The sequence below is a fragment of the Giraffa tippelskirchi genome, chromosome X (genome assembly GCF_054371585.1).
Source record: "Giraffa tippelskirchi isolate mGirTip1 chromosome X, T2T-mGirTip1v1.2.pri, whole genome shotgun sequence".
NCBI lineage: Eukaryota > Metazoa > Chordata > Mammalia > Artiodactyla > Giraffidae > Giraffa > Giraffa tippelskirchi.
The window spans coordinates 38,383,051-38,527,229 of NC_137289.1; the positions used below are offsets into that span (position 1 = coordinate 38,383,051).

A 144,179-nucleotide genomic window follows, 5' to 3' on the forward strand; every position below is an offset into this window, starting at 1 on the left:
GAGCTGGACGTCAGTCAGGGATGCCATCAGGTCTACCCCTGGTGCATCCCCACCCCGTCTCGGTGGTAGAACCGGGAGGGACGAGTACGGCGCCTGCGTCGGTAAGGGACAGACTAAGTCCGACCAGAAAAAGAAAAGCTTTGGTGTCAAGTCTGTCTACACCCCCATCTAGAGCAGGGAGGGACGCCTCCGATAGAAAGAGGGCGCTGGTCGCTTTTTTTCTCTCTTACAGATGGGAGCTAACAATTCCAGCCTCACTCCTTTGAACTGTATCCTGAAAAACTAGGATAGATTTGATCCCCAGGGCTTAAAGAAGACACACCTGGTCTTCCTATGTGATACTGCATGGCCGCGGTACCCACTGGAGGATGGCGAACGGTGGCCAGTTGGAGGGTCTCTTAAGTATAATACTGTTCTACAATTAGACCGGTTCTGTAAAAAAAACAAGAGAAATGGGTAGAAGTAGCATATGTGTTGCCCTTTTTCTCTCTGCGAAATATGCCAGACTTGTGTCCTAAGGGTGTAGGTTTGGGTGTGACACCTTCAGCTCCCTCCTGTCCTCCTACTTTGCCCCCATACCCGGGGCTCCCAACTGAAAACCAGAACCCCACCCCACCCCCGCAAGAAGGGCTGCCTTGGTCTCAGTGGAAACCCAAACTGAGATTCAAACTGCCCATATAGAGGTCGAACCAACACCTGTCTCAGTACGACCTCAGACTACTTTGGTTTCAGTAGAAACTCAGACCATCGAAGTGAGAGATGGGATGGAAGACAGGAGACAAGGAGAGAAAGAAAATCAGGTTTCTCCAATCTATCCCTGGGATCTTCTGCGCAGAGCAGCCAGAGAGACTGAGGAACAGCGGCACAAGCTGTTGCCTCTTCATGAAGCACCCACCGGGAGAAATAATCAGTCTATGAGAGTGAATAAGCCTTTTTCTTATGAAGAAATACAAAGAATTAAGGAGGATCTGGGAGACTATTTAGAGGACCCAGAAAAATATATTAGAGCTTTTAAAGGTGTTACTTTGCTTTATGACCTTACTTGGAAGGATGTGATGTATATCTTGGGACACACGCTGACTCCCGACTCAAAGAGTCGAGTCTTGGAAAAAGCAGTTGCTTATGGAGATAAATGGCTTGGTAATGAATCAGTAGGGAAGAGGGAGGACGAAACAGCCGCTCTCCCCACTGAGAATCAGGCGGTCCCAACTATAGAACCGGATTGGGACTACAACACAGCTAAAGGAAGATGGGGTCAGAGTCATTTTGTCAGATGCATTCTTGAAGGACTCAGGCAGGCGCGTGCTAAGCCTTTAAACTATGGCAAATCGGCAAACATAAAACAGGAGGAAAAGGAAGCTCCTGGTCAATTCCTAGATAGACTGAGAGAAGCCCTTCGCAGATTCACTGAGATTGATCCCGAAAGTGAGGAGGGAAAAGCGATCTCAAAAGATGGATTTCTCACTCGGTCGGCTCCAGATATCCGCCGTAAGCTATTAAAACGGGCGTGTGGACCTAACCAGTCTTTAGATAATCTGTTACAACTGGCTCAGACAGTCTATTATGGTAGGGAATATGAAGAAAAGAAAGAAAGGCAGAAAAAGACAAAGAAAAAGGCGGAAGCCTTCGCAATGGCTGTAAGAACTGTTCTTAAATAGCCTGAGAAAAATGCCCAGAGGGACCCAGGTGAAAAGGGATGGGTTTGCTCTTACTGTGGAAAGGAGAGGCACCTCAAGCGGGATTGCTCTCAGGCATTTAAGCCGCCCCCGGCTCCAGGTCCTGTCTGCAAAGGACCACACTGGAGGAGAGACTGCCCGCAGAGGCGTAGGTTTCAGGGGTCTGACTCTCAAGACAATCAGGACTGAAGGTGCCCGGGGGTCCCCACACAAGCTCCCGTCCTAATTACACCTGAGGAACCCCGGGTATTAATAACTGTGAGAGGCCAATCCGTCAATTTCCTTTTAGATACTGGGGCAAACTTACTCCGTGCTTACTGAAGCCCCTGGCCCACTTTCTTCCCGATTCGCTTCCATAATGGGACTGTCTGGACGAGCCAAAAGGTATTACTTCTGTGTTTCTGTCAGTTGTGACTGGGATTCGGTGCTATTTTCACACGAGTTTCTGATCGTGCCAGAATCGCCCTCACCCCTTTTGGGGAGAGAGATACTGAGTAATGTCCATGCCTCTGTTTTCATGAATATGGAGCCCTCCCTTTCTCTCCCTTTAATTGAACCAAATGTAAACCCTAGAGTATGGGCTGATGGAAAATCGGTGGGTCGAGCACAAAATGCTATTCTTGTAGTTGATAAGCTCAAAGAATTGAGCACTTATTCCCACATAAGAAGCAGTATCCACTAAAACCTGAGGTTAAGGAAGGGTTAAGACCCATCATCGAAAATTTAAAGGAGCAGGGACTATTAATTCCCTGTAACAGTCCATGCAACACTCCTATTTTGGGTATAAAGAAATCAAATGGTAACTGGAGACTAGTTCAAGACTTAGGAATAATAAATGAGGCTGTAGTTCCTTTACATCCTGTGGTGCCTAATCCTTATACTCTATTGTCTGAAATTCCTGAACGAGCCAAATATTTCTCAGTAATGGATGTAAAAGATGCCTTCTATTCAGTGCCTTTGGCGGAGGAAAGTCAATTTCTATTTGCCGTTGAAGACCCTACGCAGCCAGCGTCTCAGTTAACCTGGACAGTTTTGCCCCAGGGATTTCGTGACAGTCCTCACTTATTTGGACAAAGTTTGTCCCGGGATCTACAACACTTTAATAGTTCTGGAGCGGTGGTGTTACAATATGTAGATGATATTTTGCTCTGTGCTGAGACAGAGGAAGCTTGTTCACAAGCCTCAGAAGATGTCTCAAACTTTCTGGCAGGCTGCGGTTACAAGGCATCAAGAGAAAAGGCTCAGCTTTGTCAACAATCTGTTAGATATCTGGGCCTAATCATATCAGAAGGGACTAGGGCCATAGGCCCCGAGAGAATTAAACCTATACTAAATCATCCCCTACCTATGACTTTAAGACAACCGAGAGGATTTTTGGAAATCACAGGCTACTGTCGCATTTGGATTCCGGGTTATGGGGAACTTGCCCGGCCTTTATATAAACGTATCGCTGAAACTGAGCAGGCCCAAACCGACAAACTGGTTTGGGCTCCAGATACTCAAAAGGCTTTTAAGGTTCTACAGGCGGCTCTCCTGCAAGCTCCCGCTCTGAGCTTGCCCACAGGGTCAGAATTTAATTTGTTTGTCACTAAAAGAAAAGGTATGGCCTTGGGAGTTTTAACACAACCCCGAGGACCTCACCAGCAACCTATTGCTTATCTAAGCCGACAATTAGATGTAATTTCACGTGGGTGGCCCCACCGCCTAAGAGTAATTGGAGCAGCGGCTTTATTAGCACCAGAAGCTTTAAAAATAATTAATGGATGAAACCTTACTGTACTGACTTCTCATGATGTGAGTGGAATCTTAAATTCTAAGGTTAATATCTGGATGACAGACAGTAGGCTTCTTAAATATCAGTCATTGTTGTTAGAAGGACCAGTAACTAAGCTTAAAGTTTGTGGGAATTTAAATCCTGCCACTTTCCTTCCTGAGAAGGAAAATGAAACACCAGATCGTGATTGTTCCCAATTTCTAACTTTAAACTATGCAGCTCGGGAAGATCTAATGGATACCCCATTAGACAATCCTGACATGGAAATATTTACAGATGGCAGTTCTCTTGTTCGAGATGGAAAGCATAAAGCAGGTTATGCAGTGGTGATGGCTGAACAGGTTTTTAAAACAAAATCTCTCCCCCAGGGAACTAGTGCTCAGTTAGCGGAGCTTGTGGCTCTGACCCGAGCTCTAGAGTTAAACAAAGGGCAGCGAGTAAATATCTACACTGATTCTAAGTCTGCTTATTTGACTTTACATGCTTGTGCTGCCATATAGAAAGAAAGGCAGGTTAACACAGCAACAGGAGAACCTATTAAACATTTCAGAGAGATCGGGAGACTTTTAACTGCTATATATTGTCCTGAGGAAGTAGCTGTTATGCATTGCAAAAGACACAACAGGGATGGGAGTAAAATAGCCCGAAGGTAATCAGCTGGCTGACGCCAGAAAAGCAGCACTTTACCCAATCCCCTTCACTACAGACGCCTTTGATCTGGACAGGTCCTGTGGAGCGGGAAAAACCACAATATACTGAGGAAGAATTAGAAAGATGAGAAAAGAGGAGCAAAGATTACTGATAAAGGATGGTTACAGTCCGAAGATGGATGATTAATAATTCCTGAAAATGCTCAATGGAAAATCCTTAAGGGTTTACACCAGAGTTTTCATTTGGGTGCAGAGAGTACTTACCAGATGGCTTCTCATTTGTTTGAAGGTAAAAATGTAATAAAAACTTGAAAGAACATTATCAAAAGGTGTGAGGTTTGTCAAAAAAATAACCCAAAGACTAAAAAGCTGGCAAAATCTGGATTACAACGAAGTGGAAAGGATCCTGGAGAGGACTGGGTGGGAAATTGATTTTACTCATATGCCAAAAGCTAATGGATATTCTTTTTTTTTTTTTTGCTAATGGATATTCTTGCATACAAGTTTGGGTGGATACTTTTGCTGAATGGATTGAGGCTTTTCCCTGTCATAGTGAACAGGCTAAGGAGGTTATAAAGATTTTAATCCATAGAATTATCCCAAGGTTTGGGCTGCCACGGAGCCTTCAGAGTGACAACGGCTCCGCCTTTAAAGCTGCCGTAACTCAGGGGGTGTCTAAAGCTCTAGGAATAGAATATCACTTACACTGTTCCTGGAGACCCCAATCCTCAAGAAAGGTTGAAAAAGCTAATGACATTATCAAAAGACACCTGCGTCAATTAACTCAAGAGACTCAGGACAATTGAAGTCCTACCCATAGCTTTAATGAGGGCTCGAACTGCCCCCAAAAAGGAGGGACTGTCCCCCTTTAAATGTATTTATAGAAGGCGTTTCTTACGCACAGACATTGTTATAGACCCTGAAGCCTTGGAATTAACTAATTATGTAACTCGGCTCTCAGCTTTTCAACAGGCATTAACAGAACTCCGGGAGAGGACTCCTGACCCAGCCTCTGAGTCAAGCAAGCCTCTATTTGAGCCAGGAACTGAGGTCCTCATACAAACTTTGGGTCTGGTGGCCAATCCCTTGAGCCCCTCTGGGAAGGTCCTTGCCAAGTTATTCTTTCTTCTCCCACAGCTGTCAAAGTGCCAGGAATTGATTCGTGGGTACATCACACTCGAGTTAAGAGGTGGCACCCTGACCAGAACTAAGTGGCTTCATTTTATGTCTTGACTTTCTATGCTCTGACTTTGTACCTTTCAGATGGGCCTGATCATCTATGTGAGCCTACTTCTGCTGACTCCAAAGGTCCTGAGTCTGCCGTTTGATCCTCAAGATAATGCCTTCCTGTCCTGGGCTCACTCCTACGCTGCCTTTCATAATCGGTCTAACTGCTGGGTCTGCGGAGCACTCCCCTCTTCATCAGTGGAAGGCTTCCCGTGGTGGACATCTCCACTTCAAGGAAAAGACTTTCTCCAAGTCTGCGAATACCTTCGACAACAATCCTATGTGACGCCTCTTCTTAAACTAATGACATCTAACAACCCTAAAATGGACTGGTGCAACACTTTGTACCTTAACTATGGACATAACGTGACTTTTAATTTTGATTATACATTGTCTCGGTTTAATGACTCTTTTGCCACACATAAGGCAAATAGGTCTAGATCTAATGGCTTTTTACCTGATGTTTATCAAATATGGGATGAGGTTATATGGCTAACTCCTGAAAAAGGACGTCTAATATCTACTGCCCCTATATGCTGGGAACAAATACAGCCATCCCCGGAAGTTAGTCAACAACTTAATTATAATGATTGGAAACACTTGGGACTTTTGCCTCGGGAAATATGCAATGTAATCATTCCCGTGTTTTCCAACCCCAATTCAGGTCCTCCCTTTGTCTGGCCAGGCACTGATTGGGACTGGATATCTCAGTCACGCTGGCTTGCTCCAAACGGGACTTATTGGATATGTGGCTCTTACCTATGGGCATGGCTTCCCCCTGGTTGGACAGGGAGATGCACCCTAGGTCTCGCCTTTACTCACGGCTCTATCTTTTCAGAGCTTCCAAAAAAACCTGCTAATTTACCCCACCTTAAAACTCGGTGGGCAAGGTCTATATTTCACTGGTATGATTATTTGGCTGCAATGTTTGTTCCCTCTTTGGGAACTACAGACGTTATGCTACGAGTAGGTGCTTTGACTAATTTTACTCAACAGGCATTGCAAGATTCTCAAAAAGCTATTTCAGCTCTTAATGCTGAACAAGCACAAATTAGAAAGGTGGTTTTACAAAACAGATTGGCTTTAGATATTCGGAGAGCTGCGCAACGAAGAACTTGTGCCATTATTCATACCCAGTGCTGTACATATATACCTGATACGAGCACCAACGTTACTCATTTTGCTAAACACATGAACAAGATGATTGGGGCTATGGATACTCCTGGAGCCTCGATTGCCTCACTTTGGGAGACGTTAACTAGTTCCCCATGGGGGAAAACTAGTTTAATTACAATAATTCTGGTGATTTTGTTTTTGCTGTTTACTCCCTGCATCCGTAACTGTGTAACTGGATTTGTTTCTAGGTGCATGAGAGCTTTTAAGTTACAGATGGTGATGGTGGCTCAAATGCCTGCTACTGCTGCAGCTTCCTCCAACTACTATTTGGGGCCCCTGGATCAGACACCCTCAATATGAGAGTTAGGAGAATATGTTGCCTCAATAATTTAGGGACAACGCCCCTTGTCAGCTTGGAAGCAGTTATGGAACAAAAACGACGTCCCTTTTCCCTAGGCAACATAATTCTCCTAAAAGAAAAGGGGGGAATGAGAGAGGGCAACAGGCAGGAAGGCCAGGGGTCTCCAAACGGAGGAAATAGGCTGCAAGTGTCAGGCATTTTATCTCTCTTAAGCGGCAGGAAAAAACAAACTAGCGATATTTTCCCCCTTCTCTATACAAATTTAAAAGAGGTTTCTCTTAAAATACTGTGTTGTCTCATGCATCGAACATGGAATGGTGTTCTGTTTCACATATGATAATATACATGTTTCAATGCTATTCTCCCAGAATGTCCCACCCTCAGGGCTGGGGCAATGGGATGACCCAGAGGGATGGGATGGGGAGGGAGGTGGGAGGGGGGTCCAGGAAGGGGAACACATGTAAACTCATGGCTGATTCATGTCAATGGATGGCAAAAACTGCTACAATATTGTCAAGTAATTAGACCCCAACTAAAATAAATAAATGTATTAAAAAAAAAATACTGTGTTGCCATGACACCTGGTTTCACCTGAAGTTAACTATTCTCAAACTTTGAGTTAACCAATGCATTTTTCTTAAGGAAATGTTTGTCTTAAGCTATGTTAATGTACTCTGCATTTACCCCAAATGCTGTCTTCCGCCTAATGGCTCAGAACCTACCTGGCAAACCAGCATGTTAAACTCAGAATGGCACCAGACCCCTCATCCATAGGATGTATTTTCGAATAATCTGGTCACTGGACATTCCGAGTCATAAAACGATTGACTTGAATTTTGCAGAAAGGCAGATCATGCAAATAGTTTCATTTACATAGATTAGGGGAACAATGTCTGAGTATAAGACATTTCTTCCTTACATTAACAAACTGCTAGTGACTATATAACATCCAGCTGAAGGCTAGCAGGGGGGTGCTCTTCCTGCCCCCTTCTGATGCCTATGTCAGAAGCTTTCTCTATCTCCTTTATACTTTAATAAAACTTGATCACACCAAAGCTCTGAGCGATCCAGCCTCGTCTCTGGCCCAGGATTGAATTCTTCTCCTCCAGAGGCCAAGAATCCCGGCCGTTTTTCTGTGGCTCAGCAACAACCTTTCACTAGCAAGTAAGGTTCTTAAAGAAAAAATCATCACTGGGCTCCACATGTCACCCACACCAGGAAACTGAAAGAATCTTTGTCATTAAACACTTCAACAGGCAAAACCAAACCGTTACCAATATCTTTGGGCACATGGTGGTCAGGATGCAGGGGAGATCCAGGGATTTCTTAGAGATGAGCCCAGGGTCCTGTACAGACAGACAGAAAGTGCCCTGATTCCATCATCCAAGGCTTCCAGCAGGAGGCAGCCACACTGGAAGCCTTCTAGAAAAGGATCTTCTTTATCAGAATAAACATTGTTCAAATTGAAAGCATATTGGTTATTATTTGCCAACCTAAAATATTCTTAAAAGCCTGACCCCAGATCTTTGCAGTTCCCACTGGTTCCTTTGTGTTCAGATTGTCAGGGTGGAAACATTCCGTCATTTCAAATTAGTTTCTTCTAATTCTGTTATTGGCTATTATATGAAGGAAAGGTCACACTTGAAAAAATACATAAGAAAATTCCTGCAAAAAGATTGAGTCAAGGAGCCCATAAGCTGCATGAACTCTGCCTTCTAACAGTTTCAATTTCAAAGACTGACGGCAGAAGAAGAAGGGGACGACGGGGGGCGAGATGGTTGGATGGCATCACCGACCCAACGGACATGAGTTTGAGCCAACTCTGGGAGATGGTGAAGGACAGGGAAGCCCAGCGTGCTGAAATCTATGGGGTCGCAAAGAGTTGGACACGACTGAGTGACTGAACAGCAACAAGCAGCTTCAATTTTCTGCCTGGAGAAATCGGATAAAATAGGCATCCTGATTTTTTCACTTCTCTGTTCAAACTCTGCTACAATGAAATTGATATTCATATCAACATGTAAGGATTTCTGAGTTTTGAGATGTCACACCAAGGTAAGAGGTGCTGGTGAAAATAGAACGCTACTGGTAGGCAAAACATTCTTAAAGCTTTGTTTCAAATTGGATTTAAATACAACACTACATGGTTACATGAAGTCTGAACCGAGAGTCTAAATACAGCAGGCAGTATGTAAAAGCAAATTTGACATCCCGTATGTGGGAGTAAAAGCTACCGGTTTTCGCAGTAGTCATATACGGATGTGAGAGTAGGACCACAAAGAAGGCAGAGCACCGAAGAACTGATGCTTTCAAACTGTGGTGCTAGAGAAGACTCTTGAGAGTCCCTTGGACTGCAAGGAGATCAAACCAGTCAATCCTAAAGGAAATCAGTCCTGAATATTCATAGGAAGGACTGATGCTGAAACCAAAGCTCCAATCCTTCGGCCACCTGATGTGAAGAGCCGACCCACTGGAAAAGACTGATACTGGGAAAGATTGAAGGCAAATGGAGAAGGGGACGACAGAGGGAGAGATGGTTGGATGGCATCACCAATTCAGTGGACAGCAGTTTGAGCAATCTCCAGGAGATGGTGAAGGACAGGGATTCCTGGCGTGCTGCAGTCCATGGGGTCACAAAGAGTCAGACACAACTCAGCAACTGAACAGCAACAACCACGGGAGAGTAAATGTTTCTTGTCAGATCTGCAGCTGGTATGCACAAATTGGTTGACAGCACTCTCCAACATAGATTGTCTCCAAGTCTGATTAAGTGTGTCACAAGGGCATGAATCAAAGTGATGTATTCGTTCCAGGATGGAATAGAATGTTACTTGGAACAGTCTGTAAAACGTACACCGAGTCTGTAATCCACTCAAGATTTCAAAGAATAAAACATTTACCTGAAATTTAAAGCCTCTTGGAAAGTTGTGTTCTATCTATGAAAACATTTCATAGATTTCTTTTCATAATCATTTTTCACAGTGATATAACACTTTCACTCCTCAGTTGCTGATGTTATTACCAAGATAAACTTGTCCTCATGGGTGTGGGAGATAAAGTTGACCCATTGTGATTGTTCTCTGGTCAAATGACTCTCGCAATTTCTAATTATGTTCTACATCCACAATATTTCTTGTTATACCCATCAAAGTCTACTTCTCAGATCTTCATGTACACCAAATAATAGATACCTGGTGAGTTCAGATTATATTAAACACTCTTTCCACAGCTCTTCCCATGTCGATTGAATCAGAACAAGGTGAAGCAGGGAGAAGAGTTGAAATTTTCAATGATTTCTAAGGCCTCTAAAAAAAACATTAGACAGAAACCCTAGCCTTTACTGGTCTATACGAAAGAATCACAATGTGCCTGTTTCATGAAATTGCAACAACTGACTAACTAGAGTTGCAACAAGTTGGAGTTATGCTTGGAATGATTTGAGTTGAAACAGTTTGGATGTGGCCATGTGAGGATATACATAGGATGATACATACTTAAGGAGGTATCAACAAGTATGAATCCATAAATTGATAAGGTATACTTTGTAAACAAAGATGAAACATTGAATTTGTTTTCACTATCTGACCCTTCCAGAATTTGCCATCATCTACTGACTCCCCTGGGGACTTGGTTTATTGCCACCAGATTAAAACTAGTTACATGAATCGTGGTTAGCTTTGTTCTCTTTGTTTGAAATTGTTTATGTTTCTCTCTCCTAGTATACTCTTATAAAGGCCACGATCTTTATCACTTATTTTGTCGATAAGGTTGTCTCTTGCATTTTCCACTGTGTAACCATCTTCCATGTATACAGATATTGATATGTCTATGTATATAGATATTTATGTTTCTATGTATCTAGGTATTTATGTATCTATATATCTATGCATATAGACATTTATATATCTATGTACCTAGACATTTATATCACTATCAATCTGGACGTTTATGTATCTATGTACCTAGACATTTATAATTAAGTACACTTATGTATACACAAATAGATGTTTTACCAGTGTAACAGGGCCTGATAAAAAGGGAACGCTCCTACAAAAAGAGTCAGACATGACTTGGCGACTGAACAACAACAACAAAATAGAAAATACATTCCGTTCACCTGCCACCAACAACACATAGTATGTCAGTGCCACCACAGTATAAAATAAAGGTTCGTTTAAAAAAAGAATGCTCAGGGGGACTTCCCTGCAGTTCAGTGGTTAAGATTCTATGCTGCCAATGCAGAGGGCGAAGGTTCGATCCTTGGGCAGGGAAATAAAGATCCCACGAGCCGCGTAGCATGGCCAATAAATACATAAAATTATTAAAATAAATACATAAGAATGTTCAGGAAGAACACACAAGCTTTGGGGTGTTTCTTCAGGTACATTCCATATTAAATTACAGTCCTGAGTTAAAACTCGAAAGTTTTCATTGCCAAGGTTATCACAACTGGGCATGAAAGAATCCTGCCGCCTTGTGGCCATTCCCTGAAATAGCAACCTTAAGAGTTTTGCTTATGAGTACCTCTTTGTTGTTCAGTCCCCAAGTCGTGACCCACACTCTGTGACCCCATGGACTGCAGCACGCCAGGCCTCCCTGTCCCTCATGATCTCCCGGAGTTTGCTCAAACTCACGTCCATTGAGTCGGTGGTGCCATCCACACAATCTCATCCTCTGTCGCTCCCTTCTCCTCTTCCCTTTACGACCCCTCACCCCATGGTGGATTTGGGGCTGACCTCGCACCTCACCCCATGGGGGAGCTGGGGCTGACCCCACATCACCCAGTGGTGGAGCTGGGGCTGACCCCACTACTAACCCCACAGTGGAGCTTGAGCTGACCCCACACCTGACCCCACGGTAGAGCTCGGGCTGACACCACACCTCACCCAACGGTTGAGCTGGTACTGATCCGACACCTGACCCCATGGGCCGGCTGGTTCTAACCCCACACCTCACCACACGGAGGAGCTGGGGCTGACACCACACGTCTCGCCACGGATGAGCTGAGGCTCACCTCACACCTCACCTGTCGGTGGAGCTGGGCCCAACCCCACACCTCAAGCCAAGTGGATCTGGGGCTGATTCAACACACCATCCGACGGTGGACCTGGGGCTGACCCAACACCTCATATCATGGTGCAGCTGGGGCTGACCCCACACCTCACCCCTGGTGGGGCTGACCCAACACCTCACCCCACGGTGGATTTGGGGCTGACACCACACCTCATCCCACGGAAGAGTTGCAGACTGACCCCACACCTCACCCCATGGTGGAGCATGGGCTGACCCCACACCTCACCCCATTGTGGAATTGTGGCTGACACCACACCTAACCGCACGGTGGGGGCTTACCCACAACCTTAGCCCACAGTAGGGCTTACCCCACACCTCACACCATGGTGGACCTGGGGCTGATCCCATACCTCACCCCACGGAGGAGATGAGGCAGGAACCCACACCTCACCCAATGATGGAGTTGGAGCTGAATACACACCTCACCAATGGAGGGGTTGGGAAATGACCCCACATCTCACCCCATGGAGCAGTTGGGGGCTGTCCCCACACCTCACCCCATGATGAAGTTGGGACTGATCCAAAACCTCACCCCACGGAGGAGTTGGGGACTGAACCCACACCTCACCCCATGGTGGAGCTGGTGCTGACCTCACACCTCACCCCCAGTGGGGCTGACCCAACATCTCATCCCATGGTGCATTCGGGGCTGACACCACACCTCACTGCACGTGGAGTTGGGTGGACCCCTCACCTGACCCCAAGTGGATTTCCGCCTGATTTACACCTCACCCCACTTTGGGTTGGGGGCTGACCCCACACCTCACCCCAAATGGAATTGCTGGCTGTGGGTTGGGGCTGATCCCATAGCTCACACCACGGTGGAAATGGGCCTGACCCCACACTTTATCCCACGTGTGTTAGGGCTGACGACATACCTCAACCAACTGTGGAGCTTTGGCTGAACCCACAACTCACCCCAAGTGGAGTTGGATCTGACCCCACACCTCACCTCAAGGTGGACCTTGCGGTGATCCCACACCTCATCCCATGTAGAGTTGCACTAACCCCACACAACAACCCACGTGGAGTTGGCGGTTGATCCCACACCTCAGCCCACGGTGGACCTGGGTCTGATACCACATTTCAACCCAGGTGGAGATGGGGCTGACTCCGCAGCTCAACCCACATGGAGTTTTGGCTAATCCCACTCCTCTCCCCACGTGGAGCTGGGGGCTGAGCACACACCCCACCCCACAGAGGAGTTGGTCTGACCCCACACCTCACCACGTGGCGGGGTTGGGAGCTGACCCCACACCTCACCCAATGGTGGAGCTGGTGCTGACCCCACACCTCACCCCCAGTGGGGCTGACCCAAACATCACCCCACGGTGGATTTGGGGCTGACAACACACCTCATCCCATGGAAGAGTTGGGGACTGACCCCACACCTCAACCCACGGAGGACTTGTGAGTAGACCCCAGACCTCAGCCCACGGTGGAGCTGGGGCTGACCACACAACTCACTCCACAGTGGAGATAGGGCTGACCCCACACCTCACCCCACGGTAGAGATGGGCCTTACCCCACACCACACCCTACAGTGGAGTCGTGGATGACTACACACCTCACCCCATGGTGGACCTGGGGCTGACCCAACACCTCATCCCACGGTGGAATTAGGGCTGACACCACACCTCACCACTCGGAGGAGTTGGGGGCACACCCCACAACTCACACAATGGAGGAGTTTGGGGTAGACCCCAGACCTCACCCCTCTGTGGACCTGGGGCTGACCAAACACCTCACCCCACAGTGGAGATGGATCTTACTCCATACCACACCCTACGGTGGCGTTTTGGCTGACCACACATCTCACCAGATGGTGGAGCAGGGGCTGACGGCACAGCTCACCCCATGGTGGAGCTGGTGCTCACCACACAACTCACCCCATGTGGAGTTGAGACTGACCCCACACCTCACCACACATACAGTTGGTGCTGACCCCACACCTCACCCCTCGTGGGGTTGTGTGAACCGACACCTCACCCCACGTGGAGCTGGAGCTGACCTCAATCTCACCCCATGGTGGAGTTAGGGGCTGACCCCAGACTTCACCCCACAGAACAGTTGGGCTGACGCCACACCTCACCCCATGGTGGAGCTGGGGCTGAACCCATACCTCACCCCACGTGGAGTTGGGGCTGATCCCACAGCTCACACCACAATGGAAATGGGCCTGACCCCACCCCTCATCCCACACGTGTTAGGGCTGACGACATACCTCACCCTACTGTGGAGCAAGCACTGACCCACAACTCACCCCAGGTGGAGTTGGATCTGACCCCACATCTCACCTCAAGGTGGACCTGGGGCTGATCCCACATCTCGCCCCACTGTGGAGCTGGGGCTGAACCCACTTCTCACCCCAAGTGGAGCTGGGGGTGAAGCCACTCCAAACCCCATGGTGCAGCTGGGGCTGACCTCAAACAACACCCCATGTGTAGTTGGGGGCTGACCCCTCACCTCACCCCATGGAGGAGTTGGGGGCTGACCCACACCTAAACCCTTGGTGGAGCTGGCAGTGACCCACACCTCACCTCCCTGGATTTCGGGGCTGAGGCCACACCTCACCCTCTGTGTTGAGCTGACCCCACACCTCCACTCAGTTCCACCTAGAGATGATCCTCTACATCCCTCAGGTAGAAAAATGGATGAACTTCACAATTACGTCTCAGAGAGCCTGAGTCTGAGCCTACATCTCACCTCAAGTGTAACAGTGCTTGTTCCCACACTTGAGCTCCTTGGCAGCTAGGAGTCATCCTACAACGCATCAGTGTTGGGTGGAGCTGAAGAAGATCCCAGGGTGGATCACACACATCACTTCGGTTTACACTGGAGTTTTTACCTGTCACCTCAGGTTAACATGCAGTTGATCTCCCACCTCACCTTGTGCAGAACTGCAATTGATCCCACCCCAGTCACCGCAGGACGTCTGTCTCAGCAGCTGACTGACAGGACATCCAAATGGGCTCATCCCTTATCATTGTTGTTCAGTCACTGAGTCATGTCTGACTCTCTGCGACCCCATGGACTGCAGCACACCAGCCTTCCCTGTCCCTTCACTATCTCTCGGAGTTTGCTAAAAACTCACGTCCATTCAGTCGGTGAGGCCATCCAACCATCTCTTCCTCTACCCCTTATCATTTGCTGGTTTAAGTGACAAATGAGGGGAGACTGACATTTTGTTACCGTGCCTGCCTCCCGAGACAGGCCTGGAGGTACCTGAGCAACACAGCTTTTATTTAAGGTGAGTCTGAAGGCAAAGCATGGGGGACGAGGGGCGAGGGCGGGGGTCCAGTGCTGGCGTGCAGGCTCCGCCTCTGCTCCCCATGCCTCCGTCTATGATTCTGTTCAGCCAGAAGGAGCCCCGCGAGCTATGTGAAGAGAAACAGCTGCTCCTCCTTGTCCTTGTCCATCAGCTCGTGCTTGGACTGCTCCTCGGTCTTCAGGGCAGGTGGCTGAGACTGGCACACTAGCCTCTTGCCCCGCTGAGGGGAGAGGACGCCGTGAGCCTGCACCCTGGCCTCAAGGTGGGTACTGAACCCTAACCCTAACCGCAAACCCTAACCCAACCCCTAACCCCTAACCCTAACCCTTTCTAGGACCTTGACACCACCTCTGACGGCTTCGTGGCGTCTTTCCTCTCTAGGAACGGACGCCACCTCTCACTGATCCCAGACGTCTTTCCTCTCTAGGACTGGACGCCGCCTCTCACTGATCCCTGACGTTGTCCTCTCTAGGACAGGACGCCGCCTCTAACTGATCACAGACCTCATTCCTCTCTAGGACTGGACGCCACCTCTCACTGATCCCAGACGTCTTTCCTCTCTAGGACTGGACGCCGCCTCTCACTGATCCCAGACGTTGTCCTCTGTAGGACCTGACGCCGCCTCTCACTGATCCCAGAGGTCGTCCTCTCTAGGACCGGACTCCGCCTCTCACAGCTCCGTGATATCTTTCCACTCTAGGACCTGACGTCTTCCTTTCTAGGACCTGAGGCCGCCTCTCACTGATCCCTGAGGTATTCCTCTCTAGGACCTGAGGCCACCTCTCACTGATCCCTGACATCGTTCCTCTCTAGAACGTGACACCGCCTCTCACATCTCCGTGCTATCTTTCCTCTCTAGGACATGACGCCGCCTCTCACTGATCCAGGAGGTCGTCCTCTCTAGGACCAGACGCCGCCTATCACTGATCCCAGACGTCTTTCCTCTCTAGGACCGAACGCCGCATCTCACTGATCCCTGACGTATTCCTCTCTAGGACCGAACGCCGCATCTCACTGATCCCTGACGTATTCCTCTCTAGGACATGACGCCCCCTCTCACTGATCCCTGAGGTCGTCCTCTCTAGGACGGGACGCCGCCTCTCACTGATCCCTGACGTATTCCTCTCTAGGACATGACGCCCCCTCTCACTGATCCCTGAGGTCGTCCTCTCTAGGACGGGACGCCGCCTCTCACTGATCCCTGACGTCGTCCTCTCTAGGATGTGACACCGCCTCTCACTGCTCCAGTCTTTCCTCTCCAGGACGGGACGCCGCCTCTTATGGCTCCGTAGCGTGTTTCCTCCCTAGGACCGGATGCCGCCTCTCACTGATTCCTGACGTCTTTCCTCTCTAGGAAGTGATGCCGCCTCTCAGTGATCCCTGACGTCGTTCCTCTCTAAAACGTGACGCCGCTTCTCACATATCTGTGATATCTTTTCTTTCTAGGACCGGGCGCCGCCTCTCAATGATCCTTGAGGTCGGTCCTCTCTAAAACGTGACGCCGCATCTCACAGCTCCGTGATATCTTTCCTTTCTAGGCCCTGACGCCGCCTCTCACTGATCCCTGAGGTCGTCCTCTCTAGGACCGGACGCCACTTCTCACTGATCCCACACGTCTGTCCTCTCTAGGACTGGACGTCGTCCTCTCTAGGACGTGACGCCACCTCTCACTGATCCCAGACGTCTTTCCTATCTAGGATGTGACAGCACCTCTCACGACTCCAGTCTTTCCTCTCCAGGCCAGGTCGCCGCCTCTTATGGCTCCGTAGCGTATTTCCACCCTAGGACTGGACACCGCTTGTCACTGATCCCTGACGTCTTTCCTCTCCAGTATTGGACACCACCTCTGACGGCTCTGTGATGTCTTTCCGTGACGTCTCTCCTGTCTAGGACCTATCGCCGCCTCTCATTGGTCCTTGAGGTCTTCCTCTCTAGGACTTGAGGCCGCCTCTCACTCATCCCTGACGTCGTTCCTCTCTAGAACGTGCCACCACCTCTCACATCTCCGTGCTATTTTTCCTCTCTAGGACATGACGCCGCCTCTCACTGATCCCTGAGGTCGTCCTCTCTAGAACGTGACGCCGCCTCTCACTGATCCCTGATGTCATTCCTCTCTAAAACGTGACGCCGCATCTCACATATCCGTGACATCTTTCCTCTCTAGGACGTGACGCCACCTCTCACTGATCCCAGACGTCTTTCCTCTCTAGGACTGGACGCCGCCTCTCACTGATCCCAGACGTCTTTCCTCTCTAGGACTGGACGCCGCCTCTCACTGATCCCAGACGTTGTCCTCTCTAGGACAGGACACCGCCTCTCACTGATCCCAGACGTCATTCCTCTCTAGGACTGGACGCCGCCTCTCACTGATCCCAGACGTCTTTCCTCTCTAGGAATGGACGCCGCCTCTCACTGATCCCTGACGTTGTCCTCTCTAGGACCTGACGCCGCCTCTCACTGATCCCAGAGGTCGTCCTCTCTAGGACCGGACTCCGCCTCTCAGAGCTCCATGATATCTTTCCTCTCTAGGACATGATGCCGCCTCTCACTGGTCCCTCACGTCTTCCTCTCTAGGACCAGACGCCGCCTCTTACTCATCCCTGACGTATTCCTCTCTAGGACATGATGCCGCTTCTCACTGATCCCAGACGTCTTTCCTCTCTAGGACCTGTCGCCGCCTCTCACTGATCCGTGACGTCTTTCCTCTCTAGGACCTGTCGCTGCCTCTTACTGATCTGAGGTCGTCCTCTCTAGGACCGGACACTGCCTCTCATGGCTCCTTGACGACTTTCCGTGATATCTTTTGTCTCTAGGATCTGTTGCAGCCTGTTAGTCATCCCTAACGTCTTCCTCTCTAGGCGGTGACGCTGCCTCTCACTTATCCCTCCGGTCTTCCTCTCTAGGAAGTGACGTTGCCTCTCACTGATCCCTGACGTCGTCCTCTCTAGGACTGGACGCCGCCTCTCACTGATCCCAGACGTCTTTCCTCTCTAGGACTGGACGCCGCCTCTCACTGATCCGAGACGTCTTTCCTCTCTAGGACTGGACGCCCCCTCTCACTGATCCCAGACGTCTTTCCTCTCTAGGACTGGACGCCCCCTCTCACTGATCCCAGACGTCTTTCCTCTCTAGGACTGGACGCCACTTCTCACTGATCCGTGACGTCATCCTCTCTAGCACCGGACGCCGCATCTCACTGATCCCAGACGTCTCTCCTCTCTAGGACTGGACGCCGCCTCTCACTGATCCCTGACGTTGTCCTCTCTAGGACAGGACGCCGCCTCTAACTGATCACAGACGTCTTTCCTCTCTAGGACTGGACGCCGCCTCTCACTGATCCCTGAGGTCGTCCTCTCTAGGAACGGACGCCTCCTCTCACTGATCCCTGACGTCGTCCTCTCTAGGATGTGACACTGCCTCTCACGGCTCCGTGATGCTTTTCCTCTCTAGTACCCGTGCCCACCTTTCAATGATCCCTGACGTCTTTCCTCTCTAGGACCTGTCGCTGCCTCTTACTGATCTGAGGTCGTCCTCTCTAGGACCGGACACTGCCTCTCATGGCTCCTTGACGACTTTCCGTGATATCTTTTGTCTCTAGGACCTGTTGCAGCCTGTCAGTCATACCTAACGTCTTCCTCTCTAGGCGGTGACGCTGAATCTCACTTATCCCTCCGGTCTTCCTCTCTAGGAAGTGACGTTGCCTCTCACTTATCCCTGACGTCGTCCTCTCTAGGACTGGACACCGCCTCTCACTGATCCCAGACGTCTTTCCTCTCTAGGACTGGACGCCGCCTCTCACTGATCCGTGACGTCATCCTCTCTAGGACCGGACGCTGCCTCTCACTGATCCCACACGTCTTTCCTCTCTAGGGGCCGACGCCGCCTCTCACTGATCCCAGACGTCTTTCCTCTCTAGGACTGGACGCCGCCTCTCACTGATCCCAGACGTCTTTCCTCTCTGGGACTGGACGCCGCCTCTCACTGATCCCTGACGTCGTCCTCTCTAGGAACGGACGCCTCCTCTCACTGATCCCTGACGTCGTCCTCTCTAGGATGTGAAACGTCCTCTCACGGCTCCGTGGTGCTTTTCCTCTCTAGTACCCGTGCCCACCTTTCAGTGATCCCTGACCTCGATCCTCTCTAAAACGTGACACCGCCTCTCACATATCCGTGATATCTTTCCTCTCTAGGACCGGACACCGCCTCTCACAGCTCCGTGATATCTTTCCTCTCTAGGACATGACGCCGCTTCTCACTGATCCCTGAGGTCGTCCTCTCTAGGACGGGACGCTGCCTCTCACTGATCCGTGACGTCATCCTCTCTAGGAGCGGACGCCGCCTCTCACTGATCCCAGACGTCTTTCCTCTCTAGGACTGGACGCCGCCTCTCACTGTTCCGTGACGTCATCCTCTCTAGGAGCGGACGCCGCCTCTCACTGATCCCAGACGTCTTTCCTCTCTAGGACCTGTCGCCGCCTCTCACTGATCCGTGACGTCTTTCCTCTCTAGGACCTGTCGCTGCCTCTTACTGATCTGAGGTCGTCCTCTCTAGGACCGGACACTGCCTCTCATGGCTCCTTGACGACTTTCCGTGATATCTTTTTTCTCTAGGATCTGTTGCAGCCTGTCAGTCATCCCTAACGTCTTCCTCTCTAGGCGGTGACGCTGCCTCTCACTTATCCCTCCGGTCTTCCTCTCTAGGAAGTGACGTTGCCTCTCACTGATCCCTGACGTCGTCCTCTCTAGGACTGGACGCCGCCTCTCACTGATCCCAGACGTCTTTCCTCTCTAGGACTGGACGCCGCCTCTCACTGATCCCAGACGTCTTTCCTCTCTAGGACTGGACGCCCCCTCTCACTGATCCCAGACGTCTTTCCTCTCTAGGAATGGACGCCCCCTCTCACTGATCCCAGACGTCTTTCCTCTCTAGGACTGGACGCCACCTCTCACTGATCCGTGACGTCTTCCTCTCTAGGACTGGACGCCGCCTCTCACTGATCCGTGACGTCATCCCCTCTAGGACCGGACGCCGCCTCTCACTGATCCCAGACGTCTTTCCTCTCTAGGAGCCGACACTGCCTCTCACCGATCCCAGACGTCTTTCCTCTCTAGGACCGGACGCCGCCTCTCACTGATCCCTGACGTTGTCCTCTCTAGGACAGGACGCCGCCTCTAACTGATCACAGACGTCTTTCCTCTCTAGGACTGGACGCCGCCTCTCACTGATCCCTGAGGTCATCCTCTCTAGGAACGGACGCCTCCTCTCACTGATCCCTGACGTCGTCCTTTCTAGGATGTGACACCGCCTCTCACGGCTCCGTGATGCTTTTCCTCTCTAGTACCCGTGCCCACCTTTCAATGATCCCTGACGTCGATCCTCTCTAAAACGTGACACCGCCTCTCACATATCCGTGATATCTTTCCTCTCTAGGACCGGACGCCGCCTCTCACAGCTCCGTGATATCTTTCCTCTCTAGGACCTGAAGCCGCCTCTCACTCGTCTCTGACGTCTTCCTCTCTAGGACGTGGGGCCGCCTCTCACTGATCGCTGTCGTATTGCTCTCTAGGACCTGAGGCCGCCTCTTACTCATCCCTGACGTATTCCTCTCTAGGACATGACGCCGCTTCTCACTAATCCCTGAGGTCGCCCTCTCTAGGAAGGGACGCTGCCTCTCACTGATCCCAGACGTCTTTCCTCTCTAGGACTGGACACCACCTGTCACTGCTCTAGTTTTTCCTCTCCAGGACGGGACGCCGCCTCTTATGGCTCCGTAGCGTATTTCCTCCCTAGGACCGGACACCGCCTCTCACTGATTCCTGACGTCTTTCCTCTCTAGGAAGTCATGCCGCTTCTCACTGATCCCTGACGTCTTTCCTCTCCAGTATTGGACACCGCGTCTGACGGCTCTGTGACGTCTTTCCGTGACGTCTCTCCTGTCTAGGACCTGTCGCCGCCTCTCACTGGTCCTTGAGGTCTTCCTCTCTAGGACTTGAGGCCGCCTCTCACTGATCCCTGACATCGTTCCTCTCTAGAACGTGACACCGCCTCTCACATCTCCGTGCTATCTTTCCTCTCTAGGACATGACGCCGCCTCTCACTGATCCAGGAGGTCGTCCTCTCTAGGACTGGACGCCGCCTATCACTGATCCCAGACGTCTTTCCTCTCTAGGAGCGAACGCCGCCTCTCACTGATCCCTGACGTATTCCTCTCTAGGACATGACGCCCCCTCTCACTGATCCCTGAGGTCGTCCTCTCTAGGCGGCACGCCGCCTCTCACTGATCCCAGACGTCTTTCCTCTTTAGGACTGGACGCCGCCTCTCACTGATCCCAGACGTCTTTCCTCTCTAGGACTGGACGCCGCCTCTCACTGATCCCTGACGTCGTCCTCTCTAGGACGTGACGCCACCTCTCACTGATCCCAGACGTCTTTCCTATCTAGGATGTGACAGCACCTCTCACGACTCCAGTCTTTCCTCTCCAGGCCGGGTCGCCGCCTCTTATGGCTCCGTAGCGTCTTTCCTCCCTAGGACCGGACACCGCCTCTCACTGATTCCTGACGTCTTTCCTCTCTAGGAAGTCATGCCGCTTCTCACTGATCCCTGACGTCTTTCCTCTCCAGTATTGGACACCGCCTCTGACGGCTCTGTGACGTCTTTCCGTGACGTCTCTCCTGTCTAGGACCTGTCGCCGCCTCTCATTGGTCCTTGAGGTCTTCCTCTCTAGGACTTGAGGCCGCCTCTCACTCATCCCTGACGTCGTTCCTCTCTAGAACGTGCCACCGCCTCTCACATCTCCGTGCTATTTTTCCTCTCTAGGACATGACGCCGCCTCTCACTGATCCCTGAGGTCGTCCTCTCTAGAACGTGACGCCGCCTCTCACTGATCCCTGATGTCATTCCTCTCTAAAACGTGACGCCGCATCTCACATATCCGTGACATCTTTCCTCTCTAGGACGTGACGCCACCTCTCACTGATCCCAGATGTCTTTCCTCTCTAGGATGTGACACCGCCTGTCACCGCTCTAGTCTTTCCTCTTCAGGACGGGACGCCGCCTGTTATGGCTCCGTAGCGTGTTTCCTCTCTAGGACCGGACGCCGCCTTTCACTGATCCCTGATGTCCAAAGAGTGGGACACGACTGAATGACTGAACTGAACTGAAAATCTAACAGCACTCGTATATTCGTATGTGAAATAATAGAGTATTGCATATGTAGACCAAGGAAACCTGCATCCAAATGTCTTTGCGTGAAGTATAAAATATACCAAATTTCAGGTAAGATAATCTGTACCTCGATTTTCATTTTTGAAATGTACAAAGTTTCTATTTCATGAGTGAAAATTTGCATCGTGCTTTCATATTTGAGCTATGGACAACATACTTCATGTCAGAAGATGTTAATAGAGATTTTCATATAGAAAATATATAAAATTCCGTATTTCAAGCAGGAAAATGTATGCTCAAATTTTCCTATGTAAGATATACACAATTCCATATTCATGTAGGAAAAAGTGTGCACAGACATCCAGATGCGTAACATTCCATAAGCCATGTATCACGACCAAAAATATACAACTAGATTTTCAAAAGGGAAATGCAGATTTCGTATTTCATGTAGAAAACTCTGAACCCATATTTTCATCTGTGAAACATAGAAAAGTACATATTTCATGCAGGAAAATCATCCTTCAGGTGTACATATGTATGAAGCGGGGCATCCAAAGCCAGTGATCTGGAAGAACCCAGAGGAATAATGTGGGGAGGGATGTGGGGTGGGCTTAAGGATTTGTTGGACACATGTGTACCTATGGCTCACTAAGGTTGATGTATGGCAAAAACCGTCACAATGTTGTATAGTAATCATCCTCCAGTTAAAATAAAGAAATCAACTTAACTTACTAACAAAATCAGAAAGAAAAGCACAAGGAACTCTAGTCAGTGCTCTGGAGACACAAATGGGAAGACAATCCAACACGGAGGGATCTATGTTAGCATATAATTGATTCACACTGATGTGCAGGAGAAACTAATACACCAATGTAAAGTAACTATACTCAAATAAAAATTGATTTAAAAATATTACAATGCAACTAGACCTCCAGCAGTGAATAAATAAATGGGTCCCCCATTTGCAATGTATATGTCTTTAGGGGCATTCCGCTAAGTAAAATATTTCAGTTAGAGGAAGACAAAAACTTGATCATCACATGATATTGTTAGTTAAAATACCTGAGTTATAGAAACAGAGAGTTGAATGTGGTTATCAAGGGCTAGTGGAAATGGACCATGATGGCCCAAGATACCAACTTTAGTCATACGTTGAATAATCTCACCAAAGAAGATGCTGTAAGAGGGCAGGAGGAATATGGAGCTGCACACTTAGCTCATGTCCATTAGTGAAGTTCGAAATCCAGCTCCACCAGAGTCAGCCTCTCAGAAGAGTTTAGTTAAAGATATATTGCAGGCTTTGCCCAGGGCCCTCCAGGTCCTCTGGCCTCGTGCTGGGTAGCAAGCCAGGGCACCTGGGGACAGGCTAAAGGCTGTGTCTTGCAGTGGCCCAGAGCCGCTTGCTAGAGCCACTCACTGGCCTGGCTCCAGGTTCAGAGCAATAGCCAAGCGCTCCCATCCCCACCTCCATGACTGAACGGTTGTGGCTTCTGCATGAGTCAGTCTACCGAACCCAGCCCCTGCCCGCTGAGGAGACTGAGGGTCAGCTGCATGCTGGACACCTGGCTCCCTCATTGAAGATGGCTGGGCAAAGTATGGGGACCTTGGTAAGAGGAGGGCACAGAGAACTGAGAGCTGCCTCTTCAGCTGGGACTGGCTTCCTGTGGGAGGATCAAGACTGGGTGCTGGATGAATGCTCCCAGTCAGGATAACCAGCATGCCCAGGGCCCCCCCCCACTCCTAAACAGGACCTTGGAGTGTGAAAGTCACGCTTGGAAGCTTTTCTTTCAGCATAGGGAATCATATTTGTTTCGATAGAGGCTTACATGAACACTGTTACCTCACCGTGACCTTATTTCACTAGCAGAGGATCTGACAGGGATACGTTTGCAACGGTTAATCACACCCCTCCCTCACCTCTCCCAGAAGTGTATTTGGCTGAAAACCCTTGGGGAGTTCAGGATTTTTAAAGCCATATGCCATCCTTTCATGGCCCTGCAATAAAACTCTCTCTGCTTTAAGCTCCAATGTTCTGATATTGCTTGGCCTAACTATACTGGGTACGTTGGTATTCATTAACAGTAGCACCTAAAGTCCTATTTCTGAAGAGGGTAACTATCTGAGAGAATACCTCACTCCCAAACCACATTCAGTCATTAAATTATGTGCAATTGATCATTCTTCCAAACACTGATGGCTACAACAAATTACCAGGTGAATTTAGGACAAAAGAACGGTGACAAATGTTGTCATCAGGTCTTCTTTGAGGAATACATGTTACTTTGTAACCTTTGTAATGACTGTGCTTTAATAGGATCATTTCAGTCACTCAGTCGTGTCTAATTTTTTGCGACCCATGCACGCCAGGCTTTCCTGTCCTTCTCCATCTCCTGGAGCCTGTTGAAAGATATGCCCATTGAGTCAGTAATGCCAATCCAACTTTAAATCAGTATTGAAAGTAAGCAAAACGTACATTTGACTCATGATAACATATTAAATAGAAAAATATTCATCAGGCACAGTACCAGACATATGAAAACATGTGTCTTTAGATTTCTCTTCTCTTGAAAATCAAAAGCATATGAAAAGGTTGATTAAAATATCTTCCCCCCAAAGAGAACTAGCACATTCTATTTGCTGACACGAAACCAAGGCTGTGGATAACTGAACTATAACAAAGCTCTAAGTTGAGCTAGTTAAAACTGAACATTAGATTTTCTGTAAATCTATGTTCTATTGAGGTGCTTTCTAATTTATCTTCTCTGTATAGACTACATGCAAGAACATTTGGACTTTCATAAATACAAAATACACTGAGAGAAAATTAATTCGGCTATTCAATAGCAAACAGTTTAGTTACTGTTCTTTTTGAAGTCTATTTTCTTCAATAACTATACCAACATATTTTATGGCTGTTCTCTCTTTCAAAGATTATATCAATGGGTTCGTTTGAATCTCGATGGAGAAGAGGCACAGACTGTTAAAAACTGGAATAATGAGCAATAGTTTTTCAAACACTATGAAGAACACACATAATACAGTGAAGACTCATATAAAATACACATATGCTTGTAGTGAAACTTCATGATAAATGTAAAACTGCAACTGCAACTGGTACGCATACCGATTTGGTTAACATCTCGAAAGGATAGAAGAGAATCAAAACAAACCAAAGAAAAAGGGGAGAAGTTCATCCTGAACTTCAAGTTTTGTGTGGAAACGCTGAAGAATAGTGGACAAAGCAATACTCAGGAAAAGAAAATGTGCTCAGTGTTGTTCGATTAAAAATATTTTTTTCTAATATGCATGATTTCAACTTATGGGTCCTTCATGAAAAAGTTATTAGAGGACTAATGAAGGAAAGTAATCACTGATGGCATAAACAGAAGCAGAAGTTTTGCTGAGCAGAAGATCTATTTAAACCTCAGAAAACCAGTGAAGTTGGTCAGTCGTGTCTGACTCTTTGTGATCCCATGGACTGTAACCTACCAGGCTCCTCCATCCATGGAATTTTCCAGGCAAGACTACTGGAGTGGGCTGCCATTCCCTTCTCCAGGGGATCTTCCCAACCCAGGGATCGAACCCAGATCTCTCGCATTACAGGCAGATGCTTTACCGTCTGAGCTACCAGGGAGGCCCCAAATGTAGGCGATGTCAGGAGTGAGATTAAACCTCAGGTTAAAGAAAAAACACCCGAAGAATTTATGGTAATAAAACACAATGGAAATATGGAAATAAGATAACTTTTTAGAGTAGACTGGTGAAACTAGAACACTGAGATACAACGACAGACTTATTGGAATGGTCAAATACAAAAATCTGACAAACCATTTGCCGGCAAAGATGAGGGACAACAGGAACTCTCATTCGTTGTTAGTGGGAATGCCATTTGGAAGCAATTTCTTACAGAGCTAAACATTGTCAGACCGCATGATCTAACCATTGTGCTCCTAGATAGTTCAGCAAACGATTTGATAGCCACTGCCCACACAAAAACATGCACATGAATTTTATAACAGCTTAATTCATGCTATCTCTCTCCCTGTCTCTCTCTCTCACACACACACACACAAACACAAATTGGAAGCAACCAAAGTGTGCTTTAATAGACGACTTGATAAACTACTGTAGTACATCAACATAAGAAAATATTATTGAAGAATAAAACAAAGTGAGCTATCAAATCACAAAAAGAAATGGATGAAACCTGAATGAATGTTATAAAGTAAAATAAGCTAGCCTGGAAAAGATCACACACTGCATGCTGCCTATTATATGACATTCTGGAAAAGGTAAAACTATAGAGTGAATGAAAAATATCAGAGACTTTTTTGTTTTGCTTCAGAATAGTTTTATTAGTTTGGATAATGTATGTCAACGTTTAACAATGCCTCTCCTACTTTGACTCACAAATCCAGTCAGTTGGATTCTTCGTTGCCCCAGAGCTCATAGGTCTGCAGGAACCTCGACATTGTGGGGGCGGTGGTTACCACCAGTTGACGTGGCGAATTTCAGATTCCACACACTGGACACAAATTTCACGAGGTCCATCTCGAGCAGGGTTAAGGTATGGAAAAGGTAGTCTTCTTCAGAGGAAGACTTTTCCTTTTTCCTTCTGAGAGAGCCAAATGAACGGTCCTAATGGGCTGCAGGAGGAGGCTGCACTTTACTCTCGCCACTCTCTCCTGCCAACTTCACTGTCACGTACATCAGCACAATGAAGAAAAGCCAAAGCAACGTGATCTCAAGCAAGTCTCGGACATGCTCTTGTAGATTCTGCCGAATTAAAAAGTGCCCTCCACAGAGCAGCTTCCCCTGGGGTTCTTCAGCTTTCTCTCTCAGAGAAGTAAACTTTAAGGCGTAGACACAGGTAACACCCATGGAAAAGCACAGGAACGATTTGAGAGACCACATGGTGAGCCGAGAGGAAATGGCTCCTGGTGCGCTGGTCTGCCCTGGCACCTGGAGACTGAGGTCCAGCCAGGGCTGGGCCCTTGGTGACGTTTTAGAGGCCCTGCCCCATCCAGAACCCATGAGGCCATTGTGATGACTTCAGGGCAGAGGATAAGGAGGCTTGCAGAGGTCAACTGGTAGTAGGGCTTAAAGGAAGATGGTGAAATTTCCAGCGGGTAGTTGCAAAAGGGTTGGGGGGTGACAGAATGCCATCTCCTTGCCAGTGTATTCTTTCTGAACCTGGTGCTCTACTGGGAGGGTGGGTCTATCTTTCATTTTTATTTTTCCATTTGTTAAATCCAGACACTGGGTGAGCAGAGCAGACCCATGGGCACGTGGCCCTGTGGAACAGAGGGCCAAGTGGGAAAGAAAAGATAGTAAAGGAGAGACCGCAAACTAGGAGCCGCTGAGGTGTTTTGTGTGGCCTTCACTGTTCTAAGTCGTGAGTGACTCCTTGGGACCCCATGGACTGTAGCCCAGCGGGCTCCTCTGTCCCTGGGATTTCCCAGGCAAGAATACTGGAGTGGGATGCCATTTTCTTCTCCTGGCAGAGAGGATGTTTTAGGGCAGTGAAACTATTCTGTATGATGTTATGGTGAATAGATGACACTGCATATTTCCCAAAACCCTCAGAATCTTACAGCACATAGAGTGAATCAATGTATGCATATTAAACAAATTTTGACCTCAAGAATGGAATACAGAATCTGTCTAAACTATCGAATTATATTGCAAATATTTAAAACAACCTCAATCAGATTCCCTGACTTAAGTAACTTTGGAAATGAACAGAGTTTGAAAGACTGAAAGCAAAAGATAAAAGCACTGTAATCTAGTTGATCGTGTTCTTTCTAGTAGTGATACAGGTTAACAATCTTGATATGGTTGCACATGCGTACATGAATTAAACTGTTAAATAGATGGCACATGAGTATACATACATACATTTCTTTGTTCTGTGAGCTGAAAGAGTCTAAGAGAAATGATACTCCCCATACCTGAAAGAAACAACGATGTAGAAATTTGCACACATTTTGGTTCCCAATACTTTCCCCAAGGAAAGGAACCAGGCTTCTAGGAGAAATTGCTGATTATAGGGCTCAGAGAAGAAATATAGAAGAGGAGTCTGGGGCATCTTATGGTATCAAAACGGAAGTGAAAAAAAAAAAAAGCCCCACAGTAATGGGGTTATGTCAAAGTAGACAGGAATGAGCTTCCAATGGCCAAAACTAGAACAGGATGAGCAACGGAATAAATTAAGTAAGTCATCCTTTGGGATTATACCCCAAAGTATAAAGCAACTATTCATAAAGCAATTTGGTGAGGTCTATCAAGACAGGCATCCATGATAGGGGACGTGGTACTATAGTGGGCCAGATGAGATGGTAGGGATGAAGAGGATATCCATGAAGACAAAGTAGCCTAGTATGGGGAGTCAGAACCCAAATAGGGTGAAACGCTAAGATCCACAAGAACAGGGAAAAGAGGTGTGTAGTATGAGATGTGATCACACCATTGGACTTATCTGTGTCATTAAGATCTTTTCTGTATAGATCTGTGTATTCTCGCCACCTCTTCTTAATATCTTCTGCTTCTCTTAGGTCCACTCCATTTATGTACTTTATTGTGCCTATCTTTGCATGGAATATTCCCTTGGTATCTCTAATTTTCTTCAAGAGATCTCTAGTCTTTCCCATTCTACTCTTTTCCTCTATTTCTTTTCCTTCATCACTGAGGAGGCTTAAACTCTTTGCTCTTCTTTGGAAGTCTGCATTCAGATGGCTATATCTTTCCTTTTCTCCTTTGCCTTTCATTTCTATTATTTGCCCAGTTATTGGTAAGGCCTCCTCAGACAACCATTTTGCCTTTTTGCATTTCTTTCTCTTGGGGATGGTTTTGATCACGGCTTCCTGTGCACTATGACGAACCTCCGTCCATAGTCCTTCAGACACTCTCTCTATCAGATTTAATGCCTTGAATTTATCTGTCACTTCCACTATAAAATCCTAAGGGATTTGATGTAGGGCATACCTGAACCATCTCATGGTTTTCCCTACTTTCTTCAGCTTACGTCTGAATTTGGCAATCAGGAGTTGATGATCTGAGCCAGAGTCAGCTCTCAGTCTTCTTTTTGCTGACTGTATCCAGCTTCTCCATCTTCATCTGCAAGGAACATAATCGATCTGATTTTGGTATTGGCCATCTGGTGAGGTCCATGTGTAGTGTTGTTTCTGGTGTTGTTGGAAGAGGTTGTTTGCTATGACCAGTGCGTTCTCTTGGCAAAACTCTGTTAGCCTTTGCCCTGCTTTTCATTTTTTACTCCAAGGCCAAACTTGCCTGTTATGACAGGTATCTCTTGACTTCGTGCTTTTGCATTCCAGTCCCCTATGATGAACAGGACATCTTTTTTGGTTTTAGATCTAGAAGGTCTTGTAGCCCACCAAAGAACCATTCAACGTCAGCTTCTTCGGCATTATCGTTGGGGCATAGACTTGGAGTACTGTGATATTGAATGGTTTCCTTTGGAAACGAACAGAGATCTTTTTCTCATTTTTGAGATTGCACCCATCCCATCGGAGGCAAGTAGCCTAACCTATCCGTGCTTCCGTATCTCAGCCGTGTGATCTTAGGCAGGTTGCCTGACCGTTCTCTGCTTTCACTCCTGAGCTCTATGATCCTAGGCAAGATGCCTGTATGTGCTGTTCTTTCATATTTCAGCCGTGTGAGCTTAGATAAGTTGCCAAAACTCTCTGTGCTTCTGCATGTGAGCTGTGTGATGTTAGGCAAGATTGCTAACCTCTCTCCTTCCACTTCTGAACTGTGTGAACTTAGGTAAGTTGTCTGATCTCTCTGTGTTTCCACTTCTGAGCTGTGTTCTTTGTCAAGTTGTCAGACCTCTCTGTGCTTATGTGCTTATGTCCTTATGAGCTATGTGACCCTAGGTAAGTTGCCCGACTTCACTGTTGTTCCGCATTGAAGCTCTGTGATTTTAGGCACGTTGCCTGACCTCTCTGTGCTTCTTCATATGAGCTGTGTGATCTTAGGCAAGTTGGCTGACCTCCCTGTGCTTCCACTTCTGACCCATGTGATCTCAGCACCCGGCCTGACTTCTCTGGTCTTAACATTAAGAGCTGTGTGATCTTGCACAAGTTGTCTGACCTCTCTGTGCTTCCACGTCTGAGGTCTTTGATCTTAGGGAAGTTGCCTAAACTCTCTGTTGGCTTCCCTGTCTATCAACAACTCCCGGAGCTTGCTCAAACTCCTGTACATCGACTCGTTGGTGCCATCAACCTACTCATCCTCTGTCATCACCTTGGCCTCCTGCAAACAAACGTTCCCAGCATTCACGTCTTTTCCAATGAGTCAGTTCTTCACATCAGGTGGCCAACGTATTGGAGCTTCAGCTCCAGCATCAGTCCTTCAAATGAATATTCAGGACTGATTTCTTTTATGATGGACTGATTTCATCTCCTTGAACTCAAGAGACTGTCAAGAGTCTTCTCCAATATTCCAGTTCAAAAGCATCATTTCTTCAGTGCTCAGCTCTCTTTACTGTCCAACTCTCACATCCATACATGAGCACTGGAAAAACCACAGCTTTGACTAGAGGAAAGTTTGTCAGCAAAGTAATGTCTCTGCTTTTTTCATATGCTGTCTAGATTGGTCAGCGCTTTTCTTCCTGCACGAAGCATCTTTTAATTTCCTGGATGCAGTCTTGTTTCCTTTTATTTTATTTTATTTTTTTGTTAGGTTTTACGTGTGTGTGTAGGGGGCTTCACAGGTGGGGCTAGTGGTAAAAAAAAACCCACCTGCCAGTGCAGGAGACAAGAGATGTGGGTTCGATCCCTGGGTTGCAAAGATCCCCTGGAGGAGGGCATGACAACCCACTCCAGTATTCCTGCCTGGTGAATCCCTGGACAAAGGAGTCTGACAGGCTATGGTCCACAGAGTCTCAAAGAGCTGGTTGTGACTGAAACGACATAGTACGCACAAATGTGTGTATGTATAGCGAGAACACAATTAGATATACTCTTAACAAATTTCGGGGCTTCTCAGGTGGCTCAGTGGTAAAGAATCCACCTGCCGTTGCAGTATATGCGGGTTTGATCCCTGCACCAGGAAGATCTCCTGGAGGAGGAAATGGCCACCCATGTAAACTCTAGAGCCTGGAAATTTTCCAGCTAGCATTCTTGCCTGGAAAAATCCCATGGACAGAGGAGCCTGGCAAGCCACAATCCATAGGGTCACAAAGAGTCCAATACGACTAAACAAGCAACAGATTTTGAATAATACTTTAAAAATCTTCCTTCATTGTGCATTTAATATCTGAAAGCTCTGTATTGATGTCCCCTATGGCATTACTGAAATTGGTAATTAGTGTCACTACTTGCTTTTTCTCTCTCTTTTTTTAATCAACCTGGTTGAAAGTTTATTATTTTGTTAATCTATTCAAGGTATCAACAATTGGTTTCATGGAGTTTTCTGGTACTACTGATTTTCGGGTTTCTATTTAATTGATTTCTGTTCAGATGTTTGTTAATCTTTTTTTTTTTTTTTTTTTTTTTGCTGGTTGTGGATTAAATTTTATTGTACTTTTCTAGCTTCTTCAGTAAGAAGGTTATTGGTCTTTGAACGATCATTGGCCTTTTTCCTTTTCTAATACAACGATTTAATGCTATAAATTTCCCTCTTTGAAGATTTGGTGTCACCTCATAAATTTTGATCTGTTGTATTTCCTATTTCTCCTTTGATCTTGGCATTAATTTGAAGTGGTTTTAATTTACAAATAGTTTGTGATTTTCTAGCTATCTTTCCACAGCTAATTTCTACTTTAATTCTCCTGTGGTCAGGGAATATACTTTGTATGATTTCAGTCCTTTTGAACTCATGACGTTTTTAAAATCGCATATCTCATGAACTTCCATATTCACTTTAGAAGAATATGTATTTGGTTGCTGTTGTTCTGTTGGTCTTTCCAGGTGGTGCAGTGGTAAAGAATCTGCATGCCAACGCAGGAGAGGCAAGAGACGCAGGTTCAGTCTCTGGGTCCGGAAGATCCCCTGGAGTAAGAAACGGCAACCCACGCCAGTATTTTTCCCTGGAAAATTCCACGGACAGAGAAGCCTGACAAGCCACGATCCATAGGGTCACAAAGAGTCCAATACGACTAACCATGCAACAGGCTACAGTCCGTGGGGTCTTAATGAGTTGGACACAAACGAGTGACTGAGCACATTCTATAAATATCAATTAGGTCAAGCTGGTTCATAGTATTATTCAAGTCTTCTATATATTTTCTCATTTTTTTGCTCTCTTATTGTATTAACGACTGGGAGTGAAAAGTTAAAGTTTCCAGCTGCAACTGTGGATTTGTCTGTTTCTCCTTTCCATTCTATCAGCTTTTGGCTCCTATATTTTTAAAATAGCCTACACATTCATGATTGTTACGTCTTCTCAATGAACTGAATTCTCTATCATTATGCACTGTCCTTCTTTATCTTCAGTAAAAGTCCTCATTCTGAAGTATAGCTTAATGGGATTAATTCAGCCTCTCCAGCTTTGATTTGATTTGGAATTTGAAGGTGTAAGTATTTCCACCCATTTAATTTTAAATTATTAACTTTTTTAGGGTGAGATCATTTTTGACCATACATAATGTGATCTGACCAACTAGGTCTTTAAGTATTTATCTGGCTTCATGGGCCTTCGCTGCTGCGTGCAGGCTTCTCTCTAGTTGCAGTGTATGGGCTTCTCTTGTTGCAGCACAAGGGCTTCGTTGCCTCGAGACATGTGGGATCTTTGCTCCTAGACCAGGGATCACACCTGTGTCACCTGCATTGGAAAGCAGATCCTTAACCACTGGACCACCAGAGGAGTCCCCCAAAGTAGGTCTTTTAGTTGACATGTGTAGGCAAGTTACAATTAGTGTGTACACAGTTCAGTTTTAAATCTCCCATCTGGATATGCTTTTCTTTATATCACATATGTTCTTTCAGTGACCAGTTGTCCATTTCTTCTCTTCGTTTAGATGGTTGTTTTCTTTAATTAGTCCATTCTATTGCCTCTATTGGCTTTCTAGCTATACATCTTATGAAAAATCTTTCTAGGGAATTCCCTGGCACTCCAAGGATTAGCTCTTGGTGCTTTCACTGCCATGGCTCCAGGTCCAGTCCTTGGTTAGGGAACTAAGATCCCACGAGCTGAGTGCACAGCCAAAATAATCTTTCTAGCGGTGGCTCTAGAGTTTACAATATGCATTTTATACTTCTTCCAATAAGCCCTCAATTAATACTATACCCAGTTCCTATCGAAGAACCTTAAAACTGTGTGTTTCCCTTTCCTTCCTGCTATTCTTTTCTTACATTTTATTTTTGCATATGTAACAAACACCACGGTACGCTTAATATTTTTGCTTTCAATGATTATCATATGAGATTAACTACTTTTAAAATGTATATTTATAAAACGTATTACTATTTCCAGTATGAGTCAATTCTTTGTACAGACCCACATGTTTTTCTATCCTTTTCCTTCTTCCTTAAGAACTTCATTAAAAGACTTTGTATGGCAGATCTGTTAGCAATGAATATTCTTAGATTTTTAGTTTGATAGTCATTGGTTTAAATATTTCCACTTCATCTTCACGTTTCAAACAGCATTTGCACTGATTAGACAATTCTGGGTGGTATAAATTCTGATGAGAATTCTGCTTTCTCAAATTTGTTCCTGTGTATGAAACGTGTCTTTTTGTTTCTCTTTCTGCCACTGCTGATGTCACATCAGAGTCGCTGCTGATGTTTGAGTCAATCTTTTCAGTAGTTGAGCTGGCCTTCAGTTGTTTTCTGTCTATAGACATTTTCGATGCAATACAGTTTTTTACTATACTCTAGACATGGAGAATTGTACCTTGTTGAGTTCTGGATTTTATGATAATAGTAATAGCAATAATAATAATTCCTTTCAGTAGTTTTGAGACCGAGCCTGTGATGCATTTCAGATGCTTAGAAGGAGATTTATCCTTTTCAGGCTTGCTTTCAATCATTGTTAGATTGGACCAGAGCAGTCACTAATCTAGGGCTAATTTGCCCCGCTACTGAGGTAATATCTTGCTGAGTAATGTGCAAGATACCTGCATATTATGAGTGTTTTCTTCCCTCTGGCAGGTAAGAAGAAGAACTATCTCCATCCCTCTGTGAACTCTGAGATCGCTCCACCCACTCCTTTTCGGTGGTTCTTTTCGTGGCCTTAGGTGCATTCTTCACACATATGAGCTGATCGGAATGGAGCAGGGGGCTCCCAGGGAACCCTGTACAAATATCGGTAGCGCTCGCTCCTGTTCTCTCTCTCTCTCTGCAGTCCTCCCTGCTAGGTGCAGCTCCCCTTTCTCTTGTCCTGTGTTCCAGGATTTCTAGCTGTGTTGGCCTCCCTGAATGCTGTACTCTGTTTCGTCAGATCTGGCAGAGTGCTGGCCTCTGGGTGGGTTCCCTCTTCCTGCACTAATGCTTGGAAACTTCTTCAGGAAGTAAGCCAGGGAAAATTGTAGTTCTCACCTCGTTTTCCCCCTTCTCTCAGGCATCAGCATCTTGCAGGTTCTACTATGTATGAGAACCATCACAAAATTTCAGTTACTTAAAGTGGGAGGATAAATACAAGCCTGTTAACTCCTCATGGGCTGAACCAATTCCTAAGTCAGTCTTGTTGTTTTCTAAAATGTATTTATTTATTTTAATTGGATAATTGTTTTTTTAAAAAGTTTATCTTTAATTGATGTCTTTACAATTTACATTTCTGTATCTATTTTGTAAAAGACATAATTTATTAGCACAATAGTAAACCTGTACCATAAATAGAGTGTCTGTGCACCGCAAGGAAAGATCCGCAACTCAATTTGGGGTGCACGGACTCGCTAGCTGTGCCACAGGCTCAGTGGTTGGAGCGAATTCGCATGCCCTGCACTGCAACGTGAATTCTTAACCATAGGATTACCAGGGAAGTCCCCTCAAGTCCATCTTAGTTAGTTATTGAATTCTGGGTTCAGAGGGTCAGTTATCTTTCCTTATGACGTGTCTGTGTTTGTGTGTTCTGCGATGAAATGGTTGAGGGAAACTCCCAAGGAGTTGACATGAGTGCAAAGACGTAACAACTTTGATGCAGTCCTGAAAATTACCTCTATTTATGATGCGGCGGAGGCTGTCACGAGGGTCTGGAGTCTGCACCAACCCCATCTTCTCTATTGTACCTACACCAGAAGCGGATCAGCAGGGAACATTTACCGTGGCCATGTGCTGCTCTTCCCTACCCTCACATGAGCTGGGTTCCCTTATGCACACTAACTGCCTGGCCCTGGGCCATGTAAGTTTGAGAACCCTGTTCCTGGACATCTTCCAGAGGCCCTCACATACAAATGCTCTGTGCTACAGGTATTGTTTTCATCATATGACCTTGCTTTATATATTAATAGTTACTCAAATATTATCTGAGTACGGGGCTGGTGAGATTCCATTAGTATATCAGTACATGGACTACACAGGTCATCTCACTCCACGTTCTCTGCTCCCAGGACCTACCACTGGGGTTAGTTATCACTGCCTCCTTGTTCCTTTCAAACAGGTTTCTCTGTATTTAAACCACACACACACACACGGCTTTCACAAACACACACACACACACACACACAGGGCTTCCCTGGTAGCTCGGCTGGTAAAGAACCAGCCTGCAATGTAGGAGACCCCGGTTCGGACCTGGGTCAGGAAGAACCCTGAGAAGCAATAGGCTACCGACTCTGGTATTCTTGGGTTTCCCTGGTGGCTCAGATGCTAAAGAATTCACCTGCAATGCAGGAGACCTGAGCTTGGTCCCAGTGTTGGGAAGATCCCCTGGAGGGGGGCATGGCAACCCACTCCAGTATTCTTGCCTGAAGAATCCCCATGGACAGAGGAGCCTGGAGGGTTACAGTCCATGGGGTCGCAAAGAGGCAGACATGACTGAGCGACTAAGCACAGCAGAGCACACACACAGACAAATACACACACAGAGCAGGCCCCACTATGAGCATCTCCCATTTGCTTCCCCTCCCCACAACTATTAACAGCATCTCCTGAAGCAGTTCCATAGGATCAGTACACACTGGTCCCCTCATTGTGTTCCACGGCCAGTGCGTGCTGCATGCTCTACCATGAACCCCTCACCGTTAGTTTACCATCCAAAGATCATTGACAATTAATGGACATAAAGAGGTTTTGCACAATTATTTGCTACCACCTTCCTTCTACACACAGGTCTACGAATGTGGGTGTGTTGATTATACATTTTTAAAGTGGAGCTGCTGGATCAAGACTCAGTCGGTCACCAATCACCCAATGAGCACCTACTATGTGCTGGGCACTGGGGTGACTGACAAAACTGGACAGAAAATATCCTTCCTTCAGGGACAGGACAAGGATTTTGAAAGGAGTGTTCACTTTGATAGATGCTGCCACAGCGCTGTCCAATCTACAGTGCAGGAGAAGTCAAGCTTGCTTCCTACCTCCTCACATCATTCTCAGGGCGGACAGAGGGGAATCCCCTTTCTCAGATGTCCAGGAGGCCACTCCAACCCCCATTTTGCCCACGCCCGTCCCCTGCACATTAGCATACACAGGCAGCAGTTTTTGGTTGTGGGGCTTGGAAGGCAAGGAATACTAGACCACTCTGCACAGCCCACGTGGAAAACGCAGGTTCAGGCTCTCGCGGGGTACAGCGACAGAGACCCCAGATCAGACCAGGGCTCACACAGGCACTGAGGCTGATGAGCAAGAGCTTGCAGTGGGGGCCTGGGGCCTGAGCACCGAAGGGCCAGTGGAACCCAGTTTCCAGGAGTGTTTGCTGCCCAGTCAACAGGCTGGAGAGGCTTCCCCAGTCAGTGGCTGCTTTAGCGAGGTCACTCTAGGAGTCAGCAGGCATCCTTGGGCGGGGCTCTGAGTTTCAGGTAATCATCCTTCTGAGTTGCAGTGTCCTAAGCACTTCTAAGGTGCCATCTCACTTCTTCTTCACTAGGTCCCTTGAAGAAAACCCTGTCACACCTGTGGGACCTTGAGTCTGGCTCTTTCTCTCACAGACCCTCACCCTTTCCCACCAGCCCTGAGGGAAGTGCCCTGGACTCCTGGTCTGGGTCTGGATATTCGCTGGATCTTGGAGAGATTTTCCGTTCCTCCCTCAGCAGGAATTTGTGACAGACCCCTGTGTGTGGGCAGGAGAGAGGTGTCCTGAAGAATGCAGGGAGTAGACAGGGTCCTCACGGGATCCTCTGAGGAAGGGGGGTGCCAGCTGAGAGGCCACAAATGGAGTGAGGGTGTCAATGAGGCCCTGGGAGTCGGGCTGGGGGAGGGGCTAAAGAGGCCCCTGAGGTGGGAGGGGAGGCCTCTTGGAAGATGAGGGGAGGGGTGGGAATTTGCGGAGAGAGAGGAGTTGTGGCAGCTGTCACCAGGAGAGGGACTCTGGAAGATGACAGATGATTAGAGGGATGTAAGGGAGTTGTCATAGGCACAGTGAGGGGAAACCCTCTCCGATCTCCAGAATTCAGTAGCCCACAGTGGGTGCTGAGAGAGACGACCAAGTCCCCGGGGCTTCTTCTCTGGATCTGGGATTCACTCTGAACCTCCCATGGGGCAGGATACAAAGTTACCATGACCAGAGGTGACCGGTGATGGGGGGAGGGTTAGGGCCTAAGTCAGGGACCCAGACATGGGAAATCAGTTTCAGAACCCCTCAGCTCTAAGGCACACCACACCCCTGGAGTGAAACTGCCTTCCTCAGAATGACATGCTGGTGAATGCAGACTGCAGGGGTTGCAAGACTTGCGGCCTCTCTCCCTTGGTGTTGACTTAACAGAGTCTCAGTGCCACTGCCCACACGGAAGTCCAGAGGGAAAGAATTGGGGCTCTGTGTCCCAGGGTGCAGCCTGTCGGCCCTGTGCGGAGGGGTGTGACGCCTCCGAGCTAAAGGGGAGCTGTTAGCTTGAGTAGTGTCTACTTAGAGAAAAACATACGGTGGAAGTGTTGGGAGTCTAAGTTGGATTCAGGGTCTTCTGGGGACTAGAACCCAGGACACAGCTACTCTGTTAGCTCTGAGGAACCTGCTCTGAGGAGGTAGCAGAGAAGTCAGTATGATTTTGGCTAGGAAATACATTCAGTCAAGTATGGATATTGGTGAAAGATTACTGTGAAACACAGAGATCAGATATCACAAGTTACCGCTTTTCATGCTTTTCTGTGTTTGGGAAGATGCAAGAATCTGGCGTCACTGAACCTTTTCCTGAGGTATCCGTGCAACGAAATAAAGGCCAGCTGGTCCAAAGCATAGTGTGCCTCATCCTGTTTTTCACTCTGAATTCCTTCAGGATGCAGTGTCATTCAGCAACCACAGAGGTTACAACCTCACCCGATAGAACTGGCTGTGAGCAACGCTGTTTGTCTTAGGGATCCTAACTCATCTGAGGCCACAGTGGGAATTTCTGAGCTGGTTAGGGTCTGTGTCCTCAGGTGTGACATATTTGAGCTGCTTGGTATTGGTGTCCAGGATGAGCAGGCTCGGAACTATTTGTGGATCTCTGTCCCAGGTATGGAGTCTCTGAACTATGGGGAGGAGGGGTGGTCTTTGTCCAGAGGGATGGGCCTCTGAGCTGTTCATGTATCTGCAAATGAGAGTGTTCTTGAGATGAAGGCTGGATAGACCCCACTCTCACGGGTCTAGAAGTAGACCTGTGATTTCACATTTGCTATGATTTCTACCATGCCTGCCTACAGAGATGAAAGCTTGGGGCCCCATCCTCAGGGAGAGTAAGTGATGTGCAGTTCACAGGAGCCCATGGAAATAACTCTGATAAGAACAAAACTTTCTGACATGATGACCACCCTTGATAGGGGCCCTGTGACCAAATCTGTGTTCACACACTCACTCATTCAATCTGCCCAACCCACAACAAGGAGGGCACTGTTTGTAGATGGGAGCCCAATCCAAAGCCCAGTGCAGATGGAAAGTCTCAGCACCGGAGGAGGGGAGAAACTGGATGTAAGCCTGGGTTCCTTGGAGGAGGCAGGGAAGACTCAGCACAACCCTGGCCAGGTAGTGAGGGAGGGGGGCATTTGCACAGGGCCGCAAGGACCCTGTGACTGACGCACTGTCAGGATATTTCTCTGTGTCTCCCCATCACACACTCAGCTGGTTACCGGATATATGGAATGCAACCTTCTCATCCCCTGGGAGGTGGTGCTGAAAATTACAGAGGTGAGGCTCCAAGCAGGTGGGGAGAAACTTCACACTCAGCAATTTTCATGAGGCTCCACCACAAATGCAGAGACCCCTGCCTCTCTTTCCCCCATTAAAGCATTCATTGGCACTGAGGTCAGCAGGAGTGTAGTCTGGACAGAAGAGGTTGTGAGGGACCCTGTGTACAGCATGAGCCTCCCCATGACTGGAACATGTCCTTGTCTTGATGGGCAGAGGCCCCTGATGTGTGTCAAGGGAGCATGACCGATGCCCTGGCCATGGGTAACTCAATCACTCCCTAGAGGCAGTCCCCGAGGAGGGGCCTCTTTTCTCCTGTAGAGACAGGTACATCATCCAGTAGCAGGGCTGGGCACCCATAGGTGGCTGCTAACTAAGTGGGGACACTTTGCTTCCAGAAAGAGTCTCTCTGCTCCTATCTAATGCTCTAGCTTTGTCTTTCTCCCTGACAACTCCGTGCCTGTTACATCGTCCCTCTTTGCCTCTGTAAGACTGAATGTGACCTCACTCACACCACGAGGGTCCTTGTTCTGGCTCTCCTGAGGGTATCATCCATTGACATGGATGTTCACTGGGAGCAGTAGGGGGCATTCCCCTTGAGAGTGGGGATTCGAGGAAAGGCACGTTCAGCTTCAGAGGGCCTGTGGTTTTCTTGGGGGTAAACCAGGCGTTCCTCAACAATCATTGTCTGACCTGGGCCTCTGAAGGAAGCATGGGGGCTTCTCTTGTAGGAACCCTCCTGGGGCTCAAGTCAAAGTCCTCCCCATGGCCAGTACGCCCTATGGGACCTGCCCCTCGTTACCTCTCTCATCCAATCTCCTGGCTCTGCCTCCATCACGCTGTGACAGTCACATCAGCCTCCTCACTGTTTTCACACACACGACACTGAGTTCCACTCCCCACTTTTTCCACTGGCCATTATCTCTGTCTGGGGTACTCTTCTCCCAGAGAGGCATCTCTTCTAGGCTTTTGCTCAAAAGTCACAATCTTAGAAAGAACTTCCGTGACCACTCTTTCTAGACATGATCCCCTCTCTCTATTTCACTATCCCGATTTAATTTTAATCACGGCAGTTACAAACGCCTGAAAAATTACTTAGAGTTTGGGGGTGTATGATCCCAACAGAATGTACATTCCATGAGGGCAAGGTTGATTTTCTCCTTCCTAACACTCATAGTTGTGCTTCACACATACATGTGCTTCACACATGACTGAATGACAGAATGAATAAATTTAAACTCGTTGAGAGAGGCACAGCTAGACAGGCTGAGGATTCTGCTAGGGAACATATTCAGGGATGACAAGATGATGACAAAGCTGTGGTCTTTATCTCACCTACATGGTGTCCTTGGGTCCCCTTGGAGATGACCCCTTTTCTAACAGAATGGAAAGTCCTGTTGTCCTTTCACATATCACTCGCAGTCAGCGACAGAGGCCGTCCCCACGCCAGGCCTTCGGATTCCATTCTCAGTAGCTTTATCTCTTCTGCCAGTTGGGGGACTGTGGCCGCCTTTCCCCATGAGACCTATTCTGTGTTAAGCAGGAAAGCACAAACAAGCACCAATGCCAATGCTCAGCACAGAGAAAATTCTTTGAATGCTTCCTGTTACAATAGTGGCCACCACAGAGGAGTAATCTTCAGTTTATGAAGACTTTTTTCCGAGTCCAAGAGTGTGGCAATCTGTGGGGTTTTCCTCCTGACTTTGTCTTTCCACCCTTTGCATTATCATCCTGGGAAGGTTGGGGAATCTACGTCTGTTGTTCCCCAATCTCACCACCAAGAGGCGCTCGAGATGAAACAGTTTTGTCCTGGGATGTACCGCTGAGGGGTAGCGGTAGGACCACCCACTCTGGAAGGTACCATTGGGAGAGTGCGTGTGACAACACAGAGGGTCCCCTGACACCGCGTCGGGCATCGACCACAGTTCCCAGCGGAGGCACTCATGGCGCCACTGGGTCCAACCGCATTCGCTCCACTCCGCCTTCCCGCCGCATTTGAATTTGAGTGGACACTGATATTAAGCCGCAACTTTCTTTGTCTCTTTTCCAACTCCACCCCTTCGTTTTGACATGGTCACATCCAAGGTGGGGATGGCTCCAGAGCGAGAGATTGGCTGCCGCTTTGGGGGTAAGGCGACCGGGAGATGGCCGGAATTAGTTCTTCCGGAGCGCGAGTATACGCGGAAGTCCGGCTACTCCCGCCCTCCTTTTTCTCCTGCTCAGTTCCCATTGGCTGCCTGTCTTAGACAGGCACTGAGGTCGCGGAGCTGGACCTCTGGGCGCGAGGCGTGTGTATACCAGTGCGCCTGCGTTCGTTTGCCCGGCTTTTCAGAGTGTGCCATGTTTTCTCCGAGTTTTACCGCTTTTCCCGAAGGGGTTGAATGGCTGCCTTGGTTACTGGCGAGGTTCGGCACAGTCAGTGGCTGTGCAGGGCGACCGTGTTTCAGTCTTACTGAGCTCTCCCTCAGTCTGGATCAGATGGCAACGCGCGGTAAGTCGCACAGATGCATGCAATTCATGACCAGGGAGAGGTCTCAGGGCTTGTTTCGTGTCTCTCCCTGGAGAGTAACCTGGGTCAGGGAGCTTGGGGTTGTGTATGGCTACGTGTGACATCACAGATGCTGTTTTGGGTACGCTTGATCTCTCTGAGCCATTGGCCAGGATTGTGGGTGATGGGGTATTTGATCGGAGTGGATTTTGAGAGCCATAGTCCAAAGCCTCTAGGATGTGTGTGCCTGTGTGCCGGGATGTGCATTTTTGGAGCTTTGGGGCACTTGAGTCCCTGGGTGTGAGATCTCTGTGTAGGCGTCTGCGCCCCAGAATGTGAGATCTCTGAGCTTTTGATTCTGGGTCCCAAGTTGTGCTGTCTCTGAGCTGCTTTGAGGAGGGGTTTGTCTTAAGGTGGAAACTCTCAGCTGCTTGGGGTCTGCGCACAGGGTGCAGGTTTTCCATTTGTCTGGGAACTTTATCTGCAGGTTGTATGATGTTCTTGAGTTACTCAAGGTTATGTCTTTCTGCTTAGCGGTTTCTGTATTAACTTAGTAAGTGTCCGGAGTGGTTCGGAAGTCAGTCTCCGTGATGTGAAGTATCTGTGCGATTCTCATTTGTTTCTGTCTTGACGACCTTGGTCTGTTTGGAGGCTCTTTGTCGCAGTGTGTTTGGTCTCTGTCGTATTTGAGGGTCTGAGGCTCGAGTTGTGAGCTCTCTGTGCAGATACTCAGTGACCTTTTTTTGTGTGTCTGGGTATCTACCTGAGCTGTTTGGAGTCGTTGTGTTAGAAATAAAACCTCTTGAGTTCTTGGCTGTGAGGTCTCTGTCCAGGAGCTGAGGATTTGGAAGCTGGCAGATATGATTCCGAAGCCTGGAACCTGACATGCTGACTGTGTGTCATTGAGCGTGTATGATAATTAATTCAGTGGGGCCAGTGTCGGTCTTGGAGGGTACCTGTGCATGTTAGCGATGTGTGTAAAGGGCCTGGCTCCCGACTGTCCTTCAGCAAATGTTTTCTGAGCACCTGCCATATACCAGAGCGCTATTCGAGGAGTTTGTAACAGGACAAAACGGACCAAGTCTCTCGTTTCAGAGACCTGGTAGTCAGTAAGTAAATCAAGGGTGGGTGGCAGGCACTATGAAGAAAGATAATACTAGATCAGGGGAAAGGGGGTGTGTGGGGTATGATGTTATTATTTTATTCAAGATAATGAGGGAAAATCTCCCTGAAAGATGGCAATTAAGCAGAGATGTGGAGGAAGTGAGGGAGCAGGCCATGGGCTTACCTAAGGGAAGAGCATTCCAGGCTGAAGGAGCAATAAACGCAACAGTCCTGGCAGGGAAATCTACTTGAGGTGCTTCTGAATGTCAAGGAGTCCCGTGATGCTCTGAGTTTGTCATGTTTCATTGGGTTTAGCACTCATTGCAAAGGGTCTGGTGCCGAAATCTCTGTTTCTCCCACAATTTGTGGTCATCCGCATTTCACAGATGAAGGACTCAAGGCTCCAACGTGTGCCCTGCACCTTCTCTCCTAGCTATACCTGAAATTAGGAGTGAAACCTTCTGGTCCATGATGAGACAGAAAGCTTGAGTATACCAGCTGCAGGGATGATAGCATCCAGCTGAATGTCAGTCAGCCAGCGGATATCAGTTACAATATGGGAATCGCGCCTCATAACACTGCTACTCTTGATGCAGGGCAGGACTTAAGAAGGAGGAAGCAACTGGGGCAAAGGAGGGAGGCAGGAAGGAGAAGCTGGAGGACAATGAGAAAATAAAACCAATGGCTTCATCACATTGCTTGGATTTGGCCCATTTTACCTTGAGTAACTGGTTGTGTTAGAATATAGTCACCTTTTCTCTGTCCCTACCCATTTTTTCCCTCCCTTTGTCTGTTGTGCCAGGGATACCACCTGGGCCTGGAGATTTCTGTAAATTTTTCAACTACAAGCTCGATTTTTAAATAGATTATCTATTTCTTTTTGGCTCAACTTTGTTAGTTAGTTCCTTTCACCGAAATTGCCAGATGTAGTTATTATAATCATTCACAGAATCCTTTTAATTTCTGTGAGATCTGAAATCTATTTTACTTCCGATATTCGTAAGTGTTGTCTTTAGATATCTTGCTTTTTTTGGTCTACATGAGTAGACGTTTATGAATTTGTATTGATCTTTTGAAAGAGCCAGCTTTGGGTTTTGTTGATCATCTCTACTTTTTTTTTTTTTCTGATATGTGTTCTGATCGCTATTTCCCTTATTTTGCTGACAGTCTCGCTACTAATGAGGTTTACTAAAGTCCCTGAGAGTTTCCCAAGCATAGTGAAAACGGACAGATTCTAGGGCACTATTGTAGCTGCACTAAGTGAGATGCACCGAGTGCGGATCATGAAATCTCCATTTTTCTTTTTTTAGAATTCCTCAGTTCTGATTGACATGGACAACTTGTCTAGGCACTACTAGAGCAGAGGAATGGTCTTATTTTGCCTCCTGCCAGGCTCTGTCTCCACTGGGAGCATGTGTAGGTGACAGGGGTTTGCTGCCTTCTCTGATGCACAAACCCAAGACCTCCAGTCTAGGAGACTCACTGACCTGCTGTCTGCTGTTCTGAGGAGGCTCTCAGACTATCCTTTCTGCAAAACATCCTGATGCAGTCTTGCCAAGCCTCTATCTGAAAGATTTCTGAAGAAATCCGATTTCTATTTCGTGTGCATTTCTATGAGGTAAGATCAATTTGTGTTATGTGGTAGCTGTTATTCTACATATTTTGCCATAGCCGTTGGATCTTAGCCTTGACTGAATAAATACAGAACACACTGAGGTTTCCACAATGCCTCGAGACCGGTGGTTCCCTGACTGCTGGGCGACTCTGAGCAAGTAACATAGTGTCTCTGTGCCTCATTCTTCCATTAGCCACATAGAAGCACTAGCTTGGAGTAAATTTAACTACTTCATGGGGCAGTGTAGAACACTGACCATGTTAAGACAGGGGAAAGTGTCAGAACAGTATGTGCCATATGGTACGTTCCCGGTCAATTCTAGCTGTTGTCATTACTGTAGTTAATATTATTGCTGTTCCACATTTCCCTGGATAGTGCTCCAGGGACACAGTGTCAAGACCACCTTTGACTCACCGCATGGACCTTGCAGCATCACTTCAGCCCTTCAGGGCCTCAAGAATGGATTGTATGAGGCATGGGGGAAGGATTTTTTTTTTTTTTTTTTAGCATAATGAGTATTCGGCTCTTCCTGTGGGGACATTGTGAAGCCTAAATACAACACTGAGGCTTCATCATGTGCTCGTATGGAAAAATTTAGTGCATATTCTCTATGCAGTTACAAGTCTAATGACCCCTTCCTATGATATGTATAATGACAGGAAGTAAGTGGTCACTGGCCAGTTATAGAACTAGAGTATATAAAGTTTTAAAAACCTTACAGAGGGTCATTTAAAGGCCAAGAAACTTCTTCACATAGGTTTTTTTTTATTTTGGCTTTCTTTTTATCAAGTGTAATTCCCCTGTATCAAATTCTGAAAATCTCAATCTAATGAAGATATGAAAATGTTAATAGTCAAACTTTCATCATTAATGCTTTATTTCTTGTTTAGTTTTCACATTGCCAGTTTTAGTGTGTTTCTTATTTCTTCTGCTAATATTCATGATTTTTAATCCAAGGGTAATGGTATGGATATTTTCTGAGGTAAATCATGAGGAGATCGTCAGCCATGATTTTGGATGGAGAGTCTGAGGATGGAACACGGGTGCTAGAGAGCGGAGTTGGGGTGGGAGGGGAAAAGGGTGGGGGCGGGGACGGGGGTGTGAGTACAAGCAGAAACGGAAGTGAAGAGAGGCAGGAAGATAAGCTCACCCTTCTGAACCGTGGTTAGCTCTCCATGTGTGCACGTATAATGAAGTCTTTGAGTACTCATCACAACACTATGAGGTAGCATTTTTAATGCTGTCATCCCTTTCGGCAGCTGAGGAAGCAGAAACACGTAGCGGTTAACGGGTGAATGAATTTACCCAAAGTCACCTCCCTGGCAAGAGCTGAGTCAGATTGGTGCCAGGTGGAGAGGAACAGAGACGTGTTGTATCTGACCCCCAATCTGGAACACATTGCGGTGTCTAGTGTACTCTGGATCAAAAGGCAGATCCACATGTCCATCCGCAGGAAACTTTACCGTGTACGGATTGAACACAGTGTCTCCTAAGTGCATGAAAGACCATGGGATGTCAGGTCAGCATGCACATATCACAGAGAACAGTTCCTGGTCCAAATAATAGATACAGTATCATGAAGACATTAACTCCCCTATCTCATACTTTTTAAAAATGAAGAGAACGGAACCTGGAAGGCAATAGATCACATATTAAGGGGTTTTTTCCCTCTCAATTGTGACATTCTAGGTAATTTCCAAATTAACCTATTTCTAGCTTTTAACAAATATTTATTTTTCATTGATTGATTATTATTTACAGTATTGGTTTGATTTCTGTCACACCTCAACCCGAATTAACCATAGTTTTCGGTGTACATATGTCCCCTCCCTCTTGAATCCCTCCCACTTCCCGCTCATTCCCACCCCTCTAGGTTATTACAGAGCCCCCGTTTGTGTTCCCTGAGTCATACAGCAAATTCCCATTGGCTATCTATTTACATATGTTAATGTATATTCATCCATGCTACTCTCTCCATTTATCTCACCCACTCCCTCTCCTCCCCTACCCTTGTGCACAAGTCTGTTCTCTATGTCTGCGTCTCTATTGCTGCTCTGGGATCAGGTTTATCAGTACCATCCTTCTAGATTCCACATGTATGCGTTAATATACGGTATTTGTTTTTCTCGTTCTAACTTACTTCCCTCTGTGTAATAGGCTCTGGGTTCATCCACCTCCTTAGAACTGACCCAGATGCATTCCTTTTTTTCTATGGCTGAGTAGCATTCCATTGTATATACGCACCTCAGCTTCTTTATCCATTCCTCTGTCGATGGACATCTAGCTTGCTTCCATGTCTTGGCTACCGTAAATAGTGCTGGAGTGAACACTGGGGTACGTGTGTCTTTTTCAGCTTTGGTTTTTGGAAGGTCATATGCCTAATAGTGGGATTGCTGGGTCACATGGTGGTTTTATTCCTAGTTTTTTAAGGCATTTCCACACTGTCTTCCATAGTGACTGTATCAATTTACATTCCCACCATCTCTAGCACTTGTTGCTTGTGGACTTTTTGATGATGCCCATTCTGTCTGGTGTGAGGTGATATCACGTTGTAGTTTTGATTTGCATTTCTCTAATAATGAGCTTCTCTGGTGCCTCAGATGGTAGAGAGTCTTCCTGCAGTGCAGGAGCCCCAGGTTCAATCCCTGGGTCAGGAAGATCCCCTGGAGGAAGAAATGGCAACCCACTCCAGTATGCTTGCCTGGAAAATTCCATGGACAGAGGAGCCTGGTGGGCTACAGTCCGTGAGCTTGCAAAGAGTTGGACACGACTGAGCGACTAACACTCTAATCATGAGTGATGGAGAGCATCTCTTCATGTGTTTCTTAGCCATCTCTATGTCTTCTTTGGAGAAATATCTGTTTAGGACTTTTGCCCACTTTTTGACTGGGTTGTTTGTTTCTCTGGTATTGACTTGTATGAGCTGTGTGTATGTTTTGGAAATTAATAGTTTGTCAGTTGTTTCAGTTGCTATTATTTTCTCCCATTCTGAGGGTGGTCTTTTCACTGTGTGTATAGTTTCCTTTGCTATGCAAAAACTTTTAAATTAAATTAGCACCTAGTTATTTATTTTTGTTTTTATTTCCTTTATTCTAGGAGGTTTGTCATAGAGGATTTTACTATGATTTGTGTCATAGAGTATTCTGCCTATGTTTTCTTCCTAGAGTTATATAGGTTCTGGTCTTACATTTAGGTCTTTAGTCCATTTTCAGTTTATCTTTGTGTGCGGTGTTAGGAAAGTTATGACCAACCTAGACAGCATGTTAAAAAGCAGAGACATTACTTTGCCAACAAAGGGCCGTCTCGTCAAGGCTATGGTTTTTCCAGTGGTCATGTATGGATGTGAGAATTGGACTATAAAGAAAGCTGAGCGCAGAAGAATTGATGCTTTTGAACTGTGGTGTTGGAGAAGACTCTTGAGAGTCCCTCGGTTTGCAAGGAGATCCAACCAGTCCATCCTAAAGGAGATCAGTCCGGGGTTTTCATTAGAAGGACTGATGTTGAAGCTGAAACTCCAATACTTCGGCCACCTGATGGGAAGAGCTGACTCATTGGAAAAGACCCTGATGCTGGGAAAGTTTGAGGTCAGGAGAAGGGGATGACAGAGGATGAGATGGTTGGATGGCATCACCGACTCAATGGACGTGGGTTTGGGTGGACTCCGGGAGTTAGTGATGGACAGGGAGGCCTGGCGTGCTGCGGTTCATGGGGTCGCAAAGAGTCGCACACAACTGAGCGACTGAACTGAACTGAACTGAACTGATGGTGTTAGGAAGTGTTCTAATTTCATTCTTTGCACTGAGTTGTCCAGTTCTTCCAGCACCACTTACTGAAACTGCTGTCTTGTTCCCATTGTATATTCTTGCCTCCTAAGTCAAAGATAAGGTGCCCACATGTGTGTGGGTTTTTCTCTGGGCTTTCTATCTTGTTCCCTTGGCCTTTATTTCTGTTTTTGTGTACTGTCTTGATGACTGTGACTTTGTAGTATAATTTGAAAGCAGGTAAGTTGATTCCTCCCGCTCCATTCTTCTTTCTCAAGATGACTTTGGCTATTCAGGGTCTTTTGTGTTTCCGTACGAACTGTGGCTTTTTTTTTTCTAGTTCTGTGAAAAATGCCATTAGTACTTTGATAGGGATCACATTGAATCTGTAGATTGCATTTGGTAGTATAGTCATTTTCACAATATTGATTCTTTCTACCCAGGAACCTGGATTATCTCTCCATCTGTTTATATCATCTTTGATTTCTTTCATCAAATTATAATTTTCTGTATATAGTTCTTTTGTCTCCTTAGGTAAGTTTATTCCTAGATGTTTTATTCTTTTTGTTGCAGTGGTGAATGGAATTGATTCCTTAATTTCTCTTTCTGATTTTTCATTGTTAGTATGTAGGAATGCAAATGATTTCTGTGTATTGATTTTGTATCCTCCGACTTTGCTAAATTCACTGGTTAGCTCTAGTAATTTTCTGATAGTATCATGGTATTCTATGTACAGCATCACGTCATCTGCAAACAGTGAGTGTTATACTTTCTTCTCTTCCGATCTGGATTCCTTTTATTTCTTTTTCATCTCTGATTGTTGTAGCTAGGACTTCCAAAACTATGCTGAATAATAGTGGTGAAAGTGGACACCCTTGTCTTGTTCCTGATCTTAGGGGGAATGCTTTCAGTTTTTCACCATTGAGAATAATATTTGCTGTGGGCTTATCATATGTGGCCTTTACTATGTTGAGGTAGGTTCCTTCTATGCCCATTTCTTGAAGAGTTTTAATCAGAGCCAATGCCCCCACAGACTGAGGGGTCCACAGGTCATGATTTTAGAGCCCCCACCACTTGATTTACACTGGGTGACTCTGCAAACCCTCCAACCCCTCTTGCGGATACAAACACACACAACAGCACAGCAGAAATTGTGAGCCTGTCTTTGTCTCCTGAGGTAATTGCAGATTTGTGGACTCACTACCCAGAGTTGTCACTGGCCATCCTTTGCTCATTCTTGTCCTGAACAGGGTCACCGCAGAGATGCGTGGACCAGTCTCCCCTAGACTGTGGACGTCTCCTGCCTCCTCTTCTCGTTGTTAGACATCTCATGTTCTTTCGCCTTCATCTCCCATGTCAGCAGGGGGCTGGGCCCATGCACATACACGCAAACACAGGTGACACAAGCACACACCTGTACACACGCATGTGCAAGGCACAGGGACACAAACAGGGAACAAATGTGTCAGTACCTGAAGAACCAGTGGTTCACACGAAATGCAGTGATTTCATATTTCTCATAGGAAAATCCATTCTGATCTTCAAATGTGAAATATACAGAAGTCCAACTTCCATGAAAGAGTGTTCAAGCCTAGATTTTGATAGAAGAAATACAAAGAATTCCATATTTTGCGAAGAAGCAGTGGTGCACATATTTTCATTTGTGAAACAGAGAGAACTCCAATACCATATAGGTTCTCCATATCTTAAGAAAACCAACGCCATGATTTTCGTCTGTGAAATATAGAGATTTCCATATTTAATGTAAGGAAGTCACCACCCAGATTGTCATATATGAGGTATAGAAAATACCATATTTCATGTAAGAAACTCAGCATCCAGATTTTCCTAAAGTGAAATACAAAAAGTTCAATATTTCATGATGTAAATTCAGCACTGACATTTTCATATGTAAAATATAGAGAATTCCATTTTTAACTGAGTAAAATTTCACCCTGATTTTCATATGTGAAATATACCGAATTCCATAGTTTAGGTAGTAATATTGGTGCACAGATTTTGATATCCAGAATATACACAATTCCGGATTGTACATGGGTAAATTAGCACCCAGTTTTTCATGTGTGACATACATAATGTTAAGTACTGCCTAGAGGAAAATTTGAGCAGAGATTTTCCTATATGATATATAGAAGATTTCATATTTTGTGGTAAATGGGTGTCCAGGTTTCACATGTGATTCTATAGAGAGAACTCCACATTTCATGTGGGAAAATTGGCAACTGTATTTTCATATATGAAATATAGACTTCAGGGTTTTTTTGTATGAATGTCTGGGATGGGATTTCCTTATATGAAAGATGAAAAATTTCTTATGTCATGTGTGAAAATCTGTTCACTGATTAATATATGTGAAAAGTAGAGATTTCATATTTCATGTAGGTAAAGTTTTTCCCAGTGTTGTATAATGTGAAATATAGACAGTTACATATTTATGTAATAAAATCATAAGATTTTCATATATGAAAAATACAGAATCCCATGTATCAATATAGCAGAAAAACCCTTCCTCCAATTATCACCTGTAAAATATACAGAAGTCCATATTTCATTTAGGAAAACTTCTAATGTGATGTCCACATGCAAAACACAAAATTCCACATTCACATTTGAGAAACTGTGCCTACAAAACCCATGCTAATATTTTAATATGTGAAGTTTAGGGAATTTAATATTTAGTGTAGGAAAATGAAAGTCTATATTTTCAAATGCTAAACACAGAGAATTCCATATACCATGTAGGAAAATGTGCAGCCAATATTTATAAATGCGATACGAAGAATTGAACATTTCATTTGTGAAATGTAGAGAAATACATATATTGTAGAACACACAACGCCAATATTTTCATATGTGAAATATAGATTAGTCTATATTTAAATCAAGGAAATCTGTGCTCAGATCTTTTATATGGAATGTAAAGAGTACCACACCTCATGTAAGACAAGCTCTATCTAGATTTTCATTTGTGAAATGTACACATTTCGTATTTCTGGAATGAATATTTGCTACTGGAATTTCATATTTGAATGATAGAGAATTGTACATCTCTTGTCAGAAAATTTAATTGAGAAATTCATTTATGAAAGTAGAATTCCATGATTCAGCAGGAAAATGGATACTCAAATTTTCCTATGTGAATAATACAGAATTCCCTATGCATGCAGGAAAATACGTGCACATATATCCATATGTGAAGCATGCAATATTTCATATATCATGACCAAACATATACAGCTAGATTTTCAGACATGAAATACAGATTTCATACTTCCTGGAGAAAATTCTGTACCCATATTTTCGTGTATGAAATATAGAAAGTTACATATTTCCTGTAGGAAAGTCATCTTTCAGGCTTTCCTATATGAAATATAGAGAATTCCATATTTGAAGTGGGAAAATCTGCACTAATACTTTAATACAAGAAATGTACAGAATTTCATATTTCATGTAGAAAATCTGCACCTAGATTTTCAAATGTGAAATATAAAGAATTCCATTGTTCGTCAAGTTAACCTGCCCTCATGTTTTGAAAGGGACATACAGAGAATTCCATATTTCATGTGGGAGAATCTAAACCAAGATATTCATATATGACATGTAGCGAATTGCACATATTATGGAGCAAAATCAGGGTCCACATGTCATATAGGAAATATAGGGATTCTATATTTCATAGAAGCATATCTAAGGTAAGTTTTCCATACTTGAAACATAGAAAATTCCATAATTCATGTAAAAAATATGAACTCAAATTTTCGTATCTAAAATGTACACGTTTCATATGTCATGTGAGAAAATCTGTACCCTGGTTTTCATATGAGAAATGAACAAACGTCCATATTTCATCTCAAAACTTCCTCATCTTGTTTTTACTTGGGAAATATAGAGAGTTCCATATATTTTCTAAAATATCTGGCCTGAGAGTCCCACATACGAAACGTGGAAAATTTCATATGTGATGCGTGAATATCTGTACACTGATTTCTATATGTGAAATATAGAGATGTCATAGTTCAAGTAGGAAAATCTGTTCCCAGATATCTATATGTGAAATTAGAATTACATATTCTATGTCAAAAAATCATAATTAAGGTTTTCTTATATGAAATATGCAGAATCCCATATAGCAATATAGCAGAAAATCTACACTTAACTTATCATCTGTAAGATATACATGATTTCATACTTCATTTAGGAAAATCTGCACTCAGATTTCCACACGTGAATCATACAGAATTATATAATTTCACAGTTGAAAACCTAGGCCCACAACACCTGTGCCAATATTTTAATATGAGTTCTAAGGAGAATTTAATATTTAATGTAGGTTCCTGAATGTCTATATTTTCCAAAGAGAAACACAAGAGAATTCCATATGTCATGTGCAGAATGTGCACACAGATTTTAATAAGTGTAAAATAAAACATTCAGTATTTAAGCAGGAAAACCTTTTTCCAGATTTTCATATAGCATATTGCATGTTTCATGCAGGAAAACCTGTGTCTAGATTTTCAAATGGGAAATATAGAGAGTTACATATTTAGTGTAGAAACATCAGCACCCATGTTTTCATATGTGAAATACAGAGTATCCCCAAACAAGGAGATCTGTGTCCATATTTCTTTATGTGAAATATGAAATATGCCAACTTTCATGTAGGAAAATCTTTACCTAGATGATCATTTATGAGATGTACAAATTTCCTAGTTCAGTAATGAAAATTTGCCTCGGTGTTTCATATTTGGACTATGGAGAATTATATACTTCATGTCCGAAAATCTTAAGTGAGATTTTCATTAGAAAACTGCAAAATATTCCATACTTTATTCAGGAAAACATGTGCTCAAATTTTCCTATGTGAAGAATACAGCATTCCATGTTTATGTAGGGAAAAGAGTGCAGAGATATCCAGATGTGAAACATACAATAGTCCATCTATCATGACCAAAAATATACAGCTAGATTTCCAAACATAAATACAGATATCAAATTTAATGTAGAAAAAACTACACCCATAACTCATATGTGATATAGAGAAAATTGCATATTTCATCATTCAGGAAAATCATCATTCAGGTTTATATATGCATAAAGCAGGGCATTCAAAACCAGTGCTCTGGAACAACCCATAGGAATAGGGTGGGGAGGGAGGTGAGTGGGGCTTAAGGATGTGTGGGACACATGTATACCTATGGCTCATTAATGTTGATATATGGCAAAAAGCATCACAATATTGTACAGTAATTATCCTCCAGTTAATACAAATAACTTAATTTGAATTCAAAAACGAAAAAAGTGGAAGGAACTCTACTCAGTGCTCTGTGGTGACCTAAATGGGAAGACAATCCAAAAATGAAGGGATCTATGTATGCCTATAATAGATTGACTTAGATGTACAACGGAAACTAATATAAGATGGTAAAGCAACTCCATTCCAATAAAAATTGTTTTCAAAATATAACAATTCAACTATAGCTCCAGCAGTGAATGAATAAATGGTTCCCCCATTTGCAATATATATGTCTGAGGGGACATTATGCTTTTTAAGTATAATATTTCAGTTAGAGGAAGATAAAAACTATATCATCACATGATATTGTTAGTTAATTTACCTGAGTTATAGAAACAGAGTAGAATGTGATTATCTTGGGCTAGTGGAAATAGACCATGATGGTCTAAGTTACCCACTTTCAGTCAAAGTTTGTATAATCTCACCAAGGAAGATACTGTAATAGGGGCAAGATGGGCATGGAGCTGCCGTCCTTAGCTAAAGACCATAGAGGTTAGAAGACCAGGTCCACCAATAGTCAGCCTCTCAGCAGAGTGTAGTAAAAGGTATATTTCAGCCTTCGTCCATGGCCCTCCAGGTCCTCTGGCCTTGGTCTGGGTAGCAAGGGGTGGAGCCTGGGGACAGGCCAAAGGCCGAGTCTTGCAGAGGTCCAGAGACCTTGCTAGAGACACTCACTGGCCTGGCCCAGGGTTCAGAGCACTAGGCAACCTACCTCTGCCATCCCCACCTCCATGACTCAACGCTTGCAATAATCTGATTGGGTCAGAGTCTACAAGACCCAGCTTCCCCCCCAAAGTTAGGGTAGACTGAGAAGACTGAGGGCAACTGTGGGCTGGGCACCTGGCTCCCTCCTTTAAGGTGGCTGGGCAGGGTATGGGGACCTTGGTAAGAGGAGGGCCCAGAGACTGAGAGCTGCATCTTCAGCTGTGACTGGCCACTGGTGGGAGGACCAAGACTGGGTGCTGGATGAATGCTCTCAGGCAGGATAATCAGCTTGCCCAGGAAGCCCCTCCTCCTAAACAGGACCTTGGAGTGTGAAAGTCAAGCTTGGAATCTTACCTTTCAGCATTGAGACTAATATTTGTTTTGCTAGAGGTTTACAGGAACACAGTTACCTCACTATGACTTTTCTTCAAGAATAGAATATCTGACAGCAAGAAGGTTGTCAGAGCTAATCACATTCCTCCCTCAAGTTTTGTATAAGTGGGCATTCTTGAAAGTGTTTGGAAAGTTCAGGATTGTTAAAGGCATAAGCCACCCATCTCCTTGCATGGCCCTGCAAGAAAATGCTCTCTTCCTTAAACTGCAATGTTCTGATGTTGTTTGTCTAACTAACCCATGGGTACATCAGTTCAGTTCAGTTTATTCAGTCAGTCAATGTCAGTCGTGTCCGACTCTTTGCGACCCCTTGGACGGCAGCACGCCAGGCCTCCCTGTCCATCACCAACTCCCGGAGTTTCCCCAAACTCATGTCCATTGAGTTGGTGATACCATCCAACCATCTCATCCTCTGCCGTCCCCTTCTCCTCCCACCTTCAATCTTTCCCAGCATCAGGGTCTTTTCAAATGAGTCAGATCTTCGCATCAGGTGGCCAAAGTACTGGAGTTCCAGCTTCAACATCACTCCTTCCAATGAACACCCAGGGCTGATCTCCTTTAGGATGGACTGGTTGGATCTTCTTGCTGTCCAAGGGTCTCTCAAGAGTCTTCCCCAACACCACAGTTCAAAAGCATCAATTCTTCCACGCTCAGCTTTCGTTATAGTCCAACTCTCACATCCATACATGACTCCTGGAGAAACCAAAGCCTTGACTAGATGGACCTTTGTTGGCAAAGTAATGTCTCTGCTTTTTAATATGCTGTCTAGGTTGGTCATAGCTTTTCTTCCAAGGAGTAAGCATCTTTTAATTTCCTGGCTGAAGTCACAATCTGCAGTGATTTTGGAGCCCAAAAATATAAAGTCTGCCACTGTTTCCACTCTTTCCCCATCTATTTGCCATGAAGTGATGGTACCAGACGGCATGAGTTCTCTGAATGTTTAAGCAAACTTTTTCACTCTCCTCTTTCACTTTCATTAAGAGGCTCTTTAGTTCTTCTTCACTTTGTGCCATAAGGGTGGTGTCATCTTTATATCTGAGGTTATTGATATTTCTCCCGGTAATCTTGATTCCAGCATGTGCTTCATCCAGCCCAGCGTTTCTCATGATGTACTCTGCATATAAGTTAAATAAGCAGGGTGACAATATACAGCCTTGATATACTCCTTTTCCTATTTGGAACCAGTCTGTCGTTCCATGTCCGGTTCTAACTGTTGCTCCCTGATCTGCATACCGATTTCTCAAGAGGCAGATCAGGTGGGCTGGGGTTCCCTTCTCTTTCAGAATTTTACACAGTTTCTTGAGATGCACACAGTCAAAGGCTTTGGCATACTCAATAAAGCAGAAATAGATGCTCTTCTCGAACTCTCTTGCTTTTTCGATGATCCGGCGGATGTTGGCAATTTGATCCCTGGTTCCTCTGCCTTTTCGAAAACCAGCTTGAACATCTGGAAGTTCATGGTTCACATATTGTTGAAGCCTGGTTTGGAGAATTTTGAGCATTACTTTACTAGCGTGTGAGATGAGTGCATTGTTCAGTAGTTTGACCATTCTTTGGCATTGCCTTTCTTAGCAACTGGAATGAAAACTGACCTTTTCCAGTTGTGTGGCCGCTGCCGAGTTTTCCAATTTTGAAGGCGTATTGAGTCCACTGGTTTCACAGCATCATCTTTTCGGATTTGAAATAGCTCAACTGGAATTCCATCACCTCCACTAGCTTTGTTCATAGTGATGCTTCCTAAGGCCCACTTGACTTCACATTCCAGGATGTCTGGCTCTAGGTGAGTGATCATGGCATCGTGATTATCTAGGTCATGAAGATCCTTTTTGTATAGTGCTTCTGTGTATTTTTGCCACCTCTTCTTACTATCGTCTGCTTCTGTTAGGTCTATACCATTTTTGTCCTTTACTGTGCCCATCTTCGCATGAAATGTTCCCTTGGTATCTCTAATTTTCTTGAAGAGATCTCTCGTCTTTCCCATTCTATCGTTTTCCTCTCTTTCTTTGCACTGATCACTAAAGAAGGCTTTCTTAACTCTCCTTGCTATTCTTTGGAACTCTGCATTCAAATGGGTATATCTTTCTTTGTCTCCTTTGCTTTTCACTTCTCTTCTTTACACAGCCCTTTGTAAAGCCTCTTCAGACAGCCATTTTACTTTTTTTGCATTTCTTTTTCTTGGAGATGGTCTTGATCCCTGTCTCCTGTACAAGTTCGGGAACCTCCGTCCATAGTTCTTCAGGCACTCTGTCTGTCAGGTCTAATCCCTCGAAGCTATTTGTCACTTCCACTGTATACTCGTAAGGGATTTGATTTAGGTCATACCTGAATAGTCTAGTGGTTTTCCCTACTTTCTTCAATTCAAGTGGGAATTTTTCAATAAAGACTTCACGATCTGAGCCACAGTCAGCTCCCAGTCTTGTTTTTGCTGACTGTATAAAGCTTCTCCATTTTGGCTGCAAAGAATATAACCAATCTGATTTCGGTGTTGACCATCTGGTGAAGTCCATGTGTAGAGTCTGCTCTTGTGTTGTTCGAACAGGGTGTTTGCTATGACCAGTGCGTTCTCTTGGCAAAACTCTATGAGTCTTTGCGCTGCTTCATTCTGTACTTCAAGGCCAAATGTGCCTGTTACTTCAGGTATCTCTTGACTTCCTACTATTGCATTCCAGTCCCCTGTAATGAAAAGGACATATTTTGGGTGTGTTAGTTCTAGACGGTCTTGTAGGTCTCATAGAACCGTTCAACTTCAGTTTCTTCAGCATTACTGGTCAGGGCATAGACTTGGGTTACTCTGATATTGAATGGTTGCCTTGGAAACAAACAGAGATCATTCTGTCGTTTTTGGGATTTCATCCAAGTACTGCATTTCAGACTCTTTTGTTGACTATGATGGCTACTCCCTTTCTTCTAAGGGATTCTTGCCCACAGTAGTAGATATAATGGTCATCTGAGTTAAATTCAACCATTCCAGTCTGCTTTAGTTCTCTGATTCCTAAAATGTCGACATTCACACTTGCCATCTCCTGTTTGACCACTTCCAATTTACCTTGATTCATGGACCTAACATTCCAGGTTCCTGTGCAATATAGCTCTTTACAGCATCGGACTTTCTTTCCATCACCAGTCACATCCACAACTGGGTGTTGTTTTTGCGTTGGCTCCATCTCTTCATTCTTTCTGGAGTTATTTCTCCACTGATCTCCAGGGGGCACCTACCCGCTGGGGAGTTCATCTTTCAGTGTCCTATGCTTTTGCCTTTTCATACTGTTCCTGGGGTTCTCAAGGCAAGAATACTGAGGTAGTTTGCCATTCCCTTCTCCAGTGGACCACATTTTGGCTGAACTCTCCACGATGACCTGTCCTTCTTGGGTGGCCCTACACGGCATGTCTCATAGTTTCACTGAGTTGGACAAGGCTGTGGTCCATGTGATCAGGTTGGTTAGTTTTCTGTGATTGTGGTTTCAGTCTGTCTGCCCTCTGATGGAGAAGCATAAGAGGCTTATGGAAGCTTCCTGATGGGAGAGACTGACTGAGGGGGAAACTGGGTCTTGTTCTGATGGGCAGAGGCATGCTCAGTAAATCTTTAATCCACCTTTCTGTTGATGGGTGGAGCTGTGCTCGCTCTTTCTTATTTACCTAGGGCCAAACTATGGTGGAGGTAATGAAGATAATGGCGACCTCCTTCAAAAGGCCCCATGCATGTACTGCTACACTCAGTGCCCCCAACCCTGCAGCAGGCCACCACCAACCCACATCTCCACTGGAGACTCCTGCACACTCCCAGGCAAGTCTGGGTCAGTCTCTTGTGGGGTCAGTGCTCCTTTCTCCTGGGTCCTGGTGTGCACAAGGTTCTGTTTGTGCCCTTCAAGAGTCTATTTCCCAGTCCTGTGTAAGATCTGGCGGCTCTGTGGTCAGGCTAATGGCGACCCCCTCCAAGAGGGCTTATGCCATAGCCAAGTCTGCTGCACCCAGGGCCCCTGCCCCTGCGGCAGTCCACTGCTGACCCGTACCTACACAGGAGACACTCAAACACAGTTCTGTCTCAGTCTCTGTGGGGGCTCTGGGTCCTGGCGTGCACAAGGTTTGTTAGAGCCCTCTGAGCATCTCTGGCGGGGATGAGGTTTGATTCTAAATGTGAATTTGCCCCTCCTACCGTCTTGCTAGGGCTTCTCTGACCTTGGACATGGGGTATCTCCTCAGGGCCGCTCCATGCCACGCAACCGCGAAACCAGTATTAGCCAACACACTCCAGTATTCTTGTCTGGAGAACGCCGCTCCTTGACAGAGAAGCCTGGCAGGCCACAGTCTCCAGGGTTGCAAAGAGTAGGACACTACTGAAGCGACCCCGCATGCAGAGGCACAAGACTGTTTTTGCCTGTGGCAGCTCTGCCCCAGTAAGAGTTGACCGTGAAGGTGGCACAGCTGCTTGGCTTGCAGGGACCATGGCAGCGCCAAGTGTGCAGGGACACGGACTGCCTCCACCGCAAGAGTTATGGCCCTATCAGAGTCTTTTTTCAAGCCTCTTGTAGCTGGCGATCAGAAGGCCTCTTTGGCCAGTCTTTCTCCGTAACTCCACCCGTTCAGGCACTTAGAGGGCTTCGTTGCCTGGGGACCTTCTCTGTTGTTTGGCACATCGGGCACACAGAGGGGCCCCCCTGGCTGGGTCCTACTCCGTAGACTGGCGCATCAGGCACTTAAAGGGGCACCCTGGATGGGGTCCTCCTCTGTAATTCAGTGCGTCAGGTGCTTGCTGGGCCAGCCTCTCTATTGTTCAGCTGCCAATGCTGGCAGTGTGGGAAGAGAGAGGCTATGGTGATGGCTCCACCGCCAAACGTGACTCAGCAGTATCGCCTAGCTTCCGTGGCTGCCCGACTTTCCTCCACAGGCATTTGCCACCACAGTCTCCTCCCTCATATCCCCTTGATCAGTCTCTCCACAGTCAAGAGCAGCCCTCGCTTTAGGATTGCTCCACAATCCCTAAACTCCAGCTACCAGCCGCTGCACCTTCCAGGGGATCTGCATCCCCGTCTTGGGTATGTATGGCTGCAAGGACTGTCTGATTCTCATCCCACTTAGGCTGCCACAGATCAGCTGTTTCACTCTCAGCCTTAAATGTTTCTCCTCTGACTCCGACAATTGCCCCGACGTGGGGATCGGACCCTTGCTTCAGTTCCCCCACCTGCTGAAGGCAGGTCCAGTCCTACTAACACTCCTGTTTTTCCCTAGTCCCTTCATCCTACCAAGGTTTGGGTGGGTCTATATATTATTTTCCACTAGTCAGGGACTCCTGTCCGCTCTCAGCTGGTGTTCTGCATGCACCTCTGTGTCTGAAGGTATATTCCTGATGTATCTGTGGAGAGAGATGTACTCCGCGTCCACCTATTCCTCTGCCATCTTGTTCTTCTGTATGAATTTTAAAAATAATTTCAAAAAACCAGGGAATTAGAAAATTGAAATGTGTGTGAAATGTTTGTTTTGCCATTTCTATACTATATATCAGTCCCCATTTATATATTTAAATGTTTCATTAACTAGGATATGTGGAAAATATGTAAATAAACTGGGATATGTGGGATAAGTGTGATAGAGGTAGTGGATGCGTATATCAGTTTCTTCACTTTATCTACTGCATATCACACATAAACTGCTTCTGAAGAACTCCATAGTACACTTTGGGAGAATGAGAATAAACTGGGAAATGAAATTGCTAGGAAAATAATTTAGAACTTACCGAACTCTATCATGACTGACCTCGAGAAAACACTACAGCTGGGATCAAGAGGTTGGAATTTTGTAGATCCTCCTAGTTTTTCTCTCATTGTTTTGCTGAGAATCACATCCTTCACAGATTTCTACATCCAATAACAGTGGTACTGATAAATTGTTTTTAACTTTAATTTCTTTTTTTTGTGGGTGTATTCATGAGTTGCAATATTATATTTGTTCAGATTTACAACATAGCAATTCAGTTGTTTTATATATTATACTCTGTTTACATTTATTATTAGATAGTTGGTATATTCCTCTGTACTGTATAGCATATCCTTGTTGCTTAAAGTTCAAAGTGAATAGTTTAAAATATAATGAAATATTAAGTTCTAATGAAAACCATTGTAAATTACAAAGGACTGAAATCACAGTGTGCTTTCTCTCTCTCCAAGGATGTAGTAAGCTTGAAATCAATCTTTTAAAAAAGAAATAGGAGAATAGAATTATGGACATGGGGAAAGGGGAGGAGAGGGTGAGATGTATGGAAAGAGTAACATGGAAACTTACATTACCATGTGTAAAAGAGATAGCCAAGGGGAATTTGCTGTATGGCTCAGGAAACTCAACCAGGGGCTCTGTATCAACCCAGAGGGGTGGGATGGGGAGGGAGATGGGAGAGAGTTCCAAAAGGGAGGGGATATATGTATCCCCTAGGCTGATTTATGTTGATGTTTGACAGAAAACAGCAAAGTTCTGTAAAGCAATAATCCTTCAATAAAAAATTAATTAACTAAAATCACAAAAAGTATCTCAAACAAAAATAAAAGGAATAGGGAAATCACCAACTACTTTGAAATGCAGCAATATACTTATAGAAATAAAAATGTCAATGCACCAAGAAGGAATCACAATGGACATTAATTTCAGTAAATATTATCATAAGCATTAGCAGTCAAATACTTGAGGTAGAAGAAGGAGTCATCTTATTTCTCTTAATTGCTGAACATCGTCCTCCTTCTTACTTTGATGCAAGGCGCTAGAGACATGTCCCACAACAAGAAATGGATGCATGCATGTGTGCTAAATCTCTTCAGTTGTGTCCGACTCTTTGTGACCCTATGAACTGTGGCCCACCAGGCTCCTCTGTCCCTGGGAATTATCCAGGAAAGAGTACTGGAGTGGGTTTCCATGCCCTCCTCCAGGGAACCTTCTCCACTTAGGGATAGAACCTGGGTCTCCTGTGTCTCCTGCATTGCAGGCAGGTTCTTTACTACCGGCGCCACTTGGGAAGACCCAAGAAATGGATGGCGTGTATGCTAAGCCGCTTCAGTCGTGTCCGACTCTTTGAGACCCTACGGATTGAAGCCCGCTAGGCTCCTCTGTCCATGGGATTTTCCAGCAAGAATACTGGAGTGGGTTGCCATGCCTTTTTCCAGGGCATCTTCCCAATCCAGGGATTGAATCCGTGGCTCTTAACGTTTCCCACATAAGAAGGCAGTTTCTTTACCACTAGCGCCACCTGGGAAGCCCCAAGAAATGGATACCTGTACTTACATCGCCATGGTTAAAAGCAGGTGCTTGAATGGAAAAACATCAGGGAAACTATCACCCCACCTTCCCGCTCCATCTCTAGGCTGAGTGCCACAGGAAGGTTGTTATTTGTTCAGCCCTCCTCACTCCACCATACGTTTGGCCAATTGCTTTGGCTCATGGGCTACCAGTCCCTCATTGGCTGCTACTGTGGAGACTGTCGCTGCATTCACTGTCACTGGACTATCCCATCATCCCTGCAAGTTTGCAATTCAGTCCGGATTTTTTTTTTTTTTAAAGCCAAATGTTCTAGTTTGCAAACAAAAAAATAGGATAAGAGAAATCTAGATAAGGTAATTTCATAAGATATGGTGCTTGATTCCAGAAATTTAGAATTTTCTCATTTTACACTGTGTTTGAGTCCTATTTTACACATGGAAGTGAATTGGGATTGAAGAGATAGAATGGGTAAGTGTGATTTTTATATCTGCTACTGCTGGTGCAGTGGTAAAGAATCCACCTGCCAATGCACGAGACGAAAGAGACATGGTTTCTATCCCATGGTCAGAAAGATCCCCTGGAGTAGGAAATGGCAACCAGTTCAGTATTCTTGCTTGGAAAATTGCACGGAGAGAGGAGCCTGGCGGGCTCCTGGCCATGAGGTCAGAAAGAGTCAGATATGACTGAGTGACTGAACACACACACACACACACACACACACACACACACACACACACACACACACACACACACTGCTCTTTGTGTCCATGCGTGCTACCTCGCAACAGTGGTGCCCGACTCTTTGCAGACCCTGTGGACTATAGCCCACCAGGCTCCTCTGTCCATGGGATTCTCTAGGAAAGCATACTGGAGAGGGTTGCCATGCCCTCCTCCCGGGGATCTTTATGACCCAGGGATCGAACCTGCCTCTCCTGCGACTCCTGCATTGCAGGCGCATTCTTTACTGCTGAGCCACCCGGGAAGACCACACTGTTCTTTATCGGTTGCTATACACCACATAAAAATCTCTGGATGGTACCTAAGTATAGGTGGGAGAATGAAAATGAAAAAGGCCGATGAAACTTTTCGGGAAACCATTTTGACCATAAAGATCCCTAAAATCGCTGAGAAACCACAAATAGATATAACCATTTAGGAAAGTGACGAGTTGCAATACGCTAAGAAAAAAGTACATGATTTTCCATCGAACGAATGACACAACCGACACATATTGAAGCAAAGTTAATGAAGTTTTTAATGTTTTCGTTGGGGTGGAAATGTGCCTCTTCATCGCTACAGGTCTTTTCTCTCCAAGTGAGAGAAGAAAAGTCTGGTTTGCGATGTTCAGGCGGTCCTGAGGCAGTTTATCTGCAGCTGTTGTATCTGATGATCGCTTTAGTGGCCTCGGACATGGCATGCTTGCCGATCTCCCCAGGCAAGAGAAGACGCACAGCTGTCTGGATGTCATGATTTGTGATGGTGCGGTGCTTGTTGGAGCGGGCCAGGCGCCAGGCCTCTTCGGCGATCCGCTCAAACATATCCTTCACGAACGAATCCATGACGTTCACGGCCTCACGGGAGAGACTCAGGCCCGGATGGACTTGCCTCAGCAGCCTGCGGAAATAGATGGCGAAGCTCGAGAAGTCGTCCGGACGGGAGCGGCGGCGACGGCGACGGCGACGGCGGCTCTTAGCCGTCTTCCGCTTTGCCTTCTTTGGCTCGGCATCAGACGACTCTGGTCTGGAGGGCTCTGTTTCCGAGGGCTCAATTTCGGAGGTGCCAGTTTCTCTGGTGCTCAGGTCTTCCTGAGAGTTGTCAGAGGCTGGTTCAGCCATGTGGGAGACACCACCCCCCATGGCTCAGAGGGAAGACCAGTGCGGGCGTTGAAGGCCGTTGGCCGAGTTTATAGGCCCTGCGTTCCCTGACGTCACAGACACTGTCCATATCTGATTGGATAAAATGCAAAGCAGGGAGGCCTGTTACTATGGCAGCCCATGTCACTTCTCACTGGATGTCCCACCTCCCAACTCCTGCCACGCCCCTCCCCCACGCTTAACCCCAGTCAGCCAAACTCAGTGGTATCTTCAAACTTTCCGTGACCTCCACCAGAAAAATCTTTGAACTCTGCCCCATGTAGGAAACAGGCATCCATTCACCTCAGCTGATTTATGTCTACTATTGATGCATGAGAAGTTTGAAAGATGTCACCAAAGTCACTGAAGTTGAAAAATGAAATAATCAGTTAGAGCTTCCTAAGAGAGTCTGACTGACCTCCATAACTCAAGCTCTTTCAGGCATCAGAGAGACTCAGGTCACTTGGTGGATATTTTACTCCAACACAGAATCTTCTCCTCATTGACCTGCAGTGGCATGAGCAGAATGTCCTGGCTTCCTCAGCAGAGTGCTCCTGAAAATCCTAAGAATTAATTGACCAGCTATTATCTCCGAAACTTATCAAAACCAATGATCAATTTGAAGAGACTGACAAAATCCCATTCTCCAAATACAGAACACAAACAGAAATAGGAATACTTACACATACACAGTGAAAATATTTAACATTTTTCAAATTTTAAATTGTTTTCTTAAACATTATATAGGTCCCCCAAATACCACACATACTGGAATTGATTAATGATTTATAGCGGTTATTTCTCAAAAAATGATCACTCTTATTGCTGAAAAGCCACCAGGGTGAGATAAAATGAATAAAATGATAAATAAAGCAGCTAGGAGTAAACGTATCTAAGGTGGTGAAAGACCTGTACGTAGAAAAAGTAAAACCCTGATCAAAGAAAGTGAAGATAATACAAACAGAGGGAAAGGTTTACCTTGTTTATGGATGGGAAGAATTGATATTGTTAAAATAAACATGCTATCCAAGGCAATCCACATACTCAGTGCAATTGCTATGAAAATACCGGGGCATTTTCCACAAAACTAGAACAGACCGTTTTAAATTTTGTATGGAAAGACGAAAGACCCTGAATCGCCAAAACAGTCTTAAGGAAGAAGAGCAGAACTGGAGGAATCAGGTTCCCTGACTTCGAACTATATCAGAAAACTACATTAATCCAGTCAGTGTAGTATCGGCACAAAAACAGACACGTGGAACAGAAGAGAGAGCCCAGAAATAAACCTATGTGCTATGGTCAACTAATCTATAATAAAAAAACAGAAGAATATACAGTGGAGAGAAGACAGTCTCTTCAATAGGTGCTGCAGGGATAATTGGATAGCTACATGCAATAAAGTAAAATTAGAACATTCCCTAACAGCATATACAAAAATAAACTCAAAATGGACTAAAGACCTAAATCTAATACATATATTGTGTATGAAGTCATTTTAAGAAATAGAATCCATTAGATATCTTAATGACCTGTGTTCCTTTCACATTTGTAAATTCAGAAATTAAATGAATACATCAGTTATAAAAAAAACCATTAAAAATACAAAACAATTGGGTTTTGAAGAGATAATTGGGACCTCAAAGGACTCTGATACACAGAAAATCTAGGATGGAGAAGGGAAAAGCAGTTTGATGTTGAAGATTGGAAGGGGGAGTAACACTAGTAATTATTCACTTCAGTTGATGATTGAGGAAATAAGAGAACCTAGTGAGGAATCACCTTGCAATGTTGTGGTTCACTGTAAAGGCAAAATAAGGGAAATGGCTTCATAGCTGAATTAACAATTGCAAGTCTCAACTCGTGGATGGTGGTGTTGATGGGATAGGCATACCCCATTCAGAAACCTTTTCAACATTACCATTGTTTATGGATTCCCTTAAAAAGAGGACCCCAACACAGCATAGAAGTTAAGTGCAACAAAAAATTTCAGGAGAAAAACCTCATTTCACACTGCCTAGAATCAGAAGTTTCTACCCTAACTCGTTCAGATGATCTAATGTCATTCTTTTCTAGCCCTTATTCTGTTGTTTTTGAAGTGGAAAACCTTGATGATTTTCAGCTTAACATCATAGGGATGCTGAGGGCATTCAGTCAGAGAAGCTAAAAAGTTCATGTTGACTCCATGTCAGCCAAGGAGGGAGTCAAACTGGTAGCCACGGTCACTGAGCCACTCTACAGCGAGGTTATCCTGACTAAACCAATAATGGTCTTCCTGGTGTGTTCGGGTCTAGTGACAGTAGTGTAACAAGTATGATTATTTATCTACTGTATTGTTCATTTTATAAAACTAGTTAAGATCATTTAAATATCATATGAGTATTAGAAAATGGCCAAATAGTAAAGAATCCACTTGCAATGCAGGAGACTCAGGTTCAATCCCTGGGTCCAGAAGATCCCGTGGAGTAGGAAATGGAATCCCACTCCAGCGTTCTTGACTAGAAAATTCCATGGACAGAAGGGCGAGGCAGGCTACAGTCCATGGAGTCACAAAGAGTTGGACACAACTGAGCGACTAATACTTTCAACACTTTCAAGTATTCTAGAGCTCCTGTACAAAATGCTAGTGATTGGGTCACTTAAACAACATTCATGTATTGTCTCATACTTGTGGAGGCTCTAAGCCCAAATCAAGGTTTCATCTGAGTTGGATTTTATGCAAGGTGTGAATGCATAACGGGCCTCCGTTCCTGGCCACTTTTCTTGGCTTGTAGATAGCTGAAGTCTCCCTATGCCTCCCCACGTTTTCTTCCCTATATGTATGTATCTATGTCTGATTTTCCCTTATTATATAGATATAAGTCATTTGGATTAAAACCTACTCTAATGAATGCATTTTAACTTGATCACTTGGTAAATACTCTATCTCCAATTATGATCACATATGAGTATGAGTGTTTATGGCACAGATACATTAATTTTAGAGGCAGAAAATCAACCCTTGGGAGATATGTATTTTGAATTAATTGTGGGCATATCTCCTGCCTCTTCCATCTTATTTAGAGAACACTGGTGACCACTTATGAGAAACAAGGTGGCCCCACCACAGTCATTTTCACAGTTCTGTGATTGTTCAGTAATTTTGTTTTCGTATTTTATTTCTTTTTCTCTGTGTGAGCGAGAAGATAGTGTATCATTTTCAATTGCTACAAAGTATTCTTTACACCTACAGTTGTAATTATTTCCTGTTGTGTAGGATATAAGAATCTGTAAGTACACCACTGTCAGCCAAACATTGAGATGAAATCCTGATAATCCACGAAATCAAACTTTTCCTGAGCCCTTCAGGAGAGGGACAGGGCTCTACAGGACAAAAAAACAAAACACTTTCTTGAAACTGGCAGAACCTCATGAGATAAAGGAAAAGAATTGAGGTCCTTGGGCAAGATACTAGAGAGAGCCTCCCTGAGTAGTACAGGTATGAAGTGGACAGTGCCTTTTCAAGAATGGGCAATGAAGGTCTGTATCTTTTGGTCCAATATAGAAGAATTCTGATGGGCTATTATACCTCCAGGGCTCTCCTTGGTCACTGCAGTAAATATTTAGGAAATGTGAGTCCAATTATCAAGAACATTATTTGGTGTTTTGTGGAAAGTTAGAGAAATCTTATGAGAGAACATTTACAACAACTACCATGGGAGGGGGGGAAGGGGAGAAAAAAGAAAAAAAAATCCAAAAGAATCTACAGAACAAGTCAAAACAAAAATAATCAATGTTTTTCTTGAGTCACTGCTGTCAGAATCCTTTCCCTCGCTGGGAGTCACAGTTCACCTCACCTCCCTAGAAACCCCTCTAACACTGTGCTGCTGTCTGGACCTGCTGTGGGGGCGGCTCAGATTCTAATCTGGTCCTAATCTTCTGTGTTCTTGTCTCCAACGTCCACAGCTATCAGAACTAGTGCGTTTTCTTTTGTGGGAGCTCTCGATGACCTTTTATATATTCCATAGGCACAGAATCTGCGGATTGAATCTTCAGCTTGTACAGCTGGTGGGAAGGTCTGGGGTCTTCTTCCTTAGCCGCACTGCCCCTGGGTTTCTATTGTGGTTTCATTTCCACCTCTGCATGTGGGTCGTCCACTGGGGTTTGCACCTGAGGCTGCCCTGGAGGAGTTGGGTTTCCCCTGTGAGGGCCAGGTGTGGAGGTGGTGCACTTGCTTGGGTTGCAGGGGTTCTGGCAGCACCAGGTACTCAGGGGAGTTGGCGGCTACGGTAACAGGAAACAAAGTGCACTAGAAGGGTATCAGTTCAGTTCAGTTCAGTCGCTGAGTCATGTCCGACTCTGCGATCCCATGGACTGCAGCACGCCAGGCCTCCCTGTCCATCACCCACTCCCAGAGTTTACACAAACTCATGTCCATTGAGTCGGTGATGCCATCCAACCATCTCATCCTCTGTCATCCCCTTCTCCTCCCACCTTCAATCTTTCCCAGCATCAGGGTCTTTTCAAATGAGTCAGTTCTTTGCATCAGGTGGCCAAAGTATTGGAGTTTCAGCTTCAACATCAGTCCTTTCAATGAATATTCAGGACTGATTTCCTTTAGGATGGACTGGTTGGATCTCCTCAGTATCGAAGGGACTCTGAGGACTCTTCTTCAACACTACAGTTCAAAAGCATCAATTCTTCAGTGCGCAGCATTCTTGATAGTTCAACTCTCAGATCCATACATGACTACTGGAAAAACCATAGCTTTGACTAGACAGACCTTTGTTGGCAAAGTAATGTCTCTGCTTTTTAGTATGCTGTCCAGGTTGGTCATAGCTTTTCTTCCAAGGAACAAGCATCTTTTAATTTCATGGCTGCAGTCACCATCTACAGTGATTTTGGAGCCCCCCCCCACCAGAAAACTCTCTCATTGTTCCCACTATTTCCCCATCTATTTGCCGTGAATTCATGGGACCGCATGCCATGATCTTACTTTTCTGAATGTTGAGTTTTAAACCAACGTTTTCACTCTCCTCTGTCACTTTGATCAAGAGGCTCTTTAGTTCCTCTTTGCTTTCTGCCATAAGGGTGGTGTAATCTGCATATCTGAGGTTATTGATCTTTCTCCCAACAATCTTGATTCCAGCTTGTGCTTCATCATCACGTGTTTCTCATTATGTACTCTGCATAAAAGTTAAATAAGTGGAGTGAGAATATACAGTCTTGACATACTCCTTTCCTGATTTGGAACCAGTCTGTTGTTTCGTGTCCAATTCTAACTGTTGCTTGTTGGCCTGCATACAGATTTCTCAGGAGGCAGGTCAGGTGTTCTGGTATTCCCATCTCTTTCAGAATTTTCCACAGGTTGTTGTGATCCACACAGTCAAAGGCTTTGGCATAGTCGATAAAGCAGAAATAAATGTTTTTCTGGAACTCACTTGCTTTTTCAGTGATCCAACAGATGTTGGCAATTTGATCTTTGGTTCCTCTGCCTTTTCTAAATCCAACTTGAACATCTGGAAATTCACGGCCCACGAACTGTTGAAGCCCGGATTGGAGAATTTTGAGCATCACTTTGCTAGCGTGTGAGATGAGTGGAATTGTGCGGTAGTTTGAGCATTCTTTGGCATTGCCTTGCCTTGGGATTGGAATGAAAACTGACCTTTTCCAGTCCTGTGGCCACTGGTGAGCTTTCCCAATTTGCTAGCATATTGAGAGCAGCACTTTCACAGCATCATCTTTAAGGATTTGAAATAGCTCAATTGGAATTCCATCACCTCCCCTAGCGTTGTTCATAGTGATGCTTCCTAAGGCCCACTTGACTTCACATTCCAGGATGTCTGGCTCTAGGTGAGTGATCATGCCATCGTGATTATCTAGGTCATGAAGATCCTTTTTGTGTAGTGTTTCTGTGTATTCTTGCCACCTCTTCTTTATATCTTCTGCTTCTGTTAGGTCTATACCATTTTTGTCCTTTACTGTGCCCATCTTTGCATGAAATGTACCCTTGGTATCTCTAATTTTCTTGAAGAGATCTCTAGTCTTTCCCATTCTATTGTTTTCCTCTCTTTCTTTGCACTGATCACTAAGGAAGGCTTTCTTAACTCTCCTTGCTATTCTTTGGAACTCTGCATTCAAATGGGTATGTCTTTCTTTGTCTCCTTTGCTTTTCACTTCTCTTCTTTACACAGCCATTTGTAAGGCCTCCTCAGACAGCCATTTTGCTTTTCTGCATTTCTTTTTCTTGGGGATGGTCTTAATCCCTGTCACCTGTACAACGTCACGAACCTCCATCCATAGTTCTTCAGGCACTCTGTCTATCAGATCTAATCCCTTGAATCTATTTGTCACTTCCACTATATAATCGTAAGGGATTTGATTTAGGTCACACCTGAATAGTCTAGTGGTTTTCCCTACTTTCTTCAATTTAAGTCTGAATTTGTCAATAAAGAGTTCATGATCTGAGCCACAAAATCTGCCAACAAGGTCTCCCGACAAGATCTCTCAACTTCCTTCTTAGCCAAGCCTAAAAGACAGACTCTGTAGTGCAGCACATCAGGCCAAATACCGGATAAACTGAGAATATTTGTATGTAAGAGTACCAGGTACGGGATATTGTGCAGAAGATGTGCACTGCGAGTGAAGTCACGTAAAAGTCTTTTGTGCCACTTTCAGAGGGAAACTATTCGTCTTCCAGACGATCCAGTCGACAGGATTCAAATCACTAATAATAGTCAACTCAGCCACAAGGCAGGGCAGGGTCCCTTTGTGGAACTTAATAAAGAAGTTCCCATGCAAGCCTGTCTGCACCCTCTAATTTTCATTACTCAAATGTTTTCATTCCATCAACAGAGAGTTCAAATACAGACCATGGGCAGGCACTCGTGGAGATGATGAAGACTGCAAGAACACAGCATCCTTCCGGGGCGGTGAACACAGAATGCTGCAGGTTGGTGAGAAGATGGAGGAAAAATGGACCAGAGAATGAAGGGGAGAGTTCAGAGCAAAGATCTGGCTTTTTGGGGTGGTGGGAGCTGCTCCAGACCTGCCTGCAAGCCTTGGGGACATATTTCAAAATGTAATAAACAATGTAGTCTCTGGCCTCAATGAGCTTTGACAATCTTAATGCCTCAGCATACTAGACTAGACCAACTGCAGTGCAACAGGTTAGAAATTCAGGAGATATTATTTGGGGAAAGGGGGACAGTGACTTAAAGGAGACTTGCTCGGTCACACTTTTTCAAACAGTGTGAATACTTAATAGAGCTGGAGCCAGGATTCACCTATATATAGACTGTTCTCTTAAGCATATTTCAATTTCGTGATCATCACGAGATAACCACGTTTATGTGGGATTTCATTTTCTTTCTGTTTGAATACTTCTCTACTTATACAACCGGAAGTTAGCACTACCTTGGAAGTTACATTTTTGTATTAGGACTTTTCTCTCACTTCTCCAACTGTACCAGTTGTGCTAGATGACTTCCTACCACTAAAGATGGCCCAGTTCATAGTAATTCCTCCTGCCATACAAGAGTCTCTCAAAAAAACGAAAAGGCAGATAGAATGCAAAAGCACAGACAAGCCAAGCTTCTGAGGACTGTTTGAAAAAAAGGCCATGGGAAAGTAGGCCATGAGTTGGCTGATTGACATAGTAGTGTGGTTATAGAATCCGTGGCATCAGAAAGAGACAAGCGGCACTCAAAGATGCAGAACAGCCGAGTTTATTCAGCACCGGTGTGGGCTCAGTGGAGTCGCCGCCAAAGACTGAGTGCCTCGGCTTTGTTCTGGGTATCTTTTAATACACCGTAGATTTCCTGCTTGAACAGCTCAGATCCCTCCCTTCCCCAGGTAGCCCTAGTTCCCGAGAAGAGGAGGTGACCACCAAGCAAGAGATCAGATGCGGAAGCGGTGATTGATGAGCAGCAGCTGTTAACACAAGATAAAGGAAGGGAAAGCAAAAGGTTGTTACTTTAATTGGGGGCTTTGATCTGGTTTCTATTTCATTCCCCGCTCTTGATATTTAGGGTGCATCTGCGGCTGTCAGAGAACATCATCATCCAGACCTGGTTGGTAACCCCTTAAAAGCAACAACTAGGTGGCTGTTCTCCGTTTGACAACTCTTTCTATGAATGAACCCTGTTACGTGTTTGATTAGGACCGGTATGAAGCAGGGAATAAGCAGTCATCGGTGAGTATGACTACGACAATCCCAATCATTGTTTTAACCAGAAACATTGTCTGAACTAGAAGATGGGCAGTCTTCCTGATATTTTTAGCTATGTCTGTCACAACTCTTCGATTGTCTCCTATTTGGATGCAACAGTCAGTTTGGTAGAATTTCCCACAAGCTCCTCCTTCCTCCACTATTCGATTTGGATAGATGGCAGTCCTCATCTGGGATTGTTGCTGTGCCAACAGTTCCAACGCAGTTGCGATTTCATTAGTTATACTCTCAAGTACCGCCCGCAGTCGGATTATTCCGTTGAGCATGTAAATGTGGGTCCTGTACCCCCAACTGCCGTCTTGTGGCTACGTGGCCGGACCATAATACGGGATTATCTGTTGGGGTCGCTCAGCTTTGCCCCAACTTTGTTTTCCCCCTAGCTCGAGGAATCATTTTTCTCTATGTCTCAGGTTGTCGCAAATTGGGAACACCAGCGTGTCCCCTGGTGAGTCGGGAAGAGGAAGAAACCTGACTGAATTATTCCTATGGTGCAGGTTCCTCCGCATCTGGATGGGAATCATGAGTAGGCCCTTCTCCCGCAAATCCAAAAAGTCCCTCTCGGGGCTGCCATAAGTCTGGGTTTGTGGAGTTAAAATGCTTCCAATATGGGCTAAAGCCTGGGATTGCAAGAAAAGGATTAGTATCCGGTTGACTTCCCGTACAGTTTCGCTCTGGAATCCCAGAAGTGGAGTTGAAGGGAGTGCAAGTGTGATTTCCATTCCCTCCCTTTTGGGGATCCCGATACCAGGTTGGGGCCCCTGACCACCACAGACGTTTGTTACAGGTACCATTATAGACCAGGGCTCTTCTACATTTTGTTTCTCTGACCCAGGTATAATGTGTCCCTTCCTGGCTTAGGCATTCTTTGCCTTCTGTTTCCTTGGACAGGGTCCAACTCTGAATAGGACCCCCTGCCCGCCTGCTAGTTGTTCGATTCCATTGGAATAGCAGAGAGGCATCCAGTGCAGTACACTTCCAGGGCCATGTTTTATGCATCAGAGCTCCTCCACAAACACAGCAGCTAGTGACATTTAGTTCCAGGGCTACCTCCTCGGCTAGATGGATAAAAGGATTATTTCCAATAGTGGTCATTTCTAACTTATCTTTGAGGGAAACTCAAAGCTGGTTATAAAGTCCAGAGGACCCCATCTTTGGACCTGATGCCAATGGGTCTGGCTTGGTTACTTGGGCCTTTAACCATTTGACCACCTCCTGGGCTCGTTCTTTCCTAGCCTGGTCTTCCCCCCCCACAATCTATCATCCCAAAATGAGTCTGTCGAGTCCAGCAAGCCATCTGTCTTGGGGTACCATAGCACGTTAGGCCATTCACACTGTGGGCTCTAATTGTCCCTCGCAATGATGCTTCCTTTCTCTAGTTCATGGGAAAGCTGAACTATAACATGCGGCTGGTTTGTATGTGCAGTCAGTGAATCCTTGGGCCCATTTACCCTCATGGTAGAAAGACTCCGTACATTCAGAACAATTATCCTGGCTCTCAGATGAGGAGGCGACTTTACAACTTAACAGAACTATAAGGCAAAAATACACTGTTTTCATATTTAAGTTGATCACAGTCGGAGGAGACTCCTAAAAAAGAAGAAGTATGAAGAAGTAGGGAAAGCAGAGAGAGAGTTTTTGGATACAAGTCCACTCTGTGGGAGAGAGGAAAGCCCTATTCCAAATAAGATGAATAGGGGGAGTCCCAGACCAATTAATAACCAATACATCTGCCTTTTGTAGGTCCTATTGGTTCCTCCAGCTTCAGCCGTGTGTTTCTTAACCAGCTCCCGGTGTGGCCCCCAGCAGGGCTTTGGGGTGCTTGTTTCCTTCTTTGCAAGGTCAGGCACAGGAGTTTCTCCAGACTAAGGGTCATTTCCCACTTTTCCTGGCTATCAGTGGGACTTGCAGGTTTGACTCTGGAGTAATGGGTCCAAGCATCTGTTCATGCCACCTTGAGATCAGTGGGGGTAGTTAAGATTACAAAATAGGGCCCTTTCCACATGGGTTTTACAGGCTGTTGTTTGCAATCCTTACCCATACTCGGTCCCCTGGTTGGTGAGGATGTGCTGTTATACCTAAGGAAATGGGTATTCTATCAATTATCCACGTATGTATTTGAGAGATTGTGTGTCCTAACCCTTTTAGCTGCCTATATAAGTCCAAGTTCCCCAGTTCTCTGGTGTCTCCCCTTAAGTTGACTAGCGAGGGTGGTCGTGCATACAGGATTTCAAATGGCAAAAACCCTGTCCGTGCCCCGGGTGAACACCTCACCTTTAAGAGGGCCGCAGGCAACATGCCTACCCAAGATAAGCTGGTCTCCTGGCATAGTTTTGCTAGGGTTTGTTTGAGGGTTCCACTCACGTGTTCCACTTTCCCTGAGCTCTGGGGATGGCAGGCAGTATGCAATTTCCACTGGGTTTTCAAAGCCTTTGCCACCTGTTGTTCTGCATCGGCTACAAATGCCGGTCCATTGTCCAACCCTATGGTCAGACACATTCAATATCTGGGGACAATGTCTTTCAGGAGTGCCTTGGTTACTTGTCTTGCTTTTTCAGTTTGGGTAGGAAAGGCTTCCACCCAGCCTGAAAAGGTGCAGATCAAATCTACAAGGTATCTAAATCCTTGATTTGGAGTGATTTCAGTGAAACCTGCTTCCATATCCTCAAAGGGGGATAGTCCAAAATGTTGTGTCCCTGCTGACCTACTAGGCCCCTGGCGAGCATTATTTTGTAAACAGGTTACACATCACTGGGAGACCGAAGAACAGAGTGCGGGGAGGTGAGCAACGAGATAGTATGGGCCTAGCAACGTCTCTAAGGCAGTCTTGCCCATATGGGTCAGTTCATTTCGCTGGTGCACCAGCTTGTAGGCAAGGTGTTCCGGAACATAGACTCGTGGTCTTGTGTGAGCCACCATCCCATCTTGGCCTTGGTTCCCCCTTCCGTTTTCATCCATTTCCTCCGCAGGCCGGCCGGATTTCCCAGGCTAACAGGGCCCCTGGGCTGCTGGAGCTGTGAACCACTCCCAGGCTGCTTGGCCCAATCTCAGCCATTGGCAGAGAGGGTAGTGGGCGTCACGCTCCACGGACAGGCCCCTAGCCCAAAGGGAGTCGCCTCGGGCCCACCTCACCCCCTTGCCCCGGCTTCCGGGGCTCCAGCGAGCCACGTGATGCCTCTGATTCGCTGAGTGCCCACCTCCAGGCATATTGCCTGTCTTCCATCTGGCAAAACCCAGGTGCGAGCTGCCATTTCCTTGGCCTGTAGAAATTCAAACCATGAATTCCCACTTCCATATCCGAAAAAGACACTCCTGCGTCCCACAGGACCTTAGACATCTGGGTGCTCTCCCAAGGTGTCCCATGAAAGGCAGGGGGGCAATGTGGCTGGAGAGTTTCCTCCATAAAGCAGAGAGCCCGATGTGGTCTGGATGATAGGAGAGTGGGTACAAACCCAGTTTGATACAATTGAGCTCTTTTGCTCAGGAGCCACAGGGTACAGAGCTCTCTGTGTCTCTGTCTCTGCTTCTGGCACGCACTGTTTCTCTGTCCATCTTTCTCCGTGTGTAGTAGGGGCTTGTGTCTGTGTGTCTCTGTCTCCCTGACTGGTGCTGTTGCCCTCTGCCACTCTCCGGACACCGGCACTCATAAAAGACACTTAACCTAGGCATAAAGCCAAAGCTCTCCTCCTGTGTGAGTTGCACCCACGGGAGATCTGACTTTGTCAGTTCACAAAGCTGGGGAATGCTTTCTCAAACTTAGAGGCAAACACAGGCGATCTCTGCTGAACCACAGAAGGAGACAGGCGTCCCTCCCTCCCTCACATGGTGGACATGAACACTGCACAGGACTACGGTGGCTTGGCCACACTTTGGACAGGGGGAGAAACGGGGCATGCTCTAGCTGGCATGAGGGAGCTCCATGAAATGTGCTTAAATGCCAGTCAGTGAGAATGCTAAGGACAGCTCTCCATTGAGGACCATGACTCACCGGTGCCAGAGGCATTGAAGTCTGCCCATTTAGCGTATACAGGCCCTTTCAAAATGGGGCTGTTCTCGTTCAGCCTCCAGGTTGAGAACACACCGCAGCCTACCCTGTCTCCCCAGCCCTGTGGGGTCGGGAGCAGCGAAGAATCAACTGACGCCATCCTTTGCATAGTCCTGATAGCCAAGCTTTCTGCGAAGAGAATAAAGAGTGATGTTTCCAACTGGAAAACTCTGCAGGTAGCAGCTGCTTATGCTGGAGTCCCGTCAGTCAACCAAAGCTTACATACAAAGCAAGGTGTGCTCATGCCCCTGGTCATTTTGGGGCATGAATGCTGCTACACTTGAGAAGGACAGAAAGATCCAAGGGACTGTAGCCCCGCCCCCTCTTCTGTGCCTGGGAATCCACCCCATTCTGTTTCTTGGCTCCTTTCCATCCTCACCGACTTCCCACTGGTGCTTTCTGCCTGCCTATCCTTTCGGCAAGGGATCCAGGGTGCAGCAGCACACTCGGAAAAAGGAAGGAATTCACGTCAGGACATTTTTAAACGAGCAATGTGGTGTCTTCCTCATGACTGCTATTCAGTAATGCCTGGAGCCTAAATACAGCAGGCTCTGCACTGGAACCTGTCTCTCACTGTCCCAGGGTCCCTGCATGCAAACAGCCTGCCGTCCTTGCTTCATCCCTGTTCCCTCCCTCACAGGCAGACACTGGCAGAGGGGCACTCACACACACCGCCCACCTGCGCTTTCCTCACCCTTCTGCACTGCCAGGTAGCTGGAAGTGCCCGGACGGATTGCACGCTCACACCCAGGCTCTCCTAGGATGCCTGGGGATTCACTCTGAGAGCCTACATTAGCATGTCATTTGTCTCGCATGGTGCCAATATGGAACACACTTGGAGAGGGAGTGTGCTGGCTGACAGGCTGATCCTAGGCAGCACTAGCCTAGGACTTGCCCAGATCGCCTTCTCACAAGTGTGGAACAATCTTCAGTGAAGCCGGCTCTCATTCCAATCCTCCTCCTTCCAGTCTCTTCCTTTATCCGAGGCACCCTGGCCTCTTCAAAATCGGGGGTCCTGCCCTAGCCTCGTCCAGCATTTCCACAGGGTAGCCAATGCACCACAGACTGAGGGGTCCACAGACGGTGGTTTTAAATCCCCACATCACTTGATTTATTTCCTCTGGGTGACTCCTCAAACCCCCCACCACTGCTTACGGATACAAACACACATCACAGCAGGAATTGTGAGCTTGTTTATGCCTCTTGATGTAACTGCAGATTTGCAGAGTCACTGTCCACAGTTGTCATCTGTCATCCTTCCCTCATTCCTGTCCTGGACAGGGGCATCACAGAGATGCATGGACCCGTCTCCCCTAGTCTGTGAGCGCCTCGTGCCTCCTCTTCTGGTTGCTCCACATCTCATGTTCTGTCACCTTCATCTCTGTGTCTGCAGAGGGCAGTACCCATGCACACACACATGCAACACAAGCAGACACGTGTCAGGGACAGGGACCCAAATGCAAACAGGGAACACGTGGCAGTACGTGGAGAACCACTGGTTCATTCAAAATATAGAGATTTCCATATTTCTTATAAGAAAATCTCCATTCTGATCTTCATATGTGAACTATACCAAAGTCCAACTTCCATGAAGGAGCATTAGCACCTAGATTTTGATATAGGAAATATAGGGAATTCCATATTTCATGGTGGATAATGGTTGTCTTGATATATGTATGAGAAATGCAAAGAATTTCATATTTCATGAAGAAACAGTGGTGCTGACATTTTCCCTTGTGAAATAGGGGAATACCAATACTATATTGGATCTCCGTGTCTTAAGAAAACCAATGCCTAGATTTTCATGTGTGAAATGTAGAGTATCCCATATTTAATGTAAGAAAATCACCACCCAGATTTTCATATAGGAAGTATAGAGAATTCCATAGTTCATGTAAAAAACTCTGGATACAGATTTTAATCAAGTGAAATACAAAAAAATTCAACATTTCATGTAGTAAAACCATCGTTGAGATTATCATATGTAACATACAGAAAATCTATTTTTAAGAGAGTAAAAATGTCACAATGATTTCCATATCTGAATTATGCAGGGTTCCATATTTTATGTAGTAAAATTGGTATGCAGAATTTGAAAGATATCTTAAATATACAGAATTCCTGATTGCATGAGGGGAAATTGGCACCCAGGTTTTCCTATGTGATACACATAATGTTCAATACTTCCTCTAGGAAAGTTTGAGCAGAGGTGTTCATATGTGATACATAGATATTTCATATTTATGTAGAAAATGGATGGCCCTAGTTCAAATCTGATATATAGAGAATTCCGTATTTCATACGGGAATATTGTCACTCATATTTTCATATATGAAGCATAAAGATTTCTGTATTTTTTGTGCAAATATCTGGGCCGAGATTTTCTTATACTAAATGTGAAAAATCTCATATGACAAGTATGAAAATCTGTTCACAAATTTCTATTTGTGAAATGTAGAGGTGTCCTAATTAATGTGGGAAAATTGGTTCCCTGATTTCTATAACATGAAATATAGAAAATTACATACTTATGTCAGAAAATCTTAATTAAGATTTTCATATATGAAATATACAGAATCCCATATGTCAATATAGCAAAAGTCTTTGTTCCAATTATCATCTGCAAAATGTATGTGATTCCATATTTTATTTAAGCAAATCTGCACACTGATTGCCACGCGTGAAACATACAGAATTTGGTATTCCACATTTGAAAATCTATGCCCACCAAAGCCAGGCTAATATTTTCATATGTGTTGTGGAGAGAATTGAATATTTAATGTAGGAAAATGAATGTCCATATATTCAAAGGTTTACCATGGAGAATTCCATATATTGTGTAGGAAAATGTGCTCACAGATATTCATAAATGTAACATAAAGAAGTCAATATTTCCATTGGGAAAACTTTTTCCAGATTTTCTTAGAGCGTATTCCATATACCATGCAGGACAATCTGTGCCTAGATTTTCAAATGTGAGCTATAGAGAATTATATATATTTAGTGCAGAAATAACAGCATCCTAACCCTTACCCGACACCCTAACCCGACACTCTAACCTGACACCCGACACCCTAACCTTAGCCCAACACCCTAACCCGACTGCCTAACCCGACTGCCTAACCCGACACCCTAACCCGACACCCTATCCCACACCCTAAACCTAACCCACACCATAACTTACACCCTACTCAACCCCTCACCCCTAGACTTACCTTTTGAAGACCTCTGTCTGTCTGTGGATTTATGTATGTCTCAGTGTGAGTCTTCTGTTTTTTGATAATATTGCTGAAGTTGTAAGTGAGTTCTTATTTAAATAATCTAAAGAAAAGGAAGCCCTTACAAATCAAACAGTTCTAAATACAAGAAAAAATTGACCTAAATGAATTTTAGATTCATGTGAACTGGGAAATAGTCAATATTAAATACCTGGTATTTATTTTTTTTCACTACTCTAGACATGTCTGAGTCATTAACAGTAAGCATAAAATTTTTATAGTGCCTAGGTTTATTATAAGTTAAATATTGCTATATTGTTACGTCTGTCACAAGCTTGTCAACAAAGAAAGTACCTCTAAAAACAAACAAACAGAAAAACTCCTAAAGAATGTAAATGCGATATGAGCTTTTAGATAAACTGTTAAAAATAATTATACTTTAAAATATCTATCTACAATAGTCTCAATTGAAGGCAGAGGAGAAGGGGACGACAGAGGATAAGATGGTTGGATGGCATCACTGACTCGATGGACATGAGTTTGAGCAAGCCCCGGGAGTTGGTGATGGACAGGGAAGCCTGGCATCCTGCAGTCCATGGGGTCGCAAAGAGTCAGACACGACTGAGCAACTGAACTGAACTGAATTTACAATAGTTTCTCCAGATTTTGGTTACCTGAATTTCTATCGTTGTGCTAAACTAAGTGATGACAGTGTATTGAATAGCTAGGTCATTTCCAAATAAATAAGGTTCTGAGACATTCACTACTTGACAGGACCTTCCTCTTACACAGACACTAAAGAGGTTTTTGACCATCCATGAATAGTGTCTGGTGCCATCCTAAGATGTTCACTATAAGAAAGCAAAAATGTTTTTTAGATAGTATCACTGATACATATGTTCACCAATCTATAGAATGCCAATGTAAAAGTCAGTTCTTTGTTGCTTAAGGAAAATGTATGTCTTGTTATTAAAGAAGGTATGAGTAATGAAATCACATTTTATGAAGGAAAAAGAAATAGTTCTGACTTCGGGTGGCAGTTTCAGGATGGGAGAAGCAAAGGAATGGGTACGGAAAGGGATAAGGAGGTTTTATGGGAAGTGGACCTCCAGAAAAGTGTTTTGTGCCTAGTACAAGTTTTCTTGAGAGGTTGAACTGCCTTTGCTAATGGATTTTAAGTTTCTTTACCTCTTGAGTGATCTGTTCTAGGTTGACCTTTGAAATCCTTTGTTAACTTTGGCTAAGTGGATAAGTATTGTTTCACAGTGACTTATGTCATCCTACTTGACTGTTATAAACCCTTTTGATATTTATAAACAAACCTTCCTAAATAATTGACGTCTAGCTACCTTTGGGATGCTTCAGAGGGCCCCTGAGACCTCCCAAAGAGAGATATTAAACAGCCCGAGTTCATTTGGCATGTTAAACTACATGGGAAGTGTTGTCAGAAGAAGTGATGGATCTTCTCAAGTTATATTGTATGGTTGATGATACTAATATAGATATCCTAGAAATTATGTGACATTCATGAAAATCTGATATGTTTTGGTAAAATGCTGTCAGTTATAATTCTAGTTATCATATTCAAGTGTTTCAAGTCACAGCAATGGCCAGATTACTTTGTCAATTTCAATTTAATCAGGTTTTAAACATGCCTTCTATGGTTTCACACTGATGCCTTTGCAAAAATACTGCTACTTCAAGATATATGGAAAAGACTTTTCTAAGCTTACCCATAAACAATTTTTTTTCTGTCATCTGGTAAGCTGGTACCAGACTGGAATTTGGTCTAGTCTCTAGGATCATCGAAAAAGCAAGACAGTTCCAGAAAAACAGCTATTTCTGCTTTATTTACTATGCCAAAGCCTTTGACTGTGTGGGTCACAATAAACTGTGGAAAATTCTGAAAGAGATGGGAATACCAGACCATCTGACCTGTCTCTTGAGAAACCTGTATGCGGGTCAGGAAGCAACACTTAGAACTGGACATGGAACAACAGACTGGTTCCAAATAAGAAAAGGAGTACGTCAAGGCTGTATATTGTCACCCTGCTTATTTAACTTATATGCAGCGTACATCATGAGAAACGCTGGGCTGGAAGAAGCACAAGCTGGAATCAAGATTGCCGGGAGAAATATCAATAACCTCAGATATGCAGATGACACCACGCTTATGGCAGAAAGTGAAGAAGAACTAAAGAGCCTCTTGATGAACGCAGTTGAATCCATGCAGGCTGAAGAGCACCAATGACAGCAGAGAGAAATCGTTCTTCTATTGCTTCCTACACAAAAAAATAAATAAAAGAGAGAAGAAAGCTTGTAACTCTTTTTCTGACACTCAGATCACCAAAGGGAGAAACTGCTATGAATATGTGGATAGAAAGGACACGTCTTTGGCCAACTGGATGAGGTGAGTGCAGTGAGTCTGCAGTTTGTAGACGTCGCTCTTCCCTCAAGCCCACACCCCTTTCCTTCTCAACCTGTCTCCCTCAATAGCTTTCACATCTTCTTTCCTCTTTTCCTTCCATATCATGCTCTTTCATTTCAAAAGACATTGGAAAGAAAGAAATACAAATATAGCATGTGCCCTCAAAATACAAGTCTATGTGCTAAACAAAACTGGGGGACTTGAAAACAACTTGAGGAGTCTAGATTCACCAGGGACACTGTAACTCACTTAATTGACACTTACCAAGCACTTCATGTTTCAGTTTAGACAGTGAACTTCATTACTGAAGCAGGTCACACAACCCATGTCCTTTTGGAGAACATACTGCAGACAGACATTAGCCAATTGGTTTTAGAAATAGTAACTTTAATTTTTCCATTTTTGAGTAACTGCACAGTGCCAGGATAACCTAACACGAGAGACCTTGAGTCCATGTGGGCAACAACCTCCCCAGGCTCGGTTCCAGTGAGAAGTGAGCCCTGAGGCCTGGGAAGGAATGCGGGGCAGGATGGCCGTGAGCATGGCCATTCTCTAAGGGCCTCTCCTTTCATCAGGGCAGGCAGAAAGTGAATAAACTATTACTGTTCTGGGTCTCAAGCTATGTCAGAGCACTCTCCAAGTTTCCATGGGAGGGGGTGGGCAAGTGAACAGGACCCTGGATACACATGGGGAGATTGAAGAAAAGCCTCGGGAGAGAAGGCAGGCTGGGGTGAGTGCTGAGGGGTGTGTGCTAGCCTAGGAGCACCAAGTCCTGTGGAATGAAAGAGAACTTAATTTAGAACTTAGGGGAGCTGGAGGTCACCAGCCTCATGGACAGTCCAGGTGGAGACGCGGCTGGGACTGGGCTCCGGAAAATGGCTAATTAGGTAAGGAGAGAAAAGCATTCCAGCCAGGAAGAGGACCAGAGACAGGATCTGGAAATAGGAATTCGCACGGCCTGGTCGAAGGTGTGAACAGAAGGTCCCCATGAGGGGCGGTGGGAGCCACAGCGGCCTCAGAGTCTGAAGGCAAGGAGCTGGGCATGGTCCGACAGTGGGGGGCGCTCGTCACCTGAGGTTTCTTTTCCTTTCCCTGCCTCGACCCCAGGTATGTGAACTGTGCCCGGGACGATGAGGAGCAGAACCTGGTGGCCTTCCAGTATCACCGGCAGATCTTCTACCGAACCTGCCAAGTGGTCGGGCTGGGCTGTGAGCTGCTGGTCTGGTACGGGGACGAGTATGGCCAGGACCTCGGCATCAACGGGACAGCAGGGGGAAGAGCGAGCTCGCGGCCGGGAGAGGTGAGCGCCACCCCTCTTCCAGCGCCCCAGCCCACCCCGGGGAGCCTCCCTGGTCCGATTCCAAAGCAGAGTACAATCCAGTCTAAAGTCAGTCAAGTCGCAATTAAAATGCCTCAGAATTAGATTCATTTCATATGACTGTTAGGAAAGATTTTTATGTGAAAAATGTTAGTTCTAATTTTCAACATTTTATGCAAAAAATATGTAACATCACCTTCTGCTGAAAGGCTCAGAAGCAAAAAGCAAGTTTTCTAGCACCTACCAGCTCTCTCACCTTTCCCTGTTTCTTCCTCATTTCCTCCCATTTCTAAGCGACAGGAGTCCAGTGATTTGCATTCAGTCACTGTTTCAGTTTGTTGTCCTGTGAGTTCATACTCTGTGCCAGACAGGGCTCCACCCACCAAAACAGACAGAACCACTGCCCTGGGGCAGCACGGGCTTCATACCAGACAGGGGCTGGTGCTCTGAGGAAAACAGTGCAGGAAAAGTGCCTTGGATCAGTGTGAGCAGAAGGCGGGGTGTGGTGCAGGATGGTGGGGCAGGGTCTCTGCAGAGATAACACCCGTGGGAAAGGATTCCAGGCAGGGGAGCAGCCAGTGCCGCAGCCCCAGGGCCGGGACGAGAGGCCATGCCGGTGGGTGGTCGCAGGAGGAAGCACAGAGGGACAGGAAGGAGGCTGGACGGGACACGGAAGCCTCAGGGCCTGTGTCCACGTACAGGCCCCAGGGGTCTTTCTGGGTGACACAGAACAACCGTGAGGTTTTCAGCTGCAAGCGGCATGTTCTCTGTTCTGTGACAATGCTTTGGTTCATTTTTGGGAAGAGACAGCAGCGGAGAGTCCCCTCAGAGGTCAGTTCATTGCCGGACACGAGGGGAGAGTGGGCTGGCTGAAGATGCACGGGAGTGAGGGTGTGAGGAGTCTGGCTGGAGATGTATTTTTAAACAGGACTTCCTAGTGCATGTTAAATGGACTAAGACTGAATGAAATAAATGAGGTATGAATACTGGTGAGGCTTGAGAAAGGACATGCCTTTATTTTCGGATTTATGGAAAACTGAGAGAGGAGCAATTTGTGAAGCAGTTGGGGCAGCAGGAGCCAGAGACCTGTAGTCAGTGGGACCTGGGCCACTCGGTCTCGTCCAGTCTGAAACCCACTTCCTGCAGAGATCGGCACAAAGGCTGCTCTTTGAACCAGGAGCCGCAAAGTCAGCTTTACTCACACCTGCTCTAACTACCCCCTGTGCTACCTCCCATAGGCAGAGAGCTCCAGGCCAGGCGCCCCTAACTTAATAGACCCTTTCCCCTCACAGGGAGCCACTCAGGAAGATTCTACCTAAGTCATCAAGAGTCTTATCTCTCAGTAGGGTAAAATACCTGTGGCCACTGTGACATGACTTTTCAGATACTGACACACAGGGAAAGGTCCCTGCAGATCCACCTCTATCAGGAGAGACGCTGCTCTGATGCTGCTGGAAGGTCCCTAGTCCGGGTGATACGTAGAAAAGGCCCTTGACACAAGCTTCCCGGATTTCTGTAGATGTAGAGAATAAGGATGGAATGGAAAAGTGGACTGTAGAGACACACTTGATGGGAGACAAATCGTGCGCTGTCAACACCAAGATGATTAGTGGGCAGGCCTTACGACGGCAAACCAGCTACCTGACCAAAAGCTTTCTCTTTCAGCAGAACCGAAGCCCAAGATCCACCCATGTGCCTCCTGCTCTCTGGCCTTCTCTAGTCAGAAATTCCTCAGCGAACATGTCCAACGCAATCACCCCTCTCAGACCCTCCTGAGACCATCTGCAAGAGACCACCTCCAAGCAGAGGATCACTGCCCAGGCAATCAAAATCAGCAGCAGCGATATTCTGATCCGCACAGCCCGAGTGACAAACCTGAGGGTCGCGAGGCCAAGGAAAGGCCCCAACCTTTGCTGAAAAGCAAAAGGCTGAAAGAGGATTTCAAGGGCCTCTTCCTACTCGTCCTAGGGACAAATGGGGGGCTCTGGGATGCATGAGAGAATGACGGAAGAGCCCACCACAAGCCAGAAACTGAATCCAGAGGACACAGGCAAATTATTCATGGGGGCAGGGGTCTCGGGGATTATAAAAGCCAAGTGCGGAGAGTGTGGGCAAGTCTCCAAGGATAGGTCAAGTCTCATCACAAACCAGAGGACACACACAGGGGAGAAGCCCTATGTGTGCAGGGAGTGTGAGTGAGTCATGACCAACAAACCACATCTTAGCCACAGGAGGATTACTGCAGCCGCCCCATGCCTCAGCTCTAAGGGGGCCTCAGAGGAGGTCTATGACCCTTTACTGTCCCCAAGAGTATGAGAAGAGACTTCCCAGGTGGTCTAGTGGCCAAGACTCCAATGCAGAGACCCATGTTCAATACCTCATTAGGGAACTAGCTCCCACATGCTGCAACTAAGACACAGTGCAGCCGAATAAATTAATACATAAATAAATATTTTAAAGAAAAAGTGTGATAAGCCCAGAATTAATTGATTAAACAGACCTTCCACTTTCATGACAGGAGAGGAGGTAGATAAACAGCAGAGGGTTTCTTAAGTGTTCTGGAGATGTTCATGCCAATTGCCTTTGTGGGTTTTTTGTACTCCTAATAAATTTTGTCTCCAAACAAATCTGAAGCCCAGACTACGTACTTATTCCCCGCTTATTACTGAGAGCAGTGGGGTCCAGTGGTAGCTGAACCCCTGGGAAGGCATAATTCTGGAGCCAACTCAGTTAGGTCATGGAACAGTCAGTTCCTGGGTCCAGGGAGAGGAATCTAGGGTTTGAGACAGACTCACCAGGGAAGAGAATTTCCCGGCCTCCTGGGAAGTGTGGCCTCTCCTCCTTATAGACCACGACTCTCCTTTGGCCTCTCCTGGTTGCCCTCTGGTTTCCTCTGGCTTCTGTGGCCTCAGAGGTGAAGGCCTCGTGCACGTGTGTGTGCGCATGTGCGTGTGCCTTGCTCAGCCTGGGCCATCTGGTCTTTGCTGCTCCCCCAGGGTCATCACAGCATCTGGACTCCAGATTCGACCACAGGGGTCCAGTTTTCAGCCCTGCCCTCAGCAGCTGTGCGACCTGGGGCAAGATGCTCAACCTCTCTGTGTCTCTATTCTCATCTGTGATACACGGTGGAGGCAGCAGCATTTTAGTCTTATGCATAAGCACAGGGAGAATCTGGCAGAGGCTGGCTGAGAATGCAAGCCCCACCTTTGCTGTTCCTTGTGATGTTTTCTTTAACCTTTTATTATTTTTTAATTGAAGAATAATTGCTTTACAGAATTTTGTTTTCTGCATGTCCTTCAGCCCCCACACCTTCCAGCTCTTCAGAGCTAGACGAGGAAGGGGCCGTTTAGGCACTCGGCTGCCCTGATGAGTGGGTGTGAGGTCAGGGGTGCTAAGGGAGGGCGACCTCCCTTCCCACCACTGCCATTCCTGCTGAGCTGGGCAGCCCCAGAGCCCCTCCACAGACAGGCAGTGCCGACAGTAGTCCGCCCTGCCGAGAACAGAGCCTGGAGCCGCGTGTGCAGGAAGTCCCTGTCCAGCCCCCATCCCACCCCCACACGCAGGGTCCTCGAAGCCCACACAGCGGCTTCTCTGTGCACGGGCCTCGTACCTGTGTCCACGTGCTCTGGTCAACGCTGTCGCGACCTTGAAATTCTTAACTATGGAACAGTTCATCCTTACACGTCCCTTTTATGAGTAAAGTCTGATGGACCCTGGGGTGTGCTGTGAGCAGAGCAGATACGCACAGCACGGGTCCCAGGGGTGACCAGGCTGCACGAGGGGACAAGGTGGACACAAAGGCCCCCCGGTGAGTGAAGGTGGTGACGGCATCAGGAAGCCACACTTGCTTAGACCCAGAACTGAGCTCTGACACAGAGTGGAGGCAATGGCGTTCTAAAGAGTCGACCACACCCTCCCCTCTGTGAAGGACCTCTGCCCTGGCCTGATCCTTCCAGGATGTGTTCAGGAGGCTGAAGTTCGCCCGGTCACCAGAAGACATCAAGGGGACAGTGGGCTGCGGGACGGGGGGTGGAGGGTGCAAACTCCAGGACTGGGGGCAACAGCCCTCAGTTCCCTCCCTGTGCCAGGCTTCCGAAGCGTCTCTACACGAACCGTGTCAGTAATAACCAGCCACTATTATTTTCTCATTTCTTTCACGCTTTCTTAAAGGATCACGTTTGTCTGTGGCTTGGTTTCCCTACAGGAAGCGAAGCCGTATAGACTCCCCATCTTCTGTGGCTTTAGGCAGGGGCCACGGGAGGGAGAGTTAGGGGTGGTGCAGGCAGAGGGGCTTCAACTGAAATACGGTGGGGACCGAGAAACTTGCAGGGGCTTCTCACCTGCACCTCCCGCCGGAGCTGGGCCTGGAATCCCCTGGAAGCCTGAGCAATTCAAAGCTTCTCCCTCCCCTCTGCTCCCCTCTCTTCCCCTCAAAAAGCTGACTCCTGGGCCAGCCCACAACACCCCCAAATCCCCCATCACCCACAGCCCCTCACAGCCCCTCCCTCACAACAGTGGGACAACCTGCATGGTGGCAGGGATGGTGTGTGACCCCAGAGCTTGGGGTCTCAGCTGATCTTGAGCAAGGGGGCTGGTGCTTTACACAGCCTCCCAGCCCTAGGGAGCTGCCAGCAGCCACAAGCCACGATCTGAAGCGGGGTGGGGGGGGTGGTGGGATGTGAGCTGCCTGAGGTCCCATCCTGTCCCCACGACAGCGGCCAGGCCTCATCTGATACCGTGACTGCTCTGCACGAGCACACAGGACTGTAGCAGTCACGGGGACAGGACAGCCAGCTGCCTCCACCGCAGGCTCCACTCTGACTGCAGCGGTCCCACGGCTGTACCAGCCCCGCCTGCACGCCGCTCTGCTTGTCTGCCAGAGCTCGGGGACCCTGCGTGAGTCGGTGAGGGCAGAGCTCCAGAGGCCAAGCCTGTCTTCAGCCGCCAGACCCACCCTGGTTGCCAGACTCATGAGCCCAACCGGAATCTGAAGCCTTTGGGAGAATGACACCGCAGATGCTGACCTCAGAGCTCAGACTCCTGAAAACTTACTAGACAGGTTGCTTTTAGTCTTTTTTTTAAGTAGGAGGTTGGCAGGAAGGGGAGAGGAGAATGACTTCCTTGGTGGTGCAGTGGTTAAGAATCCAGCTACCAATGCAGGAGACATGGGTTCAATCCCCGATCTGGGAAGATCCCACCTGCCATGGAGCAACTAAGCCCATGCACAACTACTGCAGCCATGAAATTAAAAGACGCTTCCTCCTTAGAAGAAAAGTTATGACCAACCTAGCATATTAAAAAGCAGAGACGTTACTTTGCCAACAAAGGTCCATCAGTCAAGTCCATGGTTTTTCCACTAGTCATGTATGGATGTGAGCGTTGGACTATAAAGAAAGCTGAGCGCCGAAGAATTGATGCTTTTGAACTGTGGTGTTGGAGAAGACTCTTGAGAGTCCCGTGGTCTTCAAGGTGATCGAACCAGTCCATCCAAAAGGAAATCAGTCCTGAATATTTATTGGAAGGACTGATGCTGAAGCTGAAACTCCAGTCCTTTGGCCACCTGATGCGAAGAGCTGACTCATTTGAAAAGACCCTGATGCTGGGAAAGATTGGAGGAGGGAGGAGAAGGGGATGACAGAGGATGACATGGTTGGATGGCATCACTGACTCAATGGACATGAGTTTGAGTAAACTCCGGGAGTTGGTGATGGACAGGGAGGCCTGGTGTGCTGCAGTCCATGGGGTCGCAAAGAGTCGGACACGGTTGAGCGACTGAACTGAACTGATTCTTAAAGATCTTATTCAGAAAATCAAAAGACAAGCCACAATCTGAGAGAGAAGTATTTGCAAAGCTCACATCCGATGAAGGATTTGGACTCAAAATAGACAAAGACCTCTTGAACAACCCCATAAAAAATGAGTAAAGATCTGAACAGACACCCAGCCAAAAAAAAAAAAAAAAAAAAAAATACAGATAGTCAAAAACAAAAGCATGCTCAACATCATACACCATTAGGGAATTACAAATTAAAATCATGAGATATCACATCACACATGTTATTAGGACCCCGTCATACCAATTACTGGAGGCTGAGGAACAGCAGGAATGCCCCCTCACTGCTGGTGGGACACATGCACAGCCACTTTGTAACACAGTTGGGCAGTTTTCTCTGAAGCTAAACAAACCTCACCTTGGGATCCAACAATTGCTATTTCCAGTATTTAAGAAACTGCTTTGAAAAATCCATGCCCAAATGCAAACAAAGATGAACTTATGCACAGCAGCACTATTCATAGTAGTTAAAAACTTGAGGGCAAGTAGAGTAGGCCACCCCAAAATAAGCCTATCTGGTGTGAGGATTATTTACGTTGGCTTAGAGGAAAAAAAAAAAAAAGAGAGGACTCTCAGTAAACTAAGTAGCAATTGCCTTTTGTGAAGGACATTTACAACAGAGAAATCTCTGCATTTAAGGCTTGCCCCTGTTTGCACCAGAAATAGAAGGATAATTAACTCAAGTAACTCATCAATGGGAAGGTCCCATCTTAAATCTACCAACAATCATCCTTCTTTACTGTGTCTTGCATGATAACTTTCCATAAGTGGCTTCTCCCATTCCCCAAGGTCTTACTTCTGTCTTCAGCTGAAGAAGGTATTTAAGGTGATGGCTTAGGACATTTCAGGGACTGACTCAGTTTTCTTGGGTAGCTCCCCTGTATACAGTAGGCATTTGTTGTTTTAGTCACTAAGTCATGTTCAACTCTGGGATCCCATGGGCTGTAACCCCCCAGGCTCCTCTGTCTATGGGATCCCTCGGGCAAGAATACTGGAGTGGGCTGCCAACTCCTTCTCCAGGGGATCTTCACAACCCAGGGATCAAACCCGTCTCTCCTGTTTTGCAGGCGGATTCTTTACCACTAAGCCACCAAGGAAGCATAGAGGAGGTATGCTTCTGTTTTTTCTCCTGGTGATTTGTCTTTATTATGTAAGGGCAGAATGAAAATTGTTTTTCCTCCCATACACATGCAATGGAGTATTACTCAGCAGTAGAAAGGAATGAACCACCAACCCTCAAAAGGCATGGTTAATGTCACTTGCATATTACTCAGTGAAAGAACGCAGTCTGAAGAGACAGCGTGCAGCATGACCTCATTTATGAGGGATGGGCTCGGTTTGGTGGGTCCTCCCGTTTCCTGGATCTCAGAGGGAGCAGGCTCCAGGGGGCCGTGGAGCAGGTATGTGGAGTTCTGCTGCAGATAAGAAATCCAAACTGAAATAGAGGTGAATATCTTATGATTTCTCCAAAATAGTTACAGAACAATCAACTGGAAACCACATAAAATGAAATGACTGCAAACACAAACTGTAAAACTTACACCAAATTCACTCAGATTTATTTAAACTGCAAAACAATCAAAATTACATGTATACATAAGAAAATATACATGACCTTGGCGTTGGTCTGCAGATCATGAGCTCTGAGTTTTAACACAGAAAACGCCAATATACAAAAGAAAAAAATATTGTGGACTTTATAAAATTAAAGATTTCTCCCCTGAAAGACCTTATTCAGAAAGTCTAAAGACAAGCCACAAACTGGGAGAAAAATATTTGCAAACACATATCTAATAAAGGATTTGGACCTAAAATAGACAAAGACCTCTAAAACAGCCCCAGTTAAAAAAAAAAAAAAAAAGAAAGAAAGAAAGGGTGAGGATCTAAACAGAAACACCTGGCCAAAGGAGATATGCAGATGCTACATATCATACAAAAATTATACAAAAAGTATCATACTACTAGGGAATAACAATGAAAATCATGAGATAACACACCGCACCTATTAGCACTGCTGTGCTCTGAATATATGACAGTAGCGATTGCTGGAGGGTGAGGAACAACAGAAGCTCTCCTTCAGTGCTGGTGGTGTTGCAGGAAGGGGGACCCCTTCCAGGCCCTGAAACTGGGCTCTTGTCTAACACTCGGAAATGAATTGTCCGAGGAGACACACGTGCTGACAAAGAAAGAGATTTTATTGGGAAGGGCGCCCAGTTGGAGAGCAGTAGGGGAGGGGAACCCAGATTTTATGGTGATGGGATTCGTTTCTGGATTGTCTTTAGCCAGTCATTCTGACTCAGAGTCCTGCCTGGTGGTGCTGAAGGAGGAAAGTAGGCCGAACAGATTCCATCTTGAAAATCAGTCTCCATCTTGAAGCCACTGTGAACTTTGGACTATATGCCTGGGTGCTCACCTGATGGACACTAAATTATGTGCCCACTACCCATGCAACGACATAACAATTGGAAAACCGACCCCCGGATAAAAGGCCTTCAGGATTCGTACCGAGACATCCCGTCACCAAGGGAGTGTACTAATTTACCCCAAAGCAAAACAAATTCTCTGTACAATACGTATTGATATCTGTTACCCTGTTTATCCAACTAAGACTTACTGCATATAAATCATAGCTAGCAGTAGCAGCAGTAGCCTTGATTGTATCTCTCCTTTACACTATCCAGACTAGTTTCAAGGGATCTGGGGATGTGGGTTTGGGCACGTACACTTATGGTATATACGGTTGTCACCAAAACTGGTCGGGGTCCTTGGCTAAGAGGAGACTGTGCCTTGAACCCACCAGGGTAATAAATTGCACTCCACTATTTGCGTTGTCCTTCTGAGTGAGTTTGCTTCCCGGAGAGCGTGGCTACAACAGTGCACACCCTGTTCTGCCAAGATGGATGCCAGCGTGGATTCTGGGAGGTGGTCGGACACGTGGTGTCTCCTTTTGACCTTTCCCGAACTCTTTCGGTTGGTGGTGGCTTATGAGTTCCGTGTTCCTTACCAGGACCTCCAGTCGTAAAACAACTCATGCATATGGTTACCATGGTGCCTGGGCAGGGTGGACGGTTTCAGTCAGGGTGCCTCCCCTAACAGTGGGATGCATGAACAGCCACTTTGTAAGACAGCCGGGCAGTTTTTTCCAAAGCTAAACAAGTCTCACCTTGGGATGCTCAGTATTTCGTCAACCGCTCTGAAAACCTCTCTCCAAATTCAAACAAGGATGAAATTATGCACAGCAGCACTATTCATAATAGCTAAAAACTTGCACAAATAGGGATATCCTTCAATAGATGAATGCACAAGCAAAGTGGGATACATCCATGTCAAGGCAAATAGAATATGCCACCCCAAAATATGCCTTTCTGGCATAAGGAATATTTCAGTCTCATTAAAAACAAACAAACAAACAAAACCCAGGAATCTCAGAAAACTGTATGGAGATTCCTTGGCTGTGAAGGACATTTACAATAGAGAAATTTCCATATTTAGGGGCTGTCCCTCTTTGCACCAGAAATAGAAGGACGATTAAACCTCAAGTAGCTCTTTTCGAAGGGAGGAGCCCTGACTTAAATCTGCAAACAGTCATACCCTTCTTTACTGTGTTTTGCCTGATAACCTGCCAAAACTGGCTCCCCCTCCCCCAAGGACTTTCTCCTATTGTTTTTCTCTGAAGATAGTATTTTAAATAATGGCCTTGGACGTTGCAGGGAGTACCTCACTTTTTCTGGGTAGCTCCTGTATATATAGGAGGTGTGTGCTTAGTCGCTCAGTCATGTCTGACTCTTTGCGACTCCATGGACTGTATAACCTGCCAGGCTCCTCTGTCCAGGGGGTTCTCCAGGCAAGAATACTGGAGTGCGTTGCTGTGCCCTCCTCCATGGGAATCTTCCCAACCCAGGGATCGAACCCAGGTCTTCCGCATTGCAGGTGGATTCTTTACCATCGGAGCCGCCAGGAAAACCCATACAGGAGGTATACAGGTTATTAAACTTCTGGTTTTCTCCTGGGAATCGGTTTCTTCTTTTTTACAGGGGAAGTCTCTACCAAGAATCTGGAACGGTAGAAGGAAAATTGTTTTTCTTTACAAGCATATGCAATGGAACACTGCTCAGCAATAGAAAGGAATGAACCATCAACTCATACATTGTTAGTGACAGAATCCAGCCTAAAGAAGCTGCACACACTATTGAACTCAACGAGGCAGCAGTTGTAACCAGGGAGGGTTAATTTTAAATTTACACTGGATCTACGACTTTAACCCTTTTTTATTATACTAAATATACATAATGGCCTGCCTCTGGGAGATAATCTGAGCCCCCTATGAAGGACTGTAAGGAAGTGAGACTAACACATCCCCCTGCCTGAGGCTTGCCATTCTAGGAGACATCTGCAAGGATTGAAAAGTCTTTTTGCTTTGTTTTCTCACCTCCCTCATTTCTGATCCATAAAAGAGCCTGGGCATCCGGCCCTGACAAGATGGATATTTTGAGGCACTAGCCTGCCGTCTTCTCCGTCAGCTGGCTCCCCAATTAAAGTCTCTTCCTTGCCTCAACACCTCGTCTCTTGGATTCACTGGCCTGTTGTGCGACGAGCCGAGTGAGCTTGGACTTGGTAACACGGTGAGCAGGGCATGAAGCAGGATCTTAACTCCCTGCTCAGGAACTGAACCTGGCCAGCCTGGATGAAAACCAGGAATCCTAGACACCAGAGCAGCAAGGGCTACAGGCTAGAAGATATTTTCCCTTGACTCTTTGTCCCAGGGAAAAATGCATTTATCCCGGAGGCAGAAACTGTAAATGCAAGTATGAAATTCATTATTACAGACATAGACAAGTGGGAGAGCACATAGAGAAACAATTTGTTTAGTTGAGACAGAAGCAAAGCAGAGATGCACATCTGGAGAGAAAGTGTGTGGGCAGCCCCCCTGGTGAGGAGGAGCACAGTAAAGAGGCGGTTAAGTCATTAATACGGGTCAGTTTTTCCGGGTCTTTGTCTTCCTTCAGCCAGTTATCTGGTTTCTTTTTCAACCTGATCTATGCTGGGACCCTCCCCTTGGTATGCACACACCCCTCAGGCAAGATGGATCTCGAAGTGAAGGCTTCTGGGAGGCGCAAGACTCATTATGGCCTGGCATTGTCCCCAGACTTTTAACCCACAGAGAGCCTTCCTGTGCATGTGTAGTGTCTCCTTTGTCCCAAAAGAGGGGGAGCAGCGATTCCTGAATCCTTTTCTCACACAGGGTTTTGCCCCTCTTTGTCCTTGCCTTGACTATTACCTTGACTATTGCCATGACTGTTACTTTAAGGTGTTTCCAAGAGACAAACCCTGGCTGTTTACCCTGTTTCTCTTGTTACTTACATTTCAGAGGGCAAACAGGAGGCTGATTGTAAATGCCTTAACCGGAGTCCAGCTATCTCTTGTCTCAGGAAATGCTAACAGTTGTGAGTATCCAGCTGAAGCCCACTTCTTCATGCCCCGTGAAATGCAAACAGGAGGCCAGTTGCTAGTGTCTAACCTGGAGCCCAGCTATCTCCTACATCATTATGACCCCATTTATGACATGCTGGATGAGGCAAAGCTACACAGATAATAAGCAGATCATGGGGTGGGGGTTTAAAGGATTCCATGTGATACTTTAGAATGGATACCTGTCACTATGCATTTGTCTAAGCCTGCAGATTTGTATCGGAGAAGGCAATGGCAACCCACTGCAGTCTTCTTGCCCGGAGAATCCCGGGGACGACGGAGCCTGGTGGGCTGCCGTCTATGGGGTCGCACAGAGCCGGACACGACTGAAGCGACTTAGCAGCAGCCGCAGCAGCAGATTTGTATAGCCCAAGGGGTCGATTATAATCCATTTGATTTTAGTTATTTGGGGTGTAGGAGTGGAACACACAACGTGACATCGCATCTAACTGTAATAGAACTACATAAAAAAACCTCACTGCACAGGATGAGGCAGAAGGTGCTGACAACTTTGGAAATGAGCAGAATCTGTAGACTAAAGGCAAAATGGAGCTTTCATAAGCAGTGGGCTTTATTTTACAGAGGTCTTTCCAGGGTGTGGTAGCTAAGACTGCTCAAACCTCTGAACATGTCATCTGGAAAGGAGCAACACACAGAGACACGGCGGCTGGTGGGCGTCGGGTTCCTCACTGTGGGACTGACAGTGACACAGAAAGGAAGAGAGGGCCTCTGCCCTGGTGACCCTGGATCTGGGCTTCCTGGGAGGATGACGTGGGGAGCTGACTGGCTGGGGAAACGCACAGACCTCTGCACTGGGAAGGCCCTGCACAAGTGGGAACCTCATGCCCCATGTTTCCCCCATACCCGCTGGAAACACTCAGCCCTCCATGATCTGCGAGGTGCAGATTTTAAGACATTCTTGACCCCAGGCAGGTACAGGAGTGTGAGGGTCTTACTTACCCCTAAGCTGTCCCAGAAGCCAGGCCCTGGAGCCTGGAGCCAGGATGGGGATGCCTGGGCCTCTAGCCAGCAGCTGGTTGGAAGGAGGAGCCAGTCCTGAGGGCAAGAGCTCCCTGTCGTCTGTGAGCCCCGGTGCCCTGACTCATCCCCAGTGGGGACACGGGCGGGGCCTGCAGTGGTTCTGTTTTCCCCAGGGACTCTTTGATGAAAAGGCTCCCCGGGTGGTTCAGTGGTAAAGAACCCACCTGCCAATGCAGGAGACGTGGGAGAAGGGGATTCGATCCCTGGGTTGGAAAGATTCTCTGGAGGAGGAAATGGCAGCCCACTGCAGTATTCTTGCCTGGAAAATCCTATGGACAGAGGAGCCTGGTGGGCTACAGTCTATGGGGTCGCGAAGAGTCGGACACAACTGAGTGACTTCACTTCACTTTTCACTTCACATTCTGTCCCTAAATAGCAAGTTCCAATCTCCATATTAGGCAAGGTGGGCAATCAAAAGACCCCCAACCAATGAGAACACCATCCCATCTCATAGGAACTTTCTTTGTCCTGAGACTATAACCATTGGGTGCAAGCCCAGGAAAGAGATCAGCTCTTCCTGGTCAGTCAGGAAGTCTGCCCGCTGGCTCATCAGTGGCCCTCCCTACCTCAGTCCTCTGTTCTCAGCAAATTCTCTCTTCTAAAATACCGTCTGCTCTGCCTGTGTGTCTCTCTGTCTCTCTCCCTGCCATGTAAGGACACAGTGTTGCACATATTATCCTTTGCTTACCCTCACAACGCTCCCTTGCCCTTGTAGTTACATATCAGAAAGGCCGCAGAGTAACTGAACTGCTAGACTCAATTACTGGGCTATTAACACCAGCCTAGGACTGTTTTTGACAAGATCCTAGCACCTCTGTTCCTCATCACTGAGTCCTGACTGCAAGCCCTCGTCTTATATAGGCCCCTGGACTCCTCATGGGAGGGGGTGCAGTTCTCGAAGCATGACCCTACGGGGTTCCCCTCTCCACTGACTGGAAATTTCTTTTAGGAAGTTCTATGTTCTGTAACTTCAGAGTTAAATTGTTATGCCTTCAAAATTTGTATAAGGCATCCAGCACAAACCTTTTTCAATTTATAAATCGAGCCAAAGTAAAATTCCTATTTTTAAGTAAGAGGTTCTGGGATCACCAGAGTAAAGCTGAGGAAGTCAGGCCCTTTTTGCCTCAGTTCAGTTCAGTCACTCAGTCGTGTCCGGCTCTTTCCGACCCCATGGACCGCAGCACACCAGGCCTCCCCGTCCATCACCGACTCCCGGAGCTTACTCAAACTCATGTCCATTGAGTCAGTGATGCCATCCAACCATCTCATCCTCTGTCATCCCCTTCTCCTCCTGCCTTCAATCCTTCCCAGCATCAGGGACTTTCTCAGTGAGTCAGTATTCCCATCAGGCGGCCAAAGTATTGGAGCTTCAACGTCAGCATCAATCCGACCAATGAATATTCAGGACTGATTTCCTTTAGGATGGACTGGTTGGATCTCCTTGCAGTCCAAGGGACTCTCAAGAGTCTTCTCCAACACCACAGTTCAAAACCACCAATTCCACGGCGCTCAGTTTTTTTATGGTCCAACTCTCACGTCCATACACGACTACTGAAAAAACCATAGCTTTGACTAGACAGACTTTTGTCAGCAAAGTATGTCTCTTCTTTTTAATGTGCTGTCTAGGTTGGTCATAGCTTTTCTTCCAAGGAGGGAGTGTCTTTTAATTTCATGGCTGCAATCACCAACTACAGTGATTTGGGAGCTCAAGGTGGGGGTGGGGGGGGAAGCACACTCCCTGCTTCCATCAGTTCCTCATCTATTTGCCATGAAGTGATGGGACCGAATGCCACGTTCTTCGTTTTTGAATGTTGAGTTTTAAGCTAGCTTTTTCAGTCTCCTCTTTCACTTTCATCAAGATGCTATTTAGTTCTTCACTTTCTGCCATAAGGGTGCTGTCATCTGCGTAACTGAGGTTATTCAGGCAGCCTCTCCCTCTCCTGGTGCTGGGAATCCCAGTTCCAGCCTCCTGCCTGAGGATGCAGCCTTCTAACGCCTAAGAACTCCCAGCAGTGCACTGTGGACCCTGAAGGGACTCATCTGGAAGGGAGGTTTGTGAGATGCTGTAGGGGGAAAGGAGTGAGACTCAGGGCCTGTCTTCTTTGCTCAGGCACATTCCGCTCATTTATTGCACAGCCCAGGAAGCCAGCTGGCCCTAAGGCTCCGCTTGCCCCTGGAATCCAAAGGTGGGCCTGGGAAAGTGCTGCCACCTTGTGGCCATTGTCTGTAACTACAACATGACCACAGGCACCTCAGCTCAATCCACAAGGCCTGGGCTTCCCTTCCAGCCAGCTGCCCCCAGGGAATGGCAGCTGATGTTCAGGAAGCCAACTGCCAAAGGAAAATCGCCCTCACACCCTTAAAGGAGAGGAAAGAAAGAAAAAAACAGAAAGCACAGATGCACCCAACCTCCCCCACCAAACAAGGCGCTCAGCATCCCTAATTACCGCAGGAATGCCAATCCAAAGAACAATGGGAAATCACATTGCAACGCTCACAAATGCCAACATGGCAAGGCTATAGGCAATCAACGTGGCAGAGAGTCTGGAGGAAGAAGAACCGCCCTGGACTGCGGGTGGGAGCGCCCATTGACAGCAGCCGCTAGAAGGGAGACGGCAGACTCTGAACGCCTGAAAGAAACACTCTCAAGTCAGGCCTTGTGTCATTCCCGCACCTTGGCCTGTATCCTGAGAGCTCCATCGATCAAAAGGCACATGCACCCCAACAGACCGCCAGCACTGCTTCCTTCAGGAGCCTAGATGCACAACCTGCAAAATCCCCAACGAGAGACTGAAGCTTAAAGAAAATGTTGTGCACAGATCCGGTAGACGGTGTCTCACTCACAGAAAAAATGATACGGGAAGTAGGGAGCTCTAACCCTGGGAGACACGGATGGATGGCCCACGAAGGATCACAGGCCAAGAGTAGTCAGGCAGGCAGAGGAAGAACTGGGTATATGAGGTCTAGTCTAGGCCAAGTGAGGACAGACATAGAAGGCAACAAATTGACATCCCAGAAAGAGACGCTGAGAATTCAAAGTCAAAAAAAGGGTTTTGGAAAGAAAGAAAGAGCACGGCCTGGAACAAATTAGCAGGTAAGTACCCAAAGCGAAAGCAGATCTGTACCTGTAATGAATCACCCACGTGGACTGTACCCTTTCCTCCTCCCTTCCATCCACACAGACATACAACTCTGTAGCTCTAAGAGATGATCCAGTTATCTGTTATCTTCCTGCTTTCCATTGGCAAAAATAAAGTACCTGAGGTAGAAAAGGCATGAAGACCTGATGCTCACCACTCTGCCCGACCTCCTAAGGCAGATAGTCCCCCCAACACCATAGAGAAAACCCACAGATGACTTCATACCTGAATCAGGCGACTGTGCAGTGACAACCGTCACAGCAGGTCAATTAGACTATGCTGCGGGTAGTATTGGCAAGATGTTAAAGAAAAGGGAAGGAAAGCAGTGTCTACTGTATGACGTTCGACCTCCCTAACTTGGGATGCTACCGCATCCCTGGAGGCTGAGCAGGCTTGAGTCCCACTGCTGAACTGGGGTGGGGTCAGAACAGTCTGGCAGTGAACAATTTTTAAAGGTTTAGTGTGTGCTGTGTCAGGCTGGGACAAGATTACATTGTGGGATTGAGGCCGCTAGGAATTTCAAGGCAAAATTAAACCAGTCTTCACCTCTGCTGGTCCTGGGATCTTAGCTCAAGCCTCCTTCCTGACAACGCTGCCTCCTGGAATATAAGCACCCTCAGTAGTGTACTGTGGACCCTGAAAAGATTAGTCTGGATTGGGTGTTTTTATGATGCTTTATGGGGAAATAGTAGTGAGACTCAAGGCCTTTTCTATTTGTTCAGGTAGAATCCAGACAGATAGTTCAGGTAGAATCCAAAAACACAGAAAACTAATTAAACTGGTCACAACAACCACAGCCTTGTCTAACTCAAAGAAACTATGAGCCATGCCATGTAGGGCCACCCGAGACAGACGGGTCATGGTGGAGAGTTCTGACAAAATGTAGTCCACTGGAGATGGGAAAGGCAAACCACTTCAGTATTCTTGCCTTGAGAATTCCATGAACAGTATGAAAAGGCAAAAATATATGACACTGAAAGATAAACTCCCCAGGTCAGTAGGTGCCCAACATGCTACTGGAGAAGAGGAGAGAAATAGCTCCAGGAAGAACGAAGAGACAGAGTCAAAGTGGAAACAATGCCCAGTTGTGGATGTGACTGGTGATGGAAGTAACATCCCATGCTATAAAGAGCAATATTGCATAGGAACCTGGAATGTTAGGTCCATGAATCAAGGTAAATTAGAAGTGGTCAAACAGGGGATGGCAAGAGTGAACATCAACATTTTAGGAATCAGTGAACTGAAATGGACTGGAATGGGCAAATTTAACTCAGATGACCATTATATCTACTACTGTGGCCAAGAATCCCTTAGAAGAATGGAGTAGCCCTCACAGTCAACAGAAGAGTTGGAAATGCAGTACTTGGGTACAGTCTCAAAAATGACAGAATGGGGAACACATGTAAACCCATGGCTGATTCATGTCAATGTATGGCAAAAACCACTACAATATTATAAAGTAATTAGCCCCCAACTAAAATAAATAAATTTATTAAAAAATAAATAAAACCATGTCTACAATCCCCCCCCCCCAAAAAAAATGACAGAATGATTTCTGTTCATTGCCAAGACAAACCATTCAGTATCACAGTTCCAAATCCAGGCCCCAACCAGTAATGCTGAAGAAGCTGAAATTGAATTATTCTATGAAGACCTACAAGATGTTCTAGAACTAATACCCAAAAAAGATGTCCTTTTCATCATAGGGGACTGGAATGCAAAAGTAGGGAGTCAAGAGATACCTGGAGGAACAGGCAAAATTGGCCTGGGAGTACAAAATGAAACAGGGCAAAAGCTAACAGAGTTTTGCCAAGAGAACACACTGGTCATAGCAAACACCCCTTCCAACAACACAAGAGAAGACTCTACACACGGACATCACCAGATGGTCAATACCGAAATCAGATTGATTATATTCTTTGCAGCCAAAGATGGAGAACCTCTATACAGTCAGGAAAAAACAAGACCGGGAGCTGACTGTGGCTCCGATCATGAACTCCTTATTGCCAAATTCAGACTTACATGGAAGAAACTAGGGAAAACCATTAGACCATTCAGGTATGACCCAAATCAAATCCCTTGCAATTCTACAGTGGAAGTGAGAAATAGATTCAAGGGATTAGATCTGATAGACAGAGTGCCTGAAGAACTATGGATGGAGGTTCGTGACACTGTACAGGAGACAGGGATCAAGACCATCCCGAAGAAAAAGAAATGCAAAAAGGCAAAATGGTTGTCTAAGGAGGCCCTAAAAATAGCTGTGAAAAGAAGAGAAGCAAAAGGAAAAGGAGAAAAGGAAAGATATACCCATTTGAATGCAGAGTTCCAAAGAAGAGCAAGCAGAGATAAGAGAGCCTTCCTCAGGGATCAATGCAAAGAAATAGACGAAAACAATAGAATGGGAAAGACTAGAGATCTCCTCAAGAAAATTAGAGATACTAAGGGAATATGTCATGCAAAAATGGGCACAATAAAGGACAGAAATGGTGTGGATCTCACAGAAGCAGAAGATATTAAGAAGAGGTGGCAAGAATACACAGAACTATACAAAAAACATCTTCATGACCCAGATAACCACGATGGTGTGATCACTCATCTAGAGCCAGGCATCCGGGAATGTGAAGTCAAGGGGGCCTTAGGAAGCATTGCTACAAAAAGCTAGTGGGTGTGATAGAATTCCAGTTGAGCTATTTCAAATCCTAAAAGATGATGCTGTGAAAGTGCTGCACTCAATATGCCAGCAAATTTGGAAAACTCAGCAGTGGCCACAAGACTGGAAAAGGTCAATTTTCATTCCAATCCCAAATAAGGGCAAGGCCAAAGAATGTTCAAACTACCGCACAATTGCACTCATCTCACATGCTAGCAAAGTAATACTCAAAATTCTCCAAGCCAGGCTTCAACAGTACATGAACCATGAACTTCCAGATGTTCAAGCTCGATTTAGAAAGGCAGAGGAACCAGAGATGAAATTGCCAACATCCACTGGATCATAGAAAAAGCAAGAGAATTCCAGAAAAACATTTTCTTTATTGATTACGTCAAAGCCTTTGACTGTGTGGATCACAACAAAGTGTGGAAAATTCTTCAAGAGATGGGGATCCCAGACCACCTGAACTGCCTCCTGAGAAGTCTGTATGCAGGTCAAGAAGCAACAGTTAGAACCAGACATGGAACAATGGACTGGCTCCAAATGGGGAAAGGAGTACCTCAAGGCTGTACATTATCACCCTGCTTATTTAACTATATGCAGAGTACATCGTGTGAAATGCTGGGCTGGAGGAAGCACAAGCTGGAATCAAGATTGCCGGGGGAAATATCAATAACCTCAGATACAGATGACACTACCCTTTCAGCAGACAGTGAAGAGGAACTAAAGAGCCTCCTGATGAAAGTGAAAGAGGAGAGTGAAAAAGCGGTCTTAAAACTCAACATTCAAAAAACCAAGACCATGGCATCTGGTCCCATCACTTCATGGCAAATAGATGGGGAAACAATGGAAAAATAACAGACTTTATTTTTGGGGGCTCCAAAATCACTGCAGATGGTGGCTGCAGCCATGAAATTATAAGATGCTTGATCCTTGAAAGAAAAGTTATGACCAACCTCGACAGCATATTAAAAAGCAGAGACAATATTTTGCCGACAAAGGTCTGTCTAGTCAAAGCTATGGTTTTTCCAGTAGTCATGTATGGATGTGAGAGTTGGACCATAAAGAAAGCTGAATGCCAAAGAATTGATGCTTTTGAACTGTGGTGTTGGAGAAGACTCTTGAGAGTTCCTTGGAATGCAAGGAGACCCAACCAGTCCATCCTAAAGGAAATCAGTCCTGAATATTCTTTAGGAGGACTGACACTGAAGCTGAAACTCCAATACTTTGGTAACATGACGCGAAGAACTGACTCATTGGGAAAGACCCTGATGCTGGGAGAGATTGAAGGCAGGAGGAGAAGGGGATGACAGAGGATGAGATGGTTGGATGGCATCACCAACTCAACGGACATGAGTTGGAGCAAGCTCTGGGCATTGGTGATGGACAGGGAAGCCTGGCATGCTGCGGTCCATGGGGTCACAAAGAGTCAGACACGACTGAGCAACTGAACAACAAGATGTGCTACACGTATACGGTAGACTATTTCTCACTCATATAAAACTGCCACTGAAGTTAGGGAATTATGACACTGGTAGTCACAGGGATGGAGTTTGAAGGATCATGCACTAAGGCAGAGGTAGAACATGGTGTATGAGGTATTGTCCAGGTAAACTAAAAAAAAGATGTGCAAGCCAACAAATTTCCAATTCTGAAAGAGACTCTGAGAATTCAAATCAAACAAACGGTTCCAGAAAAAAATTGAAGTGAAGGGATGGGATGCATTAGGAGGTCCATACCTAAATTGACAAGAAATCAATATATGTAACAAGTAATCCACAAGGAAAATCCTCTGCCTTCCTTCCTTCATTCCTTCCTTCAACATATGCACAGAAATCTTTGTCTCTAAGAGATAATTCATCAAATTTATCTCCTATCTTCCTGTTTATATTCACAGAAAAGTGTATCTGATATAAATAACTCACAAGGACCTGATGCTCACCACTCTGCTCAACCTTCTAAGGCAAAAAGTCGGGGGAAAAAAAGTAGAGATTTCATAGATAACTTGCATTCCAGTCCCTATGATGAAAAGGACATCTTTTTTTGGTGTTAGTTCTGGGAGGTCTTCACAGAATCGGTATTTCAGCTTCTTCAGCATTAGAGGTTGGGGCATAGACTTGGATTACTTTGATATTCAATGAATTGCCTTGGAAATGAACAGAGTTCATTCTGTTGTTTTTGAGACTGCAGTCAAGTACTGCATTTCACATTCTTTTGTTGACTATCAGGGCTACTCCATTTCTTCTCAGGGATTCTTGCCCACAGTAGTGGATATAATGGTCATCTGAATTAAAGTCACTCATTCCCACCCATCTTAGTTCACTTACTCCTCAAATGTCAATGTTCACTCTTGCCATCTCCTTCTTGACCACATCTAATTTACCTGGATTCATAGACCTAACATTCCAGGTTCCTATGCAATATTGCTCTTTACAGCATCAGACTTTACCCCCAGACACACCCACAACTGTTTCCGTTTTGACTTAGCCTTTTCATTCCTTCTGGATTTATTTCTTCACTCTTCTCCAGTAGCATATTGGGCACTTACCAACTAGGGGAGTTCATTTTTCAGTGTCGTATCTTTTTGTCTTTTCATACTGTGCAGCTGACTATTAAAGGTCAGCTGAATTGCTAGGCAGTTAATATTCAGGAAGATCCAGCTTTTCGTAGTTGTTCAGTTGCTAAGTCATGTCTGACTCTTTGCAGCACTCTAGGCTTCCCTGTCCCTCACTATCTCTGGGAGTTTGCTCAAACTCACGCCTGTTGAGTGGGTAAAGCCATCCAACCACCTCATCCTCTGCTGCCCCCTTCTCCTCCCATCCTCAATCTTTTCTAGCATCAGGGTCTTTTCCAATGAGTCGACTCTTCGCATCAGGTGGCCAAAAGATTGGAGCTTCAGCTTCAGCCCTTCCACTTCCAATGAATATTCAGAGTTGATTCCACAAGAACTTTCTCTCCTACACATACAAATTATTAGTACACCTCAGCTAAAAAAAAAAAACAAAACAAAACAAAACTCAACAAAAAAATCTGCCAAAGGTCTAAATGCATGTTTCTCTAACGAAGTCATAGAGACGGTCATAAAGCACATGAAAAGATGCTCAGCATCACCAGTTCTCTGAGAAAGGCAAATCAAATGTACACTGAGGCATCACCTCACATTGGTCAGAATGGACACATCAAAAACCTACAACAATATATTCTGCAGAGGGTGTGGAGAGAAAGAAACCCTCCTACACTGTTGGTGGGAATGTAAACGGGTACACCAATTAGGGAGAACATTATGGCGGCTCTTTTAAAAACTAAACATAGAAGTACCCGGTGACCCAGAAATCCAACACCTAGAAGGAGATCCAGAAAAAGAAAGCAACATTTTAAAAGACACCTGCACTCCACAGATCACGGCAGCGCCGGGTCAACAGCCAAGACGGGGGAGCGACTTCAATGAGCAAGGACAGACAGACAGACACAGAGAATGAGGTACATACACAGCCAAGACAGGGGGCAACTTAAGTGAGCAATGACAGACAGACGGACACAGAAAATGACGTACATATACACTGGGTACAACAGACAGACAGAGGAGCGACTTCAGTGAGGAAGGACAGACCGATGGATGCAGAAAATGAGGCACATACACAGCCAAGACAGGGGGGCAACTTAAGTGAACAAGGACAGACAGACGGATCCAGAAAATGAGGCACATATACACAAGGCGATATTGCTCAGACATAAAGAAGGATGAAATAACGCCATTTCCAGTTACAGGGAAGAAATTAGAGGTGATCAAACTAAGTGAAATAACTGAGAAAGGGAAAGTCAGATAATAGAGAGTATCGCTTCTGTGGAATCTAAAAATGGATACAAATGAATGTCATTACAAAAGGCAAACAGATTCACAGACTCAGAAACTTACAGAAAGGTGGCAAAACGGAAAGGTGGCAGGGGGCGGGGGGAGTAATTAGCTGGTACAGATCAAGATTTACATGTCAAAACTGGTGCAGTTGTTGTTGTTTAGTTGCTCAGTCGTGTCCGACTCTTGGCAACCCCATGGACTGTAGCCGGCCAGGCTCCTTTGTCATGGGAGTCTCTAGGCAAGAATACTGGAGTGGTTTGCCATTTCTTTCTCCAGGGGGTCTTCCCAACCCAGAAATTGAGCCCAGGTCTCCTGAAAGTCTCCTGCATTGCAGGTGGATTCTTTTACCACTGAGCGAGCAGGGAAGCCATAAAACAGGTGCTGAAGGGCTCTAAATAGTCACAAGTGTGACGGGGCTTTAAATGACATCTGCCCTCAAGAAACGTCGCGGGGCATTTCATCAGAAAAGAATTCCAAACAGCACCGAGATTCAAGAAGCCATTTTCAAGAGGTAAATTGTACTCACAAAGGATGAAAATAATAAAAGCACATGGAAAGATACTCCACACCAATAGTTTTTAAATCAATGCCAATCATAACTACCATAAGGTATCACCTCACGCTGGTCACAATGGCCATCATCAAAATGATCTACAAAGAATAAAGATAAAATAGATAAATAAAATAAAAGATCTGCAAAGAATATACAGAAAATGAAATCTTCCTACAATCTTGTTTGAGAATGTAAATGGTGAAGCCCCTATGGACAACAGCATGGAGCTTCCAAGAAACACAAGACATAGAGGTATCATATGACCCCGCAATCCCACTCATGGGCTTGGGTCCAGAGAAAGTGAAGTGTAATTAGCTCAGTCATGTCTGACCCTTTGCAACCCCATGGACTATACAGCCCATGGAATTCACTAGGCCAGAACACTGGAGTGGGTAGCCTTTCCCTTCTCCAGGGGATCTTCCCAACCCAGGGATCAAACCCAAGTCTCCCTCATTGCAGGCGGATTCTTTACCAGCTGAGCCACAAGGGAAGCGCAGGTCCACAGAAAATCACCATTCAAAATGACACATGCCCCTTGATTTTCAGGGCAGCACTATTTCAATAGGCAAGACATGGCATCCACCAAAAGGTCCACTGACAGAATAATGAAGACTAGGGGGTACATCTATACACTGGAATACTACTCAACCATAAAATAGAATGAAATAAGGATGCTGTCAGCAGCATGGATGGACTAAGAAATCATCCCAGGAAGTGAGGGAACTCAGACAGAAAGATAAATATCGTGAGATATCACTTACAGGTGCAATCTATAAATTCATACCAATGACTTAATGTACAAAACAGACTTCACAGCCTGAGAAAATCAAACTATGATTATCAAAAGAAAGTTAGAAAGAAGGGATAATTAAGAGTTTAGGATTAACGATACAGACTAATATCTAACAAATTAATAATCAAATAGGACCTAGTGAATAGAACAGGGAACTCTGTTGAACAGACTGTAATAATCTATACGAGGAAAAACATGGAAAAAGAATAGATACGCTTCTATGTAAAATCAAATTAAGTTCCTGTACCGCTAAAACTAACAAAACAATGGAAATCAACTTGACTCCAATAGGAAATAAAAATTAAATTACCTGAAATCCATCTAGGGAACCCCAGACAGTGGCGACCCTATTGATTAGATATGTGATATGCTATGACATTAATATGACACCACCAAATGTTTTCACCCAGTAGAACACAGAGCAGCAACCCATTCAAAGGTGCCTGACCTCATGTGAATGTCCCAAGATGAAGAGAAGAAAAAGGACCACAGGTTAATCAGGGCAACACCCTCAATTCAGATGTTGGGAATCTCCGAGGGGCAAGAGCAGACACAGGGTCTCCGGGTACGGGATCCGGACCCACGTGGATGGGGTGAGACCCACACAATCCCCGGCCCCTGCATCTGGGGTCGCACGACTCTTGGTTAGGACACCAGGTCTCTGCTGGCTGAGCCCCTAAGGCGGAAACGAGTGGGTTCCTGGAGCCTCCTGGGATGGTAGAAAGAAGCGTAGGGTCTCCTCTCCCCACACTTGTCCCAGGGAAGTCCTCCTCTCCCACCCTTCGGTTCTGTCTGATACTGTTTTTACAGCTGTCACGATAATGTTGAACACACTACCTTGGTTCCAGCGGGCTCGGTCCTTTGTTTTCCCACTGAGGTGTTGAGAAAACACACCAGGCACGGGGCTAGGAGACGAGGGGCAGGTCTGGTCTCTGCTGAGCAGGGATGGGCGACCGGAAGGCGATCACAGGGGCAACCTCACCTGCTGCCCGTTGGTTTTTTGCCTCATCCCAGTACCCTGGAATCAATTTACCAGGTGAACCTGCCTTCCTACTCAAATTGAAGGTGCTGGAAAATGGGACTAATTACCAGGTAGCCCACCTGAGGTGTCTCTATGAGCCCCAGGGCAGGTGAACCTGGCAGGAGGAAAGACTAAGAGCCCTACTGCAGCCCTGACCCCTGGGAGGACCATGGAACCCCACTCAGAGGAGGGCACGTTACCCAGAGAAGCCCACCTCAGCTCCAGACCCCAGGCCTCTGAGCACTGACATTCAGACACAGGCACGGAGTTTTCCAGGACAGAGGACAGGCCCAGTCTGCACCCAGGTCTCCACATCCTAGTGCACACAGAACATGGTCGCTGTCAATATTCCCACACTATCTCAATAGGCAAGACATGGAATCACTGTAGAAAGCACGCAGTCTTGTCTAAACATAATCAGTGCAGACGGCATTGAAAAGTCAAAGTGTTCATCATTCAGACATGTCTGACTGTTTGTGATCACATGCACTGTACCCCTCCAGCCTCCTCTGTCCATGGGATTCTCCAGGCTAGGATGCTGGAGTCGCTTGCCATTCCCTTCTCCAGGGGATCTTCCCGATCCAGAGATCAAACCCAGGTCTCCTGCACTGCATGCAGATTCTTTACCATCTCAGCCACCAGGGAAGCCCCTAGACAAGACTTAGGGAGGTCTAAATCCACCATGTAGACAGAACGTGGTCAGGTTTAAACTAGCATACGGTTGCTCTCCCTGGAGGCACAGGTCACACACATGCAGGGTCTCTCATCATTGGACAGGGGCCTCACCCTCATGTGGGAACTAGTGAGAGAGAGCAACAGGCAGGAAGGCCAGGGGTCTCCAAACGGAGGAAATAGGCTGCAAGGGTCAGACATTTTATCTCTCTTAAGCGGCAGGAAAAAACAAACTAGCGATATTTTTTACCTTCTCTATACAAATTTAAGAGAGGTTTCTCTTAAAATACTGTGTTGCCATGACACCTGGTTTCAGCTGAAGTTAACTATTCTCAAACTCGGAGTTAACCAATGCATTTTTCTTATGGAAATGTTTGTCTTAAGCTATGTTAATGTACTGTGCATTTACCCCAAAGGCTGTCTTTCGCCTAAGGCTCAGAACCTACTTGGCAAACCATTATGTTATACTCAGACATTGTTCCCCTAATCTATGTAAATGAAACTATTTGCATGATCTGCCTTTCTGCAAAATTCAAGTCAATCGTTTTATGGCCCGGAATGTCCGGTGCCCAGATTATTCGAAAATACATCTTATGGATGAGGGGTGTGGTGTCACTCTGAGTTGAAGACATTCCTTTCTGACGTTAACAAACTGCTAGTGACTATATAACATCCAGCTGAAGACTAGCAGGGAGGTACTCTTTCTGCCCCCTTCTGATGCCTATGTCAGCTTTCTCTATCTCCTTTATACTTTAATAAAACTTGATCACACCAAAGCTCTGAGCGATCCAGCCTCGTCTCTGGCCCAGGATTGAATTCTTCTCCTCCAGAGGCCAAGAATCCCGGCCGTTTTTCTGTGGCTCAGCAACAACCTTTCATCTTGGGGGCTCGTCCGGGATTCTTCACGACAAGGTAAGGATGCTAGGAGCTCTAGTTCTTTGTTCTCCTAGCGAACACGTTTTCTGCTGTACTTTACTAACTCTACGGCGTGCTTGTGTGAATCTGCGTGAAAGAAGTGAGGAGCCCTGCTCTGCGGTTCCGCGGTGACCTCATACGGCTAATGGCAGAAACCTGTCGGGGGTTTATACCGACCTGCCAATGCCAAGAGGCACCCAGTGTCTCCTTTGGGGACCGAGCAGAAATGGGCAAAGCGTGTGGACCGAACTCTCCTTTCTCGGTCAAACTTTTCGGTCTCTTTGACCATTTCATAGCTCCTTGGGAATTAGAAGTACTAACCTATCTGTCGGGTCATAGACTTTCAAGGGACTTGTGATCTATGCTGTTACTGTGTACTGTTCCTTGGGTCCCAAACTTGAGGTTGGTAGTCAGGAAGCGCCTAGCCTCGCTAGGAATCGAAAGTTTGGAAGCTAGATGGAGCTCTAGCTGCGGGAACATCTCTGAGGTTAAAAGTTACTCAGATTGGAACTGCAATGGATTTTTTTTCCTTTGGTAACACTGGCTCTTAGCGGCCCAGACGAGGCTCTTATACTGGTGTGGTGATGCTTGGAAGGAACATCTCAGTTTTATGTGCGCATTGGTCTTATTGTGGTCAGGAATATATTCAGGGTCGTGCACAGGCACTCAGGTGACAAATGTCTCCTCCAGCGGTCTTGGTCTGGGAGGCATTCTGGAAGGTTACTCTGATTGCACCCCGGGTGGCATCAGAAGCAAGCAAGGTTTTAACGGCGAGGAGCTGGACGTCAGTCAGGGATGCCATCAGGTCTACCCCTGGTGCATCCCCACCCCGTCTCGGTGGTAGAACCGGGAGGGACGAGTACGGCGCCTGCGTCGGTAAGGGACAGACTAAGTCCGACCAGAAAAAGAAAAGCTTTGGTGTCAAGTCTGTCTACACCCCCATCTAGAGCAGGGAGGGACGCCTCCGATAGAAAGAGGGCGCTGGTCGCTTTTTTTCTCTCTTACAGATGGGAGCTAACAATTCCAGCCTCACTCCTTTGAACTGTATCCTGAAAAACTAGGATAGATTTGATCCCCAGGGCTTAAAGAAGACACACCTGGTCTTCCTATGTGATACTGCATGGCCGCGGTACCCACTGGAGGATGGCAAACGGTGGCCAGTTGGAGGGTCTCTTAAGTATAATACTGTTCTACAATTAGACCGGTTCTGTAAAAAAAAAAAAAAAAACAAGAGAAATGGGTAGAAGTAGCATATGTGTTGCCCTTTTTCTCTCTGCGAAATATGCCAGGCTTGTGTCCTAAGGGTGTAGGTTTGGGTGTGACAACTTCAGCTCCCTCCTGTCCTCCTACTTTGCCCCCATACCCGGGGCTCCCAACTGAAAACCAGACCCCCCCACCCGCCCCAGAAGGGCTGCTTTGGTCTCAGTGGAAACCCAAACTGAGATTCAAACTGCCCATGTAGAGGTCGAACCAACTCCTGTCTCAGTACGACCTCAGACTACTTTGGTTTCAGTAGAAACTCAGACCATCGAAGTAAGAGATGGGATGGAAGACAGGAGACAAGGAGAGAAAGAAAATCAGGTTTCTCCAATCTATCCCTGGGATCTTCTGCGCAGAGCAGCCAGAGAGACTGAGGAACAGCGGCACGAGCTGTTGCCTCTTCATGAAGCACCCACCGGGAGAAATAATCAGTCTATGAGAGTGAATAAGCCTTTTTCTTATGAAGAAATACAAAGAATTAAGGAGGATCTGGGAGACTATTTAGAGGACCCAGAAAAATATATTAGAGCTTTTAAAGGTGTTACTTTGCTTTATGACCTTACTTGGAAGGATGTGATGTATATCTTGGGACACACGCTGACTCCCGACTCAAAGAGTCGAGTCTTGGAAAAAGCAGTTGCTTATGGAGATAAATGGCTTGGTAATGAATCAGTAGGGAAGAAGAAGGACGAAACAGCCGCTCTCCCCACTGAGAATCAGGCGGTCCCAACTATAGAACCAGATTGGGACTACAACACAGCTAAAGGAAGATGGGATCAGAGTCATTTTGTCAGATGCATTCTTGAAGGACTCAGGCAGGCGCGTGCTAAGCCTTTAAACTATGGTAAATCGGCAAACATAAAACAGGAGGAAAAGGAAGCTCCTGGTCAATTCCTAGATAGACTGAGAGAAGCCCTTCGCAGATTCACTGAGATTGATCCCGAAAGTGAGGAGGGAAAAGCGATCTCAAAAGATAGATTTCTCACTCGGTCGGCTCCATATCCGCCATAAGCTATTAAAACGGGCGTATGGACCTAACCAGTCTTTAGATAATCTGTTACAACTGGCTCAGACAGTCTATTATGGTAGGGAATATGAAGAAAAGAAAGAAAGGCAGAAAAAGACAAAGAAAAAGGCGGAAGCCTTCGCAATGGCTGTACGAACTGTTCTTAAATAGCCTCAGAAAAATGCCCAGAGGGACCCAGGTGAAAAGGGATGGGTTTGCTCTTACTGTGGAAAGGAGAGGCACCTCAAGCGGGATTGCCCTCAGGCATTTAAGCCGCCCCCGGCTCCAGGTCCGGTCTGCAAAGGACCACACTGGAGGAGAGACTGCCCGCAGAGGCGTAGGTTTCAGGGGTCTGACTCTCAAGACAATCAGGACTGAAGGTGCCCGGGGGTCCCCACACAAGCTCCCGTCCTAATTACACCTGAGGAACCCCGGTATTAATAACTGTGAGAGGCCAATCCGTCAATTTCCTTTTAGATACTGGGGCAACTTACTCCGTGCTTACTGAAGCCCCTGGCCCACTTTCTTCCCGATCCGCTTCCATAATGGGACTGTCTGGACGAGCCAAAAGGTATTACTTCTGGGTTTCTGTCAGTTGTGACTGGGATTCGGTGCTATTTTCACACGAGTTTCTGATCGTGCCAGAATCGCCCTCACCCCTTTTGGGGAGAGAGATACTGAGTAAGGTCCATGCCTCCGTGTTCATGAATATGGAGCCCTCCCTTTCTCTCCCTTTAATTGAACCAAATGTAAACCCTAGAGTATGGGCTGATGGAAAATCGGTGGGTCGAGCACAAAATGCTATTCTTGTAGTTGATAAGCTCAAAGACCGGCACTTATTCCCACATAAGAAGCAGTATCCACTAAAACCTGAGGTTAAGGAAGGGTTAAGACCCATCATCGAAAATTTAAAGGAGCAGGGACTATTAATTCCCTGTAACAGTCCATGCAACACTCCTATTTTGGGTATAAAGAAATCAAATGGTAACTGGAGACTAGTTCAAGACTTAGGAATAATAAATGAGGCTGTAGTTCCTTTACATCCTGTGGTGCCTAATCCTTATACTCTATTGTCTGAAAATCCTGAACGAGCCAAATATTTCTCAGTAATGGATTTAAAAGATGCCTTCTATTCAGTGCCTTTGGCGGAGGAAAGTCAATTTCTATTTGCCGTTGAAGACCCTACGCAGCCAGCGTCTCAGTTAACCTGGACAGTTTTGCCCCAGGGATTTCGTGACAGTCCTCACTTATTTGGACAAAGTTTGTCCCGGGATCTACAACACTTTAATAGTTCTGGAGCGGTGGTGTTACAATATGTAGATGATATTTTGCTCTGTGCTGAGACAGAGGAAGCTTGTTCACAAGCCTCAGAAGATGTCTCAAACTTTCTGGCAGGCTGCGGTTACAAGGCATCAAGAGAAAAGGCTCAGCTTTGTCAACAATCTGTTAGATATCTGGGCCTAATCATATCAGAAGGGACTAGGGCCATAGGCCCCGAGAGAATTAAACCTATACTAAATCATCCCCTACCTATGACTTTAAGACAACCGAGAGGATTTTTGGAAATCACAGGCTACTGTCGCATTTGGATTCCGGGTTATGGGGAACTTGCCCGGCCTTTATATAAACGTATCGCTGAAACTCAGCAGGCCCAAACCGACAAACTGGTTTGGGCTCCAGATACTCAAAAGGCTTTTAAGGTTCTACAGGCGGCTCTCCTGCAAGCTCCCGCTCTGAGCTTGCCCACAGGGTCAGAATTTAATTTGTTTGTCACTAAAAGAAAAGGTATGGCCTTGGGAGTTTTAACACAACCCCGAGGACCTCACCAGCAACCTATTGCTTATCTAAGCCGACAATTAGATGTAATTTCACGTGGGTGGCCCCACCGCCTAAGAGTAATTGGAGCAGCGGCTTTATTAGCACCAGAAGCTTTAAAAATAATTAATGGATGAAACCTTACTGTACTGACTTCTCATGATGTGAGTGGAATCTTAAATTCTAAGGTTAATATCTGGATGACAGACAGTAGGCTTCTTAAATATCAGTCATTGTTGTTAGAAGGACCAGTAACTAAGCTTAAAGTTTGTGGGAATTTAAATCCTGCCACTTTCCTTCCTGAGAAGGAAAATGAAACACCAGATCGTGATTGTTCCCAATTTCTAACTTTAAACTATGCAGCTCGGGAAGATCTAATGGATACCCCATTAGACAATCCTGACATGGAAATATTTACAGATGGCAGTTCTCTTGTTCGAGATGGAAAGCATAAAGCAGGTTATGCAGTGGTGATGGCTGAACAGGTTTTTAAAACAAAATCTCTCCCCCAGGGAACTAGTGCTCAGTTAGCGGAGCTTGTGGCTCTGACCCGAGCTCTAGAGTTAAACAAAGGGCAGCGAGTAAATATCTACACTGATTCTAAGTCTGCTTATTTGACTTTACATGCTTGTGCTGCCATATAGAAAGAAAGGCAGGTTAACACAGCAACAGGAGAACCTATTAAACATTTCAGAGAGATCGGGAGACTTTTAACTGCTATATATTGTCCTGAGGAAGTAGCTGTTATGCATTGCAAAAGACACAACAGGGATGGGAGTAAAATAGCCCGAAGGTAATCAGCTGGCTGACGCCAGAAAAGCAGCACTTTACCCAATCCCCTTCACTACAGACGCCTTTGATCTGGACAGGTCCTGTGGAGCGGGAAAAACCACAATATACTGAGGAAGAATTAGAAAGATGAGAAAAGAGGAGCAAAGATTACTGATAAAGGATGGTTACAGTCCGAAGATGGATGATTAATAATTCCTGAAAATGCTCAATGGAAAATCCTTAAGGGTTTACACCAGAGTTTTCATTTGGGTGCAGAGAGTACTTACCAGATGGCTTCTCATTTGTTTGAAGGTAAAAATGTAATAAAAACTTGAAAGAACATTATCAAAAGGTGTGAGGTTTGTCAAAAAAATAACCCAAAGACTAAAAAGCTGGCAAAATCTGGATTACAACGAAGTGGAAAGTATCCTGGAGAGGACTGGGTGGGAAATTGATTTTACTCATATGCCAAAAGCTAATGGATATTCTTTTTTTTTTTTGCTAATGGATATTCTTGCATACAAGTTTGGGTGGATACTTTTGCTGAATGGATTGAGGCTTTTCCCTGTCATAGTGAACAGGCTAAGGAGGTTATAAAGATTTTAATCCATAGAATTATCCCCAGGTTTGGGCTGCCACGGAGCCTTCAGAGTGACAACGGCTCCGCCTTTAAAGCTGCCGTAACTCAGGGGGTGTCTAAAGCTCTAGTAATAGAATATCACTTACACTGTTCCTGGAGACCCCAATCCTCAAGAAAGGTTGAAAAAGCTAATGACATTATCAAAAGACACCTGCGTCAATTAACTCAAGAGACTCAGGACAATTGGATTAAAGTCCTACCCATAGCTTTAATGAGGGCTCGAACTGCCCCCAAAAAGGAGGGACTGTCCCCCTTTAAATGTATTTATAGAAGGCGTTTCTTACGCACAGACATTGTTATAGACCCTGAAGCCTTGGAATTAACTAATTATGTAACTCGGCTCTCAGCTTTTCAACAGGCATTAACAGAACTCCGGGAGAGGACTCCTGACCCAGCCTCTGAGTCAAGCAAGCCTCTATTTGAGCCAGGAACTGAGGTCCTCATACAAACTTTGGGTCTGGTGGCCAATCCCTTGAGCCCCTCTGGGAAGGTCCTTGCCAAGTTATTCTTTCTTCTCCCACAGCTGTCAAAGTGCCAGGAATTGATTCGTGGGTACATCACACTCGAGTTAAGAGGTGGCACCCTGACCAGAACTAAGTGGCTTCATTTTATGTCTTGACTTTCTATGCTCTGACTTTGTACCTTTCAGATGGGCCTGATCATCTATGTGAGCCTACTTCTGCTGACTCCAAAGGTCCTGAGTCTGCCGTTTGATCCTCAAGATAATGCCTTCCTGTCCTGGGCTCACTCCTACGCTGCCTTTCATAATCGGTCTAACTGCTGGGTCTGCGGAGCACTCCCCTCTTCATCAGTGGAAGGCTTCCCGTGGTGGACATCTCCACTTCAAGGAAAAGACTTTCTCCAAGTCTGCGAATACCTTCGACAACAATCCTATGTGACGCCTCTTCTTAAACTAATGACATCTAACAACCCTAAAATGGACTGGTGCAACACTTTGTACCTTAACTATGGACATAACGTGACTTTTAATTTTGATTATACATTGTCTCGGTTTAATGACTCTTTTGCCACACATAAGGCAAATAGGTCTAGATCTAATGGCTTTTTACCTGATGTTTATCAAATATGGGATGAGGTTATATGGCTAACTCCTGAAAAAGGACGTCTAATATCTACTGCCCCTATATGCTGGGAACAAATACAGCCATCCCCGGAAGTTAGTCAACAACTTAATTATAATGATTGGAAACACTTGGGACTTTTGCCTCGGGAAATATGCAATGTAATCATTCCCGTGTTTTCCAACCCCAATTCAGGTCCTCCCTTTGTCTGGCCAGGCACTGATTGGGACTGGATATCTCAGTCACGCTGGCTTGCTCCAAACGGGACTTATTGGATATGTGGCTCTTACCTATGGGCATGGCTTCCCCCTGGTTGGACAGGGAGATGCACCCTAGGTCTCGCCTTTACTCACGGCTCTATCTTTTCAGAGCTTCCAAAAAAACCTGCTAATTTACCCCACCTTAAAACTCGGTGGGCAAGGTCTATATTTCACTGGTATGATTATTTGGCTGCAATGTTTGTTCCCTCTTTGGGAACTACAGACGTTATGCTACGAGTAGGTGCTTTGACTAATTTTACTCAACAGGCATTGCAAGATTCTCAAAAAGCTATTTCAGCTCTTAATGCTGAACAAGCACAAATTAGAAAGGTGGTTTTACAAAACAGATTGGCTTTAGATATTCGGAGAGCTGCGCAACGAAGAACTTGTGCCATTATTCATACCCAGTGCTGTACATATATACCTGATACGAGCACCAACGTTACTCATTTTGCTAAACACATGAACAAGATGATTGGGGCTATGGATACTCCTGGAGCCTCGATTGCCTCACTTTGGGAGACGTTAACTAGTTCCCCATGGGGGAAAACTAGTTTAATTACAATAATTCTGGTGATTTTGTTTTTGCTGTTTACTCCCTGCATCCGTAACTGTGTAACTGGATTTGTTTCTAGGTGCATGAGAGCTTTTAAGTTACAGATGGTGATGGTGGCTCAAATGCCTGCTACTGCTGCAGCTTCCTCCAACTACTATTTGGGGCCCCTGGATCAGACACCCTCAATATGAGAGTTAGGAGAATATGTTGCCTCAATAATTTAGGGACAACGCCCCTTGTCAGCTTGGAAGCAGTTATGGAACAAAAACGACGTCCCTTTTCCCTAGGCAACATAATTCTCCTAAAAGAAAAGGGGGGAATGAGAGAGGGCAACAGGCAGGAAGGCCAGGGGTCTCCAAACGGAGGAAATAGGCTGCAAGTGTCAGGCATTTTATCTCTCTTAAGCGGCAGGAAAAAACAAACTAGCGATATTTTCCCCCTTCTCTATACAAATTTAAAAGAGGTTTCTCTTAAAATACTGTGTTGTCTCATGCATCGAACATGGAATGGTGTTCTGTTTCACATATGATAATATACATGTTTCAATGCTATTCTCCCAGAATGTCCCACCCTCAGGGCTGGGGCAATGGGATGACCCAGAGGGATGGGATGGGGAGGGAGGTGGGAGGGGGGTCCAGGAAGGGGAACACATGTAAACTCATGGCTGATTCATGTCAATGGATGGCAAAAACTGCTACAATATTGTCAAGTAATTAGACCCCAACTAAAATAAATAAATGTATTAAAAAAAAATACTGTGTTGCCATGACACCTGGTTTCACCTGAAGTTAACTATTCTCAAACTTTGAGTTAACCAATGCATTTTTCTTAAGGAAATGTTTGTCTTAAGCTATGTTAATGTACTCTGCATTTACCCCAAATGCTGTCTTCCGCCTAATGGCTCAGAACCTACCTGGCAAACCAGCATGTTAAACTCAGAATGGCACCAGACCCCTCATCCATAGGATGTATTTTCGAATAATCTGGTCACTGGACATGCCGAGTCATAAAACGATTGACTTGAATTTTGCAGAAAGGCAGATCATGCAAATAGTTTCATTTACATAGATTCGGGGAACAATGTCTGAGTATAAGACATTTCTTCCTTACATTAACAAACTGCTAGTGACTATATAACATCCAGCTGAAGGCTAGCAGGGGGGTGCTCTTCCTGCCCCCTTCTGATGCCTATGTCAGAAGCTTTCTCTATCTCCTTTATACTTTAATAAAACTTGATCACACCAAAGCTCTGAGCGATCCAGCCTCGTCTCTGGCCCAGGATTGAATTCTTCTCCTCCAGAGGCCAAGAATCCCGGCCGTTTTTCTGTGGCTCAGCAACAACCTTTCACTAGCAAGTAAGGTTCTTAAAGAAAAAATCATCACTGGGCTCCACATGTCACCCACACCAGGAAACTGAAAGAATCTTTGTCATTAAACACTTCAACAGGCAAAACCAAACCGTTACCAATATCTTTGGGCACATGGTGGTCAGGATGCAGGGGAGATCCAGGGATTTCTTAGAGATGAGCCCAGGGTCCTGTACAGACAGACAGAAAGTGCCCTGATTCCATCATCCAAGGCTTCCAGCAGGAGGCAGCCACACTGGAAGCCTTCTAGAAAAGGATCTTCTTTATCAGAATAAAAATTGTTCAAATTGAAAGCATATTGGTTATTATTTGCCAACCTAAAATATTCTTAAAAGCCTGACCCCAGATCTTTGCAGTTCCCACTGGTTCCTTTGTGTTCAGATTGTCAGGGTGGAAACATTCCGTCATTTCAAATTAGTTTCTTCTAATTCTGTTATTGGCTATTATATGAAGGAAAGGTCACACTTGAAAAAATACATAAGAAAATTCCTGCAAAAAGATTGAGTCAAGGAGCCCATAAGCTGCATGAACTCTGCCTTCTAACAGTTTCAATTTCAAAGACTGAGGGCAGAAGAAGAAGGGGACGACGGGGGGCGAGATGGTTGGATGGCATCACCGACCCAACGGACATGAGTTTGAGCCAACTCGGGGAGATGGTGAAGGACAGGGAAGCCCAGCGTGCTGAAATCTATGGGGTCGCAAAGAGTTGGACACGACTGAGTGACTGAACAGCAACAAGCAGCTTCAATTTTCTGCCTGGAGAAATCGGATAAAATAGGCATCCTGATTTTTTCACTTCTCTGTTCAAACTCTGCTACAATGAAATTGATATTCATATCAACATGTAAGGATTTCTGAGTTTTGAGATGTCACACCAAGGTAAGAGGTGCTGGTGAAAATAGAACGCTACTGGTAGGCAAAACATTCTTAAAGCTTTGTTTCAAATTGGATTTAAATACAACACTACATGGTTACATGAAGTCTGAACCGAGAGTCTAAATACAGCAGGCAGTATGTAAAAGCAAATTTGACATCCCGTATGTGGGAGTAAAAGCTACCGGTTTTTGCAGTAGTCATATACGGATGTGAGAGTAGGACCGCAAAGAAGGCAGAGCACCGAAGAACTGATGCTTTCAAACTGTGGTGCTAGAGAAGACTCTTGAGAGTCCCTTGGACTGCAAGGAGATCAAACCAGTCAATCCTAAAGGAAATCAGTCCTGAATATTCATAGGAAGGACTGATGCTGAAACCAAAGCTCCAATCCTTCGGCCACCTGATGTGAAGAGCCGACCCACTGGAAAAGACTGATACTGGGAAAGATTGAAGGCAAATGGAGAAGGGGACGACAGAGGGAGAGATGGTTGGATGGCATCACCAATTCAGTGGACAGCAGTTTGAGCAATCTCCAGGAGATGGTGAAGGACAGGGATTCCTGGCGTGCTGCAGTCCATGGGGTCACAAAGAGTCAGACACAACTCAGCAACTGAACAGCAACAACCACGGGAGAGTAAATGTTTCTTGTCAGATCTGCAGCTGGTATGCACAAATTGGTTGACAGCACTCTCCAACATAGATTGTCTCCAAGTCTGATTAAGTGTGTCACAAGGGCATGAATCAAAGTGATGTATTCGTTCCAGGATGGAATAGAATGTTACTTGGAACAGTCTGTAAAACGTACACCGAGTCTGTAATCCACTCAAGATTTCAAAGAATAAAACATTTACCTGAAATTTAAAGCCTCTTGGAAAGTTGTGTTCTATCTATGAAAACATTTCATAGATTTCTTTTCATAATCATTTTTCACAGTGATATAACACTTTCACTCCTCAGTTGCTGATGTTATTACCAAGATAAACTTGTCCTCATGGGTGTGGGAGATAAAGTTGACCCATTGTGATTGTTCTCTGGTCAAATGACTCTCGCAATTTCTAATTATGTTCTACATCCACAATATTTCTTGTTATACCCATCAAAGTCTACTTCTCAGATCTTCATGTACACCAAATAATAGATACCTGGTGAGTTCAGATTATATTAAACACTCTTTCCACAGCTCTTCCCATGTCGATTGAATCAGAACAAGGTGAAGCAGGGAGAAGAGTTGAAATTTTCAATGATTTCTAAGGCCTCTAAAAAAAACATTAGACAGAAACCCTAGCCTTTACTGGTCTATACGAAAGAATCACAATGTGCCTGTTTCATGAAATTGCAACAACTGACTAACTAGAGTTGCAACAAGTTGGAGTTATGCTTGGAATGATTTGAGTTGAAACAGTTTGGATGTGGCCATGTGAGGATATATATAGGATGATACATACTTAAGGAGGTATCAACAAGTATGAATCCATAAATTGATAAGGTATACTTTGTAAACAAAGATGAAACATTGAATTTGTTTTCACTATCTGACCCTTCCAGAATTTGCCATCATCTACTGACTCCCCTGGGGACTTGGTTTATTGCCACCAGATTAAAACTAGTTACATGAATCGTGGTTAGCTTTGTTCTCTTTGTTTGAAATTGTTTATGTTTCTCTCTCCTAGTATACTCTTATAAAGGCCACGATCTTTATCACTTATTTTGTCGATAAGGTTGTCTCTTGCATTTTCCACTGTGTAACCATCTTCCATGTATACAGATATTGATATGTCTATGTATATAGATATTTATGTTTCTATGTATCTAGGTATTTATGTATCTATATATCTATGCATATAGACATTTATATATCTATGTACCTAGACATTTATATCACTATCAATCTGGACGTTTATGTATCTATGTACCTAGACATTTATAATTAAGTACACTTATGTATACACAAATAGATGTTTTACCAGTGTAACAGGGCCTGATAAAAAGGGAACGCTCCTACAAAAAGAGTCAGACATGACTTGGCGACTGAACAACAACAACAAAATAGAAAATACATTCCGTTCACCTGCCACCAACAACACATAGTATGTCAGTGCCACTACAGTATAAAATAAAGGTTCGTTTAAAAAAAGAATGCTCAGGGGGACTTCCCTGCAGTTCAGTGGTTAAGATTCTATGCTGCCAATGCAGAGGGCGAAGGTTCGATCCTTGGGCAGGGAAATAAAGATCCCACGAGCCGCGTGGCATGGCCAATAAATACATAAAATTATTAAAATAAATACATAAGAATGTTCAGGAAGAACACACAAGCTTTGGGGTGTTTCTTCAGGTACATTCCATATTAAATTACAGTCCTGAGTTAAAACTCGAAAGTTTTCATTGCCAAGGTTATCACAACTGGGCATGAAAGAATCCTGCCGCCTTGTGGCCATTCCCTGAAATAGCAACCTTAAGAGTTTTGCTTATGAGTACCTCTTTGTTGTTCAGTCCCCAAGTCGTGACCCACACTCTGTGACCCCATGGACTGCAGCACGCCAGGCCTCCCTGTCCCTCATGATCTCCCGGAGTTTGCTCAAACTCACGTCCATTGAGTCGGTGGTGCCATCCACACAATCTCATCCTCTGTCGCTCCCTTCTCCTCTTCCCTTTACGACCCCTCACCCCATGGTGGATTTGGGGCTGACCTCGCACCTCACCCCATGGGGGAGCTGGGGCTGACCCCACATCACCCAGTGGTGGAGCTGGGGCTGACCCCACTACTAACCCCACAGTGGAGCTTGAGCTGACCCCACACCTGACCCCACGGTAGAGCTCGGGCTGACACCACACCTCACCCAACGGTTGAGCTGGTACTGATCCGACACCTGACCCCATGGGCCGGCTGGTTCTAACCCCACACCTCACCACACGGAGGAGCTGGGGCTGACACCACACGTCTCGCCACGGATGAGCTGAGGCTCACCTCACACCTCACCTGTCGGTGGAGCTGGGCCCAACCCCACACCTCAAGCCAAGTGGATCTGGGGCTGATTCAACACACCATCCGACGGTGGACCTGGGGCTGACCCAACACCTCATATCATGGTGCAGCTGGGGCTGACCCCACACCTCACCCCTGGTGGGGCTGACCCAACACCTCACCCCACGGTGGATTTGGGGCTGACACCACACCTCATCCCACGGAAGAGTTGCGGACTGACCCCACACCTCACCCCATGGTGGAGCATGGGCTGACCCCACACCTCACCCCATTGTGGAATTGTGGCTGACACCACACCTAACCGCACGGTGGGGGCTTACCCACAACCTTAGCCCACAGTAGGGCTTACCCCACACCTCACACCATGGTGGACCTGGGGCTGATCCCATACCTCACCCCACGGAGGAGATGAGGCAGGAACCCACACCTCACCCAATGATGGAGTTGGAGCTGAATACACACCTCACCAATGGAGGGGTTGGGAAATGACCCCACATCTCACCCCATGGAGCAGTTGGGGGCTGTCCCCACACCTCACCCCATGATGAAGTTGGGACTGATCCAAAACCTCACCCCACGGAGGAGTTGGGGACTGAACCCACACCTCACCCCATGGTGGAGCTGGTGCTGACCTCACACCTCACCCCCAGTGGGGCTGACCCAACATCTCATCCCATGGTGCATTCGGGGCTGACACCACACCTCACTGCACGTGGAGTTGGGTGGACCCCTCACCTGACCCCAAGTGGATTTCCGCCTGATTTACACCTCACCCCACTTTGGGTTGGGGGCTGACCCCACACCTCACCCCAAATGGAATTGCTGGCTGTGGGTTGGGGCTGATTCCATAGCTCACACCACGGTGGAAATGGGCCTGACCCCACACTTTATCCCACGTGTGTTAGGGCTGACGACATACCTCAACCAACTGTGGAGCTTTGGCTGAACCCACAACTCACCCCAAGTGGAGTTGGATCTGACCCCACACCTCACCTCAAGGTGGACCTTGCGGTGATCCCACACCTCATCCCATGTAGAGTTGCACTAACCCCACACAACAACCCACGTGGAGTTGGCGGTTGATCCCACACCTCAGCCCACGGTGGACCTGGGTCTGATACCACATTTCAACCCAGGTGGAGATGGGGCTGACTCCGCAGCTCAACCCACATGGAGTTTTGGCTAATCCCACTCCTCTCCCCACGTGGAGCTGGGGGCTGAGCACACACCCCACCCCACAGAGGAGTTGGTCTGACCCCACACCTCACCACGTGGCGGGGTTGGGAGCTGACCCCACACCTCACCCAATGGTGGAGCTGGTGCTGACCCCACACCTCACCCCCAGTGGGGCTGACCCAAACATCACCCCACGGTGGATTTGGGGCTGACAACACACCTCATCCCATGGAAGAGTTGGGGACTGACCCCACACCTCAACCCACGGAGGACTTGTGAGTAGACCCCAGACCTCAGCCCACGGTGGAGCTGGGGCTGACCACACAACTCACTCCACAGTGGAGATAGGGCTGACCTCACACCTCACCCCACGGTAGAGATGGGCCTTACCCCACACCACACCCTACAGTGGAGTCGTGCATGACCACACACCTCACCCCATGGTGGACCTGGGGCTGACCCAACACCTCATCCCACGGTGGAATTAGGGCTGACACCACACCTCACCACTCGGAGGAGTTGGGGGCACACCCCACAACTCACACAATGGAGGAGTTTGGGGTAGACCCCAGACCTCACCCCTCTGTGGACCTGGGGCTGACCACACACCTCACCCCACAGTGGAGATGGATCTTACTCCATACCACACCCTACGGTGGCGTTTTGGCTGACCACACATCTCACCAGATGGTGGAGCAGGGGCTGACGGCACAGCTCACCCCATGGTGGAGCTGGTGCTCACCACACAACTCACCCCATGTGGAGTTGAGACTGACCCCACACCTCACCACACATACAGTTGGTGCTGACCCCACACCTCACCCCTCGTGGGGTTGTGTGAACCGACACCTCACCCCACGTGGAGCTGGAGCTGACCTCAATCTCACCCCATGGTGGAGTTAGGGGCTGACCCCAGACTTCACCCCACAGAACAGTTGGGCTGACGCCACACCTCACCCCATGGTGGAGCTGGGGCTGAACCCATACCTCACCCCACGTGGAGTTGGGGCTGATCCCACAGCTCACACCACAATGGAAATGGGCCTGACCCCACCCCTCATCCCACACGTGTTAGGGCTGACGACATACCTCACCCTACTGTGGAGCAAGCACTGACCCACAACTCACCCCAGGTGGAGTTGGATCTGACCCCACATCTCACCTCAAGGTGGACCTGGGGCTGATCCCACATCTCGCCCCACTGTGGAGCTGGGGCTGAACCCACTTCTCACCCCAAGTGGAGCTGGGGGTGAAGCCACTCCAAACCCCATGGTGCAGCTGGGGCTGACCTCAAACAACACCCCATGTGTAGTTGGGGGCTGACCCCTCACCTCACCCCATGGAGGAGTTGGGGGCTGACCCACACCTAAACCCTTGGTGGAGCTGGCAGTGACCCACACCTCACCTCCCTGGATTTCGGGGCTGAGGCCACACCTCACCCTCTGTGTTGAGCTGACCCCACACCTCCACTCAGTTCCACCTAGAGATGATCCTCTACATCCCTCAGGTAGAAAAATGGATGAACTTCACAATTACGTCTCAGAGAGCCTGAGTCTGAGCCTACATCTCACCTCAAGTGTAACAGTGCTTGTTCCCACACTTGAGCTCCTTGGCAGCTAGGAGTCATCCTACAACGCATCAGTGTTGGGTGGAGCTGAAGAAGATCCCAGGGTGGATCACACACATCACTTCGGTTTACACTGGAGTTTTTACCTGTCACCTCAGGTTAACATGCAGTTGATCTCCCACCTCACCTTGTGCAGAACTGCAATTGATCCCACCCCAGTCACCGCAGGACGTCTGTCTCAGCAGCTGACTGACAGGACATCCAAATGGGCTCATCCCTTATCATTGTTGTTCAGTCACTGAGTCATGTCTGACTCTCTGCGACCCCATGGACTGCAGCACACCAGCCTTCCCTGTCCCTTCACTATCTCTCGGAGTTTGCTAAAAACTCACGTCCATTCAGTCGGTGAGGCCATCCAACCATCTCTTCCTCTACCCCTTATCATTTGCTGGTTTAAGTGACAAATGAGGGGAGACTGACATTTTGTTACCGTGCCTGCCTCCCGAGACAGGCCTGGAGGTACCTGAGCAACACAGCTTTTATTTAAGGTGAGTCTGAAGGCAAAGCATGGGGGACGAGGGGCGAGGGCGGGGGTCCAGTGCTGGCGTGCAGGCTCCGCCTCTGCTCCCCATGCCTCCGTCTATGATTCTGTTCAGCCAGAAGGAGCCCCGCGAGCTATGTGAAGAGAAACAGCTGCTCCTCCTTGTCCTTGTCCATCAGCTCGTGCTTGGACTGCTCCTCGGTCTTCAGGGCAGGTGGCTGAGACTGGCACACTAGCCTCTTGCCCCGCTGAGGGGAGAGGACGCCGTGAGCCTGCACCCTGGCCTCAAGGTGGGTACTGAACCCTAACCCTAACCGCAAACCCTAACCCAACCCCTAACCCCTAACCCGAACCCTTTCTAGGACCTTGAGACCACCTCTGACGGCTTCGTGGCGTCTTTCCTCTCTAGGAACGGACGCCACCTCTCACTGATCCCAGACGTCTTTCCTCTCTAGGACTGGACGCCGCCTCTCACTGATCCCTGACGTTGTCCTCTCTAGGACAGGACGCCGCCTCTAACTGATCACAGCCCTCATTCCTCTCTAGGACTGGACGCCGCCTCTCACTGATCCCAGACGTCTTTCCTCTCTAGGACTGGACGCCGCCTCTCACTGATCCCTGACGTTGTCCTCTGTAGGACCTGACGCCGCCTCTCACTGATCCCAGAGGTCGTCCTCTCTAGGACCGGACTCCGCCTCTCAGAGCTCCATGATATCTTTCCTCTCTAGGACATGATGCCGCCTCTCACTGGTCCCTCACGTCTTCCTCTCTAGGACCCGACGCCGCCTCTTACTCATCCCTGACGTATTCCTCTCTAGGACATGATGCCGCTTCTCACTGATCCCAGACGTCTTTCCTCTCTAGGACTGGACGCCGCCTCTCACTGATCCGTGACGTCATCCTCTCTAGGAGCCGACGCCGCCTCTCACTGATCCCAGACGTCTTTCCTCTCTAGGACCTGTCGCCGCCTCTCACTGATCCGTGACGTCTTTCCTCTCTAGGACCTGTCGCTGCCTCTTACTGATCTGAGGTCGTCCTCTCTAGGACCGGACACTGCCTCTCATGGCTCCTTGACGACTTTCCGTGATATCTTTTGTCTCTAGGACCTGTTGCAGCCTGTCAGTCATCCCTAACGTCTTCCTCTCTAGGCGGTGACGCTGCCTCTCACTTAGCCCTCCGGTCTTCCTCTCTAGGAAGTGACGTTGCCTCTCACTGATCCCTGACGTCGTCCTCTCTAGGATTGGACGCCGCCTCTCACTGATCCCAGAGGTCTTTCCTCTCTAGGACTGGACGCCGCCTCTCACTGATCCCAGACGTCTTTCCTCTCTAGGACTGGACGCCGCCTCTCACTGATCCCAGACGTCTTTCCTATCTAGGACTGGACGCCGCCTCTCACTGATCCGTGACGTGATCCTCTCTAGGACTGGACGCCGCCTCTCACTGATCCCACACGTCTTTCCTCTCTAGGAGCAGGCGCCCCCTCTCACTGATCCCAGACGTCTTTCCTCTCTAGGACTGGACGCCGCCTCTCACTTATCCCAGACGTCTTTCCTCTCTAGGACTGGACGCCTCCTCTCACTGATCCGTGACGTCATCCTCTCTAGGACCGGACGCCGCCTCTCACTGATCCCAGACGTCTCTCCTCTCTAGGACTGGACGCCGCCTCTCACTGATCCCAGACGTCTTTCCTCTCTAGGACTGGACGCCGCCTCTCACTGATCCCTGACGTTGTCCTCTGTAGGACCTGACGCCGCCTCTCACTGATCCCAGAGGTCGTCCTCTCTAGGACCGGACTCCGCCTCTCAGAGCTCCATGATATCTTTCCTCTCTAGGACATGATGCCGCCTCTCACTGGTCCCTCACGTCTTCCTCTCTAGGACCCGACGCCGCCTCTTACTCATCCCTGACGTATTCCTCTCTAGGACATGATGCCGCTTCTCACTGATCCCAGACGTCTTTCCTCTCTAGGACCAGACGCCGCCTCTCACTGATCCCAGACGTCTTTCCTCTCTAGGACTGGACGCCGCCTCTCACTGATCCGTGACGTCATCCTCTCTAGGAGCCGACGCCGCCTCTCACTGATCCCAGACGTCTTTCCTCTCTAGGACCTGTCGCCGCCTCTCACTGATCCGTGACGTCTTTCCTCTCTAGGACCTGTCGCTGCCTCTTACTGATCTGAGGTCGTCCTCTCTAGGACCGGACACTGCCTCTCATGGCTCCTTGACGACTTTCCGTGATATCTTTTGTCTCTAGGACCTGTTGCAGCCTGTCAGTCATCCCTAACGTCTTCCTCTCTAGGCGGTGACGCTGCCTCTCACTTAGCCCTCCGGTCTTCCTCTCTAGGAAGTGACGTTGCCTCTCACTGATCCCTGACGTCGTCCTCTCTAGGATTGGACGCCGCCTCTCACTGATCCCAGAGGTCTTTCCTCTCTAGGACTGGACGCCGCCTCTCACTGATCCCAGACGTCTTTCCTCTCTAGGACTGGACGCCGCCTCTCACTGATCCCAGACGTCTTTCCTATCTAGGACTGGACGCCGCCTCTCACTGATCCGTGACGTGATCCTCTCTAGGACTGGACGCCGCCTCTCACTGATCCCACACGTCTTTCCTCTCTAGGAGCAGGCGCCCCCTCTCACTGATCCCAGACGTCTTTCCTCTCTAGGACTGGACGCCGCCTCTCACTTATCCCAGACGTCTTTCCTCTCTAGGACTGGACGCCTCCTCTCACTGATCCGTGACGTCATCCTCTCTAGGACCGGACGCCGCCTCTCACTGATCCCAGACGTCTCTCCTCTCTAGGACTGGACGCCGCCTCTCACTGATCCCTGACGTTGTCCTCTCTAGGACAGGACGCCGCCTCTAACTGATCACAGACGTCTTTCCTCTCTAGGACTGGACGCCGCCTCTCACTGATCCCTGAGGTCGTCCTCTCTAGGATCGGACGCCTCCTCTCACTGATCCCTGACGTCGTCCTCTCTAGGATGTGACACTGCCTCTCACGGCTCCGTGATACTTTTCCTCTCTAGTACCCGTGCCCACCTTTCAATGATCCCTGACGTCGATCCTCTCTAAAACGTGACACCGCCTCTCACATATCCGTGATATCTTTCCTCTCTAGGACCGGACGCCGCCTCTCACAGCTCAGTGATATCTTTCCTCTCTAGGACCTGACGCCACCTCTCACTGGTCCCTGACGTCTTCCTCTCTAGGACGTGGGGCCGCCTCTCACTGATCGCTGTCGTATTGCTCTCTAGGACCTGAGGCCGCCTCTTACTCTTCCCTGACGTATTCCTCTCTAGGACATGACGCCGCTTCTCACTGATCCCTGAGGTCGTCCTCTCTAGGACGGGACGCTGCCTCTCACTGATCCCAGACGTCTGTCCTCTCTAGGACGTGACGCCACCTCTCACTGATCCCAGACGTCTTTCCTATCTAGGATGTGATAGCACCTCTCACGACTCCAGTCTTTCCTCTCCAGGCCAGGTCGCCGCCTCTTATGGCTCCGTAGCGTATTTCCTCCCTAGGACTGGACACCGCTTGTCACTGATCCCTAACGTCTTCCTCTCTAGGCGGTGACGCTGCCTCTCACTTATCCCTCCGGTCTTCCTCTCTAGGAAGTGACGCCGCCTCTCACTGATCCCTGACGTTGTCCTCTCTAGGACAGTACGCCGCCTCTCACTGATCACAGACGTCATTCCACTCTAGGACTGCACACCGCCTCTCACTGATCCCAGCCGTCTTTCCTCTCTAGGAATGGACGCCGCCTCTCACTGATCCCTGACGTTGTCCTCTCTAGGACCTGACGCCGCCTCTCACTGATCCCAGAGGTCGTCCTCTCTAGGACCGGACTCGGCCTCTCAGAGCTCCATGATATCTTTCCTCTCTAGGACATGATGCCGCCTCTCACTGGTCCCTCACGTCTTCCTCTCTAGGACCTGACGCCGCCTCTTACTCATCTCTGACGTATTCCTCTCTAGGACATGATGCCGCTTCTCACTGATCACAGACGTCTTTCCTCTCTAGGACCAGACGCCGCCTCTCACTGATCCCAGACGTCTTTCCTCTCTAGGACTGGACGCCGCCTCTCACTGATCCGTGACGTCATCGTCTCTAGGAGCGGACGCCGCCTCTCACTGATCCCAGACGTCTTTCCTCTCTAGGACCTGTCGCCGCCTCTCACTGATCCGTGACGTCTTTCCTCTCTAGGACCTGTCGCTGCCTCTTACTGCTCTGAGGTCGTCCTCTCTAGGACTGGACACTGCCTCTCATGGCTCCTTGACGACTTTCCGTGATATCTTTTGTCTCTAGGACCTGTTGCAGCCTGTCAGTCATCCCTAACGTCTTCCTCTCTAGGCGGTGACGCTGCCTCTCACTTATCCCTCCGGTCTTCCTCTCTAGGAAGTGACGTTGCCTCTCACTGATCCCTGACGTCGTCCTCTCTAGGACTGGACGCCGCCTCTCACTGATCCCAGACGTCTTTCCTCTCTAGGACTGGACGCCGCCTCTCACTGATCCGTGACGTCATCCTCTCTAGGACCGGACGCCGCCTCTCACTGATCCCAGAGGTCGTCCTCTCTAGGACCGGACTCCGCCTCTCAGAGCTCCATGATATCTTTCCTCTCTAGGACATGATGCCGCCTCTCACTGGTCCCTCACGTCTTCCTCTCTAGGACCTGACGCCGCCTCTTACTCATCCCTGACGTATTCCTCTCTAGGACATGATGCCGCTTCTCACTGATGCCAGACGTCTTTCCTCTCTAGGACCAGACGCCGCCTCTCACTGATCCCAGACGTCTTTCCTCTCTAGGACTGGACGCCGCCTCTCACTGATCCGTGACGTCATCCTCTCTAGGAGCGGACGCCGCCTCTCACTGATCCCAGACGTCTTTCCTCTCTAGGACCTGTCGCCGCCTCTCACTGATCCGTGACGTCTTTCCTCTCTAGGACCTGTCGCTGCCTCTTACTGATCTGAGGTCGTCCTCTCTAGGACCGGACACTGCCTCTCATGGCTCCTTGACGACTTTCCGTGATATCTTTTGTCTCTAGGACCTGTTGCAGCCTGTCAGTCATCCCTAACGTCTTCCTCTCTAGGCGGTGACGCTGCCTCTCACTTATCCCTCCGGTCTTCCTCTCTAGGAAGTGACGTTGCCTCTCTCTGATCCCTGACGTCGTCCTCTCTAGGACTGGACGCCGCCTCTCACTGATCCCAGACGTCTTTCCTCTCTAGGAGCGGACGCCCCCTCTCACTGATCCCAGACGTCTTTCCTCTCTAGGACTGGACGCCACCTCTCACTGATCCGGGACGTCATCCTCTCTAGGACCGGACGCCGCCTCTCACTGATCCCAGACGTCTCTCCTCTCTAGGACTGGACGCCGCCTCTCACTGATCCCTGACGTTGTCCTCTCTAGGACAGGACGCCGCCTCTCACTGATCACAGACGTCATTCCACTCTAGGACTGGACGCCACCTCTCACTGATCCCAGCCGTCTTTCCTCTCTAGGAATGGACGCCGCCTCTCACTGATCCCTGACGTTGTCCTCTCTAGGACCTGACGCCGCCTCTCACTGATCCCAGAGGTCGTCCTCTCTAGGACCGGACTCCGCCTCTCAGAGCTCCATGATATCTTTCCTCTCTAGGACATGATACCGCCTCTCACTGGTCCCTCACGTCTTCCTCTCTAGGACCTGACGCCGCCTCTTACTCATCCCTGACGTATTCCTCTCTAGGACATGATGCCGCTTCTCACTGATGCCAGACGTCTTTCCTCTCTAGGACCAGACGCCGCATCTCACTGATCCCAGACGTCTTTCCTCTCTAGGACTGGACGCCGACTCTCACTGATCCGTGACGTCATCCTCTCTAGGAGCGGACGCCGCCTCTCACTGATCCCAGATGTCTTTCCTCTGTAGGACCTGTCGCCGCCTCTCACTGATCCGTGACGTCTTTCCTCTCTAGGACCTGTCGTTGCCTCTTACTGATCTGAGGTCGTCCTCTCTAGGACCGGACACTGCCTCTCATGGCTCCTTGACGACTTTCCGTGATATCTTTTGTCTCTAGGACCTGTTGCAGCCTGTCAGTCATCCCTAACGTCTTCCTCTCTAGGCGGTGACGCTGCCTCTCATTTATCCCTCCGGTCTTCCTCTCTAGGAAGTGACGTTGCCTCTCACTGATCCCTGACGTCGTCCTCTCTAGGATTGGACGCCGCCTCTCACTGATCCCAGACGTCTTTCCTCTCTAGGACTGCACGCCGCCTCTCACTGATCCGTGACGTCATCCTCTCTAGGACCGGACGCCGCCTCTCACTGATCCCAGACGTCTCTCCTCTCTAGGACTGGACGCCGCCTCTCACTGATCCCAGACGTCTTTCCTCTCTAGGACTGGACGCCGCCTCTCACTGATCCGTGACGTCATCCTCTCTAGGACCGGACGCCGCCTCTCACTGATCCCAGACGTCTCTCCTCTCTAGGACTGGACGCCGCCTCTCACTGATCCCTGACGTTGTCCTCTCTAGGACAGGACGCCGCCTCTAACTGATCACAGACGTCTTTCCTCTCTAGGACTGGACGCCGCCTCTCACTGATCCGTGACGTCATCCTCTCTAGGAGCGGACGCCGCCTCTCACTGATCCCAGATGTCTTTCCTCTGTAGGACCTGTCGCCGCCTCTCACTGATCCGTGACGTCTTTCCTCTCTAGGACCTGTCGTTGCCTCTTACTGATCTGAGGTCGTCCTCTCTAGGACCGGACACTGCCTCTCATGGCTCCTTGACGACTTTCCGTGATATCTTTTGTCTCTAGGACCTGTTGCAGCCTGTCAGTCATCCCTAACGTCTTCCTCTCTAGGCGGTGACGCTGCCTCTCATTTATCCCTCCGGTCTTCCTCTCTAGGAAGTGACGTTGCCTCTCACTGATCCCTGACGTCGTCCTCTCTAGGATTGGACGCCGCCTCTCACTGATCCTAGACGTCTTTCCTCTCTAGGACTGCACGCCGCCTCTCACTGATCCGTGACGTCATCCTCTCTAGGACCGGACGCCGCCTCTCACTGATCCCAGACGTCTCTCCTCTCTAGGACTGGACGCCGCCTCTCACTGATCCCTGACGTTGTCCTCTCTAGGACAGGACGCTGCCTCTAACTGATCACAGACGTCTTTCCTCTCTAGGACTGGACGCCGCCTCTCACTGATCCCTGAGGTCGTCCTCTCTAGGAACGGACGCCTCCTCTCACTGATCCCTGACGTCGTCCTCTCTAGGATGTGACACTGCCTCTCACGGCTCCGTGATGCTTTTCCTCTCTAGTACCCGTGCCCACCTTTCAATGATCCCTGACGTCGATCCTCTCTAAAACGTGACACCGCCTCTCACATATCCGTGATATCTTTCCTCTCTAGGACCGGACGCCGCCTCTCACAGCTCCGTGATATCTTTCCTCTCTAGGACCTGACGCCGCCTCTCACTGATACCTGAGGTCGTCCTCTCTAGGACCTGACGCCACCTCTCACTGGTCCCTGACGTCTTCCTCTCTAGGACGTGGGGCCGCCTCTCACTGATCGCTGTCGTATTGCTCTCTAGGACCTGAGGCCGCCTCTTACTCATCCCTGACGTATTCCTCTCTAGGACATGACGCCGCTTCTCACTGATCCCTGAGGTCGTCCTCTCTAGGACGGGACGCTGCCTCTCACTGATCCCAGACGTCTTTCCTCTCTAGGACTGGACGCCGCCTCTCACTGATCCCTGACATCGTCCTCTCTAGGACGTGACGCCACCTCTCACTGATCCCAGACGTCTTTCCTATCTAGGATGTGACAGCACCTCTCACGACTCCAGTCTTTCCTCTCCAGGCCGGGTCGCCACCTCTTATGGCTCCGTAGTGTATTTCCTCCCTAGGACCGGACACCGCCTCTCACTGATTCCTGACGTCTTTCCTCTCTAGGAAGTCGTGCCGCTTCTCACTGATCCCTGACGTCTTTCCTCTCCAGTATTGGACACCGCCTCTGACGGCTCTGTGACGTCTTTCCGTGACGTCTCTCCTGTCTAGGACCTGTCGCCGCCTCTCACTGGTCCTTGAGGTCTTCCTCTCTAGGACTTGAGGCCGCCTCTCACTGATCCCTGACATCGTTCCTCTCTAGAACGTGACACCGCCTCTCACATCTCCGTGCTATCTTTCCTCTCTAGGACATGACGCCGCCTCTCACTGGTCCCTCACGTCTTCCTCTCTAGGACCTGACGCCGCCTCTTACTCATCCCTGACGTATTCCTCTCTAGGACATGATGCCGCTTCTCACTGATCCCAGACGTCTTTCCTCTCTAGGACCAGACGCCGCCTCTCACTGATCCCAGACGTCTTTCCTCTCTAGGACTGGACGCCGCCTCTCACTGATCCCAGACGTCTTTCCTCTCTAGGACTGGACGCCGCCTCTCACTGATCCCTGACGTCCTCCTCTCTAGGAACGGACGCCTCCTCTCACTGATCCCTGACGTCGTCCTCTCTAGGATGTGAAACTGCCTCTCACAGCTCCGTTGTGCTTTTCCTCTCTAGTACCCGTGCCCACCTTTCAGTGATCCTTGACGTCGATCCTCTCTAAAACGTGACACCGCCTCTCACATATCCCTGATATCTTTCCTCTCTAGGACCGGACACCGCCTCTCACAGCTCCGTGATATCTTTCTTCTCTAGGACATGACGCCGCTTCTCACTGATCCCTGAGGTCGTCCTCTCTAGGACCGGACGCTGCCTCTCACTGATCCGTGACGTCATCCTCTCTAGGACCGGACACCGCCTCTCATGGCTCCTTGACGACTTTCCGTGATATCTTTTGTCTCTAGGACCTGTTGCAGCCTGTCCGTCATCCCTAACGTCTTCCTCTCTAGGCGGTGACGCTGCCTCTCACTTATCCCTCCGCTCTTCCTCTCTAGGAAGTGACATTGCCTCTCATTGATTACCTGACGTCGTTCCCCTCTAGAACGTGACGCCGCCTCTCACAGCTCCGTGATATCTTTCCACTCTAGGACCTGACGTCTTCCTTTCTAGGACCTGAGGCCGCCTCTCACTGATCCCTGAGGTATTCCTCTCTAGGACCTGAGGCCACCTCTCACTGATCCCTGACATCGTTCCTCTCTAGAACGTGACACCGCCTCTCACATCTCCGTGCTATCTTTCCTCTCTAGGACCAGACGCCGCCTCTCAGTGATCCCAGACGTCTTTCCTCTTTAGGACTGGACGCCGCCTATCACTGATCCCAGACGTCTTTCCTCTCTAGGACTTGATGCTGCCTCTCACTGGTCCCTCACGTCGTCCTCTCTAGGACCTGACGCTGCCTCTTACTCATCCCTGACGTATTCCTCTCTAGGACATGATGCCGCTTCTCACTGATCCCAGACGTCTTTCCTCTCTAGGACTGGATGCCGCCTCTCACTGATCCCTGATGTCGTCCTCTCTAGGACGTGACGCCACCTCTCACTGATCCCAGACGTCTTTCCTATCTAGGATGTGACAGCACCTCTCACGACTCCAGTCTTTCCTCTCCAGGCCGGGTCGCCGCCTCTTATGGCTCCGTAGCGTATTTCCTCCCTAGGACCGGACACCGCCTCTCACTGATTCCTGACGTCTTTCCTCTCTAGGAAGTCATGCCGCTTCTCACTGATCCCTGACGTCTTTCCTCTCCAGTATTGGACACCGCCTCTGACGGCTCTGTGACGTCTTTCCGTGACGTCTCTCCTGTCTAGGACCTGTTGCCGCCTCTCATTGGTCCTTGAGGTCTTCCTCTCTAGGACTTGAGGCCGCCTCTCACTCATCCCTGACATCGTTCCTCTCTAGAACGTGACACCGCCTCTCACATCTCCGTGCTATTTTTCCTCTCTAGGACATGACGCCGCCTCTCACTGATCCCTGAGGTCGTCCTCTCTAGAACGTGACGCCGCCTCTCACTGATCCCTGATGTCATTCCTCTCTAAAACGTGACGCCGCATCTCACATATCCGTGACATCTTTCCTCTCTAGGACGTGACGCCACCTCTCACTGATCTCAGATGTCTTTCCTCTCTAGGATGTGACACCGCCTGTCACTGCTCTAGTCTTTCCTCTTCAGGACAGGACGCCGCCTGTTATGGCTCCGTAGCGTGTTTCCTCTCTAGGACCGGACGCCGCCTTTCACTGATCCCTGATGTCCAAAGAGTGGGACACGACTGAATGACTGAACTGAACTGAAAATCTAACAGCACTCGTATATTCGTATGTGAAATAATAGAGTATTGCATATGTAGACCAAGGAAACCTGCATCCAAATGTCTTTGCGTGAAGTATAAAATATACCAAATTTCAGGTAAGATAATCTGTACCTCGATTTTCATTTTTGAAATGTACAAAGTTTCTATTTCATGAGTGAAAATTTGCATCGTGCTTTCATATTTGAGCTATGGACAACATACTTCATGTCAGAAGATGTTAATAGAGATTTTCATATAGAAAATATATAAAATTCCGTATTTCAAGCAGGAAAATGTATGCTCAAATTTTCCTATGTAAGATATACACAATTCCATATTCATGTAGGAAAAAGTGTGCACAGACATCCAGATGCGTAACATTCCATAAGCCATGTATCACGACCAAAAATATACAACTAGATTTTCAAAAGGGAAATGCAGATTTCGTATTTCATGTAGAAAACTCTGCACCCATATTTTCATCTGTGAAACATAGAAAAGTACATATTTCATGCAGGAAAATCATCCTTCAGGTGTACATATGTATGAAGCGGGGCATCCAAAGCCAGTGATCTGGAAGAACCCAGAGGAATAATGTGGGGAGGGATGTGGGGTGGGCTTAAGGATGTGTTGGACACATGTGTACCTATGGCTCACTAAGGTTGATGTATGGCAAAAACCGTCACAATGTTGTATAGTAATCATCCTCCAGTTAAAATAAAGAAATCAACTTAACTTACTAACAAAATCAGAAAGAAAAGCACAAGGAACTCTAGTCAGTGCTCTGGAGACACAAATGGGAAGACAATCCAACACGAAGGGATCTATGTTAGCATATAATTGATTCACACTGATGTGCAGGAGAAACTAATACACCAATGTAAAGTAACTATACTCAAATAAAAATTGATTTAAAAATATTACAATGCAACTAGACCTCCAGCAGTGAATAAATAAATGGTTCCCCCATTTGCAATGTATATGTCTTTAGGGGCATTCCGCTAAGTAAAATATTTCAGTTAGAGGAAGACAAAAACTTGATCATCACATGATATTGTTAGTTAAAATACCTGAGTTATAGAAACAGAGAGTTGAATGTGGTTATCAAGGGCTAGTGGAAATGGACCATGATGGCCCAAGATACCAACTTTAGTCATACGTTGAATAATCTCACCAAAGAAGATGCTGTAAGAGGGCAGGAGGAATATGGAGCTGCACACTTAGCTCATGTCCATTAGTGAAGTTCGAAATCCAGCTCCACCAGAGTCAGCCTCTCAGAAGAGTTTAGTTAAAGATATATTGCAGGCTTTGCCCAGGGCCCTCCAGGTCCTCTGGCCTCGTGCTGGGTAGCAAGCCAGGGCACCTGGGGACAGGCTAAAGGCTGTGTCTTGCAGTGGCCCAGAGCCGCTTGCTAGAGCCACTCACTGGCCTGGCTCCAGGTTCAGAGCAATAGCCAAGCGCTCCCATCCCCACCTCCATGACTGAACGGTTGTGGCTTCTGCATGAGTCAGTCTACCGAACCCAGCCCCTGCCCGCTGAGGAGACTGAGGGTCAGCTGCATGCTGGACACCTGGCTCCCTCATTGAAGATGGCTGGGCAAAGTATGGGGACCTTGGTAAGAGGAGGGCACAGAGAACTGAGAGCTGCCTCTTCAGCTGGGACTGGCTTCCTGTGGGAGGATCAAGACTGGGTGCTGGATGAATGCTCCCAGTCAGGATAACCAGCATGCCCAGGCCCCCCCCCCCACTCCTAAACAGGACCTTGGAGTGTGAAAGTCACGCTTGGAAGCTTTTCTTTCAGCATAGGGAATCATATTTGTTTCGATAGAGGCTTACATGAACACTGTTACCTCACCGTGACCTTATTTCACTAGCAGAGGATCTGACAGGGATACGTTTGCAACGGTTAATCACACCCCTCCCTCACCTCTCCCAGAAGTGTATTTGGCTGAAAACCCTTGGGGAGTTCAGGATTTTTAAAGCCATATGCCATCCTTTCATGGCCCTGCAATAAAACTCTCTCTGCTTTAAGCTCCAATGTTCTGATATTGCTTGGCCTAACTATACTGGGTACGTTGGTATTCATTAACAGTAGCACCTAAAGTCCTATTTCTGAAGAGGGTAACTATCTGAGAGAATACCTCACTCCCAAACCACATTCAGTCATTAAATTATGTGCAATTGATCATTCTTCCAAACACTGATGGCTACAACAAATTACCAGGTGAATTTAGGACAAAAGAACGGTGACAAATGTTGTCATCAGGTCTTCTTTGAGGAATACATGTTACTTTGTAACCTTTGTAATGACTGTGCTTTAATAGGATCATTTCAGTCACTCAGTCGTGTCTAATTTTTTGCGACCCATGCACGCCAGGCTTTCCTGTCCTTCTCCATCTCCTGGAGCCTGTTGAAAGATATGCCCATTGAGTCAGTAATGCCAATCCAACTTTAAATCAGTATGGAAAGTAAGCAAAACGTACATTTGACTCATGATAACATATTAAATAGAAAAATATTCATCAGGCACAGTACCAGACATATGAAAACATGTGTCTTTAGATTTCTCTTCTCTTGAAAATCAAAAGCATATGAAAAGGTTGATTAAAATATCTTCCCCCCAAAGAGAACTAGCACATTCTATTTGCTGACACGAAACCAAGGCTGTGGATAACTGAACTATAACAAAGCTCTAAGTTGAGCTAGTTAAAACTGAACATTAGATTTTCTGTAAATCTATGTTCTATTGAGGTGCTTTCTAATTTATCTTCTCTGTATAGACTACATGCAAGAACATTTGGACTTTCATAAATACAAAATACACTGAGAGAAAATTAATTCGGCTATTCAATAGCAAACAGTTTAGTTACTGTTCTTTTTGAAGTCTATTTTCTTCAATAACTATACCAACATATTTTATGGCTGTTCTCTCTTTCAAAGATTATATCAATGGGTTCGTTTGAATCTCAATGGAGAAGAGGCACAGACTGTTAAAAACTGGAATAATGAGCAATAGTTTTTCAAACACTATGAAGAACACACATAATACAGTGAAGACTCATATAAAATACACATATGCTTGTAGTGAAACTTCATGATAAATGTAAAACTGCAACTGCAACTGGTACGCATACCGATTTGGTTAACATCTCGAAAGGATAGAAGAGAATCAAAACAAACCAAAGAAAAAGGGGAGAAGTTCATCCTGAACTTCAAGTTTTGTGTGGAAACGCTGAAGAATAGTGGACAAAGCAATACTCAGGAAAAGAAAATGTGCTCAGTGTTGTTCGATTAAAAATATTTTTTTCTAATATGCATGATTTCAACTTATGGGTCCTTCATGAAAAAGTTATTAGAGGACTAATGAAGGAAAGTAATCACTGATGGCATAAACAGAAGCAGAAGTTTTGCTGAGCAGAAGATCTATTTAAACCTCAGAAAACCAGTGAAGTTGGTCAGTCGTGTCTGACTCTTTGTGATCCCATGGACTGTAACCTACCAGGCTCCTCCATCCATGGAATTTTCCAGGCAAGACTACTGGAGTGGGCTGCCATTCCCTTCTCCAGGGGATCTTCCCAACCCAGGGATCGAACCCAGATCTCTCGCATTACAGGCAGATGCTTTACCGTCTGAGCTACCAGGGAGGCCCCAAATGTAGGCGATGTCAGGAGTGAGATTAAACCTCAGGTTAAAGAAAAAACACCCGAAGAATTTATGGTAATAAAACACAATGGAAATATGGAAATAAGATAACTTTTTAGAGTAGACTGGTGAAACTAGAACACTGAGATACAACGACAGACTTATTGGAATGGTCAGATACAAAAATCTGACAAACCATTTGCCGGCAAAGATGAGGGACAACAGGAACTCTCATTCGTTGTTAGTGGGAATGCCATTTGGAAGCAATTTCTTACAGAGCTAAACATTGTCAGACCGCATGATCTAACCATTGTGCTCCTAGATAGTTCAGCAAACGATTTGATAGCCACTGCCCACACAAAAACATGCACATGAATTTTATAACAGCTTAATTCATGCTATCTCTCTCCCTGTCTCTCTCTCTCACACACACACACACACAAACACAAATTGGAAGCAACCAAAGTGTGCTTTAATAGACGACTTGATAAACTACTGTAGTACATCAACATAAGAAAATATTATTGAAGAATAAAACAAAGTGAGCTATCAAATCACAAAAAGAAATGGATGAAACCTGAATGAATGTTATAAAGTAAAATAAGCTAGCCTGGAAAAGATCACACACTGCATGCTGCCTATTATATGACATTCTGGAAAAGGTAAAACTATAGAGTGAATGAAAAATATCAGAGACTTTTTTGTTTTGCTTCAGAATAGTTTTATTAGTTTGGATAATGTATGTCAACGTTTAACAATGCCTCTCCTACTTTGACTCACAAATCCAGTCAATTGGATTCTTCGTTGCCCCAGAGCTCATAGGTCTGCAGGAACCTCGACATTGTGGGGGGGTGGGGGTGGTTACCACCAGTTGACGTGGCGAATTTCAGATTCCACACACTGGACACAAATTTCACGAGGTCCATCTCGAGCAGGGTTAAGGTATGGAAAAGGTAGTCTTCTTCAGAGGAAGACTTTTCCTTTTTCCTTCTGAGAGAGCCAAATGAACGGTCCTAATGGGCTGCAGGAGGAGGCTGCACTTTACTCTCGCCACTCTCTCCTGCCAACTTCACTGTCACGTACATCAGCACAATGAAGAAAAGCCAAAGCAACGTGATCTCAAGCAAGTCTCGGACATGCTCTTGTAGATTCTGCCGAATTAAAAAGTGCCCTCCACAGAGCAGCTTCCCCTGGGGTTCTTCAGCTTTCTCTCTCAGAGAAGTAAACTTTAAGGCGTAGACACAGGTAACACCCATGGAAAAGCACAGGAACGATTTGAGAGACCACATGGTGAGCCGAGAGGAAATGGCTCCTGGTGCGCTGGTCTGCCCTGGCACCTGGAGACTGAGGTCCAGCCAGGGCTGGGCCCTTGGTGACGTTTTAGAGGCCCTGCCCCATCCAGAACCCATGAGGCCATTGTGATGACTTCAGGGCAGAGGATAAGGAGGCTTGCAGAGGTCAACTGGTAGTAGGGCTTAAAGGAAGATGGTGAAATTTCCAGCGGGTAGTTGCAAAAGGGTTGGGGGGTGACAGAATGCCATCTCCTTGCCAGTGTATTCTTTCTGAACCTGGTGCTCTACTGGGAGGGTGGGTCTATCTTTCATTTTTATTTTTCCATTTGTTAAATCCAGACACTGGGTGAGCAGAGCAGACCCATGGGCACGTGGCCCTGTGGAACAGAGGGCCAAGTGGGAAAGAAAGATAGTAAAGGAGAGACCGCAAACTAGGAGCCGCTGAGGTGTTTTGTGTGGCCTTCACTGTTCTAAGTCGTGAGTGACTCCTTGGGACCCCATGGACTGTAGCCCAGCGGGCTCCTCTGTCCCTGGGATTTCCCAGGCAAGAATACTGGAGTGGGATGCCATTTTCTTCTCCTGGCAGAGAGGATGTTTTAGGGCAGTGAAACTATTCTGTATGATGTTATGGTAAATAGATGACACTGCATATTTCCCAAAACCCTCAGAATCTTACAGCACATAGAGTGAATCAATGTATGCATATTAAACAAATTTTGACCTCAAGAATGGAATACAGAATCTGTCTAAACTATCGAATTATATTGCAAATATTTAAAACAACCTCAATCAGATTCCCTGACTTAAGTAACTTTGGAAATGAACAGAGTTTGAAAGACTGAAAGCAAAAGATAAAAGCACTGTAATCTAGTTGATCGTGTTCTTTCTAGTAGTGATACAGGTTAACAATCTTGATATGGTTGCACATGCGTACATGAATTAAACTGTTAAATAGATGGCACATGAGTATACATACATACATTTCTTTGTTCTGTGAGCTGAAAGAGTCTAAGAGGAATGATACTCCCCATACCTGAAAGAAACAACGATGTAGAAATAAGCACACATTTTGGTTCCCAATACTTTCCCCAAGGAAAGGAACCAGGCTTCTAGGAGAAATTGCTGATTATAGGGCTCAGAGAAGAAATATAGAAGAGGAGTCTGGGGCATCTTATGGTATCAAAACGGAAGTGAAAAAAAAAAAAAAGCCCCACAGTAATGGGGTTATGTCAAAGTAGACAGGAATGAGCTTCCAATGGCCAAAACTAGAACAGGATGAGCAACGGAATAAATTAAGTAAGTCATCCTTTGGGATTATACCCCAAAGTATAAAGCAACTATTCATAAAGCAATTTGGTGAGGTCTATCAAGACAGGCATCCATGATAGGGGACGTGGTACTATAGTGGGCCAGATGAAATGGTAGGGATGAAGAGGATATCCATGAAGACAAAGTAGCCTAGTATGGGGAGTCAGAACCCAAATAGGGTGAAACGCTAAGATCCACAAGAACAGGGAAAAGAGGTGTGTAGTATGAGATGTGATCACACCATTGGACTTATCTGTGTCATTAAGATCTTTTCTGTATAGATCTGTGTATTCTCGCCACCTCTTCTTAATATCTTCTGCTTCTCTTAGGTCCATTCCATTTATGTACTTTATTGTGCCTATCTTTGCATGGAATATTCCCTTGGTATCTCTAATTTTCTTCAAGAGATCTCTAGTCTTTCCCATTCTACTCTTTTCCTCTATTTCTTTTCCTTCATCACTGAGGAGGCTTAAACTCTTTGCTCTTCTTTGGAAGTCTGCATTCAGATGGCTATATCTTTCCTTTTCTCCTTTGCCTTTCATTTCTATTATTTGCCCAGTTATTGGTAAGGCCTCCTCAGACAACCATTTTGCCTTTTTGCATTTCTTTCTCTTGGGGATGGTTTTGATCACGGCTTCCTGTGCACTATGACGAACCTCCGTCCATAGTCCTTCAGACACTCTCTCTATCAGATTTAATGCCTTGAATTTATCTGTCACTTCCACTATAAAATCCTAAGGGATTTGATGTAGGTCATACCTGAACCATCTCATGGTTTTCCCTACTTTCTTCAGCTTACGTCTGAATTTGGCAATCAGGAGTTGATGATCTGAGCCAGAGTCAGCTCTCAGTCTTCTTTTTGCTGACTGTATCCAGCTTCTCCATCTTCATCTGCAAGGAACATAATCGATCTGATTTTGGTATTGGCCATCTGGTGAGGTCCATGTGTAGTGTTGTTTCTGGTGTTGTTGGAAGAGGTTGTTTGCTATGACCAGTGTGTTCTCTTGGCAAAACTCTGTTAGCCTTTGCCCTGCTTTTCACTTTTTACTCCAAGGCCAAACTTGCCTGTTATGACAGGTATCTCTTGACTTCGTGCTTTTGCATTCCAGTCCCCTATGATGAACAGGACATCTTTTTTGGTTTTAGATCTAGAAGGTCTTGTAGCCCACCAAAGAACCATTCAACGTCAGCTTCTTCGGCATTATCGTTGGGGCATAGACTTGGAGTACTGTGATATTGAATGGTTTCCTTTGGAAACGAACAGAGATCTTTTTCTCATTTTTGAGATTGCACCCATCCCATCGGAGGCAAGTAGCCTAACCTATCCGTGCTTCCGTATCTCAGCCGTGTGATCTTAGGCAGGTTGCCTGACCGTTCTCTGCTTTCACTTCTGAGCTCTATGATCCTAGGCAAGATGCCTGTATGTGCTGTTCTTTCATATTTCAGCCGTGTGAGCTTAGATAAGTTGCCAAAACTCTCTGTGCTTCTGCATGTGAGCTGTGTGATGTTAGGCAAGATTGCTAACCTCTCTCCTTCCACTTCTGAACTGTGTGAACTTAGGTAAGTTGTCTGATCTCTCTGTGTTTCCACTTCTGAGCTGTGTTCTTTGTCAAGTTGTCAGACCTCTCTGTGCTTATGTGCTTATGTCCTTATGAGCTATGTGACCCTAGGTAAGTTGCCCGACTTCACTGTTGTTCCGCATTGAAGCTCTGTGATTTTAGGCACGTTGCCTGACCTCTCTGTGCTTCTTCATATGAGCTGTGTGATCTTAGGCAAGTTGGCTGACCTCCCTGTGCTTCCACTTCTGACCCATGTGATCTCATCACCCGGCCTGACTTCTCTGGTCTTAACATTAAGAGCTGTGTGATCTTGAACAAGTTGTCTGACCTCTCTGTGCTTCCACGTCTGAGGTCTTTGATCTTAGGGAAGTTGCCTAAACTCTCTGTTGGCTTCCCTGTCTATCAACAACTCCCGGAGCTGGCTCAAACTCCTGTACATCGACTCGTTGGTGCCATCAACCTACTCATCCTCTGTCATCACCTTGGCCTCCTGCAAACAAACGTTCCCAGCATTCACGTCTTTTCCAATGAGTCAGTTCTTCACATCAGGTGGCCAACGTATTGGAGCTTCAGCTCCAGCATCAGTCCTTCAAATGAATATTCAGGACTGATTTCTTTTATGATGGACTGATTTCATGTCCTTGAACTCAAGAGACTGTCAAGAGTCTTCTCCAATATTCCAGTTCAAAAGCATCATTTCTTCAGTGCTCAGCTCTCTTTACTGTCCAACTCTCACATCCATACATGAGCACTGGAAAAACCACAGCTTTGACTAGAGGAAAGTTTGTCAGCAAAGTAATGTCTCTGCTTTTTTCATATGCTGTCTAGATTGGTCAGCGCTTTTCTTCCTGCACGAAGCATCTTTTAATTTCCTGGATGCAGTCTTGTTTCCTTTTATTTTATTTTATTTTTTTGTTAGGTTTTACGTGTGTGTGTAGGGGGCTTCACAGGTGGGGCTAGTGGTAAAAAAAAAACCCACCTGCCAGTGCAGGAGACAAGAGATGTGGGTTCGATCCCTGGGTTGCAAAGATCCCCTGGAGGAGGGCATGACAACCCACTCCAGTATTCCTGCCTGGTGAATCCCTGGACAAAGGAGTCTGACAGGCTATGGTCCACA

The 144,179-nt window shown here is 46.6% G+C and overlaps 1 protein-coding gene and 1 pseudogene across 24 annotated transcripts; one reads left to right on the forward strand and one right to left on the reverse strand.

The window, feature by feature from the left end:
- The first annotated feature begins 41,856 nt into the window (after positions 1 to 41,856).
- Positions 41,857 to 91,873, forward strand: LOC145536441 (histone-lysine N-methyltransferase PRDM7-like). Of its 23 annotated transcripts, none has more exons than XM_081565847.1 (7): positions 41,857 to 42,025; positions 70,838 to 70,934; positions 72,013 to 72,176; positions 81,115 to 81,882; positions 83,008 to 83,200; positions 90,119 to 90,160; positions 91,334 to 91,873. In XM_081565847.1, exons 4-7 carry the CDS (start codon positions 81,878 to 81,880, stop codon positions 91,370 to 91,372), a joined length of 279 nt encoding a protein of 92 aa, XP_081421973.1. In that variant the 5' UTR covers positions 41,857 to 42,025; positions 70,838 to 70,934; positions 72,013 to 72,176; positions 81,115 to 81,877; the 3' UTR covers positions 91,373 to 91,873. The 23 variants fall into 23 exon arrangements, with proteins under 23 accessions (XP_081421973.1, XP_081421974.1, XP_081421969.1 ...); XM_081565848.1 differs by having other exon boundaries at positions 81,239 to 81,882; XM_081565843.1 differs by lacking the exons at positions 90,119 to 90,160; positions 91,334 to 91,873 and adding exons at positions 44,437 to 44,744; positions 84,887 to 85,845 and having other exon boundaries at positions 71,837 to 72,176; positions 79,934 to 81,882.
- LOC145536022 (histone H2B pseudogene) lies at positions 62,788 to 67,735 on the reverse strand (annotated as a pseudogene). Its single transcript, XR_014075600.1, has one exon. The product of XR_014075600.1 is annotated as a histone H2B pseudogene (transcript).
- Positions 91,874 to 144,179: the final 52,306 nt, after the last annotated feature.

What these genes read in the sequence shown, in the direction of transcription:
- LOC145536441 (XM_081565828.1), top strand. An exon ending in CGAGCTCGCGGCCGGGAGAG is followed by an intron (nt 83,201 to 84,883) that starts GTGAGCGCCACC and finishes TTTCTCTTTCAG; the next exon opens with CAGAACCGAAGCCCAAGATC.